This window comes from Heptranchias perlo, chromosome 14, assembly GCF_035084215.1.
Source record: "Heptranchias perlo isolate sHepPer1 chromosome 14, sHepPer1.hap1, whole genome shotgun sequence".
NCBI classification, from domain to species: Eukaryota; Metazoa; Chordata; class Chondrichthyes; order Hexanchiformes; family Hexanchidae; genus Heptranchias; species Heptranchias perlo.
Window position 1 is genome coordinate 30,096,485 of NC_090338.1, and position 140,343 is coordinate 30,236,827.

General features: G+C 42.4%; 3 protein-coding genes across 8 annotated transcripts; 1 reads left to right on the forward strand and 2 right to left on the reverse strand.

The window, feature by feature from the left end:
- Positions 1-14,931: 14,931 nt before the first annotated feature.
- LOC137332392 (cyclin-dependent kinase-like 4) lies at positions 14,932-91,328 on the reverse strand. Of its 6 annotated transcripts, XM_067996188.1 has the most exons (14): positions 90,270-91,328; positions 84,515-84,702; positions 82,111-82,305; positions 79,749-79,927; positions 74,278-74,390; positions 69,307-69,446; positions 67,489-67,577; positions 63,223-63,370; positions 57,610-58,028; positions 56,187-56,250; positions 32,349-32,511; positions 19,869-19,955; positions 18,831-18,916; positions 14,932-15,032 (listed from the first exon to the last, which is right to left on the reverse strand). In XM_067996188.1, exons 2-14 carry the CDS (start codon positions 84,680-84,682, stop codon positions 14,973-14,975), a joined length of 1,911 nt encoding a protein of 636 aa, XP_067852289.1. In that variant the 5' UTR covers positions 84,683-84,702; positions 90,270-91,328; the 3' UTR covers positions 14,932-14,972. The 6 variants fall into 6 exon arrangements, 4 of the variants coding, with proteins under 4 accessions (XP_067852289.1, XP_067852291.1, XP_067852292.1 ...); XM_067996190.1 differs by lacking the exon at positions 19,869-19,955; XR_010965652.1 differs by lacking the exons at positions 14,932-15,032; positions 18,831-18,916; positions 19,869-19,955; positions 32,349-32,511 and adding exons at positions 51,743-52,698; positions 52,799-52,920.
- A 524-nt stretch (positions 91,329-91,852) lies between these two features.
- On the forward strand, positions 91,853-112,602 carry LOC137332393 (ubiquitin-conjugating enzyme E2 A-like). Its single transcript, XM_067996193.1, has 6 exons — positions 91,853-92,049; positions 96,582-96,662; positions 101,819-101,844; positions 102,712-102,801; positions 105,858-105,946; positions 109,786-112,602. Exons 1-6 carry the CDS (start codon positions 92,006-92,008, stop codon positions 109,912-109,914), a joined length of 459 nt encoding a protein of 152 aa, XP_067852294.1. The 5' UTR covers positions 91,853-92,005; the 3' UTR covers positions 109,915-112,602.
- Positions 112,603-122,302: 9,700 nt separating this feature from the next.
- Positions 122,303-130,398, reverse strand: cdkn2aipnl (CDKN2A interacting protein N-terminal like). Its single transcript, XM_067995814.1, has 3 exons — positions 130,140-130,398; positions 125,350-125,449; positions 122,303-123,669 (listed from the first exon to the last, which is right to left on the reverse strand). Exons 1-3 carry the CDS (start codon positions 130,346-130,348, stop codon positions 123,661-123,663), a joined length of 318 nt encoding a protein of 105 aa, XP_067851915.1. The 5' UTR covers positions 130,349-130,398; the 3' UTR covers positions 122,303-123,660.
- Between the last annotated feature and the right edge of the window lie 9,945 nt (positions 130,399-140,343).

The following is a 140,343-nucleotide window of genomic DNA, read 5'->3' on the forward strand; positions in this document are numbered from 1 at the left end:
AATGGTGCTAGTACCGACCCCTGGGGGACATCATTGTATACCTCCCTCCTGTCCGAAAAACAACCGTTCACAGGAAGAAGCAGAGGTGGCAGCTGTTACTGAGCGGAGGCATAGCATCACTACAGGCCCTGCTGAATTGTTTTATAATTCCAATCGCAAAGGATAGGAATAATCATGTGACTCTCAAGATGCCATCAGCCCCTTGCTCGGAATTGCTTCTGGACAGGAGAAGATCCAAAAGCAAGAAAGCCCCCACAGGAGTTAACAGTGCCTACACGTCAAAAGTAACTTATTGGCTGTGAAGCACTTTGGGATGCCATGAAGACATGAAAGTTGCTATATAAATGTAAGCTCTTTCTTCTTCTTTACTGTGGAATGGATGAGGACATTAAAAAAAAAATCCACTGAAAAATAAAGGCAGATGTCAAGAAAGGAATTGCTTAATCAGAACTATCCGGACCTGTGTTGTTTGCTACTGTGGCTGCTGAGCTTCTACAAGCTCCTTGTCATCAACTTCTGTTTCCTCCTCCTCCTGTGTCATATTGATGCTTATCTTATACAAACATGTGTATAACTCTTTCAATAATGATGTTGTGCACCATAAAGCATATGATTATTATTCTGCTAACTCTCTCCAGGGCATATTGTACAACACCCCAGTGTGTTCCAAATATTGGTACTATTGTTTAAGCATGTCAATTGTCTGCTTGATTAATGTTCCTTCCTCTTAAAAGTGTGTCATAGCAGGTGCTTTGCTAGGAGGTATGGAGGTGTCATAAGCCGTGCTTTGAGCAGATTGCCTATATCTCCACGGAGCTAAGTAACCAACTTATTAGGAGTAAATGGGAAATCATTGATTCTTCTAAGATATAGGTGTCATGTGTACTCCTTAGAAATTGTGCATTCACATGCATATTAACTTGGCAGTAATTGTAGACTATTAGCATATTCATCGAGTAATATACTTTTCTGTTGATGATGAACAGCATTGTACGTTGATTGTATCCCATACCCTGATAATATCATCTTTTTAGAAAAACCTTGCCAACTCTTGCTTCTGCTGAATGCTGCTGCTGATCTTAATGCACTTAAGGGCCTACGGATGTTTTTCTACATCAAAGGCGCTATATAAATACAAGTTGTTGTTGTATTCAGCAGAATGTCAAAACAGAGCATCTGTGACCTGGATAATGCAGTAGTGGATTAGAAACTGATTCTCCTTGTCTACTCTCCTGTTGTCTGGAAAGAAGCTGTACCAAAAATATTGTGTGTCATTATTGTAATGATACAATATAAGCCAGCATTATCATGGGAACACCATCACCACAAGGACTGGAGAAGTTCAAGCAGAAGGCCCACCACGAACTACTCAGGGCAATTATTGAAGGTAAATAAATGCAACCTTGCCGGTATTGCCCGCATTCTGACTTGCGCCTGCAGGTGGTCTGGAGATGTATTTAGAAGAAAGTTTCCTGGGTCAGCTCATTTACACATATATTGGAGTAGTGATTGGTGTAAATCTCATGTAATACGAGTGTTATTTGCCGGAAGACATGGAAATTAGAGTGCAGTCTTTAAACACTTCAACAGCAGACTGTAGGACAAACAGGTAAGGAAGGAGACCATAAGACCATAAGAGATAGGAGCAGGAGTAGCCCAATTGGCCCTTTGAGCCTGCTCCGCCATTTAATGAGATTACGGCTGATCTGATTTTTACCTCAACTCCACTTTCCTGCCTTTTTCCCATATCCTTTGACTCCCTTGCTGATCAAAAATTTGTCTAACTCAGCGTTGAATGTATTCAATGACTCAGCATCCACAGCTTTTGGGGTAAAGAATTCCAAAGATTCACGACCCTATGGGAGAAGAAATTCCTCCTCATTTCCACCTTAAACGGGCGACCCTTTATTCTGAGACTATGCCCCCTAGTTTTAGACTCCCCCATGAGGGGTAACATCGTCGCAGCATCTACCCTATCTAGTCCCCTCAGAATCTTACATATTTCAGTAAGATCTCCTCTCATTCTTCTAAACTCCAATGAGTATAGACCCAACCTGTTCAATCTTTCCTCATAAGACAACCCTTCCATACCCAGAATCAACCTAGTGAACCTTCTCTGAACTGCCTCCAATGCAAGTATATCCTTCCTTAAAAAAGGGCACCAGAACTGTACGCAGTACTCCAGGTGTGGTCTCACCAGCACCCTGTATAGTTGTAGCATGACTTCCCTACTTTTATACTCCATCCCTCTAGAAATAAAGGCCAATATTCCATTTGCATTCCGGATTACCTGCTGCACCTGTATGTTGACTTTTTGTGTTTCATGTACGAGGACACTCAGATCCCTCTGTACCGCAACATTTTGCAATATTTCTCCATTCAAATAATATTTTGGTTTATTAGTTTTCCTCCCAAAGTGGATGACTTCACATTTTCCCACAATATATTCCATCTGCCAAATTTTTGCCCATTCGCTTAACCTGTCAATATCCCTTTGCAGACACTTTGTGTCCTCCTCACAACTTACTTTTCCACCTATCTTTGTATCATCAGCAAATTTGGCCACAAGACACTCTGTTCTTTCATCCAAGTCATTGATATATATTGTAAATAGTTGAGGCCCCAGCACTAATCCCTGCGGCACCCCACTAGTTACAGATTGCCATTTTGAAAATGACCCTTTTATGCCGACTCTTTGATTTCTATCAGTTAGCCAATCCTCTGTCCATGCTAGTATATTACCCCCAACACCATGAGCTCTTATCTTGTGCAGTAACCTTTTATGTGGCACCTTATCGAATGCCTTTTGGAAATCCAATTATACTGCATCCATTGGTTCCCCTTTATCCACCCTGCCTGTTACTTCCTCAAAGAACTCCAATAAATTTGTCAGACAAAAATTGGACAAGGGTCCGTTCTGGGTGATGGTAGCGCGATACCACCCCGCGCCCGACGGACCCTACGCAGGCAGCACGTGAACATCATGCTGCCTGATACGTCCGATGAAATCTCCATGCAGCAAGCACAGCCCTCACTGCTGAGAGGCTGCACGGAGAATGAGGAAGTTGGAAATGGGGCGTGCACAGCGCATGACATCAGCAGCCTGCACTACTTAAAGGTGCAGGCTCATTTCCAATGGCAGATACACAGCCAAGTAGGAGAAGGGAGAATGGCATCGCGAGTAGCTGCACCGGCAGGAGAGCGGGCTGCACGATTCTTGGACAATGCTCTGGAGGCTCTGGTGCAAGGCATGGACCAAAGGAGGGCAAGCATGTATCCGCAGGGTAGGTAAAGGCACACGAACAACAGGCACTAAGGGAATGCACAAGGGTGAATCGTTCTGTTATGTTTGCGTAATTTCATTTATTAATCCATAAATGAGAGTTTGATTTTGTATTTGGTGGTGGTTTTTATTCATGCAATGAGCTGAGAGGGACACCAATGTGTAATCTGATGGAGGGCGATTTGATTTTCTTGTGGGAGGGGAATGGTGGGGAATTTAGGACTATTGGTGAGTTAGGGAATGTAGTTCCAATTATTGATAGCGGGCACGGATCAGGCGAGCACGCACAGCCCTTGCAGACAAGGCATGTGGTTCCTGCTGCACCCTTGTGTCTTCCTCTGCCTTCTGTTCTGGCTCCACCCCCTCCTCCTGCTCCTCCTCAGCCTCCTCCTCCTCCACCTCTGGCTCAGGATCTTCTGCAGTCATTGGTGACAAAGGCTGGTCCCTCATGATGGCGAGGTTGTGCAGTATGCAGCAGACCACCACAAATCTGCCCACCCACTCAGGGGAGTACTGCAGGGCTCCTCCAGACCAGCCTAGGCAGTGAAAGCGTTGTTTGAGGAGGCCTATGGTGTGCTCCACGATGTTGCGTGTGGCAGCATGGCTCTCATGCTGTCCTCGTCCTGCTCTGAGGCTGCAGTTGTGGCCGTACCAGTTGACAGATCTCGGTGACGGCTTCCTTGGTGAACCTCAGGCGTTGGATGCAATCCTCCTCAGTCATGTTGAGGTAAGAGAATTGATCCAGGACGCCCTCATTGTGTAGGGCCTCCTGCTCAGTTTCCTGTGCCTCCTCGTCCTACGTCTCCTTGCAGCTAGACCTGCTGGGCGTGGCCTCTCTGCATGCTCCCAGTCATGCTCAATGCCCAGCAGGAACCCTAGCAGACCGCCCATTGTTGGCAGGAATGTTGTTCCACTAGGGTTGTAACTCCTCCAGCAGCCAGAAGCAATAATCCAGCAACTAACCTGCAACACCTGCATGGCCCTTTAAATAGCGCTGGTGGGGGGTCCTTCAGGCACTGAAAGAAACGTTTAGATGGTCAACTTTGCGTTGAGTTGAGCATTAAGGTCGAAAATGGTGTCTATCACTTTAAATCAGCATTGCACACTGATTGCAGCCATTTTCTCCCCACTTTACATGCTTCCAGCATCCAGTATTAACTCCTATACCAAGATGGTGTCTGGCGCACGGCACGCAGGAAATCTTGGATGTCGGAGAAGCCGTTTAGCGCCGTACCAACTGGCGCTACATGGCTCAATTTAGCTCCCGATTTCCCCATGTTGACTCTCCTTGATTGTGTTATGAGTCTCCAAATGTCCTGCTACTATTTCCTTGATAATGGATTCTAGCATTTTCCCAATGGCAGATGTTAGGCTAACTGGTCTATAGCTACCCGCTTTCTGTCTCACTCCCTTCTTGAATAGGAGTGTTACATTTGCAGTTTTCCAATCCGCTGGGACCTTTCCAGAATCTAGTGAATTCTGGAAGATTACAACCAATGCATCCACTATCTCTGTAGCCACTTCCTTTAAGACCCTCGGATGCAAGCCATCAGGTCCAGGGGACTTGTCAGCCTTTAGACCCATTATTTTACCTAGTACTTTTTCTCTAGTGATAGTGATTGTTTTTAGTTCCTCCCTTCCCTTTGCCCCTTGATTATCTATTATTGGTATGTTATTGGTGCCTTCTACTGTGAAGACATACAAAATATCTGTTCAATTCCTCTGCCATTTCCTTGTTTTCCATTATTATTTCCCAGTCTCATCCTCTAAGGGACCAATGTTTACTTTAGCTACCCTCTTCCTTTTTATATACTTGTAGACGCTTTTACTATCAGTTTTTATATTTCTTGCTAGTTTACTCTCGTAATTTATTTTCTTCCTCTTTATTATTCTTTTAGTCATCCTTTGTTGGTTTTTAAAGTTTTCCCAATCTTCGGGCTTACCAGCAATCTTTGCCATGTTGTATGCTTTTTCTTTTAACCTGATACCATCCTTGACTTCCTTAGTTAGCCATGGTTGGTTCACCCTTTTTTTTGGAGTCTTTCCTCCTCACAGGGATTTATTTTTGTTCTGAGTCATAAAATATCTTTTTAAATGTTTGCCACTGCTTATCCACCATCGTATCATCTAATCTGTTTACCCAGTCCACTTTAGCTAATTCCGCCCTCATTCCTTTGTAATTGCCCTTATTTAAGTTTAATACAGTGGTTTCAGACCCAAGATCCTTGCTCGCAAACTGATTGTGAAATTCTATCATGTTATGATCACTGCTTCCCAAGGGATCCTTTACTTTGAGATCATTAATTAATCCTGTTTTGTTACTCATTACCACATCCAAAATGGCCTGTTCCCTGGTTGGTTCCCCAACGTATTGGTCTAAGAAACAGTCCCGAATACACTTTATGAACTCATCCTCAGGGCTACTTTTGCCAATTTGATTTGTCCAATCTATGTGAAAGTTAAAATTGCCCATGATTATTGCATGACCTTTTTTACAAGGCCCCCTTATTTCCTGATTTATATTTTGCCCTACAGTGTAGCTACTGTTAGGGGGCCTATATACTACTCCCACCAGTGATTTCTTTCCCTTGCTGTTTCTTACCTCCACCCAAATTGATTCGACTTCTTGATCTTCTGAGCCAAGATCATTTCTCACTATTATACCAATTTCATCCTTTATTAACAGAGCTACCCCACCACCTTTACCTTTTCTCCTATCTTTCCAAAATGTTAAATAACCCTGAATATTTAGCTCCCAACCTTGGACACTTTGCAACCACGTCTCTGTAATGGCCACAAGATCATACCCATTTGTTTCTATTGGTGCCATCAATTCATCTATCTTATTACGAATGCTGCGCGCATTCAGATAAAGAACCTTTCATTTTGTCTTTTTACCATTCTCTCCTACCCCGGCCCCATTTGCTAGTGCATTCTTATGTTTGTACGTTCTGTCTCTTCCTGACACACTCTGTTTATCATTACCCCCATCACTTTCCTGTACTACTTCCTTGTCCTTTCTCTTTATCAACCTGAGCAGTTTGGCTCATTGACTTGACTCTCAGCTAACTTCATTGCATGTCTCAACAATCTGTTTCTGATACTTTTCAAGAATGTCTATGACAGGTTGCTGGTTCATGGCAGCGGGGCTTGTCACCCAGGCATAGAAGAAGAACCCAAAATTTCACAGACCTGCAAGACCTTTTCAAGGAATTTGACATTAGTAGAAAGAGACTGCTGGGTGTCTATGGCAGGAAAGCTGCCAGGAATCTCACTTGTGCCACTTGGGAGGCAGCACTGGCAATGAGTGCTAACTCCCTCACTCCCAGGACTGCAGTCCACTGTCGCAGGCAGTTCACTGACCTCACCAGGGCAGGTAAGGCGACATACCAAACGCACTCGCTTCTCTTCCTTGTCCACCTTGGGCATCAGCACACTCTTCATCCTCTGAAGGATCATTGGAAAGTGTTTACGCATATATCCAGGGTTTATGCTGATCTTCCGCCAAAGTTATGATGACCAATCGGGAGAACACCTGAGAAAATTCCTGATTGTGGTACAAACATCAATTTCAGATTGGGGGTTATATACTACCATTTAATCCCAAATTTATGCTGTTACCAGCATCAATTGTGTGCAAAATTCCTGATGTAATAGGATACAAGTTAACTGTTCACTATCCCAAAACAGCCACTTCAACAGTAATAAAAATGCCAAGTAATAAAATCCAGCTTTGGTTACCTGGATATAGAAGAACTGCAATGGTGTATGAAGAAAAAGATAGCAAAAATAAACAGATATAAAAGATTAAAGATAGAGAGGTAAACATGCTGAGGTTTTCTGGCAAGTCACTTTTGGTTTTTTTAGCCTCATCGAATTTAGAAAATATCTTACCCTGAGCTATTTTCCAGTCCTTTGCTATGCATAATCATCACACTATATCCTCTTACGAAATTGTTGGAATAAATATTTGAAAAAGAAACTAGGAGGCTACTTTTTGTGATTACAGCAATTACCTGACGTGATAAATTGCATTCCTTTGTTACCACAGTCACGAAGGGAATGAAAGCACTGTGTGTAAGTGTGCTGGTGCTGGGACAGTCACACATCCTAGTATACAATTCACAGTAAGAATTCATGCAAGTTTATTTTCTTTCAATCTTTCCCCCACCTTCAGTTTCCCATTTTGCCCACCCTTGGTTCTCCCTCTTCCTCTGCTCACGGGTGGCCTCCTGGTTCTTGGAACTTATTGCACAACAGCTGCTGCCGCAAAACCATGAGCAAAGATACTCAGCTAGCTTTGTTTACCGAGCCTTTATTAGGTAAATGTAATAACATTTCCTGATGTCACATGGCCAGATGTAATGTGGTCAGATGTCACGTGATCAAACCTCTAGCAATACCTCCAAACAGTGTGGGCAACCCTAATGTCAGGTGGCAGGAAGGAACGGTCCCCGGCACTCGGATAAGGGAACAGCCCTTGCCACTGCCTTTCCGGCGAGAACCAGAGCAAGAGGAAGAGGAGGAAGAGGCGGAGGAGGAGGAGGAGATGGAAGAGGAAGAGGAGGAGAAGGAGGAAGTGGAGAAGGAGGAGAAGGAAATGGAGGAAGAGGCAGGGAGGCAACAATTTATACAGGCCCTGTCTGCCAGGGCTCTGCATGATCAGATGATTAATGAGCGATACCAGTAACCTCAACCACACCTCCCCATTCACCAACAGTCCCACACTCCTTACCTTTCCTCTCCCACATGACCATCAAATCATCCTCCTTATGGTTACACATTGCTTCCTCCCTCAGCTCATCGCAGAAATGAAAACCAACACCAAATACAAATTCATAACCACATTTATAGATTTACACATGAAATGATTCAAACAACCTGATACTATTCACTCTTGTGCAGTCCCATAGAGCCTGTCGTTTGTGTGCCTTAACCTTTCCTAGTGCTCCTGCGAGGTGCATCCCCAGTGGCTGGAATATGGGTGGCAGAAGGCTGTTGACCTTCAACTGAGGAGAGTGCAGATGGTCTTGGAGGACGACCTCGAGCAGCTCTGGGTCGGGAGGGCCCGGCTTCAGACTGCACCATCTCAGCCTGGGCTGCAGCAGTCTGGCCTGGCTGGCTGACAAACAACAGCAAGGGCACTGGCGGAGTGGCAGGGGTGGGAGCAGGAATGCTGTCATCCTGAGCAGTTTCATCTTTCATGGAACCCAGAGCTATGATAGCAGCAGTCTGAACTCCAAATGCACCAGTCAAACCTTGGAAGGCAGATGTTTGTGCTACAGTGGAAGCTGTGACATCGGTCATCAGACGCTGCATCGAAGTGGGTTCCACGGGTGTGCTGATAGAGGTGATCACCCATTCCATGTGGGAAAGAATGGGCTCCAAGCTCTGCACAAAGCCCTGTGCCAAGTTGTAGCTGGACTCCTTCATACCCCTTGACATTTTGCACAGGATTTATGGCAGACTTTCCAGTGCACCAAGCATTTGGTTGTGTACGCCCATCAGCCTTCTTCTGTAGCCTGGCCGTCGAAGTCATCATCTGACTCCTCGGCAGTCGAACTTGAACCAGCCACTCCCGATATCGGGGCCCCCTGCTGGTGTCTGCAGCCAATCAACAGCACAGGTAGCGCTGACTGCATGCAGCAATCATTTAAATCATCAGGCAGCACGAATGTCACCACCGGGTGCGGGTTAATCGCACAACGCGATCCCAGTGCCCGTTTTCGGGGGTTATCCAGTATAACCCCTAGTAAGTTAACTCTCCAACAATTTGATTTCAACCAAGTTTCAGTTACTCATACAATATCTATTTCCTCCCTATGTACCAGCACTTCTAGTTCATCCATTTTATTCCTTTTACTCCTTGCATTCGTATAAGCATAATTCAGGTAATCGTTTAGTATCCTTACTCCCTCTTTCCCAATTATTTTTAGCCTACGGTCTGTTCTGCTTTCCCCTTTCCCTTGCCATACTAGTTTAAAATCCACCCCCACTGCTTTATTTACCCTTTCTGCAAGCACATTGGCACCCCTTCAGTTCAGGTTAAGTCTGTCCCTCCTAAACAGCTTCCCTCTGTCCCAGAACTGAAACCAATGAATTAGGAATCTTGAATCCTCTCTCCTGCACCAGCTCTTAAGCCGTGCATTAATGGATCTAATCTGTCCTTGCCTTATCTGCCCAGCGAGTAGCACAGGAAGTAATCCTGAGATTACTATCCTTAAGGTCTTGCTTTTCAGCTTTGACTCTAACACCTCATTCTACCTCTGTAAGACGTCCATTGTACTCTTTCTTACGTCGTTGGTTCCTACATGGACCACGACTTCTGGCTGCTCGCCCTTCCTTTCCAAAAGTTTTCCACCCGCTCTGTTATGGCCTTCACCCTGGCATCAGGAAGGCAATACACTATTCAAGACTCACAATCATGCCTGCAAAAAAGGCTGTGTATCCCTCTAATAATTTAATCTCCCACCACTACCACTCTCCTCTGTAGCAGAACGGAAAACCATGGTTATATTATTGCTCCCTTTGCTCTTCCATAATAATGGGCTAGATTTTTTTCTTTTGACAAAACTGAGTTAAATGTTTGTTTTTTATTATTGTTTAGGGAAAGGTGGCATCAGCTGTTGAAAAAGCAAACAATATAGGGTGATTTTAAACCTGAAGAATGGGTGGGTTGGGGGCGGGTGGGAGTTGAAAATAGTAGTTTTTTGGGTCGCGACCACAATCCGGCTTTATTTCTGGGTTTAATGTTGGCGCGGAAAGGTACAGGCTTCCCACTGGGAATACAAAATCCGAAAATTTTGCGGTTGCCACATGCCCCCAACCCACCCGTTCTTGGGGGTTAAAATCACCCCCAAAGTGTCCGACTCCTGAGGGACCCCGTGTGTGATTGGGAAAGCCCCATGGCATTAGAGTTAAGGGCAGTGGTGAATTCTATTGCAATTGGTGGAGCATGTCAGATGGCTGACTGTCTCCGTCGGTCTTTGTGGGCCAGGCCACATCTGAGTAAGCCTCCTACGCGGGCATGATAGTATAGTGGCTATGTTACTGGACTAGTAGTCCAGAGGCCTGGACTAATAATCCAGAAGTTAGGAGTTCAAATCCTGGCCAAGGCAGCTAGAAAATTTAAATTCAATTAATTAAAATAAAATCTGGAATTAAAAAAACTAATATCATAATAGTGGCCATGAAACTACCAGATTGTTGTAAAAACCCATCTAGTTCACTAATGCCCTTTAGGGAAGGAAACCTGCCATCCTTACCCAGTCTGGCCTATATGCAGCCCATGGCAATGTGGTTGATTCTTAATCACCCTCTGAAATGTGCAGTTGTACAATCTTGCTACAAAAGTCATAATAAGAATGCATCGGACATGACAAAGATCAAATCAAGCCCAGTTTGACCCTGCAAAGTCCTCCTCACTAACAATGGGGACTTGTGCCAAAATTGGGAGAGCTGTCCAATAGCTGTACTCACAGAATCATACCATTCAACCAACGTCTCAGACTCTTCCATCACCATCCCTGGGTATGTCCTATCCCACCGGCAGGGCAGACCCACCAGAGGTGGCGGTACAGTGATATACAGTCAGGAGGGAGTGGCCCTGGGAGTCCTCAACATTGACGCCGGACCCCATGAAATCTCATGGCATCAGGTCAAACATGGGCAAGTGAAACCTCCTGCTGATTACCAACTACCGCCCGTCCTCCCTCAGCTAATGAATCAGTCCTCCTCCATGTTGAACATCACTTGGAGGAAGCACTGAGGGTAGCAAGGGCACAGAATGTACTGTGGGTGGGGGACTGCAATGTCCGTCACCAAGAGTGGCTTAGTAGCACCACTACTGGCCGAGTCCTGATAGGCCATAGCTGCCAGACTGGGCCTGCAGCAGATGGCGAACGAACCAACACGAGGGAAAAACCTACTTGACCTCGTCCTCACCAATTTACCTGTTGTAGATGCATCAGTCCATGACAGTATTGGTAGGAGTGACCACTGCACAGTCCTTGTGGAGACGAAGTCCCGTCTTCACACTGAGGACACCATCCAACATGTTGTGTGGCACTATCACCATGCTAAATGGGATAGATTCAGAACAGAATCTAGCAGCTCAAAACTGGGCATCCATGAGGCGCTGTGGGCCATCAGCAGCAGCAGAATTGTATTCCACCACAATCTGTAACCTCATGACCTGGCATATTCCTCACTCTACCATTACCCAACAAGCCAGGGGATCAACCCTGGTTCAATGAGGAGTGTAGAAGAGCATGCCAGGAGCAGCATCAGGCATATCTAAAAATGAGGTTTCAACCTGGTGAAGCTACAACACAGTACTACATGCATGCTAAACAGTGGAAGCAACATGCTATAGACAGAGCTAAGCGATTCCACAACCAATCGATCGGATCAAAGCTCTTCAGTCCTGCCACATCCAGTCGTGAATGGTGGTGGACAATTAAACAACTAATGGGAGGAAGGAGGCTCTGTAAACATCCCCATCCTCAATGATGGCGGAGTCCAGCACGTGAGTGCAAAAGACAAGGCTGAAGCATTTGCAACCATCTTCAGCCAGAAGTGCCGAGTAGATGATTCATCTCGGCCTCCTCCCGATATCACCACCAACACAGAAACCAGTCTTCAGCCAATTCGACGTGATATCAAGAAACGGCTGAGTGCACTGGATACAACAAAGGCTATGGGCCCTGTCAACATCCCGGCTGTAGTGCTGAAGACATGTGCTCCAGAACCAGCCACGCCTCTAGCCAAGCTGTTCCAGTACAGCTACAACACAGGCATTCCACAATGTGGAAAATTGCCCGGGTATGTCCTGTATACAAAAAGCAGGACAAATCCAATCCGGCCAATTATCGCCCCATCAGTCTACTCTCAATCATCAGCAAAGTGATGGAAGGTGTCGTCGACAGTGCTATCAAGCAGCACTTACTCACCAATAACCTGCTCACTGATGCTCAGTTTGGGTTCCGCCAGGACCACTCAGCTCCAGACCTTATCACAGCCTTGGTCCAAACATGGACAACAGAGTTGAATTCCAGAGGTGAGGTGAGAGTGACTGCCCTTGACATCAAGGCAGCATTTGACCGAGTGTGGCACCAAGGAGCCCTAGTAAAATTGAAGTCAATGGGAATCAGGGGGAAAACTCTCCAGTGGCTGGAGTCATACCTAGCACAAAGGAAGATGGTAGTGGTTGTTGGAGGCCAATCATCTCGGCCCAGGACATTGCTGCTGGAGTTCCTCAGGGCAGTGTCCTCGGCCCAACCATCTTCAGCTGCTTCATCAATGACCTTCCCTCCATCATAAGGTCAGAAATGGGGATGTTCGCTGATGATTGCACAGTGTTCAGTTCCAATCACAACCCCTCAGATAATGAAGCAGTCCGTGCCCGCATGCAGCAAGACCTGGAAAACATCCAGGCTTGGGCTCATAAGTGGCAAGTAACATTCACGCCACACAAGTGCCACAAGACCATCTCCAACAAGAGAGAGTCTAACCACCTCCCCTTGACATTCAACGGCATTACCATCACCGAATCCCCCGCCATCAACATCCTGAGGGTCACCATTGACCAGAAACTTAACTGGACCAACCACATAAATACTGTGGCTACAAGAGCAGGTCAGAGGCTGGGTATTCTGCGGCGAGTGACTCACCTCCTGACTCCCCAAAGCCTTTCCACCATCTACAAGGCACAAGTCAGGAGTGAAATGGAATACTCTCCACTTGCCTGGATGAGTGCAGCTCCAACAACACTCAAGAAGCTCGACACCATCCAGGACAAAACAACCCGCTTGATGGCACCCAATCCACCAGCCTAAACATTCACTACCGGCGCACCATGGCTGCAGTGTGTACTATCTACAGGATGCACTGCAGCAACTTGCCAAGGCTTCTTTGACAGCACCTCCCAAACCCGCAACCTCTACTGCCTAGAAGGACAAGGGCAGCAGGCACATGGGAACAACACCACCTGCACGTTCCCCTCCAAGTCACACACCATCCTGACTTGGAAATATATCGCTGTTCCTTCATCATCGCTGGGTCAAAATCCTGGAACTCCCTTCCTAACAGCACTGTGGGAGTACCTTCACCACACGGACTGCAGCAGTTCAAGAAGGCAGCTCATCACCACCTTCTCAAGGGCAATTAGGGATGGGCAATAAATGCTAGCCTTGCCAGCGACGCCCACATCTCATGAACGAATATAAAAAAAAACTGAGCTTCCTCATGCAATACTCCTTCTACCATGCCCGAGTAGCTGTCTCATTGCCGGGGTAGTACCCACTACAAATCATTTGCCTCCTTTACGTTCTGCAGTCCTGGAGTTGCGATATGATGTGGAGTTAAATACTCCTGTTTCGATTTCCTAACCCTGCATAATTCATAATTGACCGATAACTAATAAAAATCTGCCTTTTCTCTAATTTTTGTGGAGCTATTTTTGGATAAGTGCAACCTCAGTGCAGTGCTCAATATATGCTTTTAGTCCATTAATACTTTCTGTTGGAAGTACACCTCGTTTATGCATCTTTAATCAGAAAGCATTGACCAACTTCAGGCATTGGCTAACTCAAGAATAACTTGATATCCATTGTACAGTTGAAGCCAGAAATCCTAGCATTACAATCAGCCACAAAACAGGTGGCAATGATGCAATTGGTCCCATGACACTATAGATTACATTCTTTGTTCTTTATGGAGCTCCATAACACCCGTAAATAACAAACTAAATACTCCAGAGATGGTTCCATCATGATTAGACAATATATACAGGATTACCTCTTTTGTAGCTCTTATTGATATGAACTGTTGTTAGATTTTCTGAGCGATTGCCAAGTTGAAGAATAGTTCCCACCTGTGCTAATGCATCACCCAAATTTTGAGAATCAGGCACTGGTCCAGGAAAATAAAGCAACAGATTAGTTATGAGGAGATCGGTAGCTCTCTGGCACACACATACAAATAGGGATGAATGAGGACTTTATTGGTTTCCGAGGTTTTGCAACTAATATTGGATATTTTGACCCCAAAAATATGTGGGGGGAATGCATCCCGGTGTAGGTACTGGGATGCACCCTCCGCCAGCCACCACCGCTGACCTCACTGGTCAATCATCAACAGTGCCTTTGAGTACTGCATGTCTGCCTGGCTCGGGATACCAAGACTGTCACCAGAGGTTTGACTCTGTTCCAATCTTCCATCACTGAGCATGTAATCTTCGAGCTAACTTGACCCTGCTTAACTCCTCCCATCCACTGTAGGCACTAGTTGGTTGTTAGATAACTAATAAGTGTGGGTTTGAGCTCTTACTAGGCAGACAGCAGATACCAGTAACTCCTCATAAATGGCATGGTGAATGGCATAGCTTACCATAAAATGTATGAGTACATTCCTAATATCCTTCTGACTGCAGCACAGCCACACACCACACATCATGGAATGGTGGTTTTGAATCAAATGTATATATCAATTAAAAAAAATCTAATCATGTGGGTAAGTGCTAAGAATGCATATCCCTGGACTTTGTCTTCCTCTATAGTTTATCCTAATTGACAGAGCAAGAAGGTGCTGAAACTAAAGGGTTTACAATAAAGGATTTTTTTAATTCATCTAAAATAAATGTGACACACGTTTCTATCAGAAGTGGTAGACTTTATTATATGGAAATCTTTTATCCTGGGCAATGCATCCTACATGCGGAGTTCCTGGCCTTCTGTGAATCTCCTGTGGCCTAAAAATCAAACCAAAAATAATTATATTAAAATTTGCTCTCCTGTCTAAAAATGTTTTAGAAACATTTGATTTGAATCAGTCATGCTCTATTTTGAAAGCACGAAGAGCTGACAGAACAAAGCACCACCAAAGAAATGCCATCCAGTACGATTTGACACTGAAGGTGCAAAGTAGCCACACTTCCAGTTTGAAGTCAACATTTAAAGCTGTTTAACATAATGAAACTGTAAATGCTGTTCTCTGGACATTCATGTTAGAAATATAAATTGCCTTCTTCACTTTGTTCCAGCAACAGCAGAGACCTACTTTTTCATGGGTCTTGTGAGCTGCTACCAGATTTGCCAGCTCTGCTTCAGCCCAGTGTCTGATAGAGATCAATGGTGGGTGGAGATGTAAATAAGCAGAAGCGGTGCCAGTTGTCCAGTATAACAACATGTTCCTCCAATCATCATTACAATGTAAAAGTACCTTTAAAGAGTGATTGGTATTTGGTCAAGGCCTATTTTAAAACTGGCTGGGGTAATTTTGACTTTGTACGACAGCGTAAAACGGGCGATAGCGAATCGGTAGCCCGTTTTACATCTCTCCTGATTTTTATTGAAATTAATGGAAATAGAAATCGGGAGAGATGTAAAACGGACTGCCCATTCGCTAACACCCATTTTACACTATCGCACAAAGTCAAAATCTACCCCTCTCAGTTTCTGTAACATCGAAAAAGGCTGTCTGAAAATTGTGTCACTTTGCTCACTGCAGATCTGTTAACATGTCAGGCATCATACACAGAGTTGTGTTTTGCAAATTATTTTTCTGTTGGCTTCAGTTAGTAATAATAAAACTCTGCAAAATTTGTCAGAGCCCCACATGACGTGTGATGCACACCAAGAATGCCATACCAAACATGTGTTTACAGAATAGGGAATGTGGCTTACAAGGCATTTTAACCTGATGAAAATACCCCTTTAAATCCAGTTGAGCTCAGACATTTTTTCCCTGCTCATCTCCATGTTTTAGTGAATTTCTCATACCTTACACAACCAAAAGGGCAATTTGCTCCAAGGCATCCACCATTTCTGATCTTTAGCTTAGGGTTACCACTTCCGCAAAATCTAAAACTGGGCAGGTGACCGAATGGAGTTGGAGGGTAGGTTGGGTTAATGAGTTGACTCGCGATGTTTGATTTGAAATTTCCAGACACATCAGTCAAAAAACAACTTTCTGGTTCAAATCCTATTGGTGACACCTCTACTTCTGCTGATTATTATGAGGTGTACAAGAATAGTCTACATTGAATCTCCCTTTGATCTTTTTCTCTTTCTCTGTGTGAAAGTTCCTGAACTCCACTTTTAAATACCACTGATGGAATGAGTGAAATCAGGAACCTGCCCCGCCCCCACATGGGATCATAGGTGAGAACACATGTCTGACTCCTGAGCGATGCATCAGATTGGAGTATCAGAGTATCACCTCATCATGTCACAGAGACACCAACAAATTCACCTTTGGGGAAATGCCTCAAATCCACATGGCTCGTTCCCCCCCTGAGAATCTTGCTGAAATCAGAAAGTCACCACACAGAAAACCACAGGGCAATACAATGTGAACAGTAGATTTGTAATATTGTATATTATAAAGACAGAAAAATGAACTAGCTATTACAATACTCTGAAGATTATTTAAAAAATGATAAATTCTGAAGTCTTTTAAAAAAGGTTTACTACAGTCTTGAAAGGTAATGAGCCCCAGTCTTAGCTGGCTGTTCCCCGAGAGGCCTATTGGTAGTAATTTCACAGCTCAGTCTATTATCTACGAGGCACTTGAAGAAAAATATTCTTTGTGTAATTGCTATTGGCAATTAACTGGGAATATACATTGACTTTTCTCTTATGTGCTTCTTGAATATGGGCCTAGGAGGCCAGATGGAAGCTGGTATGGACTTAAATGCCATCTACTGGCGAATCTAGGTAGAGTTGATGGTGTCATAATTGGGCCCTCCAAGTGTGATATGACAATATATTGCCAGCGCACGTTCTTCCACTGATTGTATTTTTAAAGAAGCAGTATTCTTTACCTGAGGCAGTCTACATTTTTAAAATCAAACTGAAGCAGTGTAATAATAAGATGAATATTCTCTAAAGTGTAACCCATTTTCCCTGATATTCAATCAGTCACATAAATGTTCTTCCCTCCTATTCTCTCCTGAAGACATTGCCTCCTTGCTGGGATTCGGTGTCATAGTTACACTCTAGTGTTGTGCACAAACCTTGATGGTGAACGTCAGTAAGTTATTTGACCACAGGAAGCATTACAGTGAGCTTGACTCTGTTCTCACCGGACGTCGACATGCACACTTCCAGCACAGTTCACTGGATAGCAATTAGGAGCAGGAACCTTGACTAATTTTGTCTACCCTGACTCAGGGGCACTGGGGCCAAATGTAGCTCCTCCACCACTACCCCTAAGATCAGTAAACTCAGCACAGATCAGGGATTTTATTTCCAATTATTTTCATTTCTAGTTTGCTCCCCTCCTCTCAAGATGGCAATGACTCATGCTAGCTGTGGTTTCACACATATATACACCAAAACAGGAAACGTCCTCATTAGCTCATGTCAGCATCATACAACCAGAAGACGTCTCTCTGACACCGAATCCCAGCAAGGAGGCAATGTCTTCAGGAGAGAATAGGAGGGAAGAACATTTATGTGACTGATTGAACATCAGGGAAAATGGGTTACACTTTAGAGAATATTAATCTTATTATTACACTGCTTCAGTTTGATTTTAAAAATGTAGATCTAACAATGTTCTGCTTAGAGCTTTTACAGTGCATTTAAATAATGAAACAAAACAATAAGTATTGATGCAGTCAGGAACCAGTCACTGAATTTGAAACACTAATACTACTACATCCAGAACAACCTGACATATAGAGAGAAGGAAAGAAATGCCCTTCATGAGGACGAATTGATTGGAAACTTGGCCTGAAAAATAGTAAAGCGTTGTGAGTTAAATTTCTTGATGCAACATTAAAAATTGATGCTATTGACGATTAAGTTGGCCAGTCAGAGTACTGTTTTGGCACTATTGATGATCACAACTCCTGAGAGACAGCATAATGGTGGAGAGTCTAAATGACTAAATGATCACTATTACCTAACCATGACAGCGATTCTACCTGATAGAAAAATTAAATAAATGGAACTCCAAGTGAGTTCTGCGGCAGTCATATAGAGGTACTCTGAAATCTGTGGTATTGTGCCATGGAATGCTAGAACATGGGATTTGTCCCTGAAGTTCTCTACATGATAAACTCCTGGGGGGTAGATTTTAAGTTTCACCACTAGGTGATTGTGGATTGGCTGCCTGTTATACACTCCGCTGGATTGTACTTTTCATTGACTTTAATGGTATGAAAAATCGAGCCAGGTGCATAACGGGCAGCCGATCTGCTACGATCAGAGTTCCGTCCAGCAGTGAAAGTTAAAATCTACCTCTTGATGTCGATCATATCAATGTGCGAAGTTTTAGCAAGTGGGCCAGGCAACCCCCTATCCATAGTGAAGGAGGGGAGGGAAACTCAAAGGGAAAATGACCCAGACCCATCTTGCAGACATTTGAGCAATTTGGTTCCGAAGCAGCATTGGCAAGGTACTGAGAGCAGGTTACCAGCCAAGGGTGGTGCCTGCTGAAAGAAGGAAGGCAAAAAAAATACTTTAAAAAGCAGGGAATTTCACATTTTTTGACAAAAGTGTCAAATATTTATGGTTTATATTATTATATATGATCATTTTACCTGGTGGGGAGCGTTCCTAGTTTGATCCTGGTCAGATGTCACCAGTGAAGGGATTCTCAACTCCTTCTTCAGCATCTTGCATTTTCCTGGAATTAGAACACCAGTTTGTAAATAGCAGAATTTATTGATCCATTCACACAACCTGCATGTAACATAGTGTAACTCATATTCTGTGGACACATAGGCCTGGGCATACCATAGGGTTGTTGTGTCTGTGTAAGTCAAGCCAATGGGCAGTTTTGCCTATCCCTGAGATGCCCCTTGACCCGGCCACTTTTTTGGTCATGGGATAATTGCCATAACAGGGATGGGTTCTGATAACACATCAGCCATCTTTGCTCTTACATGATCTTGCCAATAATCTGGTGTTGTAAGATTCCTTACATTAATCACTAAATACGTGCAATAAAAACAGAAAATGCTGGAGAAACTCAGCAAGTCAGGCAGCATCTGTAGTGAAAGAAACAGAGTTAAAGTTTCAGGTCGAAGATCTTTCATCTTCCTTTAACATCTTCCAGTTCTGACGAAAGGTCTTCGACCTGAAACGTTAACTCTGTTTCTTTCTCCACAGATGCTGCCTGACTTGCTGAGCTTCTCCAGCATTTTCTGTTTTTATTTCAGATTTCCAGCATCCACAGTATTTTGCTTTTGACTAAATAAGTGCACCCTTTCCTGGATGACTCTAAACATCACGAATAACAAACTATGGCATCAGTGCACATTCTATTTGATTACAATTAAGTCCAAAGTGTACACAAGCCAGCCTAACATCATGCTTGCCCTGGGTGGCTACACTTGCCTTTCTTTCACTTAGGCTAGTGCTTTTCCTAGGTGTAATCTGAGAGCCAATACCATGAAAGGTGGTTGATTGCTCATGATATACAAAAGGCTCATGGGATTGAAATGGCCTTCCTCTCATGGTAGCTTGTGAGGACCTATTGCTGACTACATCTCTGGAGTTTGTTCCCGGGAAGCCTGGTGTTCCACTGATGTGGTGTTCTGAGGCGGAAGGCCAGAGACCTGGCATGTGCTACTGACCTGAGAGGCAGCCATCGCCATCCCTTTGGACCCTGGACCTGTATCCCCACTGAGGAGAGGAATGGCCGCTATCAGATCCTGAAAACCCTGAAAGACAGTAGATGCATCATAGTCACCATGGTATGGAAAATGGTATGTAGGGTGCTTTCGATTCTCTCTCCTATTGCTACCAGAGTTGCAGTCTGTGCTTCTGTGGAGGTTACTTCTTAGGTGGGTGTCTGCTGTAGATTCCAATTTCTCATCTACATGCTGCCCCTCGAAAACATCATCCGAACAGGTTCCACATGTACGCTGACGACAACCAGCTCTACCACACCACCACCTCTCTCGACCCCTTCAGTGACTCTGATTTGTCATGCCGCTTGTCCCAACATAGCATAAATTTCCTCCAACTAAATATTGGGAAGATTGAAGCTGTTGTCTTCGGTCCCCGCCACAAACTCCGTTCCCTAGCCACCGACTCCATCCCTCTACCTGGCCATTGTCTGAGGCTGAATCAGGCCATTCATAACCTTGGAGTTCTATTTGACCCAGAGATAAGCTATCGACCCCATATCCGCTCCATCACCAAGACCACCTACTTCCATCTCCGTAACATTGCCCATCTCCACCCTTGTCCCAGCTCATCTGCTGCTGAAACCCTCATCCATTCCTTTGTTACCTCCAGACTTGACTATTCCAATGCTCTCCTGGCCAGCCTCCCATCTTCTACCCTCCATAAACTTGAGCTCATCCAAAACTCTGCTGCCCTTATCCTAACTTGCACCAAGTCCCAGTCACCCATCACACCTGCGCTCACTGACCTACATTGGCTCCCGGTCCAGCAATGCCTCCATTTTAAAATTCTCATCCTTGTTTTCAAATCCCTCCATGGCCTCGCCCCTCCCTATCCCTGTAACCTCTTCCAGCCCTACAACCCTCTGATATCTCTGCGCTCCTCCAATTCTGGCCTTTTGTGCATCCCCGATTTTAATCGCTCACCATTGGCGGCCGTGCCTTCAGCTGCCCAGGCCCTGAGCTTTGGAATTCCCTCCCTAAACCTCTACAACTCTCCACTTCTCTCTCCTCTTTTAAGATGCTCCATAAAACCTACCTCCTTCACCAAGCTTTTGGTCACCTGTCCTAATAACTTCTTATGTGAATCAGTTCAAATTTTGTTTGATAACCTCCTGTGAAGCGCTTTGGAACATTTTACTACGTTGAAGGTGCTGCATAAATGTAAGTTGTTGTTGTTGTTGTTGAAGCTGCCACATACTCCACAGGTGCCTAAAATGAAGAAAAAGCTTCCCTGACGTTGCCACAAATGAAATTTATAGACTCAAGGATCACTTGCACGTCCTTGGAGATTGACCTCAGAACCTGCCATGATATTCCTCAAGCATCCTCCTTTTCAGGCAAATAACCATGAGATCTGGATCACATGACTCGGAAGCCATAGGCAGCCTTCTCCTCAGCCTGCGCTGGGAATGTTACACTTCCTCACCCACTTCCCACTCCTCCAGTTCCCTCATGCTCATCTGGTGCCACATCGTCCCTAACAATATTTACACTCGTACCAATTTATTTGCAACTTGCTTAATTACAATTCCTGTTTAAACGCAATCATTTCTATAGTCCTGTTTTTCCTCTATACTCCCTATTTGTTTTGTTGCAATTTCATTTATTGCAATTCCCGCTTATATGCAAGTGTGGCACACAGAAATCCTGTGGTACAAGACTTTTCACCTTTGAACGTAAGAACATAAGAAATAGGAACTGGAGTAGGCCATATGTCCCTTGAGCCTGCTCCGCCATTCAATAAGATCATGGCTGATCTTCGACCTCAACTCCACTTTCCTGCCCAATCCCCATATCCCTCGATTCCCCTACAGTCCAGAAATCTGTCTACCTCAGCCTTGAATATATTCAATGAGTCAGCATCCACAACCCTCTGGGGTAGAGAAATCCAAGGATTCATAACCCTCTGAGTGAAGAAATTCCTCCTCATCTCAGTCTTAAATGGCCGACCCCTTATCCTGTGACTATGCCCCCTAGTTCTAGACTCTCCAGCCATGGGAAACAACCTACCAGCATCTACCCTGTCAAGCCCCCTCATAATCTTACATGTTTCAATTAGATCACCTCTCATTCTTCTAAACTCCAGAGAATATAGGCTCATTCTACTCAACCTCGCCTCATGGAACAACCCTCTCATCCCAGGAACTAATCTAGTGAACCTTCACTGCACTGCCTCTAAGACAAGTATATCCTTCCTTAAGTAAGGAGACCAAAACTGTACACAGTACACCAAGTGTGATCTCACCAAAGCCCTGTATAATTGTAGTAAGACTTCCTTACTTTTGTACTCCAACCCCCAGGCAATAAAGGCCATTTACTTTCCTAAATGCTTGCTGTACCTGCATGCTAACTTTTTGTGTTTCTTGTACGAGGACACCCAAGTCTCTCTGAACACCATAATTTTATAGTTTCTCACCATTTAAAAAATATTCTGTTTTTCTATTCTTCCTACCAAAGTGAATAACCTGACATTTCCCCACATTATACTCAATCTGCCACCTTCTTGCCTACTCACTTAACCTGTCCATATCCCTTTGCAGACTCTTTGCGTCCTCCTCACAGCTTACTTTCCTACCTAGCTTTGTATCATCAGCAAACTTGGATACATTACATTTGGTCCCTTCATCTAAGTCATTAATATAGATTGTAAATAGCTGAGGCCCAAGCACCGATCCTTGCGGCACCCCACTAGTTACAGCCTGCCAGCCTGAAAATGACCCATTTATCCCTACTCTCTGTTTTCTGTCCATTAACCAATCCTCTATCCATGCTAATATGTTACCCCCAACCCCATGAACCCTTATCTTGTGTAACAACCTTTTATGTGGCGCTTTATCGAATGCCTTTTGAAAATCCAAATATACAACATCCATTGGTTCCCCTTTATCTGCCCCTCTAATTACATCCTCAAAAAACTCTAATAGGTTTGTCAAACACGATTTCCCTTTCCTAAAACCATGTTGACTCTGCCTAATCATATTATGATTTTCTAAGTGCCCTGTTACCACTTCCTTAATAATGGATTCCAGTATTTTCCTGACGACTGATGTCAGTCTAACTGGCCTGCAGTTCCCTGTTTTCTCTCTCCCTCCTTTCTTGAATAGCGGGATCACATTTGCCACCTTCCAATCTGCTGGGACCATTCTAGAATCTAGGAAATTTTGGAAAATCATGACCAATGCTTCCACTATCTCTGCAACCACCTCTTTTAGAACCCTCAGATGTAGGCCATCAGGTCCAGGGGATTTATCAGCTTTTAGTCCCATAAATTTCTCAAGTACTTTTTCTCTACTGATATTAATTATTTTAAGTTCCTCATTCTCATTAGATCCTTGGTTCCCCACTATTTCTGGTATGTTTTTTGTGTCTTCTACTGTGAAGACAGATACAAAATATTTGTTTAATGCATCTGCCATTTCTGATTCCACATTATGATCTCTCCTGTCTCAGCCTCTAAGGGACCAACATTTACTTTTGCTACTCTCTTCCTTTTTACATATTTGTAGAAGCTCTTACAATTCGTTTTTATATTTCTTGCTAGTTTACTTTCATATTCTATTTTCTCTCTTTTTATCAATTTTTTGGTCGTCCTTTACTGGTTTCTAAAACTCTTCCAATCCTCAGGCTTACTACTCTTCTTGGCAACATTTTAGGCCTCTTCTTTTAATCTAATACTATCCTTAACTTCTTTAGTTAGCCACGGGTGGATCACTTTTCCCGTGGAGTTTGGAACCTGAGGCTTTCACCCTTCAATCTGATTGGGTTCATTGGTCGACATCTCTAATGTCTGTTAGTGTTTTGTGGAAATCGAATTGCTTTTCAAAGTGGCTCAATGAGAAAAGTGCCGTGACTTGTCACTGCTCGAGCAAGTGGATGTTTTGAACAGTGTGAAAGAATTGAAGATTCTGGTCGCATAGAAGCATAGCATTTCTAAATCTCAATTTTCCTGAATTTTGAAAAGAAAAATGTATGTCTTGAAGGACTGGGAAAATAACCAGAACTGAGATAGGAAACAGAAACTTGAAAGTAAGATGGCTGAAATTGATGAAGCACTGTTTAGATGGTTTAATCACAAAAGAGTTCAAAAATTCCCGCTTGGCGGCTACCTGTTGAAAACTAAAGCTAAAGAGCTTGCCAAAGAACTCAGCGTGGAAAACTCTGAAGCACCAATTGGATTCCTTTGCCGCTGGAAAGTGAGATACAACCTTCTTTACAAAAAGCTGTGTGGTGAAAAAACGAACAATGACAAATCCTCATGCTAATGCTCGGACTGAGGAAGTGTTGCTGGGTTTGTTAGCAGGGTATCTGCCCAACTGCGTTTACAATTGCAGCGAGATCGGACATTTCTTTTGTGCCCTGCCTGATCAAACCTATACACAAAAGGAGAGAAGATGAGAGGTGGCAAAATGAAAAGAGAATACATTACATTACCAGGATAAGAATGCAGCACAAGAAGGTAGTGCCACATTTGATGGATAATGCCACTTGCCAGGCTGTCACTCTTAATCTTTCACACGTGAGGGTCCAATTTTTACCATCTAACAACACTTCCATCATCCAGCTCCTGGACCAAGGCATTATTCATAGCATGAAGCAACACTATAAGAAGTAATCCAGGTGCATGGTGGTTTCTGTTTTAGATTCCACTGAGGTAACGGTCATTTCACACATTATGAAGAACTATAGAGTGTTGGATGCAATGCACTTAGCCAGTAGAGCTTGGAATCTTGTGACTCCTTGCTGCATCAGTAACTGCTTTAGAAACTCTGGTTTGGTTTCTAGAAAGGAACACAACGACCCAGGCAAAGTTGAGGAGGTTGATGAAAAGTTTCCCGGTGGTTTCAGTGAGGTGGAGTTCGATCTTTTTGTTTCGATGAATGACGACCTTGACGCTGAGGAGTACAGTTGTGTTACTGAATGAGTAATTCAGAGACCTGGACTAATATTCCAGAGAATGTGAGCTCAAATTCCACAGTGAAAGTTTGAAAATTTGAATTCAGTTTTAAAAAAAAGCTGGAAATAAAAAGCTGGTATCAGTAAAAGTGACCATGAAGCTGTCAGATTGTCATAAAAACCCAACTTGTACACTAATGTTCTTTAGGGAAGGAAACCTACCATCCTTACCCGGTCCAGCCTATATGTGACTCCAGTCCAAAACCATTGTTGTTGACTCTTAACTGCCCTCTGAAGTGGCCTCGCAAGCCACTCAGTTGCATTTCTAGGGATTGGCAATAAATTCCAGCCTTGCAAGCGATGCCTACATCCCGAGAATGAATAGTAAAATAAAAATTTGCAGAGAGGTGACTGATGCAGAAATTGTTTCTTCTCTGAAACACTCAGGAACAGAGGCTGTAGATGAAATGTGTAAATGAAGATGTGCCAGAACTGGAAATTCCCAAAGTTAGAGAGGTGGATTCTGCACTGTGCGTTTTGCGTCGATTCATCAAGTCAAACAATAATGAAACATTTGATGAATTTTACGCACTGACAGGGCGTAAATATATGGAGGTTGGTAACTTCTGATCTCCACCAAAATAAATTACAGAATTCTTTGCAGCATAAAAAAACGCACCAGACGTCAGCATTTTTCTTTAATTTTTTAGATGCTGTATTCATCTTATTAAGACTTTGTAAGATATTGTAAAAAATTTAGACAAATAAAGTTTGCTATGCACCAGATCAGCTTTAACTTTTGTTGCATCCCGTTGTTTTATTGCAATCTGCAAGATGGACCCAAGCGGTTGCAATTTAGCGGGTTTGTCTGTAATTCACTCTAGGTGAAAGTATCTGAGCTTGTGTGTGGGAGTGAAGAAGCAACTGATGCACGGGGTGAGTTGGAGGTGGTTAGGACAGAGGAACGGGGTGAAGGAGGTGCCCAAATTAATCTTCTTCATCTCCTTCTTCATCATCATCATAGTTGTCAACAAGATAGTTGTTTCTCTATTCTTCCTCCTCATCATCATCATCATCCTCCACCTGTACTCCCCATTGCTGTGGTGGATCTGAAGGAAAGGACGGTAGACGTTAAGAATGGGTGTGCTTTACCTCGCTTGAGATTAAGGAGACAGAGAAGTGGGTGCAAACTTGTGGCTATTTGATGCTTCATAGGGTGCCAGGGCGACAGTGTAGGTGTTCAATCACTAACCTGGTGCCAGCAATATGTCGCCAACCTCACCGTCTCCCACTGCTAGAGCAGAGTACCTACCCATGAGCTCCATGGCCTTCGCCTCACACGATGTGAGTTGTCTTAAGGTTTGGCTACCCCAATACCCCATCGAAAATCTCTCGGGTTGCTCACAGTACTGTCCGGGGTATTAATCTTCAATTCCTGGAGACTCCAGAACAATCTGGGAGGGTTGGCAACCTTAGGTGAGTGATCGTGGAACAAGGGAGATGGGGATGATACTGGGCTTGAACAGATATTTCAAAGGGGGACAGGTAGATGTAGTGGTGGGAGTGAGGGGATGATAGGAAGGGGGGAAGGAATCATGGGAAGGTAAAACAGTTGGGAATGTAATGGGAGCAAGGTGGGGGGGGAACAAGAGATTAGGGAGTTAATGGGAAGGTGCCACTGAGAACAATATTTCTCCCACAACCCCCACCCAAAATGCAGCTGCAGCCACTGAAGGTTCCTTTCCCCATCACACCATCCCATGCCAATCACACCTTTTAACTGAAAGGAAAGAGAGAGAGAAGCAAAAACAAGAATTATGTGGAGACATAGAGAGGAGAAATAGAGAGATAGAAGCAAAAGAGGAGAGACACAGAGAAATAGCAACACAAAGACAGCAGAGACAGGTAACAGCATGATCATATTCTCTCACTTGCTGTGTGCAATGCCAAGGGAGATTGATTAGTAATACATTAGAAATCTCATGCCTGTGTACACTTCCTTTCAAGATTTTCCATTATAAATTATATATGTCTACATTTATCATGGAAACTGCCTATCCAAACTTGTCACAATGTAATTACTCCCTCCCACCGGTAGCGGCACTGTAGCACCTCAAATTTGCATCTTCCAGCTCCTCAGCCTGTACTGCAGTGAAATTCCTATGTTTCAACTAACTCTATTTCTCTGACTTCCAAAACTACAGTATGTTTTTATGTTTTCCTATAAATGAAAATATAAAATCAAAGCATTATATAAAAATAAGAAGACTGTATGACTTTAAAATGGTGAACGAATTACATTTGCGTGCCCTGGTCCAATCATCCCCCATCCTCTAACCCCACTTCACCTGAAGACTATACTTTGTATTAATTCCCCATGTGCAATACCACAGGAGATTGACTAATGGTACTTTATATTTACAACAGTGAGGATAGTTCAGCAGAGTACATTTCCTCTTTAAACTAACCCAGCCATGCTGAAACCTATGACTTACACGGGCTTATTACACACAAATCAAAGAGACAGCATGCAATGTACATTTGACACTGGAGACATGCTCTTTGTAAATTCTAACAGTTGATACCTTCTGCTGCTTTCATTAGAATGAGTTAAATAAGGCTGAGATATAAAATCATCAGCAATGCTGTCCATCACTGATATGTACGATGATCTCTCAGCACAATAGTATATTTGGCCCCCTTTATTCTGAGCTCACAGATCAGCGTACTGCCATTTAATTTATCTTCAGGTCTAATTTCTTACCAAATAACAGAAGTTGCAAAAACTGTGTGGGCTGAGATGCTGAGTAATTGCAGCTTAGTGTTAAATTCTGGAGTGCTGTACATAATGAATACCCTTTGCTTTTTGTTGAAGACAATGATTTACTATTGTCAAGCGATAAGCACACAGGGAGTGGTATTTCAGAATTCCTAACTGTTTCTGGATCCCACCACAGACTACCTTAATGTTAGAAAAGATAAGCATTTGGCTTCTTGGTTTCAGAGATCCTGAAATGTAAGTATATCTCATACCGCAGTGTGGCAGTTGCTCAGGCTACCAGGGAACAAGCAATCCCCTTGCCACCCACTAGATAGTCAGGAACTGCAAATGTATAGGTAACAATAGGTCGTCACACAGAGTACTGTGCCCCCAACACCAACAACCACATTACACGTTTCCTACATTACAACAATGGTTACACTTCAAAAGTACTTAATTGGCTGTAAAGCGCTTTGGAATGTCCTGAGGTTGTGAAAGGCGCTATATAAATCCTATTTATCTATCTATCTGTCTGTCTGTTTGTTTGTTTATTCATTCAATTCCATCCATTTTCTCTGAGAACCAAAACCCAATGGGCTTGTTATTGACATGTGAAAACAAGTAGTTACACTGGGAGTGCAATGAGACATGAATCTGTCCTGACTTCAGCTGCAGGCATACTCAATATTTATACAGGGAAAAACTGAAATATACAAAAGTGCATCTTTTGCAATGTTGAATTTAGAAATATCTGAAGGGGTATGTGAGCACTGAGGGCACACAATTCATTTCTTAAGAGGGTCTGAGGGATGCTCCCCTTTGGAAATTTTGATTTTGACACTTTTTGGTGCATTTTCCAATATATAGAATCTACTGTAATTCTGCCTTTGAGCCAAAAGTTATTTATGCTGACAAACTATCAAATCAATGCAGCTGCAGAAATGCTGACTGTTAGCATGAAACATTGATGGCTGGCATGTACTTTTATTATTGAAAGCAAAAGCTCTTATCAGGCTACAAATTATATCTAACACAAAATCTAGTTCATTACAGACATTATTTTCTTTTAAGAAATGTTTCTATGCTTAAGAACAATGTTACATTTTTGGGTCCATACTCTAGTGATTTTTCTCACAGTCAATTTGAATTTCCTAACTGTCTAGTGGGTGGGGGTGGGTGGCAGGGGAATGCTTGTTCCCTTGTGGCCTGGCAATCTCGAACCATTCCTGTATGTGAGCCGTCCTTCTTTACCTGCCCAGAAACTTGGTAATTTATATTGAGTGCATGGGTCAAATAGAAAACCATTGTCACTGTAATTCAACTTACTGGTTATGTAATATGCCCTTACGTGATTTAAAAATATTCACATTGGCTGTGCTAACTGCAAGATCACTGAATGTTTATATTAATATGTACATGGCATCTGACAAGTGGACAGCAGGATAGGAATGTTGCTAACCATCCACAGGGTCTCTCTGGCCTATACGTATACATATCTCCAATGGTTTCAGATAAACTACCCAATTTGAACAAGACAAATGTACGGTTCACTACTAATTTCCACTGATCTTTGATGACCAGCTCGGACTCTTTGCTCCTCACAGAACTGAATATGACTATAAACTATTTTTACTTTACTTACCTGCTACCAGGTGCTTATGATGAGCAGGCACGTCAGTCATCTGATCATGAGCATAAGTTCAACGCATGTGTAGAGCATTTAGGGAAACCTCAGAAGAATGGACAGGCAGTTTAAATCCCATATGGATTTTTATTAAATGTTGACAAGTGGACAGCAGGATAGGAATGCTGATGTCAGCATGAAACACTGATGGTTGACATGTATTTCATTGGGCAATTCAGTTTAGTAAACTTTTATTTAAACACTCACAAACTTAAAAAAAAATCAACTTTGCCATTCTGGACAATATCTTCTTTAGTGTCAATAACATGGTTCATGGTCTATTTAAAAGGTCTCCTCCTCATCTTTTTCCAAGTGCGTCATCTAGGGCAATTCCCATTGGAAAACCCATTTGCTCAGTAATGGTATGGAAGTCAAAAAAAAATTAAAACAATTTTAATAAAGGTTCATGATTAAGAGAACCAGGCCAGAAATATCACAAATACAGCTAAATCAATCTTTTTTTGGCCCTTTGAACATACAGCTCAACACGTAGCTACCCTGGACGGCCATTTATATAGACGGTAATTAGAAATGTTATGGAGCCAGTATAAACACAAGAAAACGACATAAAGACGTTATAGTGTCACTTTTGTGTCATTTCTGTATCATTTGCAAACTCCCACCTGTTTCAAGCAGGACCTTCCTATGTCCACCTATTCGTCCACAAAAAAATGCACATCAAGCTCTGAAACAGTTCACCACTGATCCAATTGTAGATATATCTATCCTAACAACAGGAATGAATGTCACTGCTTGCAATTGCAAGGAAGAATTAGCCCAAGTCTTGAAGAAATTCATACAGTCTACTGCCAAGGTTCCAGCTATGACAAAATCACAGCTCTTTAATGATCTGAAATCTAAGTCTGATGCTACTATTACACGGAGAGATGTTTCACCTCTTCTACATTCATATTATCTACCTTTTCAGAACAATGCACTTTACTATGAACCAGCACACACACATAGGGTATTAACAGTGCATTGTTAATATAGAAAAGTGAGCATGGGGGGAGCTGGGTGGTGCGGTACTTCAGAAACTGGCTTTTCACTTCTGGGACCTAGATTCAAATCCAATCTAGTCTGAAGGCATGAAAGTCTGCTTTATCTGCTGGCAATTCTATGTAAAATGACTTGGCGCAGTTCCAGTTTCTACTGGGCATAGGTGTACAGCACACAAATGCCGCTTAATTGGTAATGTCAGTCAGAGAGGTCTAAGGATGATTGGTGTGGGAAATGAGAAAAGAACAGTGATACAGTTGGGGGTGCTCTTCTAAGGTTAGGGTTGAGGCACATTATTGGAGCAAAGTAGATTGAACTTAGCTCTGCATCTAACTGTGCTATACCAGACCTGGGAGTGCTTGATGTTCACACTGCAATGCCTGGAATTTCATACCAGCAAGATCCACTCACCTGATGAACACAAAAAAGTATATTATTAATTACTGGCTCCTTTATAATGTTGTCTGCTAGTTATAAACTCAGCGATAAGAAATATAAGAACAAGCCAAGGATGAGAAAAGGCCACTTTTCCCATCATGCCTAAACTAATACTCTAGTTGATTCAGTCCAACTGCATTTTCAGCTCCCCAATCTCTGTCCCAAACTACCCATGAGTAACACCACAGGAAATCTATTAGCACTATTTAATAATACTTGATATATCTCAGTATGGTTCCTCCTTAACCTTTTGCTCTCTAGAGTGCAGAGATAAGGTTATTTTCTTATCCTCTTTACACTTGGGATTATTCATGTTGCCTTCTATGCATCATTTCAAATTCATGGATATTCTATCTGAAGCATGGTGACCAAAATTGAGCACAATATTCCAAGTGAGATGCAGTTTGAAGATTCAGTATAATCTCTGTAGATTAATAGGGGTTGATTATGCAGTCCTGTCGCAGTGCTAGCAGGACCAACAACACATAGTGAGCAAGTATTGCAGAGAGCTGACCTTGCATCTCATTGCAATAATCAGTGCATAGTTCCTGCACAGAATAGCTGATGCACAAGGTGCATACCATGTTTGAGGAGAATCCAATGAGTCAGCAAATCTTAAACAACTGTTGCTCGCAAGGAAAGTTGAACTCCATATTTTCAATTTTGATGTTTTTGCTGTGAGCACATCTGGACAGTAGAAAGGAGATGCAAGAATAGTATAGACAGGAACAAAAGATGGCCAGAGATGGCCCATTAATTCCCTATGAGAAGAGGGCCCTCCAAATTCTGGTGCTGGAAGCCATTAGAAAGGGGTGAAAGGCAACCCTAAGCTCAGAGCTAGTACAATCCTTTGCTTATTATTCTTTCTCCTCCTACTCACTCACTCATTCACTGACACACTGCCATACACTGCACCACAGAAGCATAGCACAGTCCTGCCATGCTAAGCTCTGCTTCAAAAGATGGTTTATGGCCAACATTCAAACATATGGAAGGTGATTTTAACCCTATGCAGCCAGTGGAAACCAAGCAGGTAGGCAATTAAAATCAACCTGGTGACTTACCTGTCAATGTCCACCTGGATCCTGCCGTCTTCCATTTCAATCTGCTCTTCTGAATAGGCGGCAAAGGCATTTAAATATGCAGATTGGGGTATGAAGATATCATTGGGCCTGACAGCAATTTTAACTCTGGTCTGAGTGGGAAAGCCGCTGTGGCTAATTTTACACCCCCCCAATATTACACTCCATTGACTTCAATGGAGAGTAAAGTCGGGCAGGGTGTAAAACCAGTGTTGTACCCAATTCCGTCTGTTTCCTGACAGATGGGTTAGGTTAAAATTGCCCCTAAAGGGTCTAAATGATGCATTGGATTAGACCTCTGGACCTGGTATCAGATTTAATGTAGATCTCCTCTCTCTTTATTTGTAAGGGTGTTGTGTTGTACTGTTTGTCAGAATGTGAAAAAGGTAAGTACAGACCCCGTGGTTATAGTAGAATTTGTTAAGAGGTGATAATCCTCCACACCCACGCCCCCCCTCCCCAGACCTGCACAACCTTCAGTACTGTCAGCTCATGTGATTTTGGCCAGCTAGTTCTGAGATCAGCTAGTTATAAATATTTTAGTAGATAGGGGATTCTTTCTGTACCTTCTAACCCCTTCACTTCCAGTTGATGACCAGTTGATGGGAGCTCTGGAAAATGGAGATCTCCCTTTCCTGCCTTGGTTGTTTTTGGCTTCTTTTTGCTTCCATTCGGTTCTTGCTCTGTCTGCAGAGGTTGTTCACCAACACTGGTATCCTCATTCTGAACCTGAAGCAAAGAAAAAACAAATCTGCATTGCTAGTGATGAGACCCACAATGAATTCCAAATACCAAGAAACCCAATTCAGATCACTACAATCTGATAATACTCTTCATTGTAGCTGGATACAATCTGACTTTTCCACTTAATAAAAATAAAAATTAGTTTTAAAACTGCCAACATTTTCTTTTAAAGGTGACTCTCCCACGTTTTCATTTATTTCCAATTAAATTATTCCCAATTAAATCTTCCCATTTCTTGCTATACCGTGGCCAAGGGAAAAAAGTTGACAACCTGCTCCCAGGCCTCTACTAATGCTGCTCAGAAACCAAACACTAGCTGGTAGGAGACTTTCTCTTCCTCTCTGTGGGAAGACAGGAGGCTTCAGAGCCCATTGCTGTAGTGATGTGGCTGAAAATGGAAACTCAGCAATGTTGGGGACTATTGGTGTGAATTTAAATCTCAGTACTCTGTCACACTCTGCCACCACACTGTACACTATCTTGAAATCAAGGTTTCGTATTACTCATTTCGTGGCTCACATAACTAAAAAAATCATTAGGTATTAAAAATTAGAGTTGAGTTCCCCCAACATCTCAGTGAGTAAATACACCATGTGATACGATGCTGAATCATAAACACCAGGAAGGTCCCAGGTTTGATCCCTAATCTGCGTTGAGTTAGCTGATCCCCGCAACAAGGTCACAACAATTGAGCTCAAAACCCTGGGGCAGAAAAAAACACAGGCATGGTTCCCTCTTCTAATTGCTGTTCAATGGCTCCTGCTGGAAAGTGCATGTGTGTAGACATCAGGCGAGTACAGGGTGATCTCACAGTTGGCCAACACATTCTATTATTCTCACAAATGAAGAAAGGCCATTTGGATGTGATATCAGAGGGTGTCGGACATTTGTGGAATTGACCCCAGCACAAGTGACTACCTTTAGAAGAAGAGGATGAAATATGAAAAAAACAAGTAAAAAGGGATGAAAACTTGGAGGGGGGGGGGGGGGAGGCATCATTCCTTTAAGGTTCCTGCGGTGACATTAGCTTTTGAGGCAATTGGTATTTATTTAACCTATTTCAAATCCTAGGCAATACCTAGACCAGCTCCCACTATGGCAAAACAAACATTCCACAAAATAAATGATTTCTTCAACCTGTTTGTTGTGACAGCATGTAGAAATCTGACACCTTACTCTTTGAAAACATGCGCTATTTCAATTCTGTGTACAGTAATCATTCTATTCCTGGATAAGGATTCATGTGTGATATTATTATGCCACGGCATGGAATAGGCTAGTTATAAAGAAATTCTGATCTAGGGGTCTGTCTAAGAACGGCTGAAGGTCATCCAATAAAGAAAATTGATTTCGAATTCTGGTCACAATTAGGATTCAAATTCATGGTCCTATAGGATTTCTTAGACCTATGAAGCTGCTTTGCCTGAGTGAAGCTGTTTTGGAATTATTTTAATTATTGATTTATTTTTGTATTATTCGCCTAAGATTAGATATAGATGATTACTCTATGGAACATTATGGGTCCACGTTTGTTGGTCACCTGTGAAATGCAACTAGTCAGGGCTGAAGAATGTGGATTATAATATTAGGTTGATAAATTGAAGTTTTCATTCCATTATCTTTGGAGGTCAGGGAAAAAATTCAGATCTGGTGGTTAGTCACCTTGCTTTGGTGATTAAATAAATTGCAAAATAACTGTGCATATTGCACATGGCCTATTTCCTCAATTTCTTAGGTTCTTAAAGCAAAACTTGAATTGGGAATATGGTCAAATAAATACCCAACCCTCCAACTGGTTATTACATACAAAATTAATTTCTATATATTATGTGTAAAGCATTGGACATTTTTAAGTAATAAGAATTGTATATGTTCATATAATATCCAGTTCTAACTCATATCTATACATGCCAGGTATCAGACATCCTTCCCCAAGTACAATGAAGGAAGCCCATATGGACTCATACACAGTGCCAGAGGAGATGTAACAGTAAATGCCCTTGACATCAAGGCAATATGATGTCATATTAGGGCAATAGACCCTAATCCTAGCCCTAGGAAAACAAAGGAGCCCTAGCAAAACAAAGGTCAATGGGGGTCAAAGGGAAAACCCTCCAGTGGCTGGAGTCATGCCTGACACTAAGGAGGATGGTTGTGGTTGTTGGAGACCAATCATCACAGCCCCAGGATATCACCATGGGAGTTCTTCAGGAAAGCACCCTTGGCCCAACCATCTTCAGCTGCTTCATCAGTGACCTTCCCTCCATCCTAAAATCAGGATTGGAGCTGTTCGTCAGTAATTTCAAGGTGTTCAACTCCATTCATAATTCCTACAATAATGAAGCAGCTCATGTCAGCCTACACTAGGACTTGGATAACATCCAGGCTTTAGCTGACAGGTTACATTCATATCACATAAGTGCTCATTACTGACCATCTTAAACAAAAGAAAGCCCAGCCACCTCCCCCAACCTTCAATGGCACCACCATCGCCGAGTCTTCCACCATCGACATCTTGGGGGTCACCAATGACTAGAAGCTTAACTGGAGCAGCCAAATCAATACTGTAACTACAAGAATAAGGCAGAGGCTGGGTACTCTGCAACGTGTGGGTCACCTCCTGACCTCTCAAACCCTATGCGCCATCAAGTCGAGAGTGTGATGAAATACTCACTATTTGCCTGGATAGGTGCAACCATAATAATATTCAAGAAGCTCAACACCTTTCAGGTCAGAGCAGTTCAATTGGTTAGTGCCCCTGCCACTGGACTCAATATTCACCCCTTCCACCACTGTGGCTGTAGTATGCACAATTTACAGGATAAACTGCAGTAACTCACCAAGGTTAATTCAACATCACCTCCCTCCCATGTGATCTCTCACACTGAGAAGTACAAGGGCATCAATGTTGTGGGAACATCACCACCTCCACATTCCTTTCCAAGTCACATACAATCCTCACTTGGACATACACCGCCATTCCTTCATCATTGTTGGATCAATATCGTGGAATATCAGTAGTTTAAGGAGAAGACACACCACCACCTTCTCAGGGCAACTTGGGATGGATAATAAACACAGCTTTGCCAGTGTCGCCCACATCCTAAGAACAAATTTAAAAAAAAATCTGTCTCCAAATGTCCAGCCAACCATGTCATCGACATTAGCAGCAGTCACTTTTTGTGGGGGAAGCTGGTTCTGCACAATTTCAGTATAAATACTTTACTAAAAATTTTAGCCATTAATGTAGTCATTAAACATTAAAGAAGCTCCACACAATCATTAAAATCATGAAAACTTTAGTAATTTTATGTCCAGACCCTGACTGAGTAGTTGTTTGGGTGGGGTGGGGTGGTGGGGGGAATCAATTTTATTGATCTGTTCTATCACTAATGTTGCACACTGCCTATTTTGGAATCAGGTTGCCAACCGAACTATATCTTATGTCTTTAGTGTTAGCATTATGATAATTATATTTTTATTTTTTAAAGTAATTAAAAATAACACTCTTGCTGCTGGAAAATGGTTAGCACTCAATTGATACTTTTATATTAAAAAGCCTTAGTTACACCCAAAATTATCCACCCAAAATGTTCAAAACAACAGAATTAGGACAATTATTCCTAAATTAATTCTAGTTGTAGCGCTCGCTCTTTATCTATATAAAGTTTTGAGACTTCCTGTTTGTGTCACATTAATTTACTGTTACACGGTTTGGCGGCCATGTTATTTCCATCAGGCCTGGATGTTAATGTTAATTTTGAACTGTGTTTCAAGCTATAAAAACATACTTATCATTATAATTACCTTTCAGTCATCTGGAAGCTATGCATAGCTCCATAGCACCATCCACTTTACTGTGCCACTGCGAACCTAGCCAGATCCCACCACATCCTGCCAGCTTGCTGCCCTATCCAGATCCTTTCCCCACCAGTGATCCCACATTGGACTGGGGTCCTGGCTGGATCCTTTCCCCCAATAACTACCCACTACCAATGATGTCATAGCCCAAATGAAAAACGAGAAAAAAGTAACAGACAGAAATAAAAAAGCTGACAGCAACAGGAGAAAACCAGAGACAAGAAAAAGAAAGAGAGTCCAACGCAAGAGAAGACAAAGAGAGAGAGAACAGCAGAAGCACAAGACAGCTATACTTCTGCAGAGAAACAGAAAAGAAGAAAAAGCTAAAGACAGAGACAGACCAGAAGATATGACAGAGTGGCAGAAGGGGAGATTCAGAGAGGGCCAAAGAGGTAGAGAAGCAGAGGAGGACGTAAAGAGACAGAAACAGCTCCATGAAGATGACAGCGATAAGTAAGAGAAACAATCCTCCGACTCTGATTAATAGATATACCTATATTAATAGTCTTGCACATGGTGCACACATCCTTAGGTGCACGCCTACTTTCTGTCACATTTCTGTCATGCTTCATCCATCACACTTTATTGATTTGCTTAAAATAAAACAGCAGCAAATAAGAATTGAAGAGATCAGGAGTACGTGAATCAAAAGCGAGGCAAGTGGCTAGAAAAGTCAGCGACTCATCGTTATATGGTGCATTACATAGTATAACACCCCTGTTATTATATAATAAGTATCTTCCGACTCACCGTCAGCAAAGCCACAGGCGATCTGCTAGTACATAAAAAAATAAACATCATAATGGGGTCAAAAATCCATGGGTTGCGGTTCTGGCAATAAAGCCATGATTACCCCTGCTAATGCCCTCCAGTGCTGACTCTACTGGAGTTTGCAGGGTCAGCGCTGGGGGGCACCTCATTTGCATAGGGCAGGTGGGCACAAGCATTACTTTGGGCACATTTTCAGTACCTGCCGGTCCAAGGCAGCTGGAAACTCCAATGCACTTGGGGAGGTTGGGGTTGCCCAAGCCCCAGCCATTTTCCTCTTTGCTCCCTGTGTAAGCAGGCCAATCTGATGGGGAAAAAAATCCTTCTGGTTTCTTCAGGGGACCAAGCTAATTCTTTGGCCTGGATCCCACCAATGGGGTCCACAACCACCCATGCGGAGGCCGAAATGCCTCCGTTCAATTAGCATAGCCGCCTCCACTGATACACTGGGTTCCAATTGAATCAAAGGAGAAGGAGCTCCATTGTAGGAAGTCCCAACCCCTGGCTCTGTCTCTTGTCATCATTTGACTTGTAAGGAGCAGACAAAAGTTCCACCTCTTACAAGGCATGTAGAAAACTCCAAGAAACAACAGAGACCCAGCACTACTGGGTCCCTGTCATTTTCCAGGCAGTTCTGCTGGTCTCCCACTGGAGGTGTGGTAGGAGACAAATGGGTCCTCTGAGGAATTTCAGCCCCAATATCTTTCTTTTATACTATATAGAAGTGCAACATCTGCTTGGCACTGCTAAGCTCCAACTTATGTATTGTTCCACAGTACTGTTTGCACTTTGCACAATTGCTATTTATTTTCACCTTGTGTGTCCATACAAGAGCCTAGGCATCCTAAATTATTAGTCAGTGGACTTTGCATGCGCTATTTAATCTCATTCAATCTAATGAGATAAAATAGATACGAATTAGTAATCGACAGTGGCATTATTGAAAACACATGGTCAGTGATTGTAATGAGACATAATATAAAAAAGTCACCCAGTAGCATATCTTTCTTTCCTTTTTAAATGCAAGTTCATCAGTTATAGTACACTTCTATAAATTACATTCATAGTTTACAGTGCATGTTACAGTTTATACAGCAAACTGAGATAACAGGTGAGCCTTATAAATGGTTTGTAAATAATTCTGGAGACTGAATTTGGTGAAAGGCAGTAGCACAAGGGCATGCTATTGAGTTTGCTCACTCAATCAGTATCTGGTATGTTTTGGTTGTGCCAATGTGTACCTGTCATATTGTATTAGCAATACATCTTTCAAAATGGCTGCTCTCAAAGAACAGAAGACTCAGTAGAGGAGGAAAGAAAGAATTTGTATTATAAAGCACCTTTCACATCCTCGGCTTTACTTTTGAAGTGTAGTCATTGTTGTTTTGTAGGCAAATACAACATCTGATTTGTACATAGCAAGGTCCCACAAACAGTAATGTGATAAATGACCAGTTAATCTATTTTGGTGGAGCTGGTTGCGGGATGAATTATGGACAGGACACCAGGAGAACTCTGTTATTCTTCAATTGGTGCCATGAAGTGTTTTACATTCACCTAAACAGGCAGACAGGACTTCAGTTTAATATCTCAACTAGAAGGCGACACCTCCAATAATGCAGAATTCCCTCAGTGCTGCACTGACTTATCAGCCTAGATTATATGCTTCAGTCATGGAGTGGATCTTGGATCTATAACCTTCTGGCTCAGAGGCAAGCATGCTACCTCTGAGCCAAGCAGCTACTTCAGGAGCAGTTATAGCTGTTTACATGACTGTGCTGAGATTAATTTATCTTTGAATTATTTTAATGCATGAAATAATCCTTACATGTCACACCATTGCCTAACTTCTAACACACTCATGTTACAACAATGCTTGTGCTTGAAACAAAGGGCCCAAATTCCTCTCACTGTACTACAGAGGTCTCTGCCCAGGATTTGCAGGCTTCCCCAGGGAGTTGGACCTGGCCTGTGCCTAAGTCAACAACAGGTGAAGAGCAAAGACAGTGTGGAAATGTGAGAGGGCGTGGCCCTGGCCCTTCCTCCCCAGTTTGCTCTTAGTAGAACAGGAGCCCTATTTTGAAGGACAAAAAAAGCTGATGTTAGCCTTGTACCTGGGTCCCCTCATATTGGAGCATTTGTGGGGGCCAGGTAGCAAGGCAAGGGTGTCTTGCAAGTATAAGTCCTACCTTCTTTTGCAGCCTCTCCATGGATTTTCAGGTTTGGAGGCCTCGAGCTGCTTTTCTCCAATAGCAGCAGCAGGCCCCTAGGCTGGGTGCCAGGCCTGCAGCTGTGCCTGATCCCACCTATTTCCTACCACAAGATAAATTCCTAAGCTGTGTTGCTCTGGATTACAGGGAGGGAAAAATCAGAGCAAGTCCCTCAAGGTGGTTGTTGTCATCTTCTAGCAGTTACCTATAAAGCAACATTGGTAGAGGCCTGGAAGCAAGTTGACCTCTCTTTACTTAGTCATGGTTCACTGCACATGGGGACCTAAGAAAGGTGAAGGGCAGAATGTGCCTTTAAAAATAGGAGTCACTTTCAAAAAAAAATAATATTGGATGGAAATATTGGAAATTTTTCCGGTTGAGATTAGGAACTTGGCCTGTAGAGGACTGCAAACATAAAGCCACATCATACCACTGTGGCGCCATGGTAGCGTTCTAACATGTCAATGCCACATAAATTACTCCCGTTACATTTCTGGTTGAGACATATTCATGGTTCCCTTTATGCTTTTCCAAAAGTTAGTGATTTTTGTGGTTTCCATTTAAGGAAAGAAAACAGCAAGGAGTCATTACTAACAAGCTACTTTATTAACGTAGAACACATAAAAATTGAACAAATTGGAGCACAGTTTTGGGAACACATAATATAGAAAAACAAATGTCTCTGTTTTTCCGTGTCTCCTGGAATGAATTTGTCCGAATGGTGAAACTATCTTTCTTCCACCCCACTAAACCAGATCCTGCAGTGGAATATGTCAGGTGGAATACTGCTTGCAATTGTGACCTATCCAAACAAATTCAGAACATTGACTGACTAAACAACGTGGGGCTTATTTTCAGAGGATGTTTGCAGTGGGAAACATAAATGTCACGGTGATGCAACAAGAGGTACTCTTCTAAGGTTGTCATTACAGAAGAAGATGTCTAACCCAATTCATTCCTGATTTTGTGTTACTGATGGGTTAACAGGGGCAGTTTTACTCTTCATCTACCCTGTTCTGGTGGTGTTGATGGGACAGTGTTCAGGGAGATTTATACACTGCATGTAATCTATACTATACTTGACCTGGGAGCATTATATGCTAACTTTGAATGCCAAAGGTGGAAAAAGTTTCCATAATGAGCCCACCCCATGACGAAAAAAATCACCAAAACAGAAAGTGCCTTCCAGACCTTTTAATTTATTCCTAATTTAGCTTAACCATTGTAATAAACTAAGCAATGTGGAGCAAGACAATAGAACTGGGAATTTTTCAAGCCAAATATCAGGAGGTATTTAGATTTTGAAAGTATTCACTATTTTCTTTTTTCATCAATTTCTCTGCAAATTTTCTCCCCACCCTTCCTCCCCTCAAGGTGCTGATTCATTGCTGAGATACAGTTCTTTGGACATCTGTTGCCTTCACATATGAGCCCTGACAATGAATGACAGCCACCAATTTAATTGTGAGGGGCATCACAACTGAATCTGATTTGGTACACACACACACACACACACTCTTCCAGCAAGAGTCACTGACTAGCAATCAGGAGTGGGAACCCTAGTGAATAGCAGCCTAGTGGATTTGGCCTGGGATTGAGGAGGTGGTCTGAGGGCAGCTGTAGTATCTCTACCACTGTCACAGCAGTGATTAGCTAACTCATTTACATTTGTAGGTGAAAAGAATATCTGGAATATTTAACCTTGGTTTCTTACCAACCTTTAGAAAGTAGTCTTTTTGGATGAGCCTCTTGCCTGTATCTTTAATAGCTCGCTGGAGTCTGTGACTGTTTCCTTAGAAAGAGGCTAATGTACTTTCACTCCTTAAAAAGGGGGATAAAGCAGATCGGGGTAACTATAGGTCCATTAACTTGACATTAGTAATAGGGAAGATACTCGAGTGAATCATTACAGATATGTTATATGACTGTCTAGACAGAAAAGGCCATATCAGGGACACCCAACACGGCTTTGAGGAATTCACCAGGATAGTTGATATGGGAAGCCTAGGAGACACTGTCTACGTAGATTTTCAGAAAGATTTTGCTACAGTACGGCATAAGAGGCTTCTCTACAAGATTGAATTTTGTGGAATTAGTGGTAATCTACTGCGCTGGATTGAGAACTGCCTGTTAGCCCGTAGGCTGAAAGTGATTAGCGATGAATTTGGATCTGCTTGGAGGCCGGTCACCAGTGGTGTCCTGCAGGGATCGGTGTTAGGAATGCTACTATTTACTATTTTAATTAATGATCTTGATGTAGCTGTTGAGGGAATGATCTGCAAGTTTGCAGACGCTACCAAGATATGAGCGAGACCCAGGACTGTGGAGGATTCTCGACCAATATAAGTCGATCTACACGTACTGAGGGATTGGGCTTGTGGGCTCATACAAAGAGAGAGTATGAGAATAGAATGGCGGCCACCATAAAAGGGAATTCAAAAGTCTTCTACAGGCATGTAATAGTAAGCAGGTAGTAAAAGGAGGGGTAGGGCCGATTAGGGACCATAAAGGAGATCTATTCATGGAGGCAGAGGGGATGACCGAGATAATAAATGTGTACTTTGCATCTGTCTTTACTAAGGAAGAAGATGCTGCCAGAGTCTCAGTAAAGGAAGATGTAGTTGAGATACTGGATGGGCTTAAAATTAATAAAGAATAGGTACTTGAAAGGCTAGCTGTACTTAATGTAGATAAGTCACCCGGTCCGGGTGGGATGCATCCTAAGTTGCTGAGGGAAGTAAGGGTGGAAATTGCGACGGTATTGGCCATAATCTTCCAAACATCTGTGGATAGAGGATGGTGCCAGAGGACTGGAAAATTGCAAATGTTACATCCTTGTTCAAAAAAAGGGTGTAATGTTAAACCCAGCAACTATAGGCCAGCTAGTTTAACCTCAGTGGTGGGGAAACTTTTAGAAACGTTAATCCGGGACAGAATTAACAGTCACTTGGACGAGTGTGGATTGATTAGGGAAAGCCAGCACGGATTTGTTAAAGGCAAATTGTGTTTAACTAACCTGATAGAATTTTTTGAAGAGGTAACAGAGAGGGTAGAGGAGAGCAATGCAGTTGATATGGTGTGTATGGTGTATATGTGGTGTAAAAGGTGTTGATAAAGTGCTGCACGGTAGCTTATCATCAAGATTACAGCCCATGGAATAAAGGGGACAGTAGCAACATGGATACAGAATTGGCTAAGGGACAGAAAACAGAGAATAATGTTGAACGGTTGTTTTTCGGACTGGAGGGAGGTGTACAGTGGTGTTCCCCAGGGGTCGGTACTAGGACCACTGCTTTTCTTGATATATATTAATGACTTGGACTTGGGTGTACAGGGTACAATTTCAAAATTTGCAGATGACACCTAACTTGGAAGGGTAGTAAACAGTGAGGAGGATACTGATAGACTTCAACAGGATATAGACAGGCTGGTGGCATGGGCGGACACGTGGCAGGTGAAATTTAATGCAGAAAAATGCGAAGTGATACATTTCGGTAGGAAGAACGAGGAGAGGCAATATAAACTAGAGGGCACAAATCTAAAAGGGATACAGGAACAGCGATATCTGGGGGTATATGTGCACAAATCATTGAAGGTGGCAGGGCAGGTTGAGAAAGCAGTTTAAAAAAGCATACGGGATCCTGGGCTTTATAAAGAGAGGCATAGAGTACAAAAGTATGGAAGTCATGATGAACCTTTATAAAACCCAGGTTCGGCCACAAGTGGGGTATTGTGTCCAGTTCTGGGCACCGCACTTTAGGAAAGATGTGAAGGCCTTAGAGAGGGTGCAGAAGAGATTTACTAGAATGATTCCAATAATGAGGGACTTCAGCTACGTGGAAAGATTTGAGAAGCTGGGGTTGTTCTCCTTAGAACAGAGACAGTTGCGAGGTGATCTGATAGAGGTATTCAAAATCATGAAGAGTCTTAACAGGATAGAGAGAAACTGTTCCCATTGGCAGAAGGGTCAAGAACCAGAGGACATAGATTTAAGGCGATTGGCAAAAGAACCAAAGGCAACATGAGGAAAAACGTTTTTACACAGCGAGTGGTTAGGATCTGGAATGTACTGCCCAAGGGAGTGGTGGAGGTAGATTCAATCATAGCCTTCAAAAGGGAACTGGATAAGTACTTGAAAGGAAAATATTTTCAGGCCAACGGGGATAGGGCAGGGGAGTGGGACTAGCTGGATTGCTCTTGCATAGAGCAGGTGCAGACTCGATGGGCCGAAAAGCCTCCTTCCGTGCTGTAACCTTTCTATGATTCTATGATTGGCAAATGGCCTTTAACTTAGATAAGTTTAGCGTTATGCATGTGGGCAGGTCAAATGCTCAACATACGTACATCCTTCAGGGAAAAGAATTAAGGCCAGTGGTGAAAGAAAGAGATCTGGGCGTTCTAGTGCATAGATCTATAAAAGTTTGTGATCAATGTCGTGAAGCTATAGCTACAGGAAATGAGGTGTTGGGGTGTATTTACAGGACAATTAACTATAAAGCAAAGCATACCATGTCGTCCCTGTACAAGACCTGGATTAGGCCTCAGTTAGAATACTGTGCCAAATTTTGGTCTCCTCACATGGTTGGTGACATTGAGGCTTTGGAAAAGGTGCAGAGGAGAGCCACAAGATTAATTCCCAGTTTAAAGCATCTTCGTCACCCAGACAGGCTCAAAGTGCCAGGTCTCGATATTTTAGAGAAGCATAGATTTAGGGGTGATTTGATCAAGGTTTATAAAATGATTAAAGGATTGTGTTTGTGTAGATAAATTGTTTCAACTAAATAGGTTAGGGAGTACCAGGGATCGCAGTCTCCAGTTTTGCAAGGGCAGAGCTAGGTTAGATATTAGAAGATTTAAGAACAAAAGAACATAAGAAATAGGAGCAGAAGTAGGCCATACGGCCCCTCGAGCCTGCTCCGTCATTCAATAAGATCATGGCTGATCTTCTTCCTCAACTCCACTTTCCTGCCGATCCCCATATTCCTTGCTTCTCTTAGTGTCCAAATAGTTTTTTTATTCCCAGAGAATAGTGGACCTGTGGAACAGGTTGCCAACTTGTGCAGTTAATGCTAATTTGCTGGGAACTGGACCTGTTTCTGCTGAGGCAGAGATCACTTTCATAGAATCATAGAATCATAGAAGTTACAACATGGAAACAGGCCCTTCGGCCCAACATGTCCATGTCGCCCAGTTTATACCACTAAGCTAGTCCCAATTTCCTGCACTTGGCCCATATCCCTCTATACCCATCTTACCCATGTAACTGTCCAAATGCTTTTTAAAAGACAAAATTGTACCCGCCTCTACTACTGCCTCTGGCAGCTCGTTCCAGACACTCACCACCCTTTGAGTGAAAAAATTGCCCCTCTGGACCCTTTTGTATCTCTCCCCTCTCACCTTAAATCTATGCCCCCTCGTTATAGACTCCCCTACCTTTGGGAAAAGATTTTGACTATCTACCTTATCTATGCCCCTCATTATTTTATAGACTTCTATAAGATCACCCCTTAACCTCCTACTCTCCAGGGAAAAAAGTCCCAGTCTGTCTAACCTCTCCCTATAAGTCAAACCATCAAGTCCCGGTAGCATCCTAGTAAATCTTTTCTGCACTCTTTCTAGTTTAATAATATCCTTTCTATAATAGGGTGACCAGAACTGTACACAATATTCCAAGTGTGGCCTCACCAATGCCCTGTACAACTTCAACAAGACATCCCAACTCCTGCATTCAATGTTCTGACCAATGAAACCAAGCATGCCGAATGCCTTCTTCACCACCCTATCCACCTGTGACTCCACTTTCAAGGAGCTATGAACCTGTACTCCTAGATCTCTTTGTTCTATAACTCTCCCCAACGCCCTACCATTAACGGAGTAGGTCCTGGCCCGATTCGATCTACCAAAATGCATCACCTCACATTTATCTAAATTAAACTCCATCTGCCATTCATCGGCTCACTGGCCCAATTTATCAAGTTCCCGTTGCAATCCTAGATAACCTTCTTCACTGTCCACAATGCCACTAATCTTGGTGTCATCTGCAAACTTACTAACCATGCCTCCTAAATTCTCATCCAAATCATTAATATAAATAACAAATAACAGCGGACCCAGCACCGGTCCCTGAGGCACACCGCTGGACACAGGCATCCAGTTTGAAAAACAACCCTCTACAACCACCCTCTGTCTTCTGTCGTCAAGCCAATTTTGTATCCAATTGGCTACCTCACCTTTGATCCCATGAGATTTAACCTTATGTAATAACCTACCATGCGGTACCTTGTCAAAGACTTTGCTGAAGTCCATGTAGACCACGTCTACTGCACAGCCCTCATCTATCTTCTTGGTTACCCCTTCAAAAAACTCAATCAAATTCGTGAGACATGATTTTCCTCTCACAAAACCATGCTGACTGTTCCTAATCAGTCCCTGCCTCTCCAAATGCCTGTAGATCCTGTCCCTCAGAATACCCTCTAACAACTTACCCACTACAGATGTCAGGCTCACCGGTCTGTAGTTCCCAGGCTTTTCCCTGCCGCCCTTCTTAAACAAAGGCACAACATTTGCTACCCTCCAATCTTCAGGCACCTCACCTGTAGCTGTCAATGATTCAAATATCTCTGCTAGGGGACCCGCAATTTCCTCCCTAACCACCCATAACGTCCTGGGATACATTTCATCAGGTCCCGGAGATTTATCTACCTTGATGCGCGTTAAGACTTTCAGCACCTCCCTCTCTATGCGCGTTAAGACTTTCAGCACCTCCCTCTCTGTAATATGTACACTCCTCAAGACATCACTATTTATTTCCCCAAGTTCCCTAACATCCATGCCTTTCTCAACCGTAAATACCGATGTGAAATATTCATTCAGGATCTCACCCATCTCTTGTGGTTCCGCACATAGATGACCTTGTTGATCCTTAAGAGGCCCTACTCTCTCCCTAGTTACTCTTTTGCCCTTTATGTATTTGTAGAAGCTCTTTGGATTCTCCTTTGCCTTATCTGCCAAAGCAATCTCATGTCCCCTTTTTGCCCTCCTGATTTCTCTCTTAACTCTACTCCGGCAATCTCTATACTCTTCAAGGGATCCACTTGATCCCAGCTGCCTATGCATGTCATATGCCTCCTTCTTCTTTTTGACTAGGGCCTCAATCTCCCGAGTCATCCAAGGTTCCCTACTTCTACCAGCCTTGCCCTTCACTTTATAAGGAATGTGCTTACCCTGAATCCTGGTTAACACACTTTTGAAAGCCTCCCACTTACCAGACGTCCCTTTGCCTGCCAACAGACTCTCCCAATCAACTTCTGAAAGTTCCTGTCTAATACCATCAAAATTGGCCTTTCCCCAATTTAGAATTTTAACTTTTGGGCCAGACCTATCATTCTCCATAGCTATCTTAAAACTAATGGAATTATGATCACTGGTCCCAAAGTGATCCCTCACTAACACTTCTGTCACCTGCCCTTCCTTATTTCCCAAGAGGAGGTCAAGTTTTGCCCCCTCTCTAGTCGGGCCATCCACATACTGAATGAGAAATTCCTCCTGAATACACTCAACAAATTTCTCTCCAGCCAAGCCCCTAATGCTATGGCTGTCCCAGTCAATGTTGGGAAAGTTAAAGTCCCCTACTATTACCACCCTTTGTACACGAGGTCGGTATCAAAACATTAGTCAGGGCCAGACTGGTCTCCTGGACTAATTTTAATCGCCTAAGGGGGTTGCAGGGTAATTTCCCCCCCTCAAATTGGCCCAGATAATGGTTTATCACCTCGCCCAGGATATTACATAGCTTCCGGAGGGTAGTGGAGTGTATAACTGTGATGCACAAGGCATCACAACTGTATGGGACAGGTTTGATGGACTGGTAGGTCTTTTCCTGCCAGTCAATTTTTTTTGACATTTCACTTTGCATTTTGTTTTCTAATTCAGCTTTTCACAAAGGTGGGATTGATTTATGCAGCATGCTTTCTTTTACATCACAATCTTTTTTTCTCTTTATCTGTCCCTTTATCTATTTCTTTCGACAGTTAACTATACACTAATCATTGGTCCATTATGCTAATTTGTCAGATGCTCCCACGAAAATCCATGGACATCATAGCTGAAGTTGCATTGCAGTGTGGTTGATAAGAGTAGATGTGAAGGAACTGTTCCTAGCTGTACTCCACAACCACTGGGGTCGTTTTTAACTTTCGGATGGCTGACCAGAGGAGTGCGCCAGCATCCTCCCCATTCGGGCAGTGAAGAGGCCGCAGACATTTTGCGACTCAGGCCTTGTTTAAATAGAACCAGAGTGCAGGGGCGTAAAATGGGCTGTTATAACTGCTCCTGATTTTCCTTTCCATGGACGGAGTGTTAAACGGGTAGCTGATCCACTACCACCCATTTTATGCTCTCGCCAAAGGTGAAAGTTCTGCCCACCATGTTGTTAAGCTACGTCCCAACTCGATTTGGAAATAGCCTAATTAATTAACAGATACACTTCTACCGAATAGCAAAATAACGATTGGGATCAAGTTTTGAGTTTGATAAACATTGTTCCCACTTCAGACGATCACCTTCAGACCAAATCACCCAAGTTATATATGAAGAAAAATAAATGTTTAATAGAGAAGAGGGAAATTAAATAGCTTGAACATTATCTGGGGGCCAACAGGATATCCTACAAGGGAATAGGGAACCAGGGCAGTAAATATTTGAGATACCATCAAATAAAAAATCACTTAGTCCGTACAAGACAATATAACTAGCTGAAGTGTGGATGGATGATTGAGGAACAGATGTTTGTTCAATGAAATGAGAGAAAGCACTTCTCTGATGATCTTAGATTCTAAGTTCTGATGAAGGGTCTTCGACCTAAAACGTTAACTCTGTTTCTTTCTCCACAGATGCTGCCTGACTTGTTGAGCTTTTCCAGTATTTTCTGTTTTCATTTTAGATTCTGAGAGAAAGAAATAACTATTTTCTAGCCATGTACTTTTTTCTGCACCCTTCAGACATTCTATCCATTTTGGTTTCAAGCATACCTGAGTTTGCATCACCCTATCCAATTAATATTTAGGTTTTGATGGTATTCTTAGATATTTCAACTTACAACTAAACAAACCTTTACAAGATCAATTCCAATGGAGAACCATTGAATTCCTCACATTCCACACATCCCAAATAACACTGATTTAAAATATTAACAAGGTGTGTTGACATGGTTTTAGAAGAAATGTCTTTGGGGGAGAGGAGGAGAGCTTGCCTGAAGAACTAGACAGTCATTTTCCCTTTTGAGTGGCTTGATGAATGGATGTTGACTTAATTTGGATGGAGGTATGTCTGGATGCTTTATTTCCCACTTCCTTCTCCTCTTCCACCATGAGTTACTGCTGGAAGATGGTCTCCTTGCCTTCGAACTCAGCTGAGGCCTCATGGTGAACAGTCCTTTGGCCCCCCCTCTTCTGATTTTCATATTTCTGTGGATCAACATGGTGGTTACTCTGATGTGTTAAAACACCTGATGAAGCAAATTAAATGGAATACACTGACTGCATGTGCATTTGAGTCGCTTACTGTCAGGTGAATGCTCCACTTAGGATTTTCCTATGCCTCGTGCATCCTGAACTCCACCCAATGGGCAGATATCAAGGTTCTGGGGTGGCCAACCAACATTCTGTCAGCATCCATAAGAAGGAGAACGTGGTCTGGCTGCTTCCCATGCCTCTCCCAGATTTTCTTGTTCCTACAAGTGAAGAACATTTGCTCCAATCCCTCCATTCTTGATTTGCAACAAAGTCAAGCAGATTCTCTTAGTTGCCAGCACAATCATAAAGATCTGTTTTTGCACTGCCTACACTTATCAAGTTCCACCACTATATTAATATCGTCCAACTGAGGAAAGAGGTCCTTAGTTGCTGTGGCAAAATTCAAGTATTTTAGTCTAGTTATGATTCAGTGGATGTCCCTTTAAATACATAATGCACGTGGAGTTTAGCAACCAGCTAAAACCAGAAATGTTGTGCCAGGCCTATCCCAATACACCGTTGCAAGTTTTGTCAGCTACAAGCTTGAGAGCGAGAGAGATAGATCGATCATTTGCACTTAAATGTGCAATTGGTTCAGTTTATATTTGACTGACAGTTCTTTTTTGAAATTGAGAGGTCAGTCATTCAAAATCCACTAAATTCCAGTAACTCTTTTTCAGATGTAACAAAACTGTTCTGTTTAAGTTGGGGGCAGTTAGAAAATCCCATAAGAGGAGACTGCTTGAAATCTCACAATGAATGGGAAGTACACAAATGAATGGGAAGACCCTAGGCAAGACAGAGGGTCAGAGGGATCTTGGTGTGCAAGTTCACAGATCCCTGAAGGCGGCGGAACAGGTAGATAAGGTGGTAAAGAAGGCATATGGGATACTTGCCTTTATTAGCCGAGGCATAGAATATAAGAGCAAGGAGGTTATGATGGAGCTGTATAAAACACTGGTTAGGCCACAGCTGGAGTACTGTGTGCAGTTCTGGTCGCCGCACTACAGGAAGGATGTGATCGCTTTGGAGAGGGTGCAGAGGAGATTCACCAGGATGTTACCAGGGCTGGAGCGCTTCAGTTATGAAGAGAGACTGGGAAGATTGGGTTTGTTTTCCTTGGAGCAGAGGAGGCTGAGGGGGGACATGATTGAGGTGTACAAAATTATGAGGGGCATAGATAGGATGGATACTAAGGAGCTTTTTCCCTTCGTTGAGGGTTCTATAACAAGGGGGCATAGATTCAAGGTAAAAGGCGGGAGGATTAGAGGGGATTTGAGAAAGAACTTTTTCACCCAGAGGGTGGTTGGAGTCTGGAACTCACTGCCTGAGAGGGTTGTGGAGGCAGGAACCCTCACAACATTCAAGAAGCATTTGGATGAGCACTTGAAATGCCATAGCATACAAGGCTACGGACCAAATGCTGGAATATGGGATTAGATTAGACTGGGCTTGATGGCCGGTGCGGACACGATGGGCCGAAGGGCCTCTATCCGTGCTGTATAACTCTATGACTCTATGACTCAGATAAGAAGCCGGTCAGTACTGGTCTGTTCAATATTACTTAAAGAAAGTAAAAACTTTTAAAAGTTATTTACAAAGTGTTAGCTTAGTTCGTAGAATTGCAATCTTTTTATTATTTTTCCCACTTGAAGATTTAGGCAGAAGAATATCTACAGTAAATATATAACTATATTATATGACTTTCTTATGTGCTTGTTCATCTTTTGTAAAATAAATTTGATTGATATTTTAAACTTAAAACAATAGGCTGGTGTGATGCTCTATTGATTTCAAAGATCTTATGTGAGATCTTATGAAAATTAAAATTTTCAGACCGGGTTTTCTGTTCATTTCATAGGCATGTTACCAAGAGCTTACCTAGATTTCGAGGCAAGGATAGACACTCTGAAAGGTATGGGGAGTTGAGACTCACCATGAGAATCTAAGATACAAGACCAAAACAATCTAGGGTAAGGTCAGAAAATACCCCAAAATGTAAAAGTGTCCTATTTTCTATTAGCAGTATCTTTTATTTAGAAACATTTATTTCTCAGTTTCTCGGTCATAGCTGGATTTAGCACAGAGAACACCGTTGTCTCATATTTAGCCAACGAGTTTCTTTTATGATGTTGCCTAGTTTTCTTCTGTTATATCCCCTCCCCCTCCCCCACATTCTAGCAAATAGTTTATAAGTAATGTAGACAACATTATCTGAAACAAAGAACTTCACAAATGAGTTAATTAATTCAGAATAAAATAAATCTGGGATAAGGCTGCACAATGGGTCAGCACTTTACACATTTATCTCTGAGACTTGGGTTTAAATCCAGCCCAAACTGATTTGATTAAAGTCTTCACTGTCTTCTACTTGTGAGGGTTAGATGTGAAATTAGTCTGGCGCAGTTTCACCTCAATTCCTAATAGGCATGAGCACACATCACGAACTGCTCATAATTTGGCACAAAATTAACAATCTCACTAAGAAAGGCTGTAGGAATGTCATGTGGGTAGTGAAAAAATCGACACCGGTACAGTAGGGTGCATTCCTCCTAGATTATGGTAAAGGTTCTTCTAGTTTATGAAGAAAGCATGATGTCTGGGAACAGTGTTTAATAATATTTACTCAGCGACTGGCTGTGCAACATCTGACCTGGGAATTCTTGATACTGATATTGTGAGAGAAAAGATGAAAAAGTATTCCATTCCCTAGCATTGATAATCATCACCTTGATAATCCTAAAATGAATTCAAAAAGTGTTTTAAACAGAAATACGATAACAGAAAACGATGTTTTGCCAAACAGTGTAAATAAGGCTATAGACAATATTTATAGACTCGTCTACGTACTTTTGGATAGTTTCAATGATGATTTTATGATCTGTGTAAGGAGCTAAAGAAGGTCATAAATGGGGTGAATTTACGTGGGGATTTTCCCAATTGTTCGCTGTAACTCTGACGGAAGATCAAGAGAATCTCTGTAGAAATTTACCCCCAAAGTGTTTCAGAGAAGGGCAGGGAGTAATTCCAGCGTCCTGGCCAATATTCGTCCTTCATCCAACACCATCAAAGAAGCTTACCTGGTCATTTATCTTACTGCTGTTTGTGGGAGCTTGTTGTGTGAAAATTGGCTGCTGAATTTGCCTACAAAACAACAGTGACGAGTATTCAAAACAATTGATTGGCTGTGAAGCACTGTGGGACATTATAAGATGCAAGTTCTTTCTTTATTTGGGATGGAAATTAAAAATGGCCCATTTTCGAGTCTAGAACCAACGGGAGGCACAAAGCTCGTGCCCCAACCAAGAGGCATCACCTTGCATTAGTCTACGATTTGAAACAACCAAGTCCAACTACCTACGAATTATTTTAAGGCAATCTGCTATTTCTTCTTTGACCTGCCCTGGTCCTCATTTGCAAATGGACAATTTTACTGGGCAAGAGATCAAACTTTGTATGAGTGACAGCATGTGGATTCACTCCTGATTGGATGACTCAGTTGTGATCCGCTACAAGTGTTGATGACTTGGATAGCTTTCCTCAGTAAGGCTTCCAATTTATTTTTGCCACATGAATCAAATATAAAGGTTAAAGTGCATGTCAGTGTCAATCCTTCTTCTTGCAGGTGTAGAAATGCCCACTCAAATGGTCTTCTTTGCGGACACCTCGAGGTACATTAGATAAAGATGCCTTTAACACTTGATATCTTGGATTAGCCCAATAAATTTTGAGCAGGATCTGCTTCTCTCTTGACTTGTAAGGATTACAGCTGATGAATGGTAATTGCACTGAGATGGAAGATGGGAGCCCGAGTGCATATCCTGTGGAGGACATGTTGAAAGTTAAGATACATGTTACCATTGGTTACATAAAGCCATGTCTATTTTTTATTGGGAATTCACAGCAATGTAGACTGCTTACCTTTGGTAGATGAACTAAGCTGCTGCGATATGCCATCCTGGTGGTTCTTCTCTCCTATTCTGCACTTCATTCTCCCTTTTCCCGGCATGTGGTCCATGTCACTGTTCTTTGTCCTGTATTTCCTTCAGTGAGATAACATCCATCTCATCCAGCATAAAACACACTCCCTATAAGCCTATCACAGCAGGGTTTGTTGGCATCTTCCCTTTCTCTTCTCTTTCAACTTAATCCTTTCAGTTACATACTCACAAATTTCCTGAACATAACAACTGGTGTGGCGTAGGGTTGTCAGTCACTTGATTAATATAAGCATGGACTGCAGACTAACTGATGTTGCTGATATGTCCCTTATGACTGTCTAGGAGGGGCTGGAGGCAAAGAAGTTCAGGACTGCAGCGATCTTGGCTACAGCAGGCAGTGTTGTGCTAGCGGTAGCAGTTGGCTGCAGGTCTTCTTGCAGGATGTGACACAATTCTGCAACTGACTCCCTGGCGAATCAAAGCCTCCTTTCTCTGAGAACTGTGGTAACGTTATTCTAGGCCTATGAACAATATTGGGAGGGTAAGAATTCCTCTGAGCATGCCTCCTTTTAATTGCTCTTCTTTGAGTTGTAGCTCTGTTTACTACTTCCTTCTGCCAGAGTGGGATTCCTAGAAGGACCCCCATTAAGAAACAGCCGAAATGCCAAAAGCTCCTTTACAGTTCAGGGCCTATAATAGTGACTCGAAGCACTTTTAAAACCTTAATGGTGAAAAAAACCCACATGCTATTGCAAGAAAAATGTCTCCAAAGGCTTGATACAACTTTAGCCAATAACAGCTGAAAGATCCCTTTAAATAGCATTTAAAGTGGCTGCCTTGGAACTTGTACCAGTTATGGTTCAAGGGTGCAAGCAAGAAGTGGTGTTAGTCAGGCAGCAAGATCAGAAAGTGTTGTAATGAAGTCACAGGACCATGATTTAAATGTATTTATGAGGCTCCCACCTGTTCCAGACAGGAGCTTTTGCTGCCAGGAATGATTCCCCCCCTCCACCCCCCAAATCCCATGGAAAATGAGTTGAGTTCTGGGTGGGAGAAACTACCACTATTTCTGCCCCTTATCAACCCATTATCAGTGCACTCTGCAGTCAACCATGGCAGTTGCTAGGAAAGTGGATATAGAGTTATAGAATGTTTACAGCACAGAAGGAGGTCATTCGGCCCATCCGAGCCTGCGCCATATAGACCTCCATGATGTGCTTCTGTTCATCACGCACCAGTTGCAGATTATTAAAGGGGAACCTTTCGTGATTCATGAAAGCGGCTGTGTTGTATGAAGGAGCCTGCAGGATGATGTGGGTGCAGTAAACAAACCTGGGCATAGGGGAGTCCTGCAATCTGTACAAACCCCATAGCCCTATCCCGCTGTGTCTGGATATCCATTGGGAAAGTGATGAATGTGTTAGCTCTAACAACTCAGATTTCTACCCTCAGGGAAGCCTGGGCATGAAAATCTGAGGCTCCAACCTAAGCCGTCCAGTCCAAGGCACAATATATAACTGCGCTGCCTGTTTTGGGCTCCTCTTCTTTCATTAAATAAAAAGTGATTTTTGTTGTCAATGTCCATTAAACAATTTTTACTTATAAGTATATTACTCGCTAGTCTAGAAATTTCATAAATGACTTTTAAAGAAGTAGAATGTCAGAAAGAGTTATCTAATATACACGAGTCTAAAAACTAAGTTTGAGCTAAGTTTCTGAACAACAGCAGAGGCCCAGGTTGCCTGGCCGCTTTGTCCGAGATGGTGATGACATTTGGGGGTGGGGAGAAAACTTAAGGAGAATAAAAAGAGGTCAAATCTGGTGTCGTGGCAGACATGATAGGCACTGTGTTGATATCGCCGTACACTGTGCTGTGTAATGTAAGACACTCAAAAATTCCTTCTTAAGAACATAATATACATAAGAAATAGGAGCAGGAGTAGGCCATACGGCCCCTCAGACCTGCTCCGCCATTCAATAAGATCATGGCTGATCTTTGACCTCAACTCCACTTTCCCGCCCAATCCTGATATCCCTTCATTCCCCCAGAGTCCAAAATCTATCAATCTCAGCGTTGAATATACTCAACGACTCAGCATCCACAACCCTCTGGGGTAGAGAATTCCAAAGATTCACAACCCTCTGCGTGAAGAAATTCCTCTTCATCTCAGTCTTAAACGGCCGACCCCTTATCCTGAGACTATGCCCCCTAGTTCTAGACTCGCCAGCCAGGGGAAACAACCTCTCAGCATCTATCCTGTAAAGCCCCCTCAGAATCTTGTATGTTTCAATGAGATCACCTCTCATTCTTCTAAACACGATGTGGAGATGCCGGTGATGGACTGGGGTTGACAACTGTAAACAATTTTACAACGCCAAGTTATAGTCCAGCAATTTTATTTGAAATTCACAAGCTTTCGGAGGCTTCCTCCTTCCTCAGGTGAGGAAGGAGGAAGCCTCCGAAAGCTTGTGAATTTCAAATAAAATTGCTGGACTATAACTTGGCGTTGTAAAATTGTTTACAATCTTCTAAACACGAAAGAGTATAGGCCCATTCTACTCAATCTCTCCTCATAGGACAATCCTCTCATCCCAGGAATCAATCTAGTGAACCTTTGTTGCACCGCTTCCAAGGCAAGTATATCCTTCCTTTAGATAATGAGATCAAAACTGTACACAGTACTCCAGGTGTGGTCTCACCAAAGCCCAGTACAATTGTAGTAAGACTTCCTTACTCTTGTACTCCATCCAATCCCCTTGCAATAAAGGCCAACATGCCATATGCTTTTCTAATTGCTTGCTGTACCTGCATGCTAACTTTCTGTGTTTCTTGTACAAGGACACCCAAATCTCTCTGAACACCAACATTTAATAGTTGCTCACCATTTAAAAATTATTCTGTTTTTCTATTCTTCCTACCAAAGTAAATAACCTCACATTTCCCCACATTATACTCCTGCCCAACGTCTTTCTGGGGAAAGGTGCACAGCATTGGTTGATTCAAAGATTGGCAGGAAAATTAATTCTTAACTAGTGCAGAAAAAAAACTACAAATATGAAGTTACTAATTATATACAGCAATGAGGGGAAAAGGCACTGTAGTTTATATGATTCCACAGACTTCATTTTCCATCATTGCCACTTCTGTAATCAAGGGAATATTTTCCTCTGTTTGCTAATTTTGGCAAAAAAATCAGACATGAGTGTAAAGTGGGAATACTGCTCTATACTTCCAAAAACATTTTCACCAAATTAGCAAATGGAGGAATACTTTACCACTAAATTTTAACTGTTTTAAAAATGCTCTTGATGTGTTAACAAGTAAGCCACACCTACTTGATGCAAGTACACCTTGTCTAATCACTTACTAGAAGCGTTTCTGCCACCTGGCTGCTACAAGGGCTTGCTTTCATCTTCACCTTTTCTTGTGCCCTAAAAGATAATGAAAGTTTATTTTCTCAACAAAAATACAATATAACTTTGATACGGTGCACCCAAGCAGGAGCAGAAGGGCATGGTGAAGGTAGTCTTTATGCATTGGACCCAGGAATCCAAGTGGCATGGTGAGCTAATAACGTCCATTCACCTCTGGGACTTGGGTTTGAATCCAGGCCAGACTTATAAGATGAAAGTATTTTTTCCTATTTGTATGGGTCCTCTGTGAAAAGAATTTGGGGCAGTGTCAATCCAGCCCCTATTGGGCATGTCCCCTTCGCACAAAACAGTTCATCATTTGGCAGAAATTGGCTTTAAGCTTGTACATTCAGTCAGGGGGACAATAACAACAGCAAGCGTGGGAAACGGAAATGTGACATTGATGTAGCAGGGGTGCTCTTCTGTGGTTGAAATAAAAGCATATTTTTGGAGCAGAGTAGGCGGAGCTTTACCCATTCTGTACCTAACTTGGGAGTGGCTGATCGTGGCACATGGTGCCAAAATGGAAAAGTGATCCATTTCCCAACACTAACATTCCTACCTAACAAGCATAAATTCAAACCCTAGTTTGTAAAAAATCAGTGTTTATGGCTCATATAATAGGCAGGCTAGGTTATACAAAGAGTGGGTTTGATGTAATTCAATTGAATAGGAAGCTGTAAACAATTTATGTGTTATATCAAAATGTTGTTGTGAGTGGTAGTAGACAACATGATGATGAGCAGGGGTGTGTGATATATCAGTGATTGTTACTGTAACAGAGCAAACAAAGGGGTAAGTCAGGATTCAGCTTACAGTTAGATGTCAGTGGAATGGCGATAATAATGGCAATAAATAAGGGCCTGCTCCAGCTAGACCTGTATAAGAATATAGTGTATGCTTGTGTAATATAGGCCTTCAAATGAAAGACAAGGAAGCAACTGGCCTTTGTCTAGATACAGTGATACAACATTAAGACATTATGCAACAGAATGCTGCAGTGAGGATTGTGGTTTAGCAGAGTGAGAGCATGACTTTTTTTCTCTTCGGTATTGTCTCCTCAGGTCTGCCACTCGCACACTTCCTCCCTTAACTGGGGCCTTCTCCAAGGACACTGTCAAAGAATGACCTTTATACGGAGGATTTTGTTAGTTTTGTTCCACCCTGCTCCTTACCAGCATGCTCATAACAGCCAACAAATTAACCAACTGCAAGTCATAGTTAAAGCTTGCCAAATTAACTACTATATGGGATTTCAATTAAACATTGTATAAAAGGACTTTAATGCTATTGCACAGTCTTGCAAAGAAGTCTATTCATAGACTGGTGTATTACTGATGATTATAGAGTGTTGGAACATATTTCCTGAGTAGTTACCTTGAGTTTGACACTGAACTATCGTTGGTGTCACTATTAAGATTTTTATTCGGAAACACAGAAGTAGTCATTCCAGTATGCATGCTAATTGGAGGAATGCTGGCAGCTGTTGTAGTGTTTAGATCTTCCCCACCATTGTTCAAATCCTTCAGAGAAGTGGCTGCTGGATTTGCTTTATTACAGTTAGTGTACTTTCCTTCAGTTCCTGGATATTTTCCTTCAGTTCCTGGATATTTTCCTTCAGTTCCTGGATGCTTTCCCTCAGTTCCTTCAGAAGGATTTCCCTGTGTGGCTTCCTGAGGCATTGGAGAAGATTTCCATATAGTTGGATGATCCACTTGTTCTGCCTTTATTGTTTCTGTTTTTGAACTAGTACGTTTGTATTTCCTGCTTTTAGGCTCTTTGTCCTTTACTGCGTCCTATGTAAAAAGAAAATTGCATTCTGTATGATTAAGTGTAAAAAATCAGCTAGACAGGACCTGTCATTTTGGAGCATCTTGGATTAATTTTGATCCCAAGAATCATGCAAATACATCAACAAACACACCAGACCACATCAGCTTTTTTTAAAACTTTGGCCAGTATTTAGATATTTTTTAACTAAATGCTGCAAAAGTCACTCTGGAGTAACAAAAATAAAAGTTAAATTTTCTAAAAGGTAAAATCAGTTGACAGTCAATTATGATTATTGATTTAAGGCTCACATCAAGAGGGTATACATTCTCGTGTGTCATGACAAATCAACTGCACTTGGTGCCACTGCACTGAAGTACACAATTCTATTTTGCCTCTGCTGCCAAATTCCTGATTTGAGTTGTGCTACTCTGGGCAGATCCCAAGCAGAGGTCACACTTCATGATGTTTCTTTAATTAAAACTACAAACCCCACAGCTGTTCTTAAATTATGATTTGAGAACTATTCATTAAAATATTGAGCTTCTCAATTTTTTTCTTAAATTAACTTTGGTTTGAATTTATGAACATTTCTAATAGTGTGATCCCTGTCTTGGCCATGCAGAAGAATGTCTAAGTTCATAAATGGTGAGTTTTTTGAGGAGGGGTGTGATGATGGCAAATATGAAGGGGAGGGGGATGGTACCTAAGGAGAAGGAACCATTAACAATATCAGCTAACGTGGGACCCCGTCTCCCCTGCCCCATCCACCCTCACTTCCAAAGGTGGGAGGAGCTCATGGACTGCCTTGTCACTAAGATTGAGACCATCCATTCAGCTGCCTCTGCTGCTTCCCTCCCTTTCCCCTTGGGTTCCCCCCTGCCCTAGCCCTGAACTTGCATCTTTCTCTAGTTTCTCTCCTATCTCCCCTCATGCTCTTTCCGACCTCAATTTGACCACGAGACCCACCTCCTGCTCCCTCGACCCTATTCCCACTAAACTGCTACCCAACTTCCCTTCCTGGCCCCCACGTTAGCTGATACAGTAACGGTTCCCGCTCCACAGGTACTGTCCCCCTCTCCTTCAAATCTGCCATTATCACACCCCTCCTAAAAAAGAAACACCCCTGGATCCATCTGTCCTTGCAAACTACTGCCCCATCTCCAAACTCCCTTTCCTCTCCAAAGTCCTTGAATGTGTTGTCGCCTCCCAAATCCGTGCCCATCTTTCCCGCAACTCCATGTTTGAATCCCTCCAATCAGGTTTCTGACCCTGCCTCAGTACTGAAATGGCCCTGATCAAAGTCACAAACGACATCCTATGTGACTGTGATGATGGTTATCTATCCCTCCTCATCCTTCTCTACCTGTCTGCAGCCTTTGACACGGTTGACCACACCATCCTCCTCCAATGCCTCTCCTCCCTCATCCAGCTGGGTGGGACTGCATTTGCCTGGTTCCATTCTTATTTATCCAACCGTAACCAGAGAATCACCTGCAATGGCTTCTCTTCCTGCTCCCGCACTGTTACCTCTGGAGTCCCCCAAGGTTCTATCCTTGGCCCCCTCATATTTCTCATCTACATGCTGCCCCGTGGCAACATCATCCGAAAACACAATGTCAGATCCCACATGTATGCTTACGACACCCAGCTTTACCTCTCAACCACCTCCTTCAGCCCCTCCACTGTCTCTCATTTGTCACATTGCTTGTCCGACATCAGTACTGGATAAGCAAAAATTTCCTCCAACTAAATATTGGGAAGACTGAAGCCATTGTCTTTGGTCCCCACTGCAAACTCCGTCCCTTAGCCACCAACTCCATCCCTCTCCCAGGCCACTGTCTGAGGCTGAACCAGACCATTTGCAACCTTGGCATCCTATCTGACCCTGAGATGAGCTTCCGACCACATATCTGCTCCATCACCAAGACCGCCTACTTCCACCTCCTTAACATCACCCGTCTCCGCCCCTGCCTCAGCTCATCTGCTGCTGAAACACACATCCATGCCTTTGTTATCTCCAGACTTGACTATTCCAATGCTCTCCTGGCTGGCCTCCCATCTTCCACCCTCCATAAACCTGAGCTCATCCAAAACTCTGCTGCCTGTATCCTAACTCGCACCAAGTCCCTTTCTCCCATCACCCCTGTGCTCACTGACCTACATTGGCTCCTGGTCCGGGGACGCCTCTATTTTAAAGTTCTCATCCTTGTTTTCAAATCCCTCCATGGCCTCTCCCCCCCCCACCCCCCAACCCCCCCCTATCTCTGTAACCTCCTCCAGCCCTACAACCCTCTGAGATCGCTGCACTCGTCCAATTCTTGCCTCTTGCGCATCCCCGATTTTAATCACTCCACAATTGGCGGCCGTGCCTTCAGCTGCCTAGGCCCTAAGCTCTGGAATTCCCTCCCTAAACCTCTCCAACTCTCGACCTCTCTCTCCTCCTTTAAGGCATTCCTTAAAACCTACCTCTTTGATCAAGCTTTTGGTCACCTATCCTAATACCTCCTCATGTGGCTCAGTGTCAAATTTTGTTTGATACCGCTCCTGTGAAGCGCCTTGGGATGTTTTACTATGTTAAAGGCGCTATATAAATGCAAGTTGTTGTTGTGTAGAGTAATGTTATGCATAATTAGCTCTGAATGCTACAGCTTACAGCCACCAGTAAAATACCACTTCCAGGAGTTATCACAGTTCATAATGCAGGTTATATTTTAAACTACTTTAATTGAGTAGAACCAGTTAGCTGAAACATCAGTTTGGTGAATTATTAAGTGATGGATCTCATCTGAATCAGCCAGTTTGGTATGCTTACATTTATTGGTACTAAATACTCTTTATAAGTCACTTACGCATTGGAAGTGGGAATTTTTACTATCCTGACTTAAATGATAATCACATTTTATTTGCATAAATATCAATCTGCTATTACAAATACAAATGTGACCCTATTCCTTCAATATTATGAAATATCTGAGGCAATTTAATATTATTATAAGCAATAAGCGCTGTTTGTCTATCAAGGAAACAAACAGTTGCCATAACTGATTTGTTTCCAGATTAAATCATTGGGGTTGCAATATGAAGTTTCTAGATAATAGAGTACAAAATGCATTTTTTCAAACCATCTCCCAATGGACATTTAGAGAACAGTGTTCTGGATTAACTAGAGTGGACTGCATATCAGAGTTTGTGGAATTATCACAGCAAACGATTGGAACTGAGTCACCACTCCCACCAGACTCAATAAACAAATTCCTGAGTCAAGCAGGTCTGTCGTACTCCAGTCTGGTTCACTAAAATGATCAGGAGGTGTACATCTGTCATTGGGGATTTCAATTCTTCCCACTTTGCTCCCAACAACCATTCAAGCCAATGCCTAAAGGGTAGGGTAGTCCAACCTGAATAAGCAGCAGGAAGCTAACCAGTGCTCCATGCTGCTAAGTTTTGTGGATTTAGCTGGTTAAATTTCAATAGTACCCCTATCCGCACTTCGGGATTTCTAAGGTCTTGCTAAACTGCAGCTAAGTTCTTTGGACATAGGTAAGTGGAATACAACCCTAAAGACAGAGAATGTGCACTCCATATCAGGCAAACAGAAACTCTACTTGAGGGGACTTCTTGGTGGCTTGGTTTGAAGACTCTTAAGCATAGTAATGGGTTTTTCATGGATGGCAGATTCCCAGATGGTTAAAAAAAATCGTTTCCATGGTGTCTGCTCCCACTATCCTATGTCATTCCCCATCCCACTATTTGTTCTTTGGTGCAAAATTAATTAGTGTTACTGCTGTTAACTGTTAACTCAAAAGATTTTCTCCCCCAAGCACTAGTGCCGCACTTACATTTGCCAAACCAGCCATTCTTGTGCACTCTTCTGAGTGTGATTGATGGTTTAATTGCATGAACAGCAATTAGGACCAACTTTGTACTATAGACTTCACATTGAGCAGAAACTAAGTGGAGGCTGTCCAAAATCATTTCAAGTAAGGTCTTTCCAGCCAGAAGAGAGAGAGAATTTCACCCAACCATCTGGGTTTGATTCTAACCCACGTCACGGCAATGAAAGGGCAGTGTTTTTTTTTATTCGTTCATGGGATGTGGGCATCGCTGGCAAGGCCAGCATTTATTGCCCGTCCCTAATTGCCCTTGAGAAGGTGGTGATGAGCCGCCTTCTTGAACCGCTGCAGTCCATGCGGGGAAGGTTCTCCCACAGTGCTGTTAGGTAGGGAGTTCCCGGATTTTGACCTGCCAACAATGAAGGAACGGCGATATATTTCCAAGTCGGGATGGTGCGTGACTTGGAGGGGATGTGCAGGTGGTGTTGTTCCCATGTGCCTGCTGCCCTTGTCCTTCTAGATGGCTGAGGTTGTGAGTTTGGGAGGTACTGTCGAAGAAGCCTTGGCGAGATGGTGCAGTGCAGCCTGCGGATGGTACACACTGCAGCCACTGTGCGCCGGTGGTGAAAGGAGTGAATGTTTAGGGCGGTGAATGAGGTGCCAATCAAGCGGGCTGCTTTATCTTGGATGGTGTCGAGCTTCTTGAATGTTGTTGGAGCTGCACCCATCCAGGCAAGTGGAGAGTATTCATCACACTCCTGACTTGTGCCTTGTAGATGGTGAAAAGGCTTTGGGGAGTCAGGAGGTGAGTCACTCGCTGCAGAATACCCAGCCTCTGACCTGCTCTTGTAGCCACAGTATTTATGTGGCTGGTCCAGTTAAGTTTCTGGTCAATGGTGACCCCCAGGATGTTGATGGTATTGATTCGGCGATGGTAATGCCATTGAATGTCAAAGGGAGGTGGTTAGACTTTCTCTTGTTGGTCATTGCCTGGCACTTGTCTGGCATGAATGTCACTTGCCACTTATGAGCCCAAGCCTGGATGTTGTCCAGGTCTTACTGCATGTGGGCACGGACTGCTTCATTATCTGAGGAGTTGCGATTGGAACTGAACACTGTGCAATCATCAGCGAACATCCCCATTTCTGACCTTATGATGGAGGGAAGGTCATCGATGAAGCAGCTGAAGATGGTTGGGCCTAGGATACTGCCCTGAGGTACTCCTGCAGCAATGTCCTCGGGCTGAGATAATTGGCCTCCAACAACCACTACATCTTCCTAACTCATTGACCCATCCAGTTTTTTAAATATTATTGTAAATAAATGTTTACCCAATAAAGTGTCTTATAATTATAATCTTATAATAGAACACAAAAATTCTCACCTTTCCGTGCTTTTTAGCACTTTGTTTCACATTTAACAGCGTCTTTTCATGTTCTGTGATTTCTTTGCTGATGTTTTTACGTTTTCTAATCAAGAGCGGATTATCTTTCATATCCTTAAGAACTTGAGCCTGAATCTCTGGGATAAATCTGCAAATACAAGGAAGGTGTTTCAAGGGATCCTGCAAACAAACCTCAGTTCTTGTGGATTAATTATTACTAAGACTCTCGATTAATCACAGTTAACTTCTGCAATTAACCCATTCATTTTTTTGGCGATTATTTTTTTTAATGAACGTTAATCGCACAGATAAACCCACCGCCACCCTAATTCATTAAAACAAAATTCACTGCTCCCAACTAGGTAGCTCTGGCAGCCCGTGAGAGCTTTTCATGTTTCCAGTCCCCGGGCTGCACGCTTCTTTGTATCAATTCTCAGATGCGTCCTTATAATATAACATGTATTGTCAGGTAACAATTATTATTATCTCCAGCTACCTCAGCCTTCATTCTCTTTCCCCCATCATGATGACGATGTTAATGATGACTGATGGAGAAAGTGGCAGGGAGAGATGCTTTGTTGGGTGTAGTGACTGAGGGATCCAGGCTGCCCTCCTTCCCACTCAAGTTGCTCGCTCAATGCCTCTTGACTCCCACTTGGGCCGCCACTGCTGCTGGGAAGGTGGTAGGTGGACAAGGAGGATTAGGGAAGGGGATTGGTGGGGTGGGAGTTTCTGGGTGGAGTCTCCTGCTCCTTCTACCCCCTGGTGAGGATCCCATATTTGGCTGGGGCCTCTGGGCACAGGTCCCATATTCCCGTGTGTTAATGTTCCCTTGACTAACATCAACCAAGTGGGCAGATAGGATTAAAACTTCCTACGCTGTCCTGTCCTGAAGTGCACCCAGGACGCTGCAGAGTAGGGCATTTCTGTCTATAGGCTGAGTGCAATCACAGCCAAGGGATCAGGTGGCTCTGACTCGTGAGCATAAATTGGACACCCATTAGATAAATACAATGCATTTAGCTATGTTAGAAGTACGGAAGATTTATTTGAATCTAGAAATAGGAAGACGGGGTTTTAATATTGAGTTGTTTTTTCGATGATAAAAATAGCATCAGTACTAAAACAAACTTGAAAGAGATAGATGTAGTAATTGCATCAGTTAAATTTGCGAGTAAAACCAAAGTTAACCGAGGTTAAAAATTTAAACGCGAGATTAATCACGATTAATATTTTACTCGCTTGACAGCTCTTACATTAATACTTCAGTCAATTTGACATAGTTTATTTTTGTAAATACATTTTTTTCTATTTTATTGCATGCTCTTAAAATATAACCCAAATGAATCTAAAATGCTATCAGTTCTCTTTGTTATACAAGGGATGAAACTGGTGTATATTTTTCGAGGCAAAATCTTAACAGCCAAAGCTCCATCAAGAGGTGTATTTTTTTAAACTCAGTACTGATATGGGTTTAAGGAAGACCTTTTAAATCTTTATTATACCCAATAATGTTATTTAGTTTGGTCCATATTATATTGTTGCTGCTATGTGGCTCTGAATACACTTATTTCCTATTAATATGCCCTATTTTTAGTGTTTGTTTCCTTTCCTTGGTGACCAATAAGGTTAGCAATATCATTGCTGAAGAACCAAACACATGTCCACTTTGGGTACCCAGTGTTTGCATCAGAAACTCTCAGCTCAGCTACAACACAAGATCAATTCAAAGTAAAGTTCTACACTCTCCCATTAACTGCTCCCAGGTCAGTTATACGACAGGCTTCATTCTGAATAAATATAACTTCACCCCAACCATCAGCATCACAGTTTTGCTTCCCATAACTGCCATACTTGTGTGCTCTCTGAGTACGATTATGTGGCAGATTTTTGGATCCTGTTGAAGTTCAGTTCAGAATGGTTAAGTTCTGACGGTAGATTTTATGAATTCACACTCATGGTGCCAGGGTTTGTGTGACAGAGAGCATAACAGAAATTCAGATGTGGAGGTCAAGGCGCTTCCACTGCGTGTATATATATATATATATATATATATATAGTATAGCAAGAGAGAAGATTAGCAATGTTCAAATATACAAACCCAGTTGGTGAGCCAATGGGTAGCTTCGGAAGTTGCTTGGTGTAAGTCTGAGTTGCCAGATGCCACCAGAAAACAATTGAAATGGACACTGATTTACAATGTGGTCCATAGCTAGCGACTGGTGTCCACGGTCACATTGTGCATTGTCTTTCATCTTCCAAAGGTGTAAGAAATGACCACATCTGCCATGAAAAGTTCTGAGGCGGTTCAATATGGACCATAGTTTCCAGGGTAGGCTGAAGCCTGGCAGTTCTTTTATGGGGTCAGTAATCAGGTATTTGTTTGTGATATTAGCATTCTTTCAAAACTCTTTCCAGTGTGCCTCAAGATTAAATGAGGTCGCTTTAAGACTATTAAATCCAAAAAGCCTTGAGAGATTTTAGGCATGTCCTTGGAAAATTCTGGAGGTCCTCATGAATTGGTAAGTTCAAGTTGGCCTTGGTCGACTGTACTCTTGAGCTGCATGTGCATCTCTCTGGATTTTATGTGGGGATATACGTGCCACAGTGGATAACCATTAAACGGGTGTTGATTTTAGTGTTCCAATTATGATTCTCATCAAGACATTGCACATCCAGAGATTTGATATGTGAGCTGCCCTCACAGACTTGTTTGCAATATTCAGCAGTCGAATACACCAGTACAAGAGTCGCTCTTTGAGTGCCTGTGAGTTTTTGAATGAAGCTGCTCCTTGCTTTTACCTTTCACAAGTCTTTTCCAAATGAGCTTTTAAAGTCAAGCTTCTGTTCAAGGTTAGACCCAAGTACTTCAGATAGAGCTCATTCTGGACCCATTGGCCACAAAAGGCAACATTAAGTGGTTCCTTGGCAGCTTTGTTGTTTAGGTGAAAAATTGTTATCACAATTTTGGAGGCGTTGGGGTGAAGCTGCCATAATTGAAAGTATTCCGCCATTAATTTCAGGTCGATAGGGACACTTTTGTCTATGGTGGTGAGGTCTTTACCTTGTGTTGCAAAGGCGATGTCATCAGCATAAATGAACTTACACAAAATTGTGTCAGGTAAGTCACTAATGTAGACATTGAATAGTGAAGGAGGCAGCACAGATCACTGAGGTAGACCACCATAAAGGAGCATGAAGGGAGAAATATTTTTTTCCAAACAAAAGTTGTGTTTTTCTTGTCATTATCTGGATCAGTGACTTTGAGATCAAGGTGACTGACTTTTATTGCCTTTTGTTTCTAGGCCAGTAGTAAATAAAATTTAAATCTCCAGTAGCTTTCTAACATAGATAGGGCTAAATCTGCCTCTGCGCTAACATTGACACTAAAGGCAACTTGTATCACTACTGCGATAAAACACCATTTTAATCTGTAGCACAGAAGTGCTATTACCAAGCTGAGACAATAGGCAAATAAGGTGCTATCATAATTCTGCCATTGCTGCTTTGTGATTGATCTTGAGAAGTCATGCTAGAGAGTGAGCCTTTTTTTCACCTGTTCTTGGGATCTGGTTGATGCAGGTAAGGCCACATTTATTGCTCATCTCCAGTTACCCTAAGAAGGAAGGTGGTGATGGGCCTTCTTCTTGAACCATAGCAGTCCTTGTGGTTATGGTGCTCCCACATTGGTGTTAGGTATGGAATTAACATAGTAGTGATTGTTTACAACTGAGTGGTTTGCTAGCCACTTCATAGGGCATTTGGAGTCAACCACATAATATGCAACTGGAATCGCATGTAAGCCAGAACGAGTAAGGGCATTACTGAACCAATTGAGTTTTAGATGATGAGTCTTCCAATTTCCTCCTTGTGAAGGAACACATAGCTTTGATTCATTGCCTCTCATTTCAACAGTAACACTGAGATGTGAGGAGAACCACCAGAACAGACTCAAGTTGTTGCCACTATGCATGTGTTCCAGTCTGTGCATCATGCTTCTCCCATCCACTTGCAGGGTAAGATACTGCGAAGGCCTGGAAACAGTAGTCCTCTCACTGCAAGTGGTCTATGACTCACTGGGAACCAGGTAGAGAATAAAGGGATCTAATACATTCACAATTTTTTAAAATTGGAATCGATTATGTATTATGGTATTACACTCCCATTCATGTGTGAATCTCTTTTTAATCAATTAGGAGAAAAGTAAGTGTTATTGTTAAAAATATCCAGTAAAATAGCTCTTATTTTGATTCAAAAAGTCCTCACTTCTCTGAGAATCCATCTGCTGTGAAATATTCATGTTTCAGCAGCTCTGTGCATGAAGATCTCTTGTCTGGGTCCATCTGTAAGCATTTCTGTGAAAATATCATAAACTTCCAATCAATTTTTCTGTCAAGCAATACCTGTAACTGTGTCTCAGTTATTGATTAACCAAAAACCCTAACTTCAACAATTAAATCATAGAGGGTAAATTAGCCTGGCTCCCAAAAGTAGTTCAGGCCTCTCATTCAGGATCACCTACAGATTCCACTTCAAAGAGGATACCTCACTATAGTGCCTCATTTTAAAAAGGGAATTTCACTGTTAGAAAGAAGAGAAAGAACTTAGATTTATGTAGCACCTCATTAGGTCTCTCAGAAACACCCCAAAATGCTATCCATAAAATGAATTACTGTGAACTGTAGTTACTGTTATCATTTAAGTGAACACAGTAGCAAATTTGTGCACAGCGAGATCCCCAAAACAAAAATGAGATGAATAAACAGTTAATTTGCTAGTGATGGTATTGGTTGAGGCGTGAATTTTGGCCAGATCAAAAGAACTCTCTGCTCTTCAAATAGTGCCATAGGATCTTCAACATCTACCTGAATGTCTAATTATGAGGGCGGTGTGTATGATTGTCAACATGATTGTGTGCATGAGAATGTGTGCAAATGTGACTGTGGGAGTGTGAGTAAAAGTACAGCTGTCAGTGTGAGTGTAATTATGAGTATGTGCGTGATTGTGAGTGCAAGTATGAGAATGAATGTAAGTGCGATTGTGAGTGCATGAGCAAGAGCATGTGTGGGATTGTGGCTGCAAGAGTGTAAATATCTGTGACTTACAGATCTTCAGGTATATCTGACGTTTCAAACAGTTGTCAAACAATGTCTTTGCAATATTTGGATTTTTTTTGGATAAGCAGTCACACTGCTTAGGCACAGTGTTCTGTGCCTGGCACTTAAAGCTGATTCTGAAAGACAAAGATTACCACTTCACCCCATAAAAGAGCCTAGCTGATCTGGAACTAATGCACTTAGCTCATCCTGAAACAATGCTAGGTTAACATATGTATCTGTGCTATTATTAATTTAGCTCCAGCACACTGTGGAGCTCAGTGGCTCCTCCCAGACATGGTGACCCTGAAAATCCTTAGGCTGTTATGCCAGGATCACACTCACCAGGGACCACTGTGTGGGATCAGTGAAAGGTTCTGTCATTTGATTATTCATGGCAGGTTTCTACAATACTGGGGGCACATTTTGGGCACCTGCCATCCCATACCAGGTGGCATGTCTGGAGCCTGCTGCCCTGAAGGGTGGTGCCTGTTGCCTCCCCCAAAAGAAGATTTGTAAGAGGTTTGATAACATCAATATGAAAAAAATTATTAATGTCCTTGGAGGTCTAGGCAATGACCCAGTTTGTAACTCTTCCACTGCACTCTCACCTGAATTGCAGTGGGAAGTGGAAGTGTGCCGGAAAGGCTGTGGAATTTCAGCCCCAGTGTTTTTTTCCCAGTGACACATTCAAAAAGGTGTTACTCTCGCAGCTCACGATTCCTGGTGACATTTGATGGAACTTCATGATGCTACATTGATGACGGTGATTCTTTAGAAAATGTCTGGATTCACATTGACTGTATTCAGCAGTTTTAAAGCAGTAACAATGGCTGACTGAAAACACCAGTAAGTGCATACAATTTCTTCCTTTTAATAATTGGGTGGCATTCAGTAGAGTAAAATTCCCTTTTTAAAAAACTGAATAATCACAGAATACATCCCTCTGATAACTGATTAATAATTGTCTTGCCCTCAAACACTTTACCTTTACCAGCAGAGTCAATAAAGGATTACATCTTAACAGTCTCTTTTCTGGCGATTCGGGTCTTTGGATGTCTGGTAGACATACCCCAGCAAACGTAGGATTTTTACTAAAAAGACTCTTGAGACGTGGTGTTAAATTTCCTGATCAAAATAAACAGTGCAGATTAAAATAAGGCAGCTCAGAAATGAGTGAACTCCAACAACTAATATGTAAGGATCCTTAAACAAACCTGTATTTATCTGAATTAGCACATAGCTTTGATTATAAAGCTATCTTTACACTCAGTGGGGTTTCTCAGTTGATCCTTGTAGTTTGTGTGTTTTTATACGCCACCTCAATCTCCTCTCCTCCTTTCCTCTAAGAGTAGAGTTCATGTACACCCTGGCACTTTGCTCAAGTGGCTATTTTTCATGGCCACAGTGAGTGTAGACAGTCTATATGACTGCAGCAGCCATCACAGTTGATCCCAATTCCCAGCAGGAGTGGCTAGGTGGCAACATTGGTCATTTTATTTTTCCTCCTCAGCAATGACACTGACACCAATTATAGCAGCCTGACTGCTCATTGTGGGAACACCATCACCACAAGGACTGCAGTGGTTCAAGTAGAAGGCCCACCACCATCTTCTCAGGGCGACTTTGGATGGACAATAAATGTGGCCATGCCAGTGTCGCCCACATCCTGAGAACAATAAAAGCAAAATGCCCAAGAACAACTAAATCAGCACAGATCAGGGATCAAACCTGGGACTTTCCTGATCTCCATGGCTTAATATCATATCACATATTTATGCTTTAAAACTGTTGGTCAGGGGAACAGATTTGTTGGGCTGGATTTTCCAGCAATCTTTCTTTGTACTTTTAGCTTTGCGAAGTAAAACAATTTTGTGCTTGGCTGCTGTATTGCCATTAATGACTATGGTCAGAATGTGGTAAGCAGGACAGATCAGTAAAATTACCAGCTGGTGCTGATTCTTTTTCATGCTTTTTTCCCTTTATTTTTGTTCATGCTCAAGGTAATGGAAGTTAGTACTGTAGAATGGAGCACTTTCCATTTCAGGCACTCGGTGTCAGCATCATTCAAGCGCTCCCAGGTATAGCACAGCTAAATGCAAAGTAAAATTCCCTCTACTGTGCCCCAGCAATAGGTCTCAGCTCAACCTCAGAAGAGCAGCCTCCATTACACCAGTGTGGCACATTTGTTTGCATTTCTCATACCAACTATCCTCAGCCTGTCTGAATTAAGAGCAGTTTTGTGCTACAGGCTCATGCAGGGCTAGGAGGAAAGAGCAGGATAGTGGGACTAATTGGACAGCTCTTTCAAAGAACCGGCAGAGGCACAATGGGCTGAATGGCCTCCTTGTATGATTATGGAGCAGTTTTATTGTAGTTCTTAATGGTGAGAGAGTAGAAGCTGTGGAGGAGCACAGGAATTTAGGTGCCCATATACACAAATCATGAAAAGCTAGTGCACTGGTAGAAAAAGTAATCAAAAAGGCTAATAGAATGTTGGCCTTTATTTCAAAGGGATTGGAATTCAAAGTGAGGATAATGCTCCTGTTGTACAGAGTAAAACCCCATCTGGAGAACTGTGTTCGTTTTTGGGCACTGAACATTAGGAAAGACATATTGGCCTTGGAAGGGTACAGCACAGATTTCACCAGAATGATACCAGGACTTAAAGGGTTAAATTATGAAGAAAGGTTGCATAAACTTGGCTTTTATTCCCTTGAGTTTAGAAGGCTGAGGAGTGATCTAATTGAGGTATTTAAAATGAGAAAGGGATTCGATAGAGTAGATAGAAAGTATTTCCTCTGGTGAGGGAATCCAGAACAAGGGGGGCATTATCTTAAAATTAGAGCTAGGCCATTTAGGAGTGAAATCAGGAAGCACTTTTTCCACAAAAGGTAATGGAGTTTGGGAACTCTCTTCCCAAAAAGGCTGTGGAGGCTGGGTCAATTGAAATTTTCACGACTGAGATAGATTGATTTTTGTTGAGTAAGGGATATGGAATAAAGGTGGGTAAATGGGGTTGAGGTACAGATTAGCCATGATCTTAATTGAATGGCGGAACAGGCTCGAGGGGCTGAATGGTCTTCTCCTGTTCCTATGTTCCTAGTAGGACTGATATCTTTAATAGAATTCCAATGATGCTACTTCCCTTTTAACCAGTGTTCTAGAAGCCGGCCACATAAAGAGGAGTTCATAGTGACTTGCAAGGGTAACACTAAAGTATATTGTACTTCTGTTTGCCTTGTACTTTCACTCTTTCTGTATAGCTCCCACAAACTTTTCTTACTATGGTCTCTGTATTGCTCAGTTTATGTCCAATTCATTTTATAACTCTTTCTCCAAGTCTCTCTTTCCCTCTGTTTCTTCTCTCTTCTGTAAGTCTGTCAGGTTCTCTGTATGGTGTTACGCATGTTTTTGTATTATATTTCTATCTTTTACTTTTTATAAAGCTTACAATATTCAGCAGTGTTAACTGGGTTGGGGATAGGTACCAGGATTGGGTGGAGAGATGATGTCTGGGAGCTGCTGCAACATGTGTTGATGAAAGACAAACTGGGAGCTGGGTAAGAGTGGGGGAGGAGTCTGGAGGAAGCAGGATATGGGCCTGGGATTGGCACATAGGTAATAGAAAACAGAATGGGTAGTCTAGCACCTGGGCAAACGGGTATAGAAAGTATATACAAAAAAAAACAAGGTGGGGGCGATCTGGGGTCTGGGAGTGGTAAGAGAGGTTGGGGAGACGGAGCGCTAAGAGAGGTTGCGGAGGCTGGGAGCGGTAAGAGAGGTTGCAGAGACTGGGAGCACTACAAGGGAGCTGCGGTCTGGGAGAGCTACCAGAAATCTCAGATCTGGAAGCACCATGGGAAAATTTAATTTCAGAAGTCAAGCAAGAAAATGTAATTTATCATTGATTCTCTCCACCCGTACCCATATCATTGGTTGATTTTTTAAAAAATTACCTGCTGCTGGTGGTCAAGCACGGCAATTTTGGATATAGTAGCGAGTGATTGGGAATGGTAGTGGGCACCTTGAGTCTGAACGTGATAGTGGGTGGTACTAATGGTCAGGAGCAGATGGCATTTGTGGTAGAAGGCTGCATTCAGGAAGAGTAGTAAGGGGCAGTAATAATCAAGAGAAGCATGGGACTGAGGTTGAAGCTGGACCTTGAGTTGAATTTACATTCTGGCACAAATGTGTTACATGCCCGCAACATGCTCAGACCGTAACTCTTTGGCCAGGCATAAAAATGGAAGCTTACGAATTATCAGAGGTTGCAAACTCCTTGGACAAAGAGAACATAAGGCATGCAGGCCTGAAAAATAGTGGGACCCAAAATTCAGCTGAAAGGTCCAAGCTCTGGGAATAAAATAGAGGCAAACCCAAGGTCCCTGAGAGAAGGGCCATAAGAGGAAAGGTTCTTAGAGGGATTGTAAGATCTGAAGGGTGAGTTTTCTGATTTATTTTTAAAACTTGAATTTTTCCATGCATTTGTGATGTTATAAATTAGATTTTTAGGGGATATAGCTCGGAACTCTCTTTGCGGCTCAAAGGACCTTGAAATATTTTGTTGACTGATCGGATTGTTTCCTTTTGTGGTTTTCCATTGGGATTTCTTCTAGTTTTTTTTTTAAGGAATAATGGTTTTTGATTGGAGAATATTCCCCACTCACTATAAAAACAACTAATAATATACTTTCTCATGACCTATGGGCACGTTAGACACACACTAGACTTTTAATGATACAGTTATTTTGCAGGCTCTATTCAAGAGATTCAAAAAGGAGAAAGTCTATAGTACAGGGTGAACTATACTGTGACACTGCCAACTTGGGTCTACAATGATTTCAGCCTCAAGACTTCCAGCAACTCTTACTGTTACCCTGCTAGTCTGCAACCTAAGCTGACTGCACTGTCCTTCTATAGTCTGAAGTACTTAGTCACGTCTATTAATATTGGAACAGGAACATATATAAATGTTATTTATGCAATATTCATGCAGTCGCATCTACAGACATAAATATTGCACAAACAGTTGTACTCAGTGCCCTTGATTGTTCACCCGGATTGTCAAAATTGAGGTTTATCATTAACTAAGTAGAGGAAATGCCAAATTTGTCATTCCAGAAATTCAATAGATATGTCCCCAACTACAATAAATAATAATGCAGGACAATTTGTTCTAGTGTGTGTGTGGCTGGCACTTACTAATATCACAGGGGTTCATTTTGTACAAATAACTGCTGACAGACTAACCCCGAGCAGTAGTTTTAAAGAATAAAACACAAGAACATAGCTTTCTAATGGTGTACTGGGCAAAAGCACCATATAGTATGTTATTGAGCCATACAGACTAGAAAGGTAACAGATTTAATCCCTTCTCAGTGTTGAGTTAGATGATTTCACCTGGAGTGGTGGTTGGGCCCTATTGTTGGTTTCAGTTCCTTGGGAATGGAAAAAAAATCAGCCAGAGTTTCAGGTGTGTGTGTGTGCTGGATAAAAACAGAATATGGGTAATCTGTGATGCCATCCACAGTTGAACAGTTTGCTGACACTCGCTTTCTAGGCTCAACTTCAAGAATGGGACTTTTGGCAAGGTAGTAGAGAACTACTGCCACCTTTGGAACTGTACCCTAACATGAGTCACATCCTTCAGAAGAGCAGAAAAGTGGAGAAAAAGAGAGAAAAAATCATAGGAATATAACAGGGAGTCTTGGAGACCCATGCGAGTATACAAATATCTCCCATTAGAGCATCTATGTGCCATTCAACTGAGCATGTCTGCCGTTAATACAATTACATTTACATACTGGTAGCTGCTGAGAGAATACTTATTATTTTAATGTATAATATTACATTTTTATACACTTCATTTTTTTTCAAATGTGTTATTTATGAAAGACGGATGAATAACTGGTGCAGTAGACCTTGAATAATAATAATGCTTTTGATTAGTACTCACCCACTTGTGTCACTATCTTGTGGATCTGGTCTAAGTCAGAGTTTCCAGGCAGGTAAGGATTTCCTGTTGCCATTTCAATACTCATGCAACCAAAAGCCCAAATGTCCACGGGTCTTGTAAAGAAAATATGTATGAATATTTAAAAAAAATATTTATTGGAATCAGTTATCTCTTAGAAAACTCCTTGAACATAAAGACTAGAGAGTTTAATTGCTCTGTGCGTTAGAGCTACCACACATGCAAAATGTGTTGAAGTGGTAGTTCTGTGTATTAACGGAGCAGTTGATAACTTTTTCCATTCTTCTAAAATTCTGAGCAAACAGGTGTAATATACATTAGTGCAATGACCCTATGTTAATGGTACTTTAACTTATTAAGAAGCAATTGAAGGGTTTCTCCATAAATTCCTACGGCTTGATTTTTAAGGAAAAAAGTATGGATGATCTTGTGCATATACCTGTAACATATTAAAAATCTTACAACTGTGTGCACTTCCTGGCTACAAAACCTTACTTCCTGTTGTCAAGTTTTTGTCACACTTTTGTGTCAGCATTTTCTATTAGAAGTTCCCACGCCCACATGTTCACAGTTAGAATGGTAAACATATGTGTAAACTTGTCAGGCTGTAATTACAACCTCCCATCATTGGTGGGACTTAATAACACTTCAGTTTCATCTCCCAGCTCCTCAGCCTGTACTGCAGAAAAATTTCTAGGCTCCAATCAACTCTACTTCTCTGCTTCCCAAGCTGCCATTTGTTTGGCTATTTAATTATAATTTATAAAATAAAATCAAGTATAATAAAGAAATAAGGATAGAATGTTTGATTTTAAAACTTTTATATCTGCACTCACTGGTCCAATTATTCTCCGCCCTCTAACCCTAGTCTGCATATATTTTTCATTGGGAATGTGGTTTTTCCAGCTCTAAGGCTTTTTGTAAATAATCCTGTGTAAGTGCCATCTAGTTTCTTTTCCAGTTTGTTAGTAAATGTCCAAGTGTCAGCACCATATATTAACACTGACAGGTGAGTGTGTTAGTAACAGGAATTTTGAAACTACACTTGCTGACATTCAGCCTGCTACTGGCATATCATGAATGACTTTTATTTTCAATAAAATACAGGTATTCAAATTGGGGACTCCAAAAGTAAAACCATCAGGTGTGTTTACAGATCCTGATACATTGAAATGACTCTTCCTGAACTAAGGATAGAAATTGAGTATTGCTACTGAAAGTTCAGGAATTCGAACATAGGAACAGGAGTAGGCCATTCATCCCCTCGAGCATGTTCCGCCATTCAATTAGATCATGGCTGATCTGTATCTCAACTCCATCTACCCGCCTTCGTTCTGTAACCCTTAATAACCTTGCCTAACAAAAATTTATATGTTTTATTGCATTTTGATTTGTTACAGTGCAGCATAAGACAGGCACTACTTAATTATATTTCCTGTGTATTACGCTGTATAATCTTGTCCTCTTTACACATACCACATATTAAGTCAAGATGATTTCATCATCACAATTTTGAAAAATTACTGACCAGTTCCTGGAGTTAATGCATATTTATCTTGCAGCTGGTGACAAGCTAACCTCGTAACCATTCTGTGATTCTATTTGAAAAGGACAGCAAGGAACACTCCTGCAAATAATTAATTTACTACAGCCTATCATTTTTTAATGCAAAAAGTAGAATTATGGATATGAGCTAATTCAGAACCTTCACTTTTGTTTGAGCCAATCAGAACAAAAAACACTGGACGTATCTGCACCACACAGCAGCATTAGTCAATTCTTGCAGGCTTGAGACCATTTTGCATAGTTAGTAGTTTAACAAGTGGTCCTGTAGCATTATTGCAGGTGTTTGTGATTGAGTTTTCCATTCAGTATGACATTATAATCCAATTAGCTAAATCTGCACAATAAAATAAATTTTTTAAAAAGGGAGATAAAAATGAATAATCAAGAATAATTTAATTCCCTATACGACTATTTACATGAAGGGATCATTATTCTTTAGGCTGTTATTCAATTAAGTTTCCACCCCTGCCACAGTACTGAAATGGCTCTTATCAAAGTCACAAACAATATCCTATGTGACTGTGACCATGGTAAACTATCCCTCCTCATCCTTCTCGACCTGTCTGCAGCCTTTGACACGGTTGACCACATCATCCTCCTCCAACGCCTCTCCTCCGTCGTCCAGCTGGGTGGGACTGCGCTCGCCTGGTTCCATTCTTATTTATCCAGTCGTAGTCAGCGAATCGCCTGCAATGGCTTCTCTTCCTGCTCCCGCACAGTTACCTTTGGAGTCTGGGTTCTATCCTTGGCCCCCTCCTATTTCTCATCTACATGTTGCCCCTTGGCGACATCATCCGAAAACAAGACGTCAGATTCCACATGTACGCTGACGACACTCAGCTCTACCTCACAACCACCTCCCTCGACCCCTCCACTGTCTTTCATTTGTCACATTGCTTGTCCGACATCCAGTACTGGATGAGCAAAAATTTCCCCCAACTAAATATTGGGAAGACTGAAGCCGTTGTCTTTGGTCCCTGCGCAAACTCCGTTCTCTAGCCATTGACTCCATCCCTCTCCCTGGCCACTGTCTGAGGCTGAACCAGACCGTTCACAATCTTGGCGTCCTATATGACCCTGAGATGAGCTACCGACCACATATCCGCTCCATCACCAAGACCACCTACTTCCACCTCTGTAACATCAACTGTCTCTACCCCTGCCTCAGTTCTTCTGCTGCTGAAACCCTCATCCATGCCTTTGTTACCTCCAGACTGGACTAATCCAATGCTCTCCTGGCTGGCCTCCCATCTTCACCCTCCTTAAACACTGCTGCCCGTATTCTGACTCGCACCAAGTCCCGTTCTCCCATCACCCCTGTGCTCACTGACCTACATTGGCTCCCGGTCCGAGAATGCCTCGATTTTAAAATTTTCATCCTTGTTTTCAAATCCCTCCATGGCCTCTCCCCTCCCTATCTCTGTAACCTCCTCCAGCCTTACAATCCTCCGAGATCTCTGTGCTCCTCCAATTCTTCCTCTTGCATGTCTCCGATTTTAATCGCTCCACCATTAGCGGCTGTGCCTTCATCTGTCTAGGCCCTAAGCGCTGGAATTCCCTCCCTAAACCTCTCTACCTCTCCTCCTTTCAGACGCTCCTTAAAACCTATTTCTTTGACCAAGCTTTTGGTCACCTGTCCTAATACCCCCTTATGTGGCTCGGTGTCAAATTTTGTTTGATTACGCTCCTGTGAAGCACCTTGGGACGTTTTATTACGCTAAAGGAGCTATATAAATGCAAGTTGTTGTTGTTTAGAATGCACCTAGCTAATTAATGAGGTTTATTCACTAATCTATTCTACAACTTACAGTTTATGAAATACATTTTTATGTGTCTTTTTGCTGCAAGATTGCACCTGGTCTCAAATGTTCTCTTAATTTTGAAGTGTCACAACATCAAGAGTGTACATGGAGTCAGATGTTTAATAAATTGCTGTAACAAAGAACAACTCTGCAGAAAGCCCATGTTGTACCTGGCTTGAGAGCATTTGATGCTGATACTGGGTATAAAAAGTTGAAAATGTTCCAGCACAACTCTGCCCCAGAACAACACAAACATACTAATAACACATACAGATAACATACTAATAACACATACAGATATTCAATTACTATCCATCAAACATAGCTAATGTCAATTAATAACTACCGCTAATTAAAATAGAAAAGCTTCACTGTTCTGGGTAGAAGTCAATCATCTGATAGTTCAGAAGGAGGAAGTTCCAACAATGTCTGGTGCAGTTTGTTATGCCAGTGCACTGGTGCACTACACTGACACCTCACCACAACTGGTAAGCAATCACCAATGAAATCACACCCATAATTCTGAGCATACCAAGTTACTGATCTCAGCTGTGTCATGAAGGCAGTATAGCATCATTTCCATGTCTTGCCTTGGCCTACCCCTATACACCTCAGGTACCTTCTCCACATTTTATTGCCTCACTCTCCACCACCCTTCCACCTCTCCTTCAAAAACCTTATTATCTACTAGCCCTCCAACACCACATCCATTCCCCCCCGCATCCGACTTAGCAAAATCTCCTTTCCATCCTCACTCAACCTTTGTACTCAGCATCTCCTCCTCATCTCTGACAACTTGTAGAGTGAACGCACCTTGCTCATCTTCTCCAATTTACTTGCCCACTTTTTTTCCCTCAATCTCATCCGCCACCTGATGGTCTCCTACCCTCACTGATACAATAGGCACCTCCACGGACTTGTCTGTAGGCTGTAGACTAGAGTGCTTGAGTTGTACAATCAGCTTGACAATCAACACATGTACTGCCATCTATCCCTCTCTGTAACCAAATTCTCATATACCCTTCTCTGCCACTAATTGCTTTCTCCAACCTCACTCTGCCAGTCCTTCCATGCTCCCCTCAAATACTCATGGGCTTCTTTGTTTCCCAATCTAGGCCACACAATCAACTGGTTTTGTCACCTCCATTCCCTCTTTTCACCCACAGCTCACTCTTCATAGACTTTCCTAACCCATCTTAACCCTACTTTTCAACCCCCACCCTCACTCTTTCCAGGCCCTTCCAACCCCCATTCCCTCCACCCTCTGCAGTTTCTTCCCCATCTTTCAAGATTAATTTTCCCCATAAACCCTGCCATCTAATGCCATAGCACCTTCTAAACGGACTCCTAACTACCTACTCACCCCTTCTCAGTTCCGTTTGCCGACATTGTAAACTTCTACTTATCGTCAAGCATTGCTCTGACCCCTTTCAAAATCATTGTTATCACTTTTAAAATAAACAGCCCTCGACTACTCTGTCTTCTCAAAATACCGCTCTGTATCTAATCTGTCCTTTCTGTCCAAGGTACTTGAAGGCGTCATTGCTATCCAACCTTGCACTCACTTCTCTCAAAACTCCCTGTTTGACTCCCCCTCATCCAGTTTCTGACCAGCTTAGTTAAAGTCAGCTAGCTTTAAGAAGATCACACGGTATTTTTTTCTCCTAATTTTCCCTTTGTTTTTGTCCTTTATTTCTTCTCTCCTAAATGACTATTTTTTGTGCGTGATCCTAGGCAACAACTATCAGCAGGCTATTCAACAACGAGGGCATCACAGTGAGCCTGAACCAGTTTTCCTCACCTGAGGTCCCACATATGTGCCCATGCAGCACAGGACACAGAATAGTAATCAAGACTGGAGATTTTGGTTGATTTTTTTTCTCTCTCTAGCCTGTGGATATTGAGATCTGTTGTTGCACCTGACTCAAGTCAGCTAGCTCAGCATAAACTAGGGATCAAACATGGGTCCTTCCTGATCTGTATGGCTCAATACCACAGAACTGTTGGAGGGACTAGTTGCACATTCTTCTACTTCTGTGAACTAAGAGAAAGAAAAGAAAAGGATTCTTTACAATATGTACCTACTTTCCATATTTGGTGTCACCGACTACTAACTCTGGAGCCCTGTACCAGCGAGTGGCCACATATTCCGTGTAAGTCTCTCCTGGTGCAGCCAATGTACGGGCAAAGCCAAAATCACATAGTTTAACAACACCAGACCCCGAGACCAGAACATTCTCAGGTTTGATATCACGATGAATTATCTGGAGGAGAAATAAGCAGTGAGAAACAGAATAAAATGATTTACAAATTTTGCCCGTGTAAGTGACAAGCAAATTCAATGAATTGCACAAAGCCACTTTAAACCACTGCAGGTTATTCAAACTGTAAATACTTGTGGCATTGTACTATAGTACCAATGTGTCAGGCCACAGAACAGTAAGATGCAAATGGTCTTGACAGCGTGGCTGGTCATCTAACTCCCAGATCTCTTCCACTCCCATTGTGCGGCCAACTACCAGAATATGCCTAACAGCCAATCGTAAATCATTTTATAGAATTTCCCTCCATCCTCCCATTGGAAACATTCAGGTTCCACTAACTACTTTTCACAGGCAGTTCAGTGGAGATGGGCAGTTCACCTTGTGGGAAATTAGAGGCACACAGTAACATAGCTAATGTTTTTCACCAGTCTGAAATATTGCACAGAAGGCAAATTTGTGAAGTCAATTTTATTCATTGCGCGGTAGTCTACAAGATGGCTAAATACCAACTACTGAAGTGTTCTACTGTATTATGCTCGGTTTGCAAGATCTATGACTCCCAAAACAATATTTTTGTTTCCATCTTTAAATTCTTTTGGCCCAGTGTGCTTTCAATTATTCAGCTTTCACCTGTCTCTGTTTCTCATCGCACTCTGAGGTAAAGTGAGATTAAATAACATCAACAGCCAAAAGCATGAATTAACCATTCTTCTGGTTTGGAGATTAGGTTCTGACTGGTTATTTTCTTGCAGATTCTGGTTCCACGCCATACCTGGTGATCCCCTAATCAATCTTTTCTAACTCTTCACGTTTTATATATACTAGTTGATCTCCTATGACATTGCATAGGAGATCAACTAGTATCTTGGGAGGGAGTCAAGACCTGTGCAGTGTTGAACATTTTTCTCTCAATATTCTCAAAGAACATGATAATATTACATCCTAAAACAGTGGACAACAGAGGCTGCTACTATAATAATATGGAAATTAAAAAATAATGGAATAAAGCAGAGAACTCAAATTATAATGAAACATTTTTTTTTGACACCATACAAACATAACAGGAAAACTGAACCAACACGAACCACATGCAACACCACATAGTGACAACAATGAAAGAATACTGGTGAGCATTGCATCGCAGCTAAGTAGGTATCAGTAAACTAATAAATTAATGAAGCAGTACGCACCAGCAAATTAAAAGGTGAAGTAGGCAGCGGTGAATTAATAAATTCATAAACCAGAAGGCAACCAACAAATCAATAAATTAATGAAGCAGCATGGCACAACAAGAAATGAACTATCAATTAGTGGTAAACCTGGCAGCAGTGAATTAATGAAGTAATGGACATATCCACAAATAAATTAATGGAGCATTGGGCACATGAATGAATAAATTAATGGGGAAGCAGGGACCAGTGAATTAATGAATTAATGGAGCAGTGGACACAGCAATAAATGAGTCAACTAATGGAGCAGTAGACACACAAACAAATCGATAAGCGGCACACCAACAAATCAAGAATTTAATGAAGCAGTGGGCACCAGTGAATTATTAATTCATAGAGTGGCAATCACACTAAAACATCAATAAATTAATGGAGCAACAGGTATCAGTAAATCAATACCACCCCTCCTACCTTTGCCGCCACGGCTTTCTGCCCACGCGATTGCTAACTTACTTTTGCTGGATTCACTGTTATTTTAATCATTTTACTTTTCAAGGCACTATGAGCCATTATCAGGATTTTAGTTTGCCAAAGCATTTAAACAGCTAATATTATATATATGTATAGTACATAGTGAGTTTAAAGCTTCTGCTCTTGAAAATTCAGTGGTGGCTTAGTGAAAAGTTCCCAGAGAAAAACAGTAAGTAGGTGGGTGAGTTTCTGAATGTTCCAGCAAACTCCTGTTGGAATTAGAACAGGAGTCTGCTGGAACAGCCGAGCAAATTTGGGGCCAGTGTGCTGAATCCGCTGCAACATCCAATTTCCTTGTGTATCCTCTATCTATATACTATTAAAAATCTTGCACTGGGCATGCACTTTCTGCCCTCAAACTTTCCTGTTATCACAGTTTTTCAAATCACATTTTTCTGCTATATTTATCAAATGAAAGTGGGCAAAGCTACAAGCAAGCAATTTACTAGTAAGTCTTAAGTGTCTTCAGTTGTGTATACTCACATTGTTCTTGTGAAGGTACTCTGTAGCCCTTAACACCTGAATGAGGCATTTTCTAAGCTTCTTACTCTCCAGCCCATTTGGAAACCGTTCCAAATCATCCAAAACAGTATGATCAACAAACTCAAACACCAAGAATAAGCGTTTCTTCTGCTTGAACACCTCAATGAGATTTACCAGATTCTCATGCCTGAATTGCTGTCAAAAAATAAGTAAGGCGGATGAAAGAAAATCATAACTATTATTCACAACTGAAACTTGTAAACTTCTGTTAAAGAACGATGGCAGCTAAGACAGGATACAAGCTGGAATCTCTCAATTCCCCATTCTGTGAGTTCTTGATTTTGGGCAGGAATGTGAGAAGGGGGCACCAGATAGTGGGGGAAATAAAAGAAAACTCATGGGGATGTCATCATGAAAGCCCTCTCATGCACTTCCTACCAGCTGTCACTTTTTATTTGGTCAGTCAGGTGTCTGAGAGGCATGGCAACCCATCGCCATGCTAAACAGTCTTCAAGCCAGGCTACTGAGAAATCCACCAAAGTACAGTTTCTATTTGCCTGATATGAAGTGCATACCCTCTCTCCACAAGGACAATTTCCAACTTTTCTAACTCCAGAGAGCTTGGACGCAGATTTCCAAGAGGCAAGGCTTAGGAAATCGCAAGTGTGCATCGGTGTACTGTTGGAATTTAACCAGCTAAAACTGCACAGTTTACCAGCACAGAGCACTAGTAAACTCCCCTTTGCTTGTCCAGGCAAGATCACCCTAACCCCATTTTAGCATTGTCTTGCAGAGTTATTCAGAGCCGGGTGGGAAGTGTCCCAGCCCCCAGTGAAAGGTCTACCTCTCCAGGTCCCATTACAAGCCAGGTTGGCTGGTCAATTATCAACAGTGTCCTGGAGTTTTGAAGACCTGAATAGCTCAGTTACAAATTAGAGTCTACCATGGAAAGTTGACTGAATTTTAATCTATCGTGGTCAGCCATCTCATCTTGGAACCAACTCTGCTTACTACCCCCCACCCCAAGTTGCTGTCATTAGACAGCTGACAAGCAAAGTTTTGAACTCTTGCTAGTCAGACAATACATACCAGAAACTCCTCACAAGTAGCATAACCATACATGTCAACATACAAAACTCAAAAAAGTTGATGAACAGCTTCAAAAAAGCTGACATAGCCTGAGAAAAATTGACTACTGAAGAAACATCTTACAACTGGAAAACAGCCATGAATAAAGGTCTATGACTAACTGAATAAGTTCAATTCCTTTTTATTTCATTGAATTTCAGGATTATTATTATTGTTTGGGATCACATTCTACAGTTCAGTTTGTTTTTCTGTGAAAACTGAAACCTAATGGCCTCAACTATGATATATGAAAAATAATCACAATGAGTGTGCAGTGGAACACGAGCCTGGCATGCCATAAGGTGCAGGAATACCCAATATTTCTTTCATCAGTTGTATTATGAGGGAAAAAAGGACACAATGTGCATTTTATACAGGGGATGTGAGCACTGGGGGTCCAAGATTTATTTCCTAGAGTACATGGAAGCATGGCACCACAGGTAATTTTTATTTTTTGACATTTTTGGTGCATTTTCCAGCATTCTGCTTCCCAAATAAAATCCAAGGTTTGGTCAAGTATTTTTAAAGGACCATAGAAGTTTACAGTACCAAGAGGCTATTCGGCCTATCGTATCTATGCCGAGAAATCTAAAATTAATCACACTGCCCCACTCTCTCCCCATAGCCTCAAATTCTCTAGCCCAACCTCCAGATACCACCTTCCAGCAGCTGACCTTACAAGTTTCAGTGTTTCCTCATCAGCTATATGACAGACATCCACCTTCAGTGTGGCAGAAAGACCTATGCAGAACAATTTGCGATATGGTAACCACCTTGGTGTTCATGATGCCTAAGTCCAATGCCAAATACCAAGCTAACTTGTCACCAATTGCTTAATTCAGTCCTCATGTTGAGGGGGTTTTGCAAAGACACAAAGCCATTGTGAGGCTGACACCTTCTCCAGGATGCTCAGGAATGGGTCAGTTCAGAGAAGTTGTAGGTAGGGATTCTGAAAGGTCCAAATCTGTCCTCAACAACTGCATCATTTCTAGGAGTCACTGGAGCAGAAGCCGTGTCTACTATTTCTCTTCCCTAGCCCAGGGAAACTAAGAAATATTGCAGCACCCACCACTACTCCCACTTGACATTAGGTAACACCTAGGCCACTCCTGTTCCATATGACTCAGTATCATACCACATGGTGCATTTATCCATTGATCCATTAGGGATATCTTCATTCAATTTTAATAAATCCACCCCAATACATGAAATTGTATTTCCTACCTCCTCAGTCTCCACGTTATTTTTCTAAATTAATAATAATTCATGTTCTTACCTTCAGAAATCGTATTTCTCTCACAGCAATTTTCTTTACCAGTCTGTCATCATCTCGGTCCTGAAATCTTTTGATGGCGACTACTTGTCCTGTCTCCTTGTGCCTGCATTTCATTACTGATCCATAAGTACCCTCTCCCACTAGTCCTAGATTCTCATACATCTCCATTTCTAGGTCTGATTTTTAACCTGTACCAGAATGTATCACATGTTGCTGTTAGTCAGGAGTAATGGATTATACTCAGCCAAAACATATGGCATATCTGTTCTATTATCAGCACCTTATTCCTATTCTGCTTTATGAAGGGAGTGTATTTCTTTAAAAATAAAATGGCAACAAAGGGAGGTGGGGTGTTGCAGGATGGTGGGGCTGCCCTGCCCAATACTAAAAGCTACAAGATGGAGTTTCCCATCCACTGCCCTTTACATACTGAATTACTGACCCCAGCTTTGCTCTGAGGGAAGTATTGAATCAAGGCCAAATGCTTCTCCAGAGACACCAATAAGATGGGCCCAAGGCCTATAATGTAGCAGGTTGTAAAGAGCAAGAGCGAAAACAAGGTAAAAGCAGCAGTGATTGGGTGATGCCACACTTGTTTTAATAGCAAAAAGAACAACGTGAGTAATAAGTGAAGACTGTAGTAGAAAGGAAAGGGGTTCATAATTAAATAAGCTCCATTGAAATTAATTGGCCTCTCCCTCCCACATGACCATCCTTTCCTAGAATTATTACAATTTTGATTGTCTTTATGAGCAGAAAGTACAGGCAAAAATGAAGCCATTATTTAACTGTTTTAAAATCAAAGTTATCACCACATTTCTTCCCATCTTACAGGGTGAGCTCATGTTGATAGAGTGTACAATGGTAAATAATTCAATTAGTTGCAATACATCATGTAAACAAACAGTGGGCGAATGATAATATCTTATTGAAGTAACTGCATTCAGTAAAAAGAGTTACATTTAGAGGGATATAGAGGGAGTAACATTAATGTAAGACACTTCACCACTCTCCTGATCTAGGTAAGTGCAAATAAATAAGTTGTTTCAAACAATCCTATCTCCTAAGTTAGAGAAAGGAAAATCATCCATGACTCCCACTCCTGATCATTCTCTAGCGGTCCCTGCTGGAAGTTGTGTTAGGTGCAAAGAACAGGATTGGGCTTGGTCATAATGTCCTCCACGGTCAGATAGTCTATCGACACTCACTGTCAAGGCTAACACACAAATAATGGCCACCAGTGCAGGAGGTACTTAAAATTTAGTGTAATTTTCCATTACTTCAATCAGACATTCACCTTCTAGGTCTTCAAACTCAGCAGAAAATTGGGCCAATTAACATCCTTTCCTAAACTAAATGTCAATCAAGAAATACCAAGAAACTTCAGGACAAAGCAAGAATGGGCAAGATAGTTTTTTTCTGTGGGAGAACTGGTTATTATTTTCTTTTTTTAAACTAACTTTTAAATTCTCCTCCTCTAGCCTGCCTCCCCATCGTGTAATTTCCTGAGTCTGACTTGTCCCAGGCATCTGCCAATACTTTTCTGTAACTGTTTGCTGGGAAGTGTATAAAGCAGCCTTATTTACCCACATAATTTCCTCTTTCATGGACGGACACCTTGCTTTTGCTCTGCGCCTCGCCATTAGCACGCCTGCTCACAATTTAGATACAGGTGAAGAAAGTCATTTGGCCCATTTTCCTCATACATCCATCCAGAGCCTCCATCTCTTAAATAATTCCAGCTACGCACATCCACTACCCCACTCGAAAGTCCATTCACTTGTTGATTAGTTTATGAAAAGAAGTTCCCAACATCAAACCTAAATTTACTTTCACTAGTTTGAACCTGTGTCCCTTTGTCCTACTGTCACAGTTTAATTTGAAGTTGTGTTCCTGATTTACCTTTTCTATAACATTTACTATCTTGATTGTTGTCCTGCAGTAATTAGTCGTGTTGAGTCCCATGTCTACTAACACCCCTAGATTATTTTGTGGTTTCCAGGCTACTTCCTCCGGTTCAACTACCCCTCCCAATTAGGTATTGTCTGTGAATTTGACCAGTTTACATTGAGCTTCTCAATCCAAGTAGCTAATATAAATGAGAAACAATAGGTCCTGACACCAATCACTAAGGCACTACACTTAGGACTTCCCTCTACCCTAACAAGCACCTGCTGCTTATTACCTTATAGTCCATTTCTAAGCTATTGCCAGATTTTGCCTTTTATCTCCATTGCTTTAGGCCTGCGTTATAGCCTTTCCTGCAGAACTTGGTCAAAAGCTCTTTGGAAGTCTAGGTGCTCCCTTTTGTAAGATTTTCCACAGTGTACATGGAATGTCACTTCCCCAAAAAGGATGAGGACATCGGCCAGGCAGGATCTTCCTCTTCTGAAACTGTTTCCAGTGGCAGAAGGGTCGGTAACCAGAGCATACAGATTTAAAGCGATTGGCAAAAGAGCCAGAGGCGACATGAGGAAACATTTTCTTATGCAGCGAGTTGTAATGATCTGGAATGCACAGCCTGAAAGGTTGGTGGAAGCAGATTTAATAGTAACTTTCAAAAGGAAATTGGATAAATACTTGAAGGGGAAAAAATTTATGGGGAAAGACCAGGAGAGTGGGACTAATTGCATAGCTCTTTCAAAGAGCCGGCACAAGCATGAAGGGTTGAATGGCCTCCTCCTCTGCTGTACCATACCATGATACTATGATATTAACTGGCTCATCCTCATGTTTACTCCAGATAATCAATTCCAATATTTCACCGGGTATTGATGTGAAACTGATGAATCTGTTGTTGCCTGGGTCTGTTTTGACATCCTTTCTCAGAAACTCACTGTGTGGATAACCATTGGTGTGAATCTGAATCCAATCAATTCTATTAATGAATGCACTATGCAACCAGCAATTTCATTGCTCACAGGATTGATATTTCAGGTGTGTGATTCTTAAAGAATGCTGGTTAATATTTTAGGGAAGAGAAAAATGTTGGCCTTTTACACCTTTTTGACACAAATGACATCATGTTATTGCAACTTGAATTGCATTGCCATTTTGTACTTTTTTCATTTATTCACAGGATATGGGCAATGTTGGCAAGACCGTATTTACTGCCTATCCCTAGTTGCCCTGAAATGTTGAGCCACCTTCTTGAACTGCTCTGGAATTCTTTCCCTAAACCCTTCCAACAGTCTTCTTCTATCTCCACTTTTTAAAAACTTTCTTCAGCTCATCTTTTCAACCTAGCTTTTAGTCACCTCTCCTAACTCTCATCATTTTTTTATTTTTCCTTTGGGGCAGTTTTCTGCATTACAGGCTCTCTATCTATCTATATATCTATCTCTATCTCTATAATGTCATTACACTATTGAGATTAAGAGTTAGAAGGAAAAAGTGATATATCAAATGCTGTGATGGTTTCTAAACTGTGAAGAACATGGAAATGCCACATCAGAGGAGGATGTTTAGTGCATTTGTGTGTTAGGTAATCTGCAGTTTTTCTTGGGGAGCAGGGAGAATTGTCAGAGGTTAGATGGGTTGAGTAAAGTCCGTTAAAAACCCTATGTGAAGGTCCATGGTGCAAAACACCAATAACGTTGGTAGATGTTAACTGTCACTATTTCAAGCTACAGTCAACATTTCAATCCAAGGGTCAGCTTGTTACTGTTTCACAAGAAAAAAATAGGTTTTTTTTGCACTGGGATTGAAATTTATAATTGTTAAACATTCAGATAATTCAGAAGTTAAAACTGGAGCTGTCAAAATCAGACTGATTGGAAGGCAGAACTGAAGGCTGTCAGAACCATCAGATCAATTGGAGATCAAAACTGAAGACTATGAGAACTAGTCAGATCAGTTTGAAAGCAGGACTGGAGGTTGTTAGCACCAATTTTATCAATTGGAGGGCAGTTGGAGAACTGGAGACTGTTAATCTGTCTTATTTTTTCCCCACTGCTGGTTGCCTGTGAACTTGTTGGTTTCTGGGAGTTACTGTTATAGATGTGTTTATCCCAAGGTCATTAACATACAACAAATAAGCTACTAAATGCAGATTTAAAAAACTTAATTTTCCTTAAAGCAACTATGAAACATTCATTGCTGTTATCTTATGCAGAATTGCAGTTTGGAAATAAAATGGGTAATAGGATTGAAATGATGATGAATTTAACAATTTAAAAAAAATCTCACTGAGGTTTAGACTCAGAATTATGTTCAACTTTACAGAAGACTAGTAATAATGGTCAAGAATGGCATTGGACAAGACCAGGCTACGTCAGAAAGTGGAGAGCAAAAGTTAGGTGAGGTATAGACAGGCAGCCATTTGTTTTTGCAAAGGGTAAGTATTTATGTATTTGAATATTTCCTACATTACAACAGTGATTACACTTCAAAAGTACTCCATTGGTTGTAAAGCGCTTTGGGACGTCCTGATTTGTGAAAGGTGTTATATAAATGCAAGTCCTTCCTTCTTATGGGAGTTCTGGATTTTTGTGTGCAAAGTCAGTGGTAAATTGGATTTTGTCACGGATTGCCCAAGTATTTTTACATTTAGAATATTTCTGTATTGCTAGGATTCTCGGCCAGAGTGGTCTGAGATTTCACTGACAACAGGAAAAGGCTGTCTGTACTTTAAAATCTGAGCCAGCTCAGTTTTCAAGACTTAAGATAGACATGCAGCCCATGTTTGGAGAGAGTGTAAGTTGTGTCTTTATTGTTTTCATAAGCAAAAGAGTGTAGGACGGTATATATTCTTAAACTGGGTACTGTTCATTCCTGTACGTTATGTAAATAAACCAGCTATTGGCCCAAAATCTGTGCCTTATCTTGGTGGAGTGCTTAATCAATCCATCTTCCAAAGAGAGAGGAGACTTCAAGTGACAGCACATGATATTTTTCAGTGGGCTATACATGAGGCAAGGGTTCTGTTATGATCCTTGCTTCATGCTGTTGTTTAACTTGATGTTGGGCAGAAAATATTGCATTCCAGATCATAGGGGACATGAGGTCTACTTTGTAGAGTGATGCTGAAACCTAGAAAAAAAATCTAGTGTAAAAACCCAAAAACTGTAACAGAGGCTTTGGATTTTTTTTACAAATGACAGCTTGATTTATTTTTAATGCACGTCTCAATAGGCAACAACACAACGGCAGAGGATAATTGATGCAGAGGTCTCAAACATAAAATCATATATTAAATAATCTTTCATCTACACACACTTCCTATCAGTTTTGCCATTAAAGTTCCTGTGTACACATTTATAATGGAAACTGCTTATTTAAACTTTATACACTGTAATTACACACCCAGCAGTAGAGGTGCTGCAGCTGGTAGGAAAGTAACTACAATGTGACACGTTCACATAGTTTCATTATAAATATGGATATAGGAATTTATAATAGGAATATAACACTAATAAAATGTTTGACTTTAATATAGGTACTGAATTACCTCTGCACACCCTGTTCCAACTATCCCGCGTCCTCTAGCTCCACTTCACCTGAAGACTACACTTTGGTCTTGACTCCATTTGGAACTTGATTAGGTTTTTTTTTTAAATACTTTGATTTTCTTATTATTTATAGTTGAATAGCAAAACTTGCAACAATTTGAGAAGCAGAGCTGGTTGGAGCATACCATTCCTCTGACGTACAAGTTGAGGATTTGGTAGATGAAGTGCATTAAACGAATTAATGCTAGAACCCCTGAATACAAATTATCTGCATTCGATTTTAGGGACCTTTCTACATAACCTACCTACATAAGACGGAGTTCAATCATTGAAAATCCAGAATTAGTTTAACGTGGTGCTCAGTCGCATCCATCCTGCGATGATTCGTGTATTGATGCTTCTCTCTAATCACTCTTTAGCAGAGCAAATAAATTCCATCCGGTTGTTGGTTAAAACCCAGCAGGCGCAATATTTGCTCTGCTTTCAATTTGACCGGGTTCAATGCAACACTTCAAGAGACACGTTTTGGTCCCACACCCATCGTACTGCTGTGAATGGTTCTGATCTGGTCTTTCTGTTCGCACCGTGCACTAACTCCGCACTCACCCGCTCCCATAGCAACTCACTTGGTTACTACAAACAACGGAATTTGGAGTCCGCCGAGGGTTATACGTAGACCCGAGTGTAGAGCGGCGATCGGAGCAGGACGTGAGGCACCGAACAAGAGAGAAGATTCATTTAAAATAGTCTTCCCCATGGCTCTGCTTTCAAGTCTCCACCTTTGGAAAATGGAGGGGAGGAGACAGGCCCGACAGACTTGTTACTCGTTTTCCCCCTTTTGCTGCTAACACGACGGCGTTGCAAAGTGCCACTCGGGTGATCAGGAGTTAAAACCGCTCACTCGTTTTCGGTTTAAAAAAATGCGCCCCGTTTGCCTGCGTGTTGCCTCTATACATTGACACGGGTTGCCTGTCCATCACTGTTGTTCGTCCTAAATGTCACTCCTAGCATCTTGTCAACCGTGGGGCAGAATATATTTATTAAGGGCGGGTTAAAACAAGCCGAGAACAAATCGGGCGTGCTTTGCTGCGTTCCGAACGGTCTTCATATATTTTTAACGTATTTACTCCCAATTTAAAGGACAGGTACTGGAGAAGGAGTGACCCTCAGCTTCCCTGAATCACTCCCCTCTTCAATCTAACACTTCAGAATAATTAAGCAGAGAGCAGGCTCGCTTGAATATATTTAACAATCTTCGCCCCACCCAAAAAAAAAACACAACCACTTGGGCTTCTGAGAAATCAGCGCAATACTTTCTGGTTACACTCTCGGTCCGGGCACCACGTGCTCGTCCGAGCGGCCCGTCTCCCAGGCCACACCTTCGTTGCCAAGTGACGTCCTGTAGTTCTCAGAAGCCGAGTGAGCTCAGGGTTTGGTGACGCGCCGGTTTTATCTACGGTAGGAGGAGGAGGAGGGGGGGGTCAGCATTTTTCGCACATAGAACAGATTAAAAGATAACCTGTATAAAGCAGATTATTCCCTAATAGAATTATGCTTCAATATGATGTGAACTTTTGGGGAAAAATTCACTTCGATAGACCCAGCAAAGAATGTTAAATACAAATGTCCGTAGATAAATAACCCCCTCCATGTGAAACTGGGCTAACCCGCGATACTCTTCTCCTGTTCGATTTGTGCTGGCATCAGTGATTGGGTGAATTATGATTGGTTAGTGAGGGACGTAGGCTGATTTTGATTGGCGTACCAGTTTTGAAACGTGATTGGTCGTCACGGCGGCAGTACCGGCGAAGCGATTGGTCGGGTAAGTTCGTGCCGGGTGGTGATTGGCTGGCCGGGCCTGGCCGGGACCAAACGGAGCCGGAGGTTGGCTGTTTACCGGGAGGGGGAGCGGAGTGGCGCTGGGTCGGAGCCGGAACAGGAACAGAGCGGGTGGATCTCTGGGTTCTTTGTTGCTGTGGATCTGGAAACATTTAAATAAATAACCGCATAGTGATTTCCTGCGGTTTGGTTATTCGACATTATGTCCACTCCGGCGAGACGGCGGCTGATGAGGGACTTTAAAAGGTGAAAACTAACTGGGCCGCGTATGGGAGTTTGTAAAGTGTCCGGGCGTCTCCGGGGCCTCGGCTTGGTGTGTGCCCAATCTGTGGATGATGGCTAAACTGGTGTGTGCCAGGCCTACTCTCGTGTTGTTCAAGCACAAGTGTGTGCCATGTCTGTGGATGTTGGTAAAACTTAAGTGTGTATCAAGCCTCTGGTGATGGTAGAGCTTGGTGTGCACCGGACCTGTGGTGCTGGTAAAATGCAGAGTGCGTATATATGTGGGCACACTTTGAGTGGAGTGGGCTAGCCCCGTGGTTGTCGACAAAATACAGTATTTGTATCAGCCGCACTGATAACTGCTGATTTTGTCTCTTAGTATTTTTTCTACCACAGTAAAGGGTGCCCGAACACAAGGTTAAATTTCTGCCAGCAAGCGCGGGTTTACCATTTCCTTTGTTCTGTATAATAGGTAATAAAATAGATGTGCTTAAAATTGATTTAAGCATGTTATTCCTTAACATTGCAGAAATAACATCAGTGTTGTTACAGAATTTATTTGCTTTTATATATTACATTTTGCAGTACACCCCCCCCCCCCCCCCCCCATTTACTCTCCTAAAAATGCATGCTCCTGCTGGATGTTTGGTTCCACAGATGCTAGCAGAGGGTGCTGCCTTGTCTAGGTAGCCATCCCTTGTGTGTGAGCCCCTGCTGGGTGTGTGATTCCACAGATGCCAGGCTGCTGCCTTGTTTAGGTGGCTATCCCTCATGTGTGAGCCTGGACAATATGTGCTGGTGCAATTCTGTCACACACTTTCCAGCAAGGGTTACTAGCAAATTGGTGTTGTGGTTTGGGACACCCTAAGATCATTAAAGGCACTATTAAGTGCAAGTTATTTATTTTGCTAAAGCCAAATATAATGCCTGAACTATATTCAAGCTGAGATTATCACATTCAGCACAGATTGGAGGTTGATCCAGGGACCTTGCTGGTCAGTCTGGCTGATTAACAGTGCAGCATTCCGTGAATGCATTATCCAATCAGAATACAATTCTGGTGTGATTCTTAACTTCACCTCAAGTTACTAGCAACTCTGCTGACATGTATAACCACCAGTACTTCACCCTATTGTCATGTAGTTCAAAATGACCTCCAGATGCTAGCCACATTTGGAAAGAAACATTTCTAATGGAACTGTTGAGTGTTTTCACAGTTCAAGTGGACATAGTGCAAATACCTCCAACCACTCAGTCCAGAGGCAGCACTGAACATGATGTGATCAGTGATTTAAAAAAAATCTCCAGCTGGGTATGTAGAATTATATGTGTGTGTGCGATTTATAACCCAAGCAGTATGTTTTCTTTGTACAGTGCACTTCCTGTGCAACTGATGCAACTAGAATATCTTTTTTAAGTTCCTCTTCATACCATGCAAAAGCTACAAGGTGAAACTCAACCGTATTAGTGGCAGTTGATGGTAAGGGAACATTTGGATACAAGTGCTGCCAGAATGCCTTGAAACTTTTATTTCTTCTGTGAACTTTGGGAAGTTCACTTTTTAAAAAAAAAAAGAACTTGCATTTATATTGTTTCATATCCTCAGTTCATCCCAAAGCTCTTCAAAACCAATCAATTAATTTGAAGTGTAGTCACTTGTTTATCATCAGCTAGGTGTCTGGCATGCATCTTTCAATAAAGCTACTAAGAAATTGCACTCTTTTGTAAGGTTTACATTTGCCCAATATTGAGTGCGCGCTCATCTCTCATACCCAAATCCAGAGATTAGGCACAGCCTGGTGGAGCTCAGCCTTAGTGTTTCCCCCTCTCAATGTGCACAAGGGTACTGCTGGAGTTTTATCAATTAAAACCTTGCAGCTTACCAGAAGCTTAATGCTTGTCCAGTTAGCGCTTTGCCTTGAATGGTTATTTGCAGGCAAGTGTAAAGTGTCTCGGGCAGTGACGGTCTACCCCTCCAGGTTCCATTAATGACCAGGTTGGCTGCTCAATCATTAATACCACTCCAGGGTACTGCAGAGTTCAAGATCAGCTTATTGAGTCTACCACAGAGGATTGACTTGGTTCCTTGCTTACATCTGTGCACTTTTCATCTTGGAGCCACCTCACTGGCAAAGACACCTTGCTGAAGAACAGCAATATAATAGCAATAACTTGAATTTACATAGCACCTTTTAATAAAGTATAGAAACCTCTTGATACTCCACAGAGGGGAGAAGGGCTGGAGGCCAAGCCTTTTGTGGGAGAGTTAGGTGACACGGGTTTTGAGAAGGGTTTGAAAGGCGGGTAGAAAAGAAGAGAAACGGACTTCCAGTGAGCAGGGTCGAGACGACCGAAGGCTCTGTCACAGTAGTGGAGCGGAGGAAGGGAATATTTAAAGGAGGCCAAACTTAGGGCACAAGAGGGAATGTAAAGCTGGAAATTGTTTTGGAGATAGAGTGGTGAGACCGCTGAGGGATTTGTAGATGTGGGTGAGGATTTTAAATTCAGTACGCTACAGAGTGGTGAGACGTAGACTTGCAGTAGTGGTTTTTCTCCCCACAAACACATTAAGTTCATAATCTCAGATGTGCGTTCTCTCAGGGCAGTTTAAGCAGCATTGGTGAAGGGCTAGAAACAAATGATCTGCCTTTTCAGCCACAGATTGTGTTTGTTGCAGGGATACCAGGAAAAGAAGGCATTTCACTTTTCGTCTTTGTTTAGATTCATGTAAAGGAACTACTCAGAACTATTCCTCATCTCCTTTGGTGACAGTCCTGTATTCCTATGCTCCCTGTTGAATCAGGAATTAAGTCTTGTAAATCTATTCACTGTATTTCACAATGTTGTCTGACTTTTTAAAAATAATCTTTATTGTCTTCTCTCCAACTTTAACTCCTCCCCAAGACTTCGACTCTTTCTCTGGGCTATGATCTTTCACCCAAGTATCCGTGATTCATGTGTCAACTGTGAGAATGAATGCCTATAAGCTATTGGACAGTGTAGGATATCAATGACTAGCATGATCATTTTCCTGCACAGGTTCCCCACACATGCATTTCCAGTGGTAGTTACAAGAGTTGGAACCTTGGCCGATTGTAATTTATTTTCTTCCCCTTTCTTTTCTTTACCCATGGGCATTGAGGCCCTACCGCCACCCCAACTCAGCACAGACTGGGGTATTGAACCTTGGACCTACTAGTCTGTATGGCTCAGAAGTAAATTGTCTTGTCTTGAGCCATCAGAAGAGCCTCTGTATTGATTCTTTAAAAGGGACAATTGTTTGTAGATTAGGTACCAGTTATTTTTGTGGAACTATTGAAAATGCAATAATGTGGACCAGTATGTTAAAGCTACAGCTCCATAGGATGGTGTGATATGGGTTCATGCCCACTCACCTGATTTGGCTTCCTGATCTCAGTTGTGATGCCATATGGAGGCAACAGTTGGTCTTTTTAACCCAAAGAGAGTCTTGCCCTGCAACTAACCCATGATGTTCCTGTAGAGGCAGATTTAACACTATCAAACATAATTCATACAAAAAGAATATGCTCATTCATCACAAAAAAAACAAACCAGAATGATGTTTTGTGTGCTTTTTGTACACCACTTTATTTGTAACGAGTATATTGTGAAACTAGTTGAAAGCAATTTAAAAATGTGACATTTACAAATGTCATAAACTAATATCAATCAACCAATATCTTGTTTGACTTGTTTAAATAGAGGACACTAGATCTTAACTGTGTTTAATCCCATAAGTGATTAAGCACGGCCTCTATTTATACTGCCCATTTTCTAAAAATAACTTGTTTTAGAATCTACCTCGAGACTATTATGAACATGGAGGATGTTCCAGTAATTCCTGTAGCCATGAGTTGGTTTTCATTTCCCTTAAGGTTTGTGAGCACTGTATTGCAAGTCATCCTAAGTGGAAATTTAGCTGAAGGGGGAGGGTTTATAATCATGCGGTAAATTAAAATGTTCAACTCTGATTCTAAAGTAACATCAATATTATAAAATAACGCTGAGACTGACAAAATATGGGACAGTGTTAGAGGCTACAGGCAGCATTAGTTGGCTGTTGTGCTGTGCCACAGGAGTTGGCAGAACACGGCAAGTCTGTAATCTTAGGCGATTTGCTGCTCTTGGACAGTGAAAAAAATTGGCACCCAGCCAAGTGGCTGCCCTGAGCATAATTCATTGATGCCTGGGAGACAGGTCTGTTCTGCCTTCCCTATTTTGGTACGGAGAGATGAATTGCACGGTTGGCATCTTAAATGCTGTTTGGTCCAAGTTTTTTTATGATGAGCGAATCATTTGTGGATGGGTGAATTTGAATATAATATAATATTCAAGTGCATATGACTAATCAACAAGTTGCATGCATGCCATGCCCTCTGGAAATGTGTGTGTAATGGCTCATACAGTGCAACAAGACCCACTGAGAGTGGTGTAATTTTCTTTTTATTATACTGCTTAAGCCTTATTATAACAAGTGATCATTAATGAACCTGAAGTATTACGTTTGCGTTTTAAAATGTATTGTGTCTGACTAGGCTGCAAGAGGATCCTCCGGCTGGTGTTAGTGGTGCACCTTCTGACAATAATATAATGTCCTGGAATGCAGTTATATTTGGGTGAGTAATTGGAGGCAGAGTGGATTGGGGTGGTATACGTTGCTTTGCTTTTAGTGTTAAATAAGGGATGGGTCCAGACAAAACATCAGCATTTCTCTGGAAAAGACTGAACAGAGCTCGAGCACCCAGCCACTCGACTCATTGCTGCTACCATTGGAAAAGAGGGAGAATGTTTGATTAAATACTTTATGGTAAGCGCCTGTCTCTGTTCAATTCACTCACTGACTTCTTTTCACATATTACGGCATGTTCCCTAAGTGAGTGCTTTGAATTGGAACTTAGGTGTTTTTTGTTGGGTCATTGAGGTCTGTGTGGGGGGGAGTAAACCAGCAGCAAAAAGAAAATTATCCTTCATTTAATCAAGGGCTTTACATGTATCATACAGCCCTTATATAAAGCAAGGCAATACTTAAAGATTATAGCTAAAATACACCAAGAATAGATAATTTTACACCAAAGCTCTTCAAGCTTTTAAACTTTATTTTGGGGAAGGGTGGTGCAGTGGGTTAATGTATTGTTGTTTCACTGCTGATGCCTGGATTCAAATCCAGCTTCAGACTAACAGAGTGAGAATCTGCTGTCTGCAGCTTGTAAGAATCCTACATGAAATGAGTTTAGAGCAGTCACAACTGACTTCTTAGTAGGCACAAGTCCACAGCACAAAGCTTCCTATAATTTGCTACCAAATTCAGTAGTACCACCCAGAGGAGTTTTAAGGGTAGCTGCTGTATGAAATAGAACCATCATACCATTCTCAACTTGGAAGGCATTAATATCTCTTTATTTAAAATGCAGAAATCACACAAAAAAGATCAGATTTGAGTACATTAATACCAAAATAAGTTTAGTATTTATACGGAATGCTTTATGGATTACAAAACAAGTACAGTGAAAAAGATAGAGCACTTTTACAGACATGGTGGGCAATGTGCTCGTGTTTTATTTCCAATTTTCTCCTTAAGATGTTGACTCATGCTGGTTCTTCATCCAAATGGTCATATTTCACCGGTGATCCTGTACAGGGAATATTACAGCTATTCTTGATCTTGTCCTCATCCAATCTCCACACATGTGCACAGTCCAGCTAGAGAATGATGTTGATGAGGACTGAGGACTGAGAACCTTGGTAGTCTTTCTTGTTACCCTTCTCTCTAGCCTAAGAATGCTGAAGCTAATTGTATTGCTCCCTCCAGCTGCTTCGCTAAGATTAACTAACTCTGATCTAAGAAGGGATGTAATCCAGGAACTACCTTGTCTCTGTTCTGTATTGCACGCATGAAGCATTTATTCACAAATTATGGGGAGAGCTGTAATTTGCTTGTTTTAAAAGTTGCACAGATCCTTTGATTGTTATATGCAAATTATTAAAGTAACCAGCTATCATAAATCATTTTCCACTTTGATTTTTGTTGATTCCAGATAATTCAGCAATTCAATTGAAACAAAAACAGAAGACTCTTAAAAGACAATTTTCAGAGCTGACCCAGTTGGCTCAGTAGGTAAATGAACTGCGTGCTTGTTAACCATACAGACTGGGACTGTCCCATGTTCAATCCCTGGGCTGTGTTGGGATACTACATAGAATCATAGAATGGTTACAGTGCGCAAAGAGGCCATTCGGCCCGTCTAGTCCATGCCGGCTCTCTGCAAGAGCAATCCAGCTAGTCCCACTCCCCTGCCTTTTCCCATAGCCCTGCAATTTTTTTCCCTTCAAGTACTTATCCAATTCCATGTTGAAAGCCACAATTGAATCTGCCTCCACCACCCCTTCAGGCAGTGCATTCCAGATCATAACCACTTGCTGTGTAAAAACGTTTTTCCTCAGGTCGCCTTTGGTTCTTTTGCCAATTGCCTTAAAGCTATGTCCTCTGGTTCTTGACCCTTCCGCCAATGGGAACAGTTCCTCTCTATCTACTCTGTCTAGACCTTTCATGATTTTGAATACCTCTATCAAATCTTCTCTCAACCTTCACTGCTCTAAGGAGAACAACCCTAGCTTCTCCAGTCTATTCATGTAACTGAAGTCCATCATCCGTGGAACCATTCTAGTAAACCTCTTCTGCACCCTCTCTAAGGCCTTCACATCCTTCCTAAAGTGCGTTGCCCAGAACTGGACACAATACTCCAGTTGTGGCCAAACCAGTGTTTTAGAAAGGTTCATCATGACTTTCTATGCCTCTATTTATAAAGCCCAGCATCCCATGTGCGTTTTTAACCGCTTTCTCAACCTGCCCTGCCACCTTCAACAATTTGTGCACATATACCCCCAGATCTCTCTGTTCCTGAACCCCCTTTAGAATTGTACCATTTAGTTTATATTGCCTCTATTTGTTCTTCCTACCAAAATGTATCACTTCGCACTTTTTTGTGTTAAATTTGATCTGGCACATGTCCACCCATTCCACCAGCCTGTCTATGTCCTCTTGAAGTCTATGACTATCCTTCTCGCTGTTCACTACACCTCCAAGTTTTGTGTCATCTGCAAATTTTGAAATTGTGCCCTGTACACCCAAGTCCAAGTCAATAATATATAAGAAAAAAAGCAATGATCCTAGCACCGACCCCTGGGGAACACCTCTGTACACCTCCCTCCAGTCCAAGAAACAACCATTCACCACTACTCTCTGTTTCCTGTCACTTAGCCTATTTCGTATCCGTGCTGCCACTGCCCCTTTTATTCCAAGGGCTTCAACTTTGATGATAAGCCTATTATGTGGCACTTTATCAAACGACTTTTGGAAGTCCATATACACCACATTAACCGCATTGCCCTTATCGACACTCTCTTTTGTCTCATCAAAAAAATCAATCAAGTTAGTTAAACACTATTTGCCCTTAACAAATCCTTGCTGGCTTTCCTTAATTAATCCCCACTTATCCATGTGACTGTTAATTTTGTCCCGGATTATTGTTTCTAAAAGTTTCCCCACCACTGAGGATAAACTAACAGGCCTGTGGTCGCTGGGTTTATCCTTACACCCTTTTTTGAACAAGGATATAACATTTGCAATTCTCCAGTCCTCTGGCATCACCCCCGTATCCAAGGATGTTTGGAAGATTATGGCCAGTACCTCCGCAATTTCGACCCTTACTTCCCTCAGCAACCTAGGATGCATCCCATCCGGACCAGGTGATTTATCTACTTTAAGTACAGCTAGCCTTTCTAGTTTTTAGTCCATCCAGTATCTCAACTAACTCTTCTGTTACTGTGAATTTGGCAGCATCTTCTTCCTTTGTAAAGACAGATGCAAAGTACTCATTTAGTACCTCTGCCTCTTTGCGTAGATTTCCTTTTTGGTCCCTAATCGGTCCCACCCCTCCTCTTACTACCTGTTTACTGTTTACATGCCTATAGAAGACTTTTGAATTCCCTTTTATGTTAACTGTTCTCATACTCTCTCTTTGCCCCTCTTATTTCCTTTTTCACTTCCCCTCTGAACTTTCTATATTCAGCCTAATTATCACTTGTATTATCAACCTGACATCTGTCATATGCCCCTTTTTTCTGCTTCATCTTACTCTCTATCTCTCTTGTCATCCAGGGAGCTCTGGCTTTAGTTGCCCTACCTTTCTTCCCTCATGGGAATGTACCCAACTGTACCTGAACCATCTCCTCTTTATAGGCCACCCTTTGTTCAATTATAGTTTTGCCTGCCAGTCTTTGATTCCAATTTATCCGGGCCAGATCCGTTCTCAACCCAATGAAATTGGCCCAGCTCCAATTAAGTATTTTTACTCTAGATTGCTCCTTGTCCTTTTCCATTGCTAATCTAAACCTTATGATACTATGATCGCTGTTCCCTAAATGTTCCCCCACTGACACTTGCTCCACTTGACCCATCTCATTCCCCAGAACCAGATTAAGCAATTCCTCATTGGGCTGGAAACGTACTGGTCAAGAAAGTTCTCCTAAATATACTTCAAAAATTCCTCACCCTCTTTGCTCTTTATACTATTACTTTCCCAGTCTATATTAGGATAATTGAAGTCCTCCATTATCAATTCTCTATGGCTGTTGCACTTCTCTGTAATTTCCCTGCAAATTTGTTCCTCGATATCCTTCCCACTAGTTGGTGGCCTATAGAACACACACAGTAGTATAATGACATCTCTATTGTTTCTTAACTCTAACCAAATAGATTCTGTCCTTGGCCCCTCAGAGACATCCTCTCTCTCCACCACTGCAATATTCTCCTTAATCAATACTGCCACCCCCCCCCCTTTCTTTCCTTCCCTATCTTTCCTGAACACCTTGCATCCAGGAATATTTAGTACCCAATCCTGCCCTTTTTTGAGCCAGATCTCCATTATTGCCAGACATCAGTTAGACTCCTTGTTCCCATTGTAGGATGCTGCTCCTTATAACTAGCCTGTGACCCCCCCCCCCCCCCCCCCCCAGTGGGAAATGAAATGTGCACTTTTGCGTATTGGGTGAGGACCGAATCAAGCTTGGCAGTGATCGTCACGTGCTTGGGCAGCCTGTCAACACTCGCTGTCCAGGCTTACATGTGAAAAATGGACATTGGGGCAAGGTAATTCTGCTGCATTGGTGCTGTACCCCAGCATGAGTCAATGGTTTTAGGAAAGGAGGGAAGAAAATTGGGCAAAATATCTGTGGGGGGCCCTTAGACAGGAGATGTTGTACTGTTGCTTTTTAGAACAAATAAAGGAAAAAATAGTAATGTCAGTTGCTATGTTGTTCCAATCATTGGTGTTAGTGTGATTTAACTTCTATGGAATCTGAGAATATCTAAACTAGGGCAGATCCTATTAAGAATGCAATTGAAAACCCAGAACAGAGGAGCAATATTTACAAACTTATTCCAGTAAATTTTTAACTATAACCATTCCTGGGTAGGCACGACTTGGAGCCAATTCAGAATAATAGTGGGAGGTTGATGTGGCCTATCATGAGCATGTCTGTTGTCAAGGTAATCTGGATGACTCAGTTGCTCACCCACAGCATGCAGCAGAGAAGACTTAAATTGTGCAAATTAACTATAATTTAAGTACAGTATGTTACTGAACTTATTTTAAAAAGTTCTACAAATCTTCCATCAGTGTATTATTTTCTACTCCTTAGGGTGTATGTGACATGTGTTTTTAATATTTCTAATGCTTGTTTTCTTTCACTTCCTGATTTCATCTACTTCTAGGCCTGAAGGAACACCATTTGAAGATGGTAAGTTAACATTGCTGATCAAAATAAAGCCATTCCATTTTTTTTTGTTAATTAATTTGGGAAAATTGTGGGGGGAGATTAATCGTCTCTGTTCCTTGAACCACACGTCATTCCCCATCTGGCAGCTTGTGCAGCTGAAATTGAGAACTTAACGTGTTCACAATCGCAAGTATGGACCCATGTCCTGCTGTATATCCTGTTGGTGTGTTTGCATGTTGGGTCACTGGGCTGGTTTAATGCACTCTTAGAAAAGTGCTTGGCTCTTGATGTATAGAAGGTTATAGGGCACTAATGACATGAAGCACCATAATGCACAAGTTCCCAATGATCATGCATTAAAAGGATACTGTGCATGTTGATGCTGCTTATTTCAGGAGAAGCAATATCGAGAGGGAGAAAAAGTTTTTAAAAATAAAATGAATCTTTTGCTAAACTTGCATTTATATTTGGGACTCATCTGTACTTATTGCAGCAACAAATTACATTTATATAGTATTTTACAGGGGAGAGGTGGATATCAAGCAGGAATTTTAAGGGAGGGGAGAAGCAAGGCATGGTTGAAGAGAGGTTTTATGAGGCTTTTATGAATTGGTGCTTGAATGTGTATATCACTGTGTCTGATATGTAGAATTTTACAACTGCTTTCATACTGCAGAAATACTTCTTTGGTATTTTAGTAAGAAGGAATATTTACTCCCTGATTTTAATTTTTTTTTATTGCAAACTCAAAGTTTTCCTTGAGTAAAGATACCCGGGAGATGGAATGAGAGGATAATAGTTCTAATTCATGACTACTATCTCGCTTAATAGCTGAGGTTTTGTGTTGATATTATGTGCAATAGAGAATTATTTTCATAATGTTTACAGGTACTTTCAAACTGGTTATAGAATTTACAGAAGAATACCCTAATAAACCTCCAACTGTTAGATTTGTGTCAAAAATGTTCCATCCAAATGGTAAGTGTTGTAAATTCTTGTACAATATATATCTGTCAATTCATTTTTTTCTTAAGATGTCATCAACTCAAAATGAGATATAGTACCATGACAGCTTTCTGGTTTCTCACCCAGTTGGCCATTTTTCATGTGCGAGCCTAGTTAGTATAAATTAGATAATTGACCATGGAGGCCATTACAGCAGAGTCTGACCCTGTAGCTTTATATACCTTTCCAGTAAGGATCTTTGGATAAAAATTAGAAGTGGGAACCATCATGTCAGTCCCCTTTCTGGAATCTCCCCACCCACAAATGTGGGGACACTGAAACCAATTGTAAAAACCCTTGCCTCCACCACTGTCCCCAGCTGACTTTGGCTAACTTTGTACAGACCGGGGATCAAACCCTAAGGCTTTCTTTATCTATGTAGTTCACTACCACACTAGAGTTTTTAACCACTGAGCCATCAGGGCAGCTTGCAAACAAGAGAAGAGGAAACCTGCAAAATGCTGAGTTGTAAGGAGGTGTGCGTAAGGAAGCATGGAGTGAGAACCTAGTCCTTCCATAGACATGTACAACTTGCCCTGTCGTGTATGCTACCCAATGCACTTAATCTCTCACCACAGATCACACTCCAGAAAGATAAAGTTCCTGAAACTTCTCATTGACCTACGAGGATAATTGAGCAAAACTCCAGAATATATTCTGACGGGATCATAACTAAACCGAGTTACTATGCAGTATATTGGAATCTAGAATAATTGGATGATAATGTGTATTGGAGCACTATACAACTCAGTGAGTGGAAATTTGCAGGTTTTATTCTCTGTTCCCCAAGATTCCTCTGCTGCTGTAGTGATGTACAAAACACTCTTCCCCAGTGGAGGGGAAGAGAAGGAGAATCAGAGGAAGAATCTTCACAGGCCATGCTCGACCACTTTTTGATGGTTGATAAAAGGGTCATTTCTAACCCCCCCTGCCCCGTCAAAGCTAGGAATGGTGTGTGACACAGACTAATTTAACTGCAATTTTGCTTTTAAGATCTAATGCAGAGTATTAAGGATACGTGCTATATGAATTGCAAAGGAATGATTCATTTTAAGAATTTTAGATTATGTGAAGCAGCTAAGGTGAAGCTGAATGTTTTATACAGTCACCTGAATTCCATGATCTTACACTCCCAAACATCTATTTATTTTGTTTTGCCTTGGCCCACACGCTATCCTCAGTTGAAAGTGGACAGACAACCTGTCCTGGAGCTTTGTTAAGGTCACTCTAACAAGCCTCCAGAATGTGCATAATAGTGACCTGGGGTGACTTCTTTTAATGGTAGTTTTTTTCCCCCCTTGCTGTCACTGTGGGGAAACATCTGATCTCTGATTGGTGCTTCCACCTCCCAACAGAAGAAAAGGTGAGACTGAGAATTCACTTTGGGGATTCAGAGCGATCTTGCATTCAGACACTGGGTGATGCAGTGTTCTGTTGTAACGTATCTGATGTTGTTTAAGCACTGCAGTTTATCTTCCATGATCACTGCGGATTTCTTTCCAGTTGCCAGATTTTGCCACGTGGCATCACATCACGGCAGCTAAGAGAGAGAAGTTTTGTGGCTTTAAAAAAAAGCTCAAGGCGAGGGGGCTGGATAGCTCATTGAATTGGCACACTAACCTTTCACTTCTGGGATTTGACTTGGAATCCAACAATGACTGATTGGATGAAAACATCCTTTATGCCAGCCAAAAGGGTCCTAAGTGAAGCTTTTAAAGGGAATGTTCTTTGTTTAGCACTCAATCTTTATTGATCTAAGGCCTGGAACTGTCGTGTGATGCTTGTTCCCTGGCTTTATTAGTATCTTATTCCTCTGCCTGCAACTGTTGTTTCTGCTACTCTGATTTTGAAGCTGGTAAGTACCGTCTCAGACAGGTACTTGGGGAGGAACTTTGGCAATTAGTAAAAATAAAGTTTCAGGTTTTGGTTAAATCTTTGTTAATGGGATGCTCTGTAGAGAGCTGTCAGCCTTCCTCTGGGCACAATAAATGCAATGAATGTGGAATTTTCCTTTTCTGGCAGTGACTTGGCAGACACTAACATTCAATGTTAGATAGCAATTTTATAAGAACCTGTACAGCCCTTTCTGATGATATTCGGTATATTATGCGAGGAACAGGACAGCAGTGCAGTCCCTGAATATCATCCTCAATGGTTTTTGAAACTTTTTTTTGTGGTCTGGTTCATAGAGAATTGGGAATGAAGGATTAGTGGCAATTTTAAAAGCCTGAACATGTCATACAAATCCTAAACCAATTTTATTTTGTGCTTGCTATCATGGTATCTTTGTTCACATTATGGAGTTTTACTAATGCTAATTATTGAAGGGAGTTGGAGGAGAGTGCAGTGCATTGGAGCATCAATACTTGGTGCTGTGAAATGCAGGCACATGTTTTTATCTGTGCTTCTCCAATTTCTGCATTCCCAATCATACCTGTGTTGCTGTGGGGAAGTGCTAAGTGGAGGTCATACCTGGTGTGCTTCTGTGCACTTTCTTAGTAGCTGGTTTAAAAATTGCATAGGCAACTTATGACTGTGGTCCAGGCTGGTCACAGCACCTTTCCATCATGCTTGCTCCTATGGCTGTCTGTCCATATCCACTTTCCCATTTCTGACAAAGGGTCTACACCCAAGTTAACTTTTTAAATGCTGATAGGCCTGCTGTTTTATTTCCAAAAGTTTCCATTCAGGTTTTCCTGTATGCAGTCCCAGCGTCTCAGCTTTGGCCTACAGTGTGGTATTTTCCAACCCAGGATCAATTTCATCACCTTCCAAGGGTACCATCTTCAGCTATATGGCACATGTGCCCTGCTAATTACCACCTTCTCTCTATAACAAATTTTGCTACTGCAAACGCAGCTTATCATCACCTCAATGTTGGTTACAGTTTCAGCCTGGCCAATAGCCAACATTTTGCTGGTACAAAATATTCCAAAAGCAAAGGAATAGGCCGGCTGCAGTTGGCACATAGCGTCATCAACTTTTTTACTGTGAGAAACAACATTTCCTGCAGTGTTCTCTGTTTTCAGTTTATGCAGATGGCAGTATATGCTTAGACATTCTGCAGAATCGCTGGAGTCCAACCTATGATGTTTCATCAATTTTAACATCTATTCAGGTAATTTTCTCTCCCTTTTTTTCTGGAAAGCTAGGGTTCTGTCATTAATCAGCAAATTAAGTAAGGTGTAGATGTATAATTTGAGTGTAAAGTATTTAGAATAATTGAATTTTACAGCACAGAAGGAAATCGTTTGGCCCATCACTCCTGTGCCAGCTCTCTGAAAGAGCTATCAATTTAGTCCCTTTCCCGTGCTCTTTCCCTCTACCTTTTTACATTTTTTAAATATCTACCTCCCTTTTAAAAGCTATTATGGATTCTGTTTCTATTGTAGTTTCTGGTAAGGCATTCCTTTGCGAAAATAAATTCTCCTAGCCTTTCCTTTCACTATTTTGGTGATCTTAAGTTGACGCCCGTTAGTTTCCGACTTGCTGACCAGTAGAAATAATTTTTCCCTATTTACTGTATCCATATTCTTTACAATTGGAATATCTCTTAGATTTCTTCTTTACCTTCTAATTTCTAAGGAAAAGTGTTCCAGTTTCTCCATTCTCTAAGCTTCTCATTCCTATTGTACCCTCTCTATGGCCTTTTCATCCTTCCTAAAATAGGGCATTCAAATTGGGCACAATATTCTAACCAATGATTTGTATAGGTTTAGTATTACCCCTCTATTTTCATAATCTATGCTTCTATTTAGAAAACCTTGGATCCAATTTTTTTTGCAGTTTGAGCGTCTTATCTTTTCACTCTTAAAGATTTGTGTATCTGAACCCCTGAATATGTATGCTGTTTTTAAATTTTTACCGTTTTGTGTGCATTTCCTCCTTAGTCTTCCTCTCAAAATCTTACCACCTCCCATTTGTTTGCATTAAATGTCATCTCTGATCTATCTACCCAACCTACTAAACTATGTGCTCCTGAAGTCACTTACAGTCTGCTTCATAGTTAATTTTGATCTCTACTTTTTTGCCACCTGCAAATTGATACTGTGCTCCCATAGTCAAGTCCAGATCAAATCATTTCATTTATATAATATCTATCTGTGCAGAGCAGTGATCCCAACACTGATCCTTGTGGAATACCATTGTTTACATCCCTCCAGTCCAAAAAAAATCCATTAACCACTAATCTGTTTTCAGTCCTTTAAACCAACTTGCTATCCACAGTACCACATTCCCTTTAATAGTGTGAGCTTTAATTTTATTAACAAGTCTCCAGGGCAGCAACTTATGAAATGCCTTTTGAAAATCCACATACATAACATCCATTGCATTCCTTTTATCAATATACTTCATTATTTCCTCAAAGAACTCGGTTTAAAGTTTGTAAGACATGATTTGTCTTTTATAAATCCACCCTAGAATGCCCATGTCTTTCTAAGTGAGTATTTTATCCTATGTTTTAGCTTTTAGAATCTGAGTCACTGTTGATGTTCGGGTGACTGATCTGTGGTTACCTGATTTATGCTTTTCTCCCTCTTGAACTGTATTACACTGGCAATCCCCCATTCCAACCTCCATATCCAGTGATTTTTGAAAGGTTGTGGTCAGAGCCTCTGCTAATTCCTCTCTGACTCACTTGGCATTCTGGGGTGTGTGCCATCAGAACTGATGCCTTTTCCACGTTTGAGCTCCATCAACTTTTTCAGTATTGCTTACTTACCAATAGTTATATTATCCAATTGCTCCACCACATCTTAATCAGCCCAACCCTTTATTTAACTTTTTTTTACATTTTATAAAATCCTTTCTATTTTCCTTTACTTGCTGGCTTTTCTTTATACACATCTAATGTTTTTTATGTTTCCTCTATTTTCTGTATTGTTCTTTCTATTAGCCTTAGATTTGTCATATGCCTCTTTCTTTCCAAGTCTCACTTCAATTACAATTACTTATCTCAGAAATTCCAACTATTACTGCAGCCTTCCTTCTATCTAAGGAAACATAGAAAATAGGAGCAGGAGCAGGCCATTCGGGCCTGCTCCACCATTCAAAATGATCATGGCTGATCAAACGTTAATCACCTGTTTGAATGTTTCCCATTGTTTGTGCACTTTTTTCAGTTAATTACCATTCCTCAGTACTGCTGCTAGCCCCCTCCCCCTAGCCCTGAACAGCATTCTCTGACCCACCCCCCTCTAAATTGGGCAGCTTCTCTAACCCTGTCTTAATTGGGTGCCTTAACCCCAAAAGTAGAAAAGCATATCATACTTGACTAATTTGAATTGTTTTGTATCCTGCACCATGTGGGTAAGTGACCCACACCCAGCCCTCCAGCAGCTGCAGCCAAAAGAACAGGCAGATTATCAGTGCCTGGCTCTTCACTAACAACAGCTGAGAGGGAAGGCAGGTAACAACTGCGCAGCTGCCCATCCGTCTAGGGACGAGGTGTTAAATCACGGCCCCATCAACCTTCTCGGGTGGATGAAGAAGAGCAGGGGAGTTCTCCCAATGTCCTGGCTGGTATTTGTCCCTCAAACAAAATTACTACAGCAGATTATCAGGTCATTTATCTCATTGCTGTTTGTGGGACCTTGATGTGCACAAATTGGTTCCAGCATTTCCCTACATTACAAAAGTGACTAACAATTCAAAAGTGCTTAATTGGTTGTGAAGGGCTTTGGGACATCCTGAGGTTGTCAAAGGCGCTATATAAATGCAAGTTCATTTTTTCTTTGTCACCAAAATTGTGCTGATAGGGCAGTTTTGTTCTCTGGAGTCATACATCCATTAGGAACTTAGCCAAGACTGTCCCAAACTATTTTCCCTGACAGATAAATGTACTTTGAGGTCTGATACTAAGCTGTACATCCATTGCCCTTCAAAAAAAACTCTTCCACTTGAGCCTTAAACACCTGGCAGGAAAGTATGGGTTTTGCTGATCTCTTGTGCTCCTGTTCTAATCACAAGACTTCTTCATAAAATAATTTGAGAACAAAATTATGACAAAGATATATACATACTTTTTAGCAAATGAAGAAATGGGAAAAGTTGAATATGATGTAGTTGGTTAAAAGATGAGGCGCTCATATTAAGCCTAGATTGATTTGATTTGATTTAATCTTTTTTCCCTCTCCATCTTTCCCTTCTTTCCCCAATCTAGAGAAGAGTTTGTAACAGGCTCGACCTAGTTCCTAGTGCATGAAACTACCCAGAATTCAACTCTAAATTCAGTCTCACTACTAGGATGACTGGATGGTGCAGTAAAGTGTTCTTCAGAGATTGGGGTTAAGGTACATTGTGGATGCAGATTTGATGAAACTTTTCTACATTTAGTTTGTGCTGCATTTCACCTGGGAGCATTTAAGACTCCCATTTTGTATCTGGTGAAGAAAGAGTAGCTTTGATTCTAATCGTAACTGTTTTAAAATCATATATAAAAGACAGAAATTCCTTCTTTTGTCACAGTTCCCTTTACTCTGTCTTAACAAGGTGCCTTAACTCCAGTTAGTACATCCTACTTCACTCATTTGATTTTTTTTTTTCAATTTACTGCATGATGCCACCAAAAGAAATGGAAATGTTTCATTATCCAGCACTGACATGCCTCACCTTTTTTGTAAAAAAATAATTCTCTCCCCAATTTATCTCCAACATAGTTGGACCTGTGCTATAGGGGAGTTCACAAATGGAAGCTACACAGTGAAAGTGAGAGGAAAATTCACCAGGGATGTTGTCATGGATCTTATAGCAACTGGTTCCAAATTCTCATTGGAAAGGTCTGGAAGAAAGTCAGTTACCCACTGCTTTAGTTAGAGTGGTGTGGAGAGGGGGAAGGTGGTGTTTTGGTTAAGGTCTACATACAATTAGCAAAGCTTTTTTTAAAAAAAATCAAACTGAGTGATATAGAGATGAAATGCCAAAATCTAACCTGGAATGTTTGTTCTCCTTGTCTAGTCCCTACTTGATGAGCCAAACCCAAATAGTCCAGCAAATAGCCAGGCTGCACAGCTTTACCAAGAAAACAAACGGGAATATGAGAAGAGGGTATCTGCTATTGTAGAGCAGAGCTGGAGTGACTGCTAACCTACAGCAACAAGAATCCTCTGCCAACTGCCCAAAGCATTATTTTACCTGAGTAAATGCAAAAAACAAAAGTGTCACAAGACTGGCAGAAGAGTCTGCATAAGTTCTTTGCTGACATTCTTAAGGAATTTTAACCCTTTAACGTTTGTGCTGTTGGAGGGCTCTTTTGTTGCATGATGTGAATTTGTAAGCAGTATTTGATAAACTCGTACTCTATGGTCTCTTTCCTTGTTTAGGCATCATCACTGACCCATCTTTACATCAACCAGCATAATAGCATCTCTCTGATATGAGTGAGAGTGAAGTGTTGAATTGCTAACAACAAATCTGGTTTGCATCGAGGCAAATCCTGATTTTGGGATCAGTTAAATTAAACTTCTAGTTCAATATTTTATGCTGGTGTCCTGATCACCAAATGTAACACCTGAAGTGCATTTGAAGCAATTACAATGTAATTTGCTCAGCAACAATGAACAGCCTGTTGTGACATTGGCTTAATGGAGAGCTGCTTTTTGCAGCCATGCAAGTCTCACTGTAGATTGGTAGTAAGCTGGCTTTTTCTTTTCATACGATTTTGCAGTACAACTGAGCTGAACTAGATCCCAATGGGACGATACTTTCCAACATTGTCTTGCATTTTATTTTGGAGGGGGGAAATGCATCTGTTTATTAGTTGGAAAAACTACCATCTGTCAAATCTGATTGGCACAATGTGACTGGAAGCAGCTGTGTTTACAGCCAGCACTTTGTCATGCAGATAAATCGGAGAAAGCTTGAATGTGTAAACCAGGCAAAAGGCAGGTGCTTCTATTATTCAGGTGCACTCAGAATTGTAGTAATTTGTAGCTTTGTTCATGTTATGGATGACTAATGCCTACCTACGCTTTGATATATCTCTCATTTGTAGCTGCTCTGTACAAAGCACAACTAAATTCAGGAATGCATCAAGGAAAAAATGGCAGCCTGTGTATGTTCGATACACATGTCAGCTTCCAAGAGTCAATTACGTTATGTTTGGGAGAGATCTTCAAATCTTTTACCACTTGAGATCTGTTCCAGCAAAATAAAACTTCCACTTCCCCCTCTCAAAATATTCACTTCCCCCCTCTTGAGGTACTCATTCATGTTGTGGGAGGTGAGATCCCACAGGTGCTGACAAACAAAGTGTCCATTTTTCACATAAGCTTAGACGGGCAATGTGTGTTGGTAGGTTATCTGATAGAAGCTTCACAGCCAAATCTGATCTCATCATCTGATGCCCATCCAAGTGAGGCTTTTAATTTAAATACCACTTCAGTTTCTTTTGTTCAACTGATAATGGACATCCTATACACCTACGGAGAGAGAGAAATCAAATTTGTTTTTAAAAAGAACAACAATCCTAATTTGCTGTAATTTTATAAATGTTCAGTATCCTCTTGACATCTTCATTGTCTGATTAGTGGCTACTGTACATGGAGGACAACTTCGGTGCACTTTCCTGTGTTTGAAGAAATAACTGCTTGGGGATGTTCTGTGTATTAAGTGCACATGTAAAGCTGTGAGCTTCATTTTAAGATGATACTTAGCTTCAGCTATGCAAAACTACATACACTAGTGAAAAAAAGCTTTCAAATATTTCTAAAATCAAGTATGAAAATGTAATGTATAGAGTATTTCTAGCTTTTTTTCCAAATTAAGTGATGGGGCAAGCAGTTAGCTTGTAAATCTCTCCACTAGTGCCTCTTATGCCATGCTGGTGCAGATTCTCCTCCCAACAACGGTAGGTGGCTTTCCTGACCGATAATCTCTTTTCAAGTCCAGCTATCAAAAAAGGAAAGTCAGCTACTGAGCCCCTTTCACAGCCAGAACATTAAAAGCATCTATTTTTATTGGTTATGCTTGGTAGGAAGCACCCACAATTTTGTGTCTTCTCCAGGAGGGAATTGTCACAGGCCTTACCACTACTAGGAGTGTTACCATGGTAAGGTGGGTAGCCCAGGTGAGGATCGGTCCCTTTGAGGAGCTTTGTAGATTGGTTTAGTGATGCATGTGTGAAAATATTTTAATTTTTTTCTGCTTTTGCTGTAATTAACTATACTATAATTGCCTGTTGTACTTCTATTGGAATGTTGTAATGTTTTTCAACAGGTTACATTTTGTGTTTTGTGAAAATTAATTATTTCTGTTAATGCTGTATAAAGATTTTCTTTTAATTCTTGTTTTGTAAAGATGTTTTTTTTTTCTTTTAAAATTTAGCCCCCTTTAAGGTGCATCAAACATTTTTGTACTCTATTCTACAGTGCTTTTTATAAGGAAGTCAGTGAAGGAAATGTATTTATGATCCTGTGCAAGTAATTCAAAAGTAGTAACTGGTTGCCATCTATTTTGCTGAAGAAAAAAAAATGATTCATTCACTTAGTGTAACAAGTATTTTATACAGAAGGTGATTAATATCAACTTTGTAATGATGTTTGTCCAGGTAGTTTTTTTTTGCCTTGTTTTTACTCTTAACTTCCTCTTAGAGACTTTTGAAAAACAATTGAGCAATTGACGGGCTAGTGTTCCATTTTTATAAGGTAACATTGGCGAGAATGTTTATAGCCCTCTGGGCTCTGCAGTTTCATGATGCTTGTATGTTGTACAATATGTATTGATGCAAAAACTTTTTCAGATTTTTTTAAAATAAAACATTTACTTTGAGAATAAGTGCTTTGATGAAAATAATAATGAACTTGTGTTGGCTTGTAATTGCCATTCACTATCAATAAATGCAAAAAATTATTTATAAGATCACAAGATAATTCCAACAGGAAAGCCATTTGGCCATCCTGATTCATCCATCTAGAGCGATCTTAACATCACCCTCGTGTAGCATCCAATTGTTTCTTAAATGATTCCAGGGTTTTTGCCTCCACTGCTCTATCTGGATGTTTATTCCACACATTGTCACCCTGTGGGAAGAAAAAATTCCTGACATTGGTCCTAAAAGTACCCTTCTGCAGTTTGAATCTGTGTCCCCAAGTTCTACTGCAGTTCAAAGTAATATTCTGGGTTTTTTTGTATACCCTTAAACATCTTGTATACCTCCAAGATCACCTCTCAATCACCTTGATTCCAGGCTGAAAAGCCTAAATAACTCCAGTCTTTTCTCCTAACTCAGACCCCCTGACAATGGGGACTAATCTTGTGGCTCTTTACACTTGAACTTGTTTCTTGGTGACCAGAAATGGATGCAATATTCAAGGTGCAGTCTGACCACATCCCAAAGTTGATCATTACCCCATCTGATTTGCATTCCTCTGTTTTGGTTATATAATTCTACATCATGTTGGCTTTGTTGATTGTTGCTCAGTATTGTTTGGATATATTTAGCGTTAAGTCTACTGTGAGTCATCTGTATTTCTCTTCTGTATGTAGAAGTTAACATTTCTGCCCGCTTCTTCCAATTTCACTGCCCCTCCTTGTTTGGTATCATTTGTATTGGTCATTTATGTAAATTTGAAGCAGTCATGGTCCTAGCCCTGAGCCCTGAACCATCACACTCAGTACTTTTCACATCCCCCTCACTGACCTAACTACTTGTCTTTATACCCTGCAACCAGTTTCTTGTCCATTCCCAGTGGTTACCCTGAATCCTTAGCATTCAGTTTTATTTTCATGTGGAATTTTCTGTAAGATTTTAAAGTTATTCCTAAATACCTACAGAACATACATAAGCAGCAAGAATTATTTTTTACCATAAGTCAGATCTACACTTAGTAATCCCTTTACTGTTCTTTCCACCCATCCCAGCCTTGCTGCCTTTATCCCATTGGTGATTTGTTAGTGATTCAAAAGCCTTTAAGAATCTATGTTTGCCGTTTAAAGTTTGGAACAAAGTTAGATTTGGTAAAATTATCCTGCACAGATTTATACACTGGGTGTAGTGGACCTTCACGCACTGATGTTTTTGTTTCTGCTTCATGTTTGTACAGAGCCTCCCTGGGATAGCATTGACTCTTCAGCTTCCTGTTTGCATTGCTATGCCTTTGCATCTCTCATTTTTGCGCAATCTTTTTCCTCTTCAAACCTGTGCCATTCTTTTTCCTAAATTACCAGTCTACACATTTCAATTTCATGATGGTGCTGGCTTTTCTCAGTTGTACTGCTGTTTGCTTCTGATAATGTACTTTAACTGAACTTTGAATAGCCCTTTTTTAAACCATATTAACTGCCACCAATTATAATGTAGGCTCTCCAAACACTTTATTTTTGCACACTGCAAAGGCTACTTCCATGGGCAATCTTTTGCAGTGAGCTTCTAATGAACTGAAGCTTAATCTCGCAAAGGCATTGGGCAAAATAACAGCAGTTGGTAGTTAAAATCAGTCCAAGGTTTCAGGCTAAACTACAAATTGAATAAATCTATAGTGGATAATAAATACAATATAAAATTAACAGCTGGAGAGCAATACATTACTTAAATATCACTGACTTTGGTTTCAGAAAATGGTTTAAGCAACATAAATGTTTGCATTCTTTTAACAATTCTACATGGAGTGCATCTTTGCCATAAAGTTCTCTCACCATAATAACAGAATACAGTTGAAACAAGTTAATTGAAATGTATCCCAGCAGCTTATCTTTCAAATCAAAGACATTTCACCAGTGGCAAGCACCTTTGAAGTAAATGCTAACATTCTCAATTGGTCAGTGGTCAAAGTTAATTATTTCCATTGCTTGGATAGATAAGAGGAAAGCTTCCCCTCGCCATCTGATGAATTGTTTTGTTAGTTCAAGACCTGAAACAAAGCCTATTGGAATTATTGTCTGGCATGACACCTCCTTCAATGTATCGAAGACAATTTGTTCACATCTGCTGTTATCCAGCATCGTATATTTGTTCTACCCACAGAACCTCAAGATAAAGGAAATCTTATCAAACATAAACTCCAATTTAAAAAGTCTGTTTATTGGTCTAGCTACAGTTTCACATGAACAAATATAACACAATGACTTATAACACAATGAAGGACAGAGATATGTGTAGCGCAATACAGCAAAGGATAAACCCCTGTTTTTTTTCCTTTATTTTCCTCTACTACAAATCATACCCAGTCAAGCAGTTAGTCAGTCTATTCTGAAAGTGTCCACTTGGAGGTGCACAAGATCAGCCCATGTGGATATTCCCTGCGTACCTGTAGGGAAGCTCCGTATGGCTGATACACTAAATCATAGTACAGAGGATAGCAGGCATGAATTCAGGTGCTACTGTAGCCACAAGTTATGCGAACATAACACCTCATATTCAGCATTGATGAATTTGAATTTCATTCAAGTTTTTCCTCTTTTAGAAGATACTAAATAGAATCATAGAAAGGTTACACCACGGAAGGAGGCCATTTGGCCCAAGTCTGTGCCGGCTCTATATAAGAGCAATCCAGATCGTCCCACTCCCCAGCCCTATCCCTATAGCCCTGCAAATTTCTTTTCAAGTACTTATCCAGTTCCCTTTTGAAGGCCATGATTGAATCTGCCTCCACCACCCCACTCGGGCAGTGCATTCCAGATCATAACCACTTGCTGTGTAAAACAGTTTTTCCTCATATCACCTTTTATGTCCTCTGGTTCTTGACCCTTCATGATTTTGAATACCTCTATCAAATCTCCTCTCAATCTTCTCTGTTCCAAGGAGAATAACCCCAGCTTCTCCAGTCTATCCATTTAACTAAAGACCCTCATCACTGTAATCATTCCAGTAAATCTCTTCTGCACCCTCTCTAAGGCCTTCACATCTTTCCTAAAGTGCAGTGCCCAGAACCGGACACAATACTCCAGTTGTGGGTGAACCAGTGTTTTATAAAGGTTCATCATGACTTCCTTGCTTTTGTACTCTATACCTCTATTTATAACGCCCAGGATCCTGTATGCTTTTTTAACTGCTTTCTCAACCTGCCCTGCCACCTTCAATGATTTGTGTACATATACCCCCAGGTCTCTTTGTTCCTGTACCCCTTTTAGAATTGTGCCCTTTAGTTTATATTGCCACTCCTCATTTTTCCTACCGAAATGTATCACTTTGCATTTTTCTGCATTAAATTTCATCTGCCACATGTCTGCTCATGCCACCAGCCTATCTATATCCTCTTGAAGTCTATCACTATCCTCCTCACTTTTCACACTTCCAAGTTATGTGTCATCTGCAGATTTGGAAATTGTGCCCTGTACACCCAAGTCCAAGTCATTAATATATATCAAGAAAAGCATATTCATACTGCCACTGCCTCTTTTATTCCATGGGGTTCAACTTTAATGACAAGCCTATTATGCAGCACTTTATCTTTACCTTTTGAAAGTCCATATATACCATATCAACTGCATTGCCCTTATCTACCGTTCTCATCAAAAAACTCAATCAAATTAGTTAAACACGATTTGCCTTTAATAAATCCATGCTGGCTTTTCCTAATCAATCCACACTTGTCCAAGTGACTGCTAATTCTGTCCCAGATTATCGTTTCTAAGTTTCCCCACCACTGAGGTTAAACTGACTGGCCTGTGGTTGCTGGGTTAATCCTTGCACCCTTTTTTGAACAAGGGTCTAACATTTGCAATTCTCCAGTCCTCTGGCACCACCCCATATCTAAGGATGTTTGGAAGATTATGGCCAGTACCTGTGCAATACCCACCCTTACTTCCCTCAGCAACCTAGGATGCATCCCATCTGGACCAGGTGACTTATCTACTTTAAGTACAGCTGGCCTTTCTAGTGCCTCCTTTTTAATCAATTTTTAGCCCATCCAGTAACTCAACTACATCTTCCTTGGTAAAGACAGATGCAAAGTACCCATTTAGTACCTTGGCTATGGCCTCTGCCTCCATGAGTAGAGCTCCTCGTTGAGCCCTAATTGGCTTCTTTACTACCTGTTTATATGCCTATAGAAAACTTTTGGATTCCCTTTTATATTGGCCGCCAGTCTATTCTCATACTCGTTGCCCTTATTTCCTTTTTCACTTCCCCTCTGAACTTTCTAATCTCCAATCTCTCCCTGGAACATGGACAGACTGTTGCCAAAAGGATGACCTGTTGCTAGGTCTTAGTCAATAATGCTCTGAGCTGACAATTAGGAAGTCAACAATAGCAGCCTAGTATCAATCTTCCTGCTGCATTTTTTTCCCCTCCTCCCTTTCCCTGGGCAAGCTTTTGGCCTCTATTTAGAACTGAGATGGGACGAGGGGTGCTAAACCTGTAACCATCTACTCTATGGCTTCATGTGTTGATGCTCCAAAAATCTGCCCCAAACACTTAATTTTAATTCCCCTGATGACTTTGTGGGTAGAAACTAAGCCATGCAGCCAGTCTGTACTGAGTTAGTTATTCTCAGCCAGGAGCCACTGGGGAGTATAATTTGCATCAGTGTCTCTGGACTAAGTGAAAGTAAATCAATCAGGATTCCTGCTTCTGATTGACATCCAGTGACCCATGCTGGAAAGTGCAGCTATGTGAATGCCAGGTACAGAAAGGATTGGACTCAGCTGTGATGTCCACCACAGTCAAATAGGTTGTTGGCACTTAGTTGACACATGAAAATGGTTACTTGGACCAGGTGCCAGATGATGTCCAATGCCTGTGAAACTGTGCACCAACAGGAGTCAGTACAGTGAAGGGGAGAAAATTGGGGTGAAATAAAACCACTTAATTTCTGCATAAAAACAGAAAATGCTGGAAACACTCAGCAGGTGAAGCAGCATCTGTGAAGAGAGAAAAAGAATTAACGTTTCAGGTCGATGACCTTTCATCAGGACTGGAAGAAGTTAAAGATTTAAATCCCGTCAGAGAGAAGAGCAGAACTTCAAGATGGGCATTTCTGCATGCTTGTTGGTTTGTCGATAGATTTTTGTTAGGTTCAGGTATCAAGGGGTATGGAAAAAAGGTGTGTAAGTGAAGTTGAGGTAAAGAAAGATCTTGCATTTATATAGCACCTTTCATGACCTCAGGATGTCCCAAAACACTTTTCAGCCAATGCAGTACTTTTGAAGTGCAGTCACAATTGTAATGTAGGAAATGAGGTGCAGATCAGCCATGATCCAACAGAATGGCAGAACAGGCTCAAGGAGCTGAATGGCTTACTCCTGTTCCTAACTTTCTTTAATACTCCTCATCCCAAATTTTAGTTGGCCACAGGAAACATTTCACCGGAAAGCAGAGATGGTAAAGGGCCCACAGAATCCTTAATAACATGCAACACTGAATGGCAGCACAGTGCTGCAAGGATGTGAGATACATTCAACTTTTCAACTCCACTGAACTCCCAATCTTAACCACACTGCCAGAGGGGATGAGGAATTATCCCATAAGGATGGGTGGGAAAATCAAATATGGCAAGTCTCTGCAGCCAGCCAAGAGGTTCTAGGAGCAAGTTGGGTGGACCATCCTCTCAGCTGCCTGGATTGATTATGGAAGAACAACAAAAGCAGATAATTAGGGTGAAGGCTGCAAATTCTCCTCACTAGAGAATATATCCCCCTAAAGAATAAGTTACAACTTTCATTACATTGCAAAACTGAAAGGAGGCACAACCTAGCAGCCTGAGGTTTTATATACTTGCTCTCATTATTCAGTCAGCTGTTGGTTAAGGAAAAATACGTCAGACTGGTTCTTTCCTTTCTCATTATAATATTTGCATTTGAACATTGACAGCGTAATTATAGAAACTGGTTGGAAAAATTTACTGAGCTCAGCAGCCCAACAGAGCAGAAATATTCAGGAAGACACTGGTGGGGAGTTACCGAACCCATTAGCACAACAGAGCTGGCATTATTACACACTCGTGCAAAGCATGGCTGGGAAGTGTTACAGAATCTGGTAGTACAGGGCTGGCATCAATGAAGGTTGTCACTCATGGAGGATTGGCTGAAGAGTAACTATGTCCACCTGCATAAAGAAGCTGGATTGACGTTAGTAAAGATACAATTATTGACAGGGTGCTTACTGGGAGGAGTTAATGAGTGGAACAGCACAAGCAAGCTCAATTAGCATCACTGCTATGCAGTTTTTGGCTTCAATGCTCAGTTGGGAAGACAGCATTAAAAAACAATTAGAGGACCTTGATAAATTAGCTTTTTTTAAAAACAGAGAATAGACTTCATTTAAATAGAAAAGGGATACAAGATTGCAGTAAAATTTACTTCAATCAGAAAATATTTAAATTAAAAATGGAAAAAGACAAGAAATAAAACCACAGGGTAAAGTTATAATTGAGAGAAGTGATGCATTAAGAAACTAGTAGGCTAAAAATCAATAAATACCTGGCATTACATCGAGCTACATGGAAAGCGCAGCAGAGACAGGCTCTTCGGCCCAACTGGTCTATGCCAGTATTTATGCTCCACACGAGCCTCCTCCCTCCCTACTTCATCTAACCCCTTCTCCCTTGTGTTTATTTAGCTTCCCCTTAAATGCATCTATGCTATTTGCCTCAACTACTCCTTCTGGTAGCGTGTTCCACATTTTTACCACTCTTTGAGTAAAGAGGTTTCTCCTGAATTCCCTATTGGATTTATTAGTGACTATTTTTTATTTATGACCTCTAGTTCTGGACTGCCCCACAAGTGGAAACATTTTCTTTATGTCTACCTTATCATTATCTTAAAGACTTCTATCAGGTAACCTCTCAGCCTTCTCTTTTCTATAGAAAAGAGCCCTAGCTTATTCAGCCTTTCTTGATAAGGATATCCTCTTAGTTCTGGTATCATCCTTGTGAATCTTTTTTTGCACCCTCTCCAATGCCTCTATATCCTTTCTATAGTATGGACACCAGAACTGTGCACATTACTCTAAGTTTGGTTTAACCAAGGGTTCTACAGAAGTTTAACATAACTTCTTTGCTTTTCAATTCTATCCCTTTAAGACTGAACGCTCGTGCTTGATTTGCCTTTATGGCATTAGGAGCATAATAAGTGATAAACTTAAAAGTGCTTTCACACTAATTTATGAAGCATGAGAAACAAGGTGCTGGAGCTTGGGAAATATGTAGAAAGATAACTGGCTTAACAAAATACATAACCAAAGCCAGAGTTTCATACAGCAGGAAAACTAAATTGGTACAGGGGTAGTACTGTCAATGAAGGGAACCTATTAATAATCAAGGAATTAGGAAAGTCAACTTGGATAGAACCCGTGACACTAACAGAAATAAGTCAATACAGCAACTGGACAACTATCAAGATAAAAGGTGAGGACTGATGTGACCATGTCACCACGCTAGTGACCTCAAAAAATTCGACTAGATTAGTCAGATGTAACCTACCCGTCACAAATCCATGCTGACTCCCTTTGATCATCTGATATTCGTCCAAGCGCTCAGTCACTGTCTCTAAGATTCCAGTAACTTCCCTACAATTGATGTTCAACAGACAGGTCTGCATTTACCTGGTTTCTCCCTCCCTTCTTAAATAATGGAGTGGCATTTGCACTTCTAGAGCACTTTGGAAAATTATGATTAATGCATCTGCAATTTCCTCATCCATCTCTTAATATCCTGGGGTGAATACCATCAGGTCCTGGAGATTAATCTATCTAAATCCCATTACCATATTTTTACTTATATTTAATCCACTAAGTTCCTCTCCTTGACTTATTTTTAGGTTCTCTTGTGCCACTGTGAAAACAGACAGACATTCACTCCCCATAAGGGAGGATTCAGTGCTCACATAATCCACACCCTGAGAACCAAGTGAACTTCGCAGAGGACACGACAGTTCAGCGAGATGGTGGGCAAACAAGCGGGGTTACCAATAGTAAAGCACGCGTACAATGTGCAGGCATTGTTGCTGGACAGAGTGGGCTGGGTGAAGCCTTTGTCCAAGGGGTAAAAATGGCAATACACCAGCCAGGTAGCCTTTGCAGTGCACAAAGTCATGGCAAAAATAGATAGCACAGGTGCTAAACACAGGAGTGGCGTATCTTTCGGGCAGGTTTTCATGCAACTTGGGGTACACGCTGGGACACAGTTCTCATGAGCAAGGCATTGGCTGTGCAGTTGAGAAACCTAGCTGATGGTGGGTGGGGGACTTACTTGATGAATATGGGTTCAGTCACAACATTGAAACATGAAATCTATATCTATTTGAACTGGCTGGTCATTTTAATTTTGGTTATAGCCAGTCTGCTTTCCTCAGGCTGCAAAGAATGCAAATATGCTTTGATTGAAAAGCAAGTAGAAACCATTTACCAATTTGTTGTTTTTGTCCTGAAATCTATCAAATTAAGGTAAAGTCCTTGGTAACAGCAATGGTCAGTTGTTTTGCATTGAATTGTTAAACTTGTTTCCACCATGGACGGTACCCATTATTTTCCTATAACCCAGTTTGTAACTTCAAATATGTGCAACAAGCATCTTCTGTTTTTAATCCCGTGAATGTTTGATGCCCTTACGCAATTGCGAATTTTAAAAATTTTCTTTGTTCCTGGTTAAATTTCAAAATGATATTTAGGTATATCTCTGGGATCACGTTCCCATTCACCAGTTCTTCTCGTATCATTATACTACATAATGTATGGTGTTGGCATGTCAAGACTCTATAGGCCATCCAAATCTCCATGGAGTTACTGTACGAATACTAATCCAGGTTTAGCATTGATAGAGTTAGCAAAGTGCCAAGTTTACTATTTTTTGCATCCAAGGATGGAACATGGGTTAAATATTGTGCAGAATACAAATGTGTATTGGCTTTGCTACAGATTATCTGTTAATAAATAGTTTATAGCCTAAACCAGTCTGGTAGAATAAACACCATCACTTTCCAAAGTCTAGAGAAAACATACAAGGGCTATTACATCTAGGAACCTAAATACAGTGACAAGGTCTTCTGTTCAACCCCTACCCTTGCTGGATTACCAAATATTGGGCTTACCAAGGTACACCCAACTACATGGGAAGTTAGGACTCACTTACAGGAGTGGTCTTTGATATTGAGCACCAGTAAATTGAGTAAAAGACCCCAAAACTTAATGCATAGCCCATTTACCCAAGTTCGGAGAGCTTTGGTGCAGGTTGCCAGAGCCAAGACCTGAGGATCCCCAAATATGCACAGGTGTACTGTTTACATTTAACAAGTTAAAACTGCGTAACTGATCAGTACAACTGTAAGGTTCACTCTCCTTACAGAGTTATCTAGTGCTGAGTGGGAAGAATGCCAGCTCCTGGTAAGAGGTCTACCTCTGCAGATTCCATTATTAAGCTAGACTGGCTGCTCAATCATCAACAATGCCCTCGATTACTGCATTTGACAATTGTGCATTTAAGAAGTTCTATTCAGATCAACATCTAAAATAATCAAACAAGCAGAGCCCTGTGGAGCCAAAAGTTAAATTAAAGCACAAACTTCAAATCCTTTCTATGAAATATACTGACAAAATACAGAATCTGTTCAAGGGGTCAATTTATTGCATTTGACAATTATACAATTATGTTACGATCCTGTTCAGACTAATGTCTGAAAAAAACAGTAAAAATTTTGTTAAACAACCACTGATAAAAGTAGATACTATCTGCATCAAAAAAATAATGGTCTACATGGCTGTTCAAGATCAAAATTGCAACTGTAATAAGGTAAATGTGTACCACACAAATTTATTTTAAACCCCATCGTTTTAAAAAAGCACATATCCAATATGATCTAATCCTCCATGTGCAGATCATCCTTAAATCACAAAGTATGCTGTTAATTTCTGTTGCATTCTACAAATGCAAGATGACATGAACCATGTAAAAAATCCAAGATACTTTCAGTCGCAAGGGTGTTAATTCTGTATCTAAGTCTCTAGATATTTGAAAACTTAGACTTTATCGCATCAATAAAGATTACATAGTATAACAAACACACTGTATTCTGGCCAAGAACACAGATGCATCAGGCATTTAATACAAAGGAGGAACACAACCCATGCATCTTTAAATTAGTGTTTTAACTATCAAACTACCCCCACCCCAAAATTATATATCCAAACACACACTTAGGCCACAACACAGTGAAGAAATGCAAATCCAGCAAATCTCAGAAAATACATGAAATCTGATTGCTCCTTTATGCTAAGGAGTCAATTCCACCCACAAACTGTAATTTGGGACAGCAAGGTCACAAACAAGATCTGTGGACCCCCTTTTAAAAACCAAACAGCATCACATAATCTAGTTTAATTGTTAAATGCAGCTATAAATCTAATTCCATTAAAATATTCTTTTTCCAAGGTTAAAAAGTGCTGCTCCAGGCGGTTAAAAAAAAACAAGCACTTCTTTCTTCTCCTGCAATATCCACGATAAAGCAGTATCATGTAATTACCACAGTTACTTATTTTTAGCACAGGAAAAATAAAGAGTAGCTTGGTCATCAATTTAACTGATGCATTAAAAAGCAAATATTTGTTGCCAATTCTGAAATCATTTAAAATTGAGCCCTGACTGAAGATATTCTGCACTCCTCCTGCCTCTCCCTAACCAGTTCTATGCCCAATTTCCATTTACAACTGTACATGAGAACTACCAAGTTCTTTTGTGATTTTTATGGTTAACAATGTAACCAGATTAAATAAAATCTTGCCATAGATTCAGGTTAGACATCTGTAATGAATTTGGTTCTTTGTCGCATTGGCGACTATAGCCCCAGCATACTCAGTCTCCCGCCACCCCCCCCCCCCCCCACAACTTGCATCGCTTACTCCTGGGAAACTTCAGCAGAAACCGCAGTTCCCTCAAAAGATCTCCTCTGTCCTGGTGTACTCTTTTACTGTCTCTGAAAGAGAAAAGCACATTTTAGATTTACAAATGCAAAATAAATTTGCTATTTTTTCTCCATTTATTCTACTCAAGGACATCAGGTCCATCATGGTAATGTTGTCACCCTGTATTATCATTCACCACTGGACTTCTCAAAATATAGATAATATAACATCCCCCGATATATACTTCTCTATGACCAGACTGATCAAAATATTCTGTTCCCTAGTCACTTTACAAAGATCCACTCAATATTAAAAACTTGATCAACACCACATGATCATTCTAGTCCCTCAGAGTTTTGTTGTCACAACTCAACAGTGCAATGGATTTCACACCAATTTTTTTTTTTTAATTCCCAGAGGCTGTAGAACTTTCCATCTGATCACAAGACTCCCTTTATTTGGAATATCTAATTTAGATAATAACATGTAGTTGTCGATGTGAGGGAAAGTTCTGGAATTCTCAATAACACACGTTCACAAAACTTTTCAAAACAAAAAACTTGCTCTAAAATTGAGAGGGAGCACGATACCACCCCCCCCCCCCCCCCACCCTTGCCATACCGAGCTCTTGATCTCAATCCTGTATGGTGCAGAAAGCATCAAACAGATGCCAAACAATTTTCCACAGCTGTAGCCAATGTAAAACATTAAGACTGTGGAAAAATCAGATGATGAATTTCTAACAAGATCAAATCTGCTTCCTTACACCCAACCCAGTAATTTCTGCAAGTCAAAGAAATGCTCAGTACTCACCATTTAAAAAGATGGAGGTTAAAATGGTTTACTTATAAAATGGATAGTGATGCTATAGTGAAACAGTGGGTCACTTATAACCCAGTTCCAGGGGACAAAACCATTTTCAACACAGGGGCAGGAATAAGGGTGCGGAAACAATATTTAAAATTTATTTTCCAGGCAGCACCAGAGTGGCAGGATGCAGAATCAACTACCCCACTAAGGTTCCGACCTTAGCCACAGCACGACGTGAAAACGACCAGTTCATAACAGCATCCGCAGAGGCTGGTCACCGTTGGTGTGTGTAGCCCAAGGAGGTAAAAAAGGAGTTTATCCGATTAAGAAAGTTAGTATCCACCTTTTTTCTTCCCAATTTTGAATAGTCTTTTTTTTTTAAAGATAATGATTCAGTGTATTTGGGTGGGGCAAACAGAAGAGGAAAAGGAAGGTGTTGCGCTTCCATTTCTTTCGCAGCTTGTTACCATCAATAAGTTGTACTGCTCTTTTATTCCCTTATTAGTTTGGTGAAAACTATTTTCACCAAACTACTACAAGGTACACTGAATTGTAACCAAGAAATCTTGACTCAATAATGTAGTTATATTAATACAGTTAAATGGTGCATTTCCATCCTGACATATGTGCCTCAGGCAAAGCTTATGGCCAGTGATGAAGAGCAGATAGACGTGCATGATATTATGAATCAAAATTTTCTACAGTACTTTCCTACAATCACTTTCCTCCATTCATTTGCCTAACCGTTCAAACCTCCATCCCCCATGGTTCAGGATCAGATATGTAGTTTCTCTAATCTTTCCTTACAGCTCATCCCCTTTATACCTGGGTTCAGTCTCCTTACTCTTTTATGCACCCTGTCCAATACATCACTTTTGTTATGCAAGGGCCAAACAGTTCATTGTTGTTCATCTTTAAATGAGGTCTTTATTGTACAGTACCTGTTTCATTATTTCATCTCTTGTAGTGAAATGTGGTGCATCTTCAACATCAACTCCATCTGCCATTTCCAACACCTTCTCCATTAGCTCCTCATTATAACTAAAAACAATAAATAGAAATTACACCACAGAGTGAGGTCATTCATCCAATCAAACCTGTGAATCAAATTCTTTTAAAAAGGAAAATATATTCTATTGAATCACCTCCAAACATTCCTAGTTTTACAAATACATACATACAATTGCAGCATTTCTGAGTCACCTCTTGCTGGTTTGTTTTATGCCTCGGGTGAGAAACACCCTGAAAGCAAAACATTGAATATAAAACTCGGATTCTTGGCACAATGAGTGGGAAATAAGGCACATGTGGTGCCCATATCTCCATTTATGATGTGGTCCCCTTGAATATATACCTGACTGACACTGCTAATGAGAGCAATGAATTGTGTTCTGAATCCTTTGGGCCCTCAAGGTTAATAACCCTGAGTAATAACCCTGAGTAATAACCCTGAGTAATAACCCTGAGTAATAACCCTGAGTAATAACCCTGAGTAACCGAGTACTGGGAGGGAAGAGCCAGCACCAGGCCTCGCTGTGCAGCAAATCTCAAGTAAGACCCTGGTCCGTTTGTGTAGAAATCCAACCGGAGCTGCTGTCCAGGGAGACACAGTGATTCCCAGACACCCGGAGCACTTTCCGTGAACAGTCGACTGTTCCCGAGGGTAGTTCGGAACAGCAGCTTTGGTCAAATGGCCCCCTTGCTCCCTCTCTCCCTGGCCCCCAACTCTCGAATACTCTCCTCGCTGCCTCTCTCTCCGAACCCCCGCCCCAACCCCGAGCCAGACCCTCATCCCACTCTCTTCCCCCCCTCTTCACTCATATTCTCTCTCTCCCTCTCTCTCTCTTTCCCCCGCCCTCGAGCACTCCACTCGTCCTCACTCTCTCCCCGACCCGAGCGCCCACTCCTCCACCCTCTCTCTCCCCCCTCGCTCCCCCTCCCCCGTCTCTCTCCTCTCTCCCCCCTCCCCCTCCCCCGTCTCTCTCCTCTCTCCTCTCTCCCCCCTCCCCCGTCTCTCTCCTCTCTCCCCCCTCCCCCGTCTCTCTCCCCCCTCCCCCGTCTCTCTCCCCCCTCCCCCTCCCCCTCCACTCTCCCCCTCCCTCCTCCCCCTCCCACCCCGTCTCTCCCTCCCTCCTCCCCCTCCCACCCCGTCTCTCCCCCCCTCCCTCCCCCCCTCCCTCCCACCCCGTCTCTCCCCCCCTCCCTCCTCCCCCTCCCACCCCGTCCCTCTCTCCCCTCCCCCTCCCCCCAGTCTCTCCCCTCCCCCTCCCCCCAGTCTCTCCCCTCCCCCTCCCCCCAGTCTCTCCCCTCCCCCTCCCCCCAGTCTCTCCCCTCCCCCTCCCCCCAGTCTCTCCCCTCCCCCTCCCCCCAGTCTCTCCCCTCCCCCTCCCCCCAGTCTCTCCCCTCCCCCTCCCCCCAGTCTCTCCCCTCCCCCTCCCCCCAGTCTCTCCCCTCCCCCTCCCCCCAGTCTCTCCCCTCCCCCTCCTCCCAGTCTCTCCCCTCCCCCTCCTCCCAGTCTCTCCCCTCCCCCTCCTCCCAGTCTCTCCCCTCCCCCTCCTCCCAGTCTCTCCCCTCCCCCTCCTCCCAGTCTCTCCCCTCCCCCTCCTCCCAGTCTCTCCCCTCCCCCTCCTCCCAGTCTCTCCCCTCCCCCTCCTCCCAGTCTCTCCCCTCCCCCTCCTCCCAGTCTCTCCCCTCCCCCTCCTCCCAGTCTCTCCCCTCCCCCTCCTCCCAGTCTCTCCCCTCCCCCTCCTCCCAGTCTCTCCCCTCCCCCTCCTCCCAGTCTCTCCCCTCCCCCTCCTCCCAGTCTCTCCCCTCCCCCTCCTCCCAGTCTCTCCCCTCCCCCTCCTCCCAGTCTCTCCCCTCCCCCTCCTCCCAGTCTCTCCCCTCCCCCTCCTCCCAGTCTCTCCCCTCCCCCTCCTCCCAGTCTCTCCCCTCCCCCTCCTCCCAGTCTCTCCCCTCCCCCTCCTCCCAGTCTCTCCCCTCCCCCTCCTCCCAGTCTCTCCCCTCCCCCTCCTCCCAGTCTCTCCCCTCCCCCTCCTCCCAGTCTCTCCCCTCCCCCTCCTCCCAGTCTCTCCCCTCCCCCTCCTCCCAGTCTCTCCCCTCCCCCTCCTCCCAGTCTCTCCCCTCCCCCTCCTCCCAGTCTCTCCCCTCCCCCTCCTCCCAGTCTCTCCCCTCCCCCTCCTCCCAGTCTCTCCCCTCCCCCTCCTCCCAGTCTCTCCCCTCCCCCTCCTCCCAGTCTCTCCCCTCCCCCTCCTCCCAGTCTCTCCCCTCCCCCTCCTCCCAGTCTCTCCCCTCCCCCTCCTCCCAGTCTCTCCCCTCCCCCTCCTCCCAGTCTCTCCCCTCCCCCTCCTCCCAGTCTCTCCCCTCCCCCTCCTCCCAGTCTCTCCCCTCCCCCTCCTCCCAGTCTCTCCCCTCCCCCTCCTCCCAGTCTCTCCCCTCCCCCTCCTCCCAGTCTCTCCCCTCCCCCTCCTCCCAGTCTCTCCCCTCCCCCTCCTCCCAGTCTCTCCCCTCCCCCTCCTCCCAGTCTCTCCCCTCCCCCTCCTCCCAGTCTCTCCCCTCCCCCTCCTCCCAGTCTCTCCCCTCCCCCTCCTCCCAGTCTCTCCCCTCCCCCTCCTCCCAGTCTCTCCCCTCCCCCTCCTCCCAGTCTCTCCCCTCCCCCTCCTCCCAGTCTCTCCCCTCCCCCTCCTCCCAGTCTCTCCCCTCCCCCTCCTCCCAGTCTCTCCCCTCCCCCTCCTCCCAGTCTCTCCCCTCCCCCTCCTCCGTCTCTCCCCTCCCCCTCCTCCCAGTCTCTCCCCTCCCCCTCCTCCGTCTCTCCCCTCCCCCTCCTCCCAGTCTCTCCCCTCCCCCTCCTCCCAGTCTCTCCCCTCCCCCTCCTCCCAGTCTCTCCCCTCCCCCTCCTCCCAGTCTCTCCCCTCCCCCTCCTCCCAGTCTCTCCCCTCCCCCTCCTCCCAGTCTCTCCCCTCCCCCTCCTCCCAGTCTCTCCCCTCCCCCTCCTCCCAGTCTCTCCCCTCCCCCTCCTCCCAGTCTCTCCCCTCCCCCTCCTCCCAGTCTCTCCCCTCCCCCTCCTCCCAGTCTCTCCCCTCCCCCTCCTCCCAGTCTCTCCCCTCCCCCTCCTCCCAGTCTCTCCCCTCCCCCTCCTCCCAGTCTCTCCCCTCCCCCTCCTCCCAGTCTCTCCCCTCCCCCTCCTCCCAGTCTCTCCCCTCCCCCTCCTCCCAGTCTCTCCCCTCCCCCTCCTCCCAGTCTCTCCCCTCCCCCTCCTCCCAGTCTCTCCCCTCCCCCTCCTCCCAGTCTCTCCCCTCCCCCTCCTCCCAGTCTCTCCCCTCCCCCTCCTCCCAGTCTCTCCCCTCCCCCTCCTCCCAGTCTCTCCCCTCCCCCTCCTCCCAGTCTCTCCCCTCCCCCTCCTCCCAGTCTCTCCCCTCCCCCTCCTCCCAGTCTCTCCCCTCCCCCTCCTCCCAGTCTCTCCCCTCCCCCTCCTCCCAGTCTCTCCCCTCCCCCTCCTCCCAGTCTCTCCCCTCCCCCTCCTCCCAGTCTCTCCCCTCCCCCTCCTCCCAGTCTCTCCCCTCCTCCCAGTCTCTCCCCTCCTCCCAGTCTCTCCCCTCCTCCCAGTCTCTCCCCTCCTCCCAGTCTCTCCCCTCCTCCCAGTCTCTCCCCTCCTCCCAGTCTCTCCCCTCCTCCCAGTCTCTCCCCTCCTCCCAGTCTCTCCCCTCCTCCCAGTCTCTCCCCTCCCCCCAGTCTCTCCCCTCCTCCCAGTCTCTCCCCTCCTCCCAGTCTCTCCCCTCCCCCTCCTCCCAGTCTCTCCCCTCCCCCTCCTCCCAGTCTCTCCCCTCCCCCTCCTCCCAGTCTCTCCCCTCCCCCTCCTCCCAGTCTCTCCCCTCCCCCTCCTCCCAGTCTCTCCCCTCCCCCTCCTCCTTCCCCGTATCTTCCTTCCCGTCTCCTTGTCTCTCCCCTCCCCCTCCTCTCCCCCTTCGTCTGTCCCCTCCCCTGCCCTCCTCCCTCCCCCCCCCCCACCTCCTCTCTCCCCCCCCCTCCCTCTCCCTCTCTCCCCCCCCCCCCTCCCCTCTCTCCCCCCCCCCCTCCCCTCTCTCCCCTCCCTCTCTCCCCTCTCTCCCCCCCCTCCCCTCTCTCCCCTCCCCCTCTCCCCTCCCCCTCTCCCCTCCCTCTCTCCCCCCCCTCCCCTCCCCCCCTCCCCTCCCTCTCTCCCCTCCCTCTCTCCCCCCCCTCCCCTCCCTCTCTCCCCCCCCTCCCCTCCCTCTCTCCCCCCCCTCCCCTCCCTCTCTCCCCCCTCTCCCCTCCCTCTCTCCCCCCTCTCCCCTCCCTCTCTCTCTCTCCCCCCTCTCCCCTCCCTCTCTCTCTCTCCCCCCTCTCCCCTCCCTCTCTCTCTCTCCCCCCTAGCCCCCCCCCTCCCTCTCTCTCCCTCCCTCTCTCCTCCCCCCCCTCCCTCCCCCCCTCCCTCCCCCCCTCCCCCCCCCCTCCCCTCCCTCTCCCTCCCTCCCTCCCTCTCTCTCCCTCCCTCCCTCCCTCCCTCCCCTCCCCCTCTTTCCCCTAGCCCCCGCCCCCCCCCTCTTTCCCCTAGCCCCCGCCCCCCCCCTCTTTCCCCTAGCCCCCGCCCCCCCCCTCTTTCCCCTAGCCCCCGCCCCCCCCCTCTTTCCCCTAGCCCCCGCCCCCCCCCCTCTTTCCCCTAGCCCCCGCCCCCCTCTCTTTCCCCTAGCCCCCGAGCCCCGGCCTCTCTTACCGGCAGCCCATGAAGACGTGGTTGGACCAGACCATGGAGAGCGCGACCAGGTAATCCATGCGATCCTGCGGATAGCCGGACAGATTCCTGACCAGAAAGTCCCTGCGCGCCCGCCAGTGCTTGTCGCTCTCCCACAGACCCCGCAGCCCCTCCACCGTGTCCGCGATCTCCCGGTTCTGCTTCAAGAAATCCTCCAGTCCGTCCGCCATCTTCCAACGGTCGCCGGGCCACTCTCCCGGCCTGCACCGCGAGCAGGAGGCGGGGCCTCAGTGCGGGGCTGGCGGCTCCCTCAGCCCAGTCAATCTCTATCATACCTGCAGAAGGCACCCTCTGTAATCACACACCAGGGCTTCCTATTCACTCTCAGGTTTCAACAATCACCTGGTTTTTTTACATATATATATATATATATACACACACATAGATTTATTTATATGCATATTTACATGCACACATTTATGTTACTCTTTTAATTCAACAATAAGGAGACACCATCAAACAAAAGATTTAACAAAAGTGCCCCCTTTTTTTTTTAAGAGGGGCACAACTAATAAAACCCAAATCATAAAAAAGGACAAAAGGAAACTTAACTTAAATAATATAATGTTGTGGCTAGCATCCACCACGCACTGCGGTCCCTGCGGTGCCCACCAGTCGCAGAAGGCCTCAAGTGCACTGGCGGACACCAGCTCGTTCTCCAGGGCCATCCCGGTGCCCAGAACATTTATGTTACTAATGAGAAAGAACTTGCATTTATTTAAGGCCTTTCACATCCTCAGGAGGTCTCAAAGTGCTTTGTAACCTATTTTGAAGTCTAGTTACTGTTATTTTGTCAAGTGTAAGCAATCTTACAGCACCAGGTTATAGTCCAACAGTTTTATTTGAAAATCACAAGCTTTCGGAGCTTACCTGACGAAGGAGGTAAGCTTGTGATTTTCAAATAAAACTGTTGGACTATAACCTGGTGTTGTAAGATTCCTTACATTTGTCCACCCCAGTCCATCACCGGCATCTCCACATCATGTTATTTTGTCGACAGACATGGCAGCCAAGTTGCACATGGCAAGGTGCCATAAACAACCTGAATTAAATGACCAGTTAATCTGGTTTAGTGATGTTGGTTGAGGGATGAGTGTTCGCTAAGACACTGGAAGAATGTTTATGTTTAACTCATTTTGATACATCTCACTCTTAAAACAGCTCCATATGTTAAAATGAATTTCTGATTAATCTCCCTTTTTGATCATAAATCCACACCTTTAAACTCCCGCTCCACAATAAGGTAAGTAACAAATATTTAAACGTTAAACTTACCTTTTGGGTGGAGCCTGCAGCATTCCGTTTAAGTACTGCTGGGTTGGATGCTGAGGCCTGAGAAAACGGACCGCAGCATACACGGCACACCTTTGGTCACTTGCAAATACATTTCTGAAATGGGCCTGAAACAGGTGTTATTCACGCGGCTCTCGCCTCACTGCAGCGAGAGTATTCCGCTGCAATGAGTCGCCATAATTAAAATATCGACGAACGGGAACGTGATAGGTTGGAGCTGGGAATTATACTCGGCTAACTTTAATCCTTTGCCCGGCCCTTACCTGCCCGTCTGGGGGGGGGGGGGGGGGGGTTTAAAATCAAAGCCATAGAATACAAGAGTAAAGGAGTAATGATAAAGTTTTTCAAAACATTGATTAGGCCATAGTTAGAATACGTCATGCAGTTTTGGGTACCTTATAATAGAGAGGGAATTAAAGCCATAGGAAGAATACAGTGTAGATTTACCAGCATGATGCCAAGGATGGGAACTATAACTATGAGGACAGATCAGAGATACTGGGATTATTTTCACTGGAGCAGTGAATAGAGGTTTTAAAAATTGTGAAGTATTTTGATAGTTGGAACTCAAAGAGTGGTCATCGATTTAAAATTATCACTAAGAAACTGAGGACAGAGGGTTGTTGGAGCAGGAATGCTTTGCATAGAGAGTGGTCGAGGCAGACCCCATTGTATCTTTTAGGAGAAAATTGGATAAATATTTGAACTAGAGGAACATACACAGCTATTGGGAGAGTGTGGGGCAGTGGGATTATTTTTGGGATGCTCCAGCAAAGATGCAATGGTCCAAATGATGTCTTTCTGTGCTGCAAGCATTTATGTTGCAATCAAAACCTTTTGTTTCACTGTCTCTGGACAGAACTCATGCAAACCTCTTTCTAAACGTTTTCACTTCAATTGCACACCCCTTCTCCGCGCACACTTTTCCAATCTCTCCTTGGAACAGGATAACCTCTCATCATGAGCAATGTCACGAGAGATTTACTAGTATATAGAAAAGTTTTGAGCCTGATGCAAATATGTCATACTCGAGATATTACATAAGAACATAAGAAATAGGAGCAGGAGTAGGCCAATCGGCCCCTCGAGCCTGCTCCGCCATTCAATAAGATCATGGCTGATCTGATCCCAACCACAAATCTAAATTCATGTCCAATTTCCTGCCCACTCCCCGTAACCCATAATTCCCTTTACTTCTAGGAAACTGTCTATTTCTGTTTTAAATTTATTTAATGATGTAGCTTCCACAGCTTCCTGGGGCAGCAAATTCCACAGACCTACTACCCTCTGAGTGAAGAAGTTTCTCCTCATCTCAGTTTTGAAAGAGCAGCCCCTTATTCTAAGATTATGCCCCCTAGTTCTAGTTTCACCCATCCTTGGGAACATCCTTACCGCATCCACCCGATCAAGCCCCTTCACAATCTTATATGTTTCAATAAGATCGCCTCTCATTCTTCTGAACTCCAATGAGTAGAGTCCCAATCTACTCAACCTCTCCTCATATGTCCGCACCCTCATCCCCGGGATTAACCGAGTGAACCTTCTTTGTACTGCCTCGAGAGCAAGTATGTCTTTTCTTAAGTATGGACACCAAAACTGTATGCAGTATTCCAGGTGCGGTCTCACCAATACCTTATATAACTGCAGCAATACCTCCCTGTTTTTATATTCTATCCCCCTAGCAATAAAAGCCAACATTCCGTTGGCCTTCTTGATCACCTGCTGCACCTGCATACTAACTTTTTGATTTTCTTGCACTAGAACCCCCAAATCCCTTTGTACTGCAGTACTTTCCAGTTTCTTGCCATTAAGATAATAACTTGCTCTCTGATTTTTCCTGCCAAAGTGCATAACCTCACATTTTCCAATATTGTATTGCATCTGCCAAATCTCCGCCCACTCACCCAGCCTGTCTATATCCCCTTGTAGGTTTTTTATGTCCTCCTCACTCTCTACTTTCCCTCCCATCTTTCTATCATCTGCAAACTTTGATACGTTACACTCGGTCCCCTCCTCCAAATCATTAATATAGATTGTAAAGAGTTGGGGACCCAGCACCAACCCCTGCGGAACACCACTGGCTACTGGTTGCCAGTCCGAGAATGAACCATTTATCCCAACTCTCTGCTTCCTGTTAGATAACCAATCCTCCACCCATGCCAGAATATTAGCCCCAATCCAGTGATTCTTTATCTTGAGCAATAATCTTTTATGTGGCACCTTGTCGAATGCCTTCTGGAAGTCTAAATACACTACGTCCACTGCTTCCCCTTTATCCACCCTGTACGTTATGTCCTCAAAGAACTCAAGCAAATTTGTCAGACATGACTTACCCTTCGTAAAGCCATGCTGACTTTGTCCTATTAAATTATGTTTATCCAAATGTTCCGCCACTGTCTCCTTAATAATAGACTCCAAAATTTTACCCACCACAGATGTTAGGCTAACTGGTCTATAATTTCCAGCCTTCTGCCTACTACCCTTTTTAAATAAGGGTGTTACATTAGCAGTTTTCCAATCTGCCGGGACCTTTGCCGAGTCCAGAGAATTTTGGAAAATTATTACCAAAGCATCCACAATCCCTACTGCCACTTCCCTCAAGACCCTAGGATGTAAGCCATCAGGTCCAGGGGATTTATCCGCCTTGAGTCCCATTAATTTACTGAGTACCAATTCCTTAGTGATTTTAATCGTATTTAGCTCCTCCCCCCCTAGAGCCCACTCCAGACATCACACAATACAAAACAAACTTAAAATATGAGAAATAAAGCCAATCACTTTGTACTTCTGACCCGGTGCTTGAAAGTTGTAAGCAATTTACAAGCCTTAATCAAACAACCATAGGTTGTCGGCCCCTTGGCCATTGTTGCAGCCTCAAAAATGTAGGGGTGGGTGTGTTCTTCCTGAGGTCGGAATGGGCGGTGTCCCTTGCCCTCAATAAGGGGCTCACGGTGGGCTGGAGTTTTCTGCCGGTGGACCCTCTAGAGGCAACCGTGCAGAGGGACGTGTTATCAAATGTCCCGCCCTTTATGCCTAATGAGCTCCTCCTCCCCCACTTCCGTCAACTGAGTGAGGTGAGGTCAGGGGTGGCACCGCTCCCGCTGGGCTTCAGGGAGAACAGCCTCCATCAGGTCTTCTCCTAAAAGAGAAGAAAAGAAAAATATCAAACAACCATTAAACTATAATTGACCTGAGGCTGTGTTCAATACACAACAATCAGATTTTGCGTATAAACAGCACACAGTGTTTTATTACTATCAATTTTCAAAGTAAAAGCACCCACAATTTACCATTAGAGCTGTTAAGGCCAGAGAGCAGGGGATTTGTTTTAGACTGGTCTAACTTTAAACTTGAAATCAAAGACATCAAGTGTGTCAGGTAGGTAATTTACTACTTTCTGGCACACCAACTGACTTGGGAATTCCTCTGGATAAATCCTCAGAGGGATTGTATTTCGCTCAGGTCATCCTGACCCAGACAAGGGCTTCAAAAAGCACAAAATATCACTTTTGCTTTCTCTGTTAGTTCTTGATCTACTAGTCATGATGCAAAATCAGACTTATTTGTGTTCCACGAGGACACCATGATCAGTTGGCTCATAAATAAAAACTCATCACAGTTTTAGCCATGCATTAATATCATAAACAAAACAAATTTTCTGATGAAGCTTTATTGTTTCAAAATAATTTTGATCGAGGCAGCACAGCTTGGCAATTTGCAGCCTCACAATGTGCCACCGAGTGATGGTTCATGTCCACCATCTCCCACATGCTAAGCTCCTGATCTCAAATGTGCTTCTGTGGGGAGACCTGAGTGGAGGCCAAGTAGCTGCCACAGGAAGAGAGGAGCAACGGGAAATACAGTCACCCACAAGGGCCACACTGTCTTGCACCTCTGAACAACTGGCTATAAAGTAATATTAGCAGAAGGCTAGGAGCAACAAAATAGTTTGTCCTATTGCCTGGAGAAGGTGTGTTGTACAAATAGAGTACAGAAAAAAGAGTGAAAATAAAAACAATTTGATCATTTTAGCATTTTGGCATCTTATTGATTTGTTATTAAACAGGATTATTCACAAAAAGAGTTATTTACAGAACCAAGTATTATAGGTGAGATATTGAACAGTTCAATACAGAACCAGATCTCTGGAAACAGTTCACAAGGGGTTAAACAAACAAACCAATCAGACAAATCCCTTTTAGAAGTGTTTGAGCATATTTACTAACAAGAATCAGATAACATAGGTGATGAATGTAGCTTCAGTTTTTCTTTATCAGTTCAAGAGTTTTTATATGAAATTGTAACCAAGATCCTACTAGGGGCTCCTTATGGTTAATTGTGTATGCAACACATGTGTGCTGCTGAGCTGGGCAGGTCAGAAAGACTCAAGGTTGAGCCTTGGTCTGTGCTGAGTTAAGTGATCTCAGCTAACACAATAGTGAAGTAGCACAGTTTACTTGGCATTCAATTGCAAGGTAATGGAAAATTAGCCAAGGTTTAGTGGCCGTTAATCAGGAACGGGGTTTGCCTTGCAGAGGTCCCATGCAAAGGTTCGACTTAGGGCCTCTACATTTTACTAGGCAATGATACTAAATACCCCCTACGTAATCTGGTGTTAAATCCACACACGTACAATTGTAAAAAGGCAAGTTTGCAATAGGTAATATCAAAATAGTTGACAACATGAACAGGGATCAGTTATTACTATTGCGTAGATGTTCTTTCAATTAAAAGGAATCAACTGTGAAATGTACTTCATTGGCTGTAAAGTGCTTTGGGATGTCCTGAGGTTCTGACGGCTGCTATATATATGCAAGTTTTTTCTATTTTTTACAATAATTATTATATGTTCATCTAGATTCCCGGTGTCAGCAGTGTGAGTAAGGTAGTGCTGCTGAATCGCATTTTGTGGATTTCAATACACTGGGAATTGGGTATAAATAAGACATATGTTAGCAAAATGATTTAAGGGCTTTTCATTCTCTGTGGTGATAGGTTTGCTTCTCAGTGTGATTTTTCACAGGAAATCTCTGTGAGGAACATTTAAATTTTCAAGGCAGTTGTTAACATAGCTGAAAGTATTTGAACAAATTAACACACATTAATGTCTGCATTAGTTTTCTCAGAATTCATGCCTCAAATATTAAAATAATTGTTTCTCCCCTTTTTTTATTTTATGATGTGGAGATGCCGGTGATGGACTGGGGTTGACAATTGTAAACAATTTTACAACACCAAGTTATAGTCCAGCAATTTTATTTTAAATTCACAAGCTTTCGGAGATTTTCTCCTTCCTCAGGTAAATGTTCAGGATCCTGAACATTTACCTGAGGAAGGAGAAAATCTCCGAAAGCTTGTGAATTTAAAATAAAATTGCTGGACTATAACTTGGTGTTGTAAAATTGTTTACAATTTATTTTATGAGGATGAGTTTCTCTTTTTTCTACCCAATTTTCTCCCATGCTCTCCAGAAGGCTGCGATACAGCTCCAGAGATACTCACAACCCTCTGACACATCATGTTAGTAGCCATTCTTCCTGCCTGAGCCTACACATGATATTTGACTATGGGAAACATCACAGCCGATCCCAAACCCATTCTCACCAAATGTACATTTTACAGCAAGGGTTGTGATCAGGACCAGGAACCCCAGCTGATATTTCCCTTCTCTTGTCCAAGATCACCAAGGTTAATTGTGGTTACGCAGTCTTATCACGTTGAGATCAGCTAAATTAGTACCGTCCAACAATTGAACCTGGGACCTTCATGATCTCTTTGGCAAAGGATCAGATTTTAAGCAGTGCATTTACCCACCGAATCATAGCTCTCCATTTTTCAAACCTGGTTTTGAGGAAAATTTTACAAAACGGTTATATGTATATAACAACCAAAATTATAAAAATGTAAATAATGTAGCACATAAAATTAAAAATGGCTGTGCAAATAATTAAAAGCTGTAAAATGGTGTAAATTATGCCTTGCGCCTGGCGTATGGGTGTCCAGATGTATACTGGAAGTTCTCCTGATTCAACTATTCTTCACCATTAATGCGCAATGCCCTACAGCATTCTGCCCACACCCACCCCCCCAAAAAAGGGAAGAATTCTCCAGGTAAAGTTTAGCCTCCTTACAGAGGGTGCACGTGTTTTCTTTATGGGGGGTGGAGTTTAGCCTCCACCCCAGACGCAGCACACTCTGCCAGGATTCCTGGCCTCCTGGGAGTGCATTAGAAAGGCCATGGATTTTGGGCCCGACTGGCTTTACCAATTGAGCCATCATAATACAGTAAATATTACAGCAAATGTGAACTAATAACTGAAGCATTGTATGTTTTTCTTCTGTTACAAGTAAAAACAGCGAAAGATTATACAAAAAGAGCAGTAGGGGTTTCTTGGTACCTGGTAAAAGTGTATTTTTTTTCCTGGTAAATCTTCCAGGTGGCACAGCACACTTAACACCTAACACTCTGGAAGACTGAATTGTTAGATGCAAGACGTGTCTATAATTGTCCACGAGTTACCAAATTGATCTGTGTTGCCAGGTGTGGCTCCTCCCCATAGGAAAGAAGAATTAGAGATTCACCCTCGTGCCCGTCCTAGCAGGTGTACCCAAAGCAGCGTTGGTCGAGGCCAGAAAAATACAGTGATATACCTGACTGGTAAGTAAACAGTGTGGGAGTGTAATACTACACAATGGAACTCTAGCATGTTTCACATCAGCCTGTTGAACCCAACTTGTAACACGCAAATGCGGAAGAAGCCAGCGCTCTAACTCACTGTACCATGATCCTCCACAGCACTAATGATATTTGATGTAATCACGTCAAGCTTCATGATCACTGTCGGGACTTTTCAGTGTTTGACATTCTCATATTATCATATATGTCAATTCAGATTTGAGTTCCTCTGGCCAGTCCCTAACTAATATGAGAGGGAGGGCAGTTTGATGTTTAGTATTGCTTGAAAGACAAATAAAATGGAAGATGTTTACTAGGAATTTATGAAAATACATAACATTGAATATACAGAATATTATGGAATAGAAAAAGATTTTTTTTCACTAGATATGGAATCTTACTTTAACCACCCCTCTTCTCCCTGTGTTTCTCCCATGCAGGTCTTACCAGGCTATGCGCCTTCTCTGGAGAAGAGGTCAGACAGGTGATCAAATCTTTCCCCCATCTGTGCCTCACCAAAGCAGTGTGGCTGGGATTGGGAACTGAATGGAACAGGAGGAAGGAAACTGAAGGGAGAGTCATGGTTGGGTGCCATACAGGCTTATTTTACAGCTGCATTGGCACCTTCTTGACTGGCTTGTGCATGATGCAGGGAGAGGGCAACGAGAAAAAATAACAACAAATTAAACAAAGCTACCATCTCAAAAAAAAACTAGTAGATGCATCTAGTAAAATAGTTTGGTACTTACAACATTTGACTGCAGTAATTCAGCATCTTCACAGCAACCATTTAAAATCAGTTCCACCAAGGACATTATAGCTCCCCCAGTCTGCTGGATTTCTACTTTCCCTTGAATTTGTGTAAGCCTTTTTTTAGATTGATGCTGTCTCTTACCTCATTTGTTGATCATGGCTGCTTAACTGCATAAGTGGAGCTTTTGTCTTTGAGAGGTAAATGCTGGTTTTCTATCATTGGTTAGAGTCATAGAGAATACATCCTACTGTTTGTCTGTAGGTTGACCCAACACCCATGATCATAGTATCATAAGGTTTAGATTAGTTATGGAAAAGAACAAGGAGCAATCTAGAGTAAAAATACTTAATTGGAGGAGGGCCAATTTCAGTGGGCTGAGAACGGATCTAGCTCAGGTAAATTGGAATCAAACATTGGCAGGCAAAACTGTAATCGAACAAAGGGTGGCCTTCAAAGAGGAGATGAATCGGCTACAGTCTAGGTACATTCTCACGAGGGGGAACGGTAGAGCAACCAAAGCCAGAGCTCGCTGAATGACAAAAGAGATAGAAAGTAAGATGAAGCAGACAAAGGGGGCATATCAGGTTGATAATACAAGTGAAAACCAGGCTGAATGTAGAAAGTACAGAGGAGAAGTGAAAAAGGAAATCAGAGGGGCAAAGAGAGAGTATGAGAATAGACTGGTGGCTAACATAAAAGGGAATCCAAAAGTCTTCTATAAGCACATAAATAGTAAACAGGTATAAAGGTATAAAGAGGAAGGGTGGGGCAGATTAGTGACCAAAAAGGAGATCTACGCATGGAGGCAGAGGGCATGGCTGAGGTACTAAATGAGTACTTTGCATCTGTCTTTGCCAAGGAAGAAGATGCTGCCAAAGTCACAGTAAAAGGGGAGGCAGTTGAGACACTGGATGGGCTAAAAATTGATAAAGTGGAGGTACTAGAAAGGCTAGCTGTACTTAAAGTAGATAAGTCATCCGGTCCAGATGGGATGCATTCTAGGTTGCTGAAGGAAGTAAGGGTGGAAATTGCAGAGGTGTTGGCCATAATCTTCCAATCCTCCTTAGATGTGGGGGTGGTGCCAGAATACTGGAGAATTGCAAATGTTACACCCTTGTTCAAAAAAGGATGTAAGGATAAACCCAGCAACTACATGCCAGTCAGTTTAACCTCGGTGGTAGGGAAACTTTTAGAAACGATAATCCTGGACAAAATTAATAGTCACTTGGACAAGTCTGAATTAATAAAGGAAAGCCAGCACAGATTTGTTAAAGACAAATCGTGTTTAACTAACTTGATTTGAGTTTTTTAGATGAGGTAATAGAGGGTTGACGAGGGCAATGCGGTTGATGTTGTGAATATGGACTTTCAAAAGGCGTTTGGTAAAATGCCACATAATAGGCTTGTCAGCAAAATTGAAGCCCATGGAATAAAAGGGGCAG

Bases quoted from the DNA above. Each gene is read 5' to 3' on its own strand.
- LOC137332392 (XM_067996188.1), bottom strand. From the start codon at position 84,682: ATGGAGATGTATGAGAATCTAGGACTAGTGGGAGAGGGTACTTATGGA. The intron at 69,447-74,277 runs GTGAGTACTAAT...TATTTTGATCAG, and splicing joins CAAGATAGTGACACAAGTGG to GAAATTTAACACCACGTCTC. The intron at 67,578-69,306 runs GTAAAGTGTTTG...ATATTTTCACAG, and splicing joins TATTGACTCTGCTGGTAAAG to AAATGCTTACAGATGGACCC.
- LOC137332393 (XM_067996193.1), top strand. From the start codon at position 92,006: ATGTCCACTCCGGCGAGACGGCGGCTGATGAGGGACTTTAAAAG. The intron at 102,802-105,857 runs GTAAGTGTTGTA...CTCTGTTTTCAG, and splicing joins AAAAATGTTCCATCCAAATG to TTTATGCAGATGGCAGTATA. The intron at 105,947-109,785 runs GTAATTTTCTCT...CTCCTTGTCTAG, and splicing joins CAATTTTAACATCTATTCAG to TCCCTACTTGATGAGCCAAA.
- cdkn2aipnl (XM_067995814.1), bottom strand. From the start codon at position 130,348: ATGGCGGACGGACTGGAGGATTTCTTGAAGCAGAACCGGGAGATCGCG. The intron at 125,450-130,139 runs GTAAGAGAGGCC...TATTGTTTTTAG, and splicing joins CACGTCTTCATGGGCTGCCG to TTATAATGAGGAGCTAATGG.